The 125,149-nt window shown below is 37.2% G+C and overlaps 1 protein-coding gene across 1 annotated transcript; it reads right to left on the bottom strand.

Moving 5' to 3' along the window:
• Positions 1 to 5,511: 5,511 nt before the first annotated feature.
• DNAJC1 (DnaJ heat shock protein family (Hsp40) member C1) lies at positions 5,512 to 115,420 on the bottom strand. The gene is made up of 12 exons (XM_074574497.1): positions 115,051 to 115,420; positions 74,178 to 74,279; positions 73,330 to 73,376; positions 66,811 to 66,976; positions 65,815 to 65,912; positions 64,657 to 64,750; positions 54,708 to 54,798; positions 46,544 to 46,710; positions 21,690 to 21,809; positions 8,576 to 8,624; positions 7,596 to 8,080; positions 5,512 to 6,493 (listed from the first exon to the last, which is right to left on the bottom strand). Exons 1-12 carry the CDS (start codon positions 115,219 to 115,221, stop codon positions 6,425 to 6,427), a joined length of 1,659 nt encoding a protein of 552 aa, XP_074430598.1. The 5' UTR covers positions 115,222 to 115,420; the 3' UTR covers positions 5,512 to 6,424.
• Between the last annotated feature and the right edge of the window lie 9,729 nt (positions 115,421 to 125,149).

The following is a 125,149-nucleotide window of genomic DNA, read 5'->3' as shown; positions in this document are numbered from 1 at the left end:
AGTTGTTGCTGTAATTTTTGTATTGTGTTTTCTGTAAAACCAGCTCAATGCTTTTTTTTCCAGGAATTTTGCTTATCGTCCATGGAGGTGCTGGTACACACAGCCGAACTCCTGGTCTTTCATTTCCCAGGTGGCAGGGAGGAACTTAACCCTTCCCCTACTGTCACTTGAAGATGGTCAGTTTTTGGCAGATGGGGACGCGTTATGGCTCCCCTGTGATTTTTAGCCCCTTGCTAGTCTGGTGCAGCCTCCAGCTGAGCCTGGCTTTTGGAACAAGCAGCAGGAAGATGGCATTGCCATAGGCCTCTGCCATTTGTATTTCCATCTGCTCAAGTCTTGAGGACTGAATATTTGTGGTTTTTTTTTCCAATGGGGAAAAGTGGAGTCCTGAAAGAAGATAAAGGTCAATGAGGAAGCTCAGAACTAACAGGAGGGGAATGTGAAACATCATCTGGCACAGCCTGGGGCATCACCCTCCCACCTGCTGAACGGTGCCTCAACCATCAGGGCTAGAAGAAATTCCCAACATTCTCCAGGTAGTCACTGAATGTTTTATGCTATAAGGCAAAGAGGCGCAAAGACTAGTTGAACAGAAGGCATTTCTACTGCTTAAACCTATGCACCATCTAGACAAGCTCTACAACCGGGTCCTGTCTGTCTTCTGGCTGTTTGGGCAGTGACAGTTTGTTAGCTAATGCTACGAAGGGAGAGCATATAGCACGTATATGCTGGGCCACTAGATTTGTACTTCATACTGCCAGACCTGTAGGTGAGGGGGAAGAAAAGCCCCATATGTCCACCAGCATGAGGTCTCCAGGGACTCCCAAGTGTCCCTTCTACTGGAGTCATGGACTGGAGGGTTACGTTACTGCTGCTTTATTCAGGGACCCAAAACTCTCCCTGGTAGACTAGAAGCACCAGTAACGTCACCTCGCTCCTACTGGAGCAGCACCATAGGAACCAGTAAGAGGGGTAAGTCCTGCTTTTCCTTTGTTTCTTTCATTGGGGCGGGACTGCCTAAACTCTGGTATCGGTCTCCTGGTAAGACACAGAGAAACATGAAAGGGGCAAAGTTGGAAAGACTAGTAAGATTGTCAAATTCAGGGCATTCTCAGAATCTCAACTTGTTAGAGATCGGGGCCAGAAGCCCAAGATAGCAATGGAGTGTTACAGTACTCGTGGTCCTGATGGGCCAACAATCAGCAGCAGGGAAATAATGAAAAGGACAGTTCTGACATCTAAACAGAAATCCAGTTCACCCGCCCTTTAAAGAAAGAGACCACATCAAAGCCAAGTTCACGTGAGGGCCAGATGCAGCCAAACCAACCTTGTTTCAATGATTTTGCAAATCCTGACATCAAAGATGATGGTCTGTGGCTGATTTGGAACCAGTTCAGTAGACGCCGATACTGCTGTTCCTGTGGAATGCCTCTGATGCCAGAGCAGCCCAAGCTGCTACGCAGGTCCCCGGCAGCCAAGTCACTGGTAACCGAGCTGCCCTCCAACGTGGCGGGAACCGCTCAGGGCTCAGTGTCGCGAGAGCAGCGCAGACTAAATGCGCTGCATCGCACAAGGGTTTCATGTTAGCAGGCTTTTGAACTTTTACCAAAATCCAGCTGTCTTGACAACAATGACAACACACCTTATGGCTTACAGGAGCCGACTAATTCACTAATTCTGGACAGCCTATGACATCCCAAGTCCTGGTTTTATCAACTTCATCCATTCGAGCTGTGTTAGCAGGAGCTACTCTCAGCCGGACATTTCACTGACCGGTTTTCTGGTGCCTGGTTTTCATAAGCTGCGCTAAAATCTCGCTGCTGGTTCTGCCTGAAGGAGAGCTCTTCCAAAGTCAAACACTCAGTGTTTCTATTGTTTTCAGACTCTGTCATCTCATAGAGGTCACATTAAAATAAAAAAAAAAAATTGTTTCAAGGAAGATTTTGCAATTAGTTCCTACATTGTCAGCTGTAAAGTTGAGAATAATATAGTGCAAACGTTCAGATCTACAGGACACTGCAGAACTGCCGCTGTTAGTCTTTGAGAACTAACCTAACCTAAATGAGAGCACTATTAAACTTTACAGCATCTCAGTCATATTCTGCTCATTCACTTGTCTATGGTTGTGAGGCTATTATTTTACAAAATCCTGGTGCTTTAGCTTTGCATTTGGACTGTATCCTCAGCGTGGCACGGTGACACTGCCCTCCCTGGCTGGCCTGCCCCATTCCCTAGAGCCTTGTCTGCCCCAGCAACGGAGCCACGCAAAGATGCTCAAAACAGACTCAGCTCTGGCTCATTTTGGGTGCAAGTCCCAGTACAGAGGCTACAGCACAGACCCTCTAAGACAGGAAGCTTTTTGTGCCCAAAATTATAGTGCAAAAGGCACTTTGAGGTACAGTTCGAAACTATCCAGAAAACGAAAAATATTTTGCTTGCAGGCAAATATTAACATTACTTGAAAAAACTCTGCATCCTTTGCTAGAAATGAAATTGGAAATTGTTTAAATCTCAAGCCTAGAGTCACCTCGATTTTCATGGACAGGAAGTTTTAGAAAAACTATAGCTTTGGTGGCGGATACCAGAACCATGAGAAAACAAAGCCTGGGTAGTTTTATGGAGACTGGCTACAGTTTAGCCCTGCTGTAAAGGGCATCATGTCACACCTCAGTGATCACAGACTCCAGCCCCTGCCAAAAGGGCCCATGACCCCAGGAGAGGACCCTGAGAGGGCCTAGAGATCGTGGACTCTTACCCACACCACCTTCCTCCCCACAGCCAAACACAAAAGCTAATGCTTAGGCTGGGACAACTCCTTTGGCCCTTGAGGAACAAAATGTGAAGGTAAGAGTGGATGGGGCCTGGACAAGCTGGCACTACATGAAGGATCCCTCCTAGATGGGTATCGCCAAGCATCTAGTTGCAGATCCACTGGCGCTGGACACTGACTCACGTTCCTCATCCCAAGACCTACCCTGCCAGAGTACTCAGTGTGAAACACCCTCCAGTGCCAAATGACCACCAGCACATTGCAAAACCTTTCCAGTTCTTGACGATGAGGCAGTTCGTCCTGCCACCAGTTCATGGTGCATTTTCACCGCAGAAGAGGCCAACGCATTTCCCTTACACGGCCAGCTCGCCTCTGCTCTCTGGCAGCTTGATTCTTCACGCAGTAAGGATGCACCCCATCCATTCACTTCCATCCAGGTATGAGCAGCACCTGTGTTCAGGCGCTGACATCCCTCGCTTCAGGGACTCGACCTGACAAGTGTGACACAATGGCAGATACAATCCTTGCCCAGCCTTAAGGATCTTCCTTCAGATAAATGGTATTTGTCAGGAGCCACTGCTTTAAGCTTCTCAACTGAACATTCTCTGAATTTTCTTGCAAATAAACAAGGAAAAATAAAAGTTTCTTACCAGTAATTGGTGCTCATCCTTCTTCCTTAGACCCCGCAAAGACAGTCTGGGGTGGAGAGATGGGGAAGGTGTTGGCAGGCAGCGTGTAGTTATTGCCACACACACACAGCAGTGATATGGGCAAGTCTTGAGCAGATACTCTTAACGTGTTTTTAACGATTTCCAATGATAAAGGTGTCGAAGTCCTCCCAAGTCTTTATTACATTTGCCACTGGCTTTTTTGTCCCAATATCTAACTAAACTATTTCTCGTTCCAAAGTGAGCCCGTTCTTATTCTTCATAGCCACAACAGACACGTAACAGTTCTGTATTAATTACATCACAGAGACACAGAGATGGCGCAAGTGCAAAGCTCCCCCCTATAGACTTGAAGATTTCTCTCTGCCTCTCTAGCGTAGAGCAAACACCAACAATTCCTCTGTCCCTCCCAGCAAACCAGGCTTTGTAGACTCTGGATCTTTCTCTTTGCTCTCTTCTGCAGGGTCTGCATCTTCTGTGAAGCGTGACACCAAACAGGCACAGCATTCCAGGTGAAGACTTGTAAACCCAGAGCGGAACCCCTCCCCTCAGGGGCTGTACTCTCCCATGACTTGGTTTTGTTGATTTGTTTGTTTTTTGAACAGTGAGACATTACCAGCTTATTGCATTATAGCGAATTACAAATTCACTATATACTCACAAATATAGTGAAACACAAATCCTCTTCTCAAAGATCTGCTACTTCTCCAGTTACTTGGCAGCTACTGTCAGTACAGCTGATTATTCCTGTTTGCCCTTCTTTTTACTGAACACACCCCCTCTCGTCTGAGGGATTCATCCTCTGACCATTAAAGAGGTTCTCTCCAAGAGACACACCAAGGTACAGCTTTACTCCATTTTTGAAGGTATACAGGCTGGTGGTGCGTTTTGAAAAAGATACCCTAGGCCTTAGGGTAAGAACATAGTATTTCAAATTCTGATTTTCATTTTAAAAATGACTCACAAGAAAATATTTTTACAGTAAAATCAAACATAGAATACCCTTCCGGAGCAGCTAAGCGTAACCGGGATGAGAATCGGATCTTCCATTCAAAGAAACTGAACAGGGACGCAAGAACATGCCCCAGAATGAACGGTCCCTGAGGCCAGCCCTCAAGTTACACGTAACCAGAGCTGCCACCACAGTAAACTGCTCAAGCTCCCTTTTACCATTCATTGCCCTTCATATTCCACTTCTCTGCCTGTTTGCAGAAGGCTGTTTCAGAGCCTCACTACTTAGAGCAGAAATATTCCATCCACCAGTCTATTTTTTTCATGAACAAATACGTCTCCGTTCGCTCGTGTTCTTCTACCCCAGCCCTCTCAACGCTCTGCCAAGTTAATTTTCACCAACTCACCCAACCATTTTACCAGCTTTTCTTTGTAGCCATTTCAACTATCTGGCATTGACGCTATAGTCATCTTAGAGCGTTCTGGATGATTAATACCTTTTTAACGTTAAGATTTCCTGGTATCTCTTGAAGACATCTCACTCTTCCTTCATAGGTGCATTAGTAGCACAGAATTACTATTTCATTAATTAGCACACACAGATCATAGTACAGCTTCTAGGTATGTTTAGTTTCCAATGCAGTCAACCTGTGAAGTTCTCTGTGAAAGAAAATTTAGATGCATTATTTTCTGTCTACTAAATACTCCGCAGTATCCTTATTTCTACCAACTGAAATTACTTTTTCATATATGACCAAAACCAATCATAAACCTTCCACTTGGTAAGGAACAAATACAGAACACTGTCATCTTCCCTAACTACTTCTCCGTTAAAGTTTTATGGGAATGAGATGAAGTTTGTGCAGTTCTGATCTGTCAAAAGCAACACAATTGGCAAACAATTACTGGAGAAAATTGAGAGTGTAAATGGCACAAAGTTAACGGAGATTTTCAGGCCACTAAGCTCCAATTTTGAGTTCAGATATATGGTCCTCTGATTTTTTCAGTTTAATTTTGAACTAAAACTCAAAAGCTTATTAGAATCCTGGTATTAAATCAGAATTTAAGTGGTAAATAATTCTTTAGAAAAGTCCTTAATGTTTCTTGCAAAAGACTATAATCACCGCTCTGATTTATTGATATCATTTACAGCCTAATAAGTACCCATTACTCCAGCATTTTATGGTTTGTAAAACTTTTCCAAAATTATGAAAAACAAAATAGCAAGCCATGAATAACCCTTATTACCTATTCTTCAAATATAAAATCAAACTATATTGAATCCAGCATATACAAAACCCCCCAGATATGAGAAGTCTTAGCACAATAATGTTAGCTTTTAAGTCCCAGTCTGTACTTAAAATCCAGTCATGAAGTATATGCCTTGCATACCTTAATTAGGGGCCTTTAGTGTTCTTACCCATTTCAACTTTACCAAACAGCAGCACAGTGTATTAGTCTGCAGGGTTCATAAAAAACGAATTATATTGCAGGTGCGTATAAATGTATGTGGAAGTTACGATTAGAAATACTGCTTATTTCCAAATACTGTTAGAATGAATAGGCACTTCGTGTAGCAGCAGACACACCTGTAAGCACATTGTCTGCTATTTATAGCTGCAAGAAAGAAAAAAATATTTTGAGTGCAGAGTTCCAATACTCTCATCCTTGCTTAACAGTTGCAGATCAATTCTTTCTCTCAAAACAACATTTAAAAATTGTTTATATTCTGTATATTCATTACCTGTAACCCACCGGTTCCAGTATGCAATTATCAGTGTGGGTTTTCCTGCAGGTTCACTAATTTCTAAAACTTTGTTATCACGCATCTGCATAAGCAGCTCTCCAACACAAAAACACACCTTCATTCTTCAACACACAAAATAGGTAAGATGGTATAAGATTTATTGATATTTTCTTTTACTAAGGCACATGACGTATAGAAATACTGAGGTACAAAAATGCAGTTTCCTGCGTATGAGATTTAAAACCCCATTTTGACAAAGAGGAGCTACATCTCTTCTGCTCAGAACATTCAGCTTTTAGCCATTTTTTTCTTTTGTACCAGTTCAACAAGCAACTTGTATCTTGCTATACACTCCTCCTAAAAGGAAAAACAAAAGCATTAATTAAAAGTTTGATACTTTAGTATTGCTTTAACTCTATACAGGCTACCTCATTCTAGAAGAGCGAGATTCTGGGGGTTGTGTGGAGTTTTGGGGGGAGTTTTTTTGGTTTTGGTGGTGGATTTTTGCTTGTTTGTTTTTTAAAGTTGCACAAAAGGAGAATCTACATCTAGTGAAGAGTGGATTAGATAAATGAACTTGCAATTTATGTTTCTTAGTGGATAATTTCTCTCTTTGAAGAGCACACAAACTCAAAAAAGCAGTTGCCCATTCTTGACAATGGCTGTAAATGCAATTATTAGAGTTGTATTGCAAAATCTATTTCAGAGCAGTTATTCTGGTACGAGCCACACTGCAGATAGGTTAAGACAAGCCTTTACAGTCACTAACGCCTACTGACACCAGATACTATTGAACCGTTTCAGAGCCAGAGACCTACTCAAATCCCCCCCACGTTTCCTGCTCTCTCACACTGCGTTTGGCACAAATAACATCAGGATTTTCTGCAGCTACAATGACTGAAGCAAGCAAACTAAGCTATCAATCACAACTATTATGGAATCTAGTACAGAGAAACTATATCAATGACAATGAACGCTATTTTAAAAAGATTATACTTACAAAAAGAACATTAGATAGATTATTGAGCGTTTAACGCAGCTGGATTACTTATTTTGTTTGTTCATTGAGATGGGTTGAGAAAGGTACTGTAAAAGTGTAAGCAAAGCGGCTCACCAGCTTTTGGTTACTAACTTTGAATCAAAATTTGTTTTAAAATCTAATTTGTCCTGCAATTGAAGATCTGAAAGGCAGAGGAGAGGTAGGTATTTTAAATGAAACAGGAGGTATTTCAACATTTTCTGTAATAGATCAAACAAACGGAATTAAATGAAACTATATACTAAATAAAATCAACAAACATGGCAGTAACGCTCTTTAGGTTGATTATACCCGGACCAATAGGCTAAGTAAAGACCTCACCTTTCTGCATGGACCCTCAGTTCTTAAGGTAGTCATAAATCGGTAGAAAATGTGTTTCCCCCCAAATTTATACTATAGGTCAAACAAAACTACGCATACCTTGCTTTTTCCAGGAACACATTTTGCTATTTTATCCCAGCGATCCGACGTTCCCTTTGGATACTGCTGCAAGGCCATTTCAAGAAGTTTCTGTTGGTTTTGAGTCCACAGTTCTTCCGGGGCACGGCTTTTCTCTCTTTTTCTGCTCTCATCATCACTCTCTTCCTCCTGCTCTGTGTTATCAAAATCTTTCTGGCGTCTTCCTCTGCCCTTCTCTTCTGCTACCTCTTTCGTTGCTGGTAGAGTCACTTCAGGTGCTTTGACAATTTTTCGTTTGCGGTGTCTAGTTTCACTTACAATGGTCTCCTTTTGGTCTATTTGGACATCCATCTGCTCTGGGATATGATCGTAGTTCCCTTCTTCCTCCTCTTCCTCTTCCTCCTCCCTTTCTCGCTGGGTGATTATGTGGTCTGGCAAATTCACGTTGACTTTGACATTCTTGGAATTCTGGGCCAGCGTTTTAAGCTCGGAGAGTCTAATGATACCTGTTACAAGTATGGTTGTTACACTTCTAAAAAATAGAACAAACCACAAACAAGCAGGGAACAGCCCGCAAATAAAAGGTACCCAGAATAGTGCATAGAGGAGAAAAAGCTCTTTTGGATTATGAGCTTAAGGAAAATGCTTATCGAGAAATCAAGGTATTTGTTACGAAGCAAAGAACTTTGACAAATATGAGCTTATCTGGTATATGTGAAGTAGCAGTAAATTACCACACTGCTATAAACAAACATAACAGAACAGCCTGAACAAACGAACAAAACCCACAAAAAAACGAATAAGAAAGGCTGGGAGGATGTAGGTGAAGGGAAACATTCCCTCAGAATACCCATCGGTTCTCTTTGCTCAAAGCAAGGCAAGGTTGCAAAATTCTCTTTGCAAAGCCTACCCTGAAAGGCACAGCACGCACCATGTTTGCAAAGCTATAATCCAAATATACCGCTTTCTATAAGCATCAGTGAGGACCCAGTAGCACACACCTGGTGTATACATAACAGAATCCTTCAGTTGTTTGGCTTTCATGGTAACCTGCATGAAAACAACAACAACAAAAAAGGACTATTAAAAAAATTACGTTATTGAGGCTATTGAATAATTCATTAGCAACTTCCTGCAAAATACCAACATTGAACATACATTAAATATGGCAAGGCTGATGGTGTTCTGCTGGCTTTGTTCACGTATGGATCCCAAACTGGCAAAAAGTAACTTCCTAGACTTTTTGCTTTCTAAAACATTCCTAGCTTATTAAAATAATGTAAGCAATGCTACACATTTCTATTACTATCATCACAGTACGTCACAGTTGATAGTAAAATTTTATTTTTCTTTCATTGTTAAGTCCCAGTTCTCTAAACCTAAAAATACCACAAGGAGAGGGGGGAAAAGGAAACAAGTGAGTTATCTTCTATATATTAGTTTCTCAATACTGAACAAAAGAATGAAATAACCCATGTAGGTCCGGATGATGAAGCACACTAACAGACAGGCCTGCAGTCCTGCATATTACTGAGAATCCAAAAGATGGAGAGCTGCCGGCTTCAACCTCTCCGTGGATACCAAAATCTGTGTCCTAGGAGAAAAGTAACTTAAGTAAAAATGAAAATGCTAAATCTGGTGGAGGGAAACAAACAAGGCTTTCTCCCCACCCAGAACAAGGGGCTTCCCCATCCCAAATTTCTAGACCCTGCTATAGATAACACAGAAGACAGGCTTCATTTAAAATTAAGATCCTTTTAATCACTTAGCATCTGTGTTATATCAAATGATCCAGAGTCCAAAATTCAAGTGCCACGTAAAAGCATCTCAAAATGTAGCACTCAAAGAAATATACACACTTTTTAATTACAGAAATTATTTTATGAATACCAGATTTCAACTTCAGTTTTTTTGAATATGAGGTCTTTGTGAAAAAGCTGGAAATTGAAATCAAGTAGCCTGAGCCATGCAAACAAAACCTAAAATGTAAACAGGCAACACACTGAATTGGAACCGGTACTACCTGGGACGGGCATCCTGTGTTTCCTGCTGTTGGAACCTGGGATTTCAGATATTAGCATCCGTTCAGTGTAAGGCACTTGCCAGTGTGCCACCCAGGGCAAAAATAAAAAAACCACATCACCTACAAAGTCAAAAATTCCTCCACGTGGGATCATATTTACCCACAATATGAGTCATTAAGACCTTCAGAGCCACAGCACAGACCTCTGCTGTTTTAGCTAACGCTAACAATTATCCTCTATATAGAGCAGCCAGGGGGTTATACAGCTATTTGCTGAAAGAAGAAGAAGAAAATATAAAGATTCAGGATTTTTGTTCCATGACAAGATTCATAAGTGAGTACTTCAATAGTTAAAATACTTTGGTACTGTCTGCTTCTAGTCTAGTCTGTTCGGTTCCTCCCACTCACCCTTTCACCCATGAAATTGCAGGACTTTGCTTTAAAAACAGGCAAGTGCATCTCCTTAACGAAATGACAGCAAGACTTAACAAGGCAAAGTGGTCTATTTTCCCTACAAATTAAGCCTCATTTTCTGGGATGATTAAGTTTAGATGAAAACTCCATGAACAAAAAAATCCCAACTCTAATTAACCAAAACCTTTACCCAGATGTAGACATCTGGCATAGGAAAACTGCAGTTTCTACTGTTGCAGTATGATAAAGTTTTAATTGTTCAAAGAGAAATCTCAGAATACTAATATATGAACAGATAATTTCAAGCAGCACTAACAGTTCTGTCTATGATTTGCATGATCCTGATTTTGAAACAACAGGATGGATCCTCCTTGAAACAGGTGTTCCACTAATAGAAATTGCCTTCCTTGAAGAGTTTATAGTCTAAAATAATCCAAATTAAAATGTTCATGTTCCATTTTTGTTATTAGCAGAGTGTCTCTATAGGGCCAATGCTTCAACAGACTGAGCGGAGGGGAATTCACTCTTAACTGCTGAACAGAATGGATCCTTAGTGGTGCTCTGCTATCCATCTATTAAGTAGAAATTATGTTATATAAACTGGATGATAATAGATTATTTTGAAAAGAGTGAGAAGAACTTGTCATGCAAACAAGTAGCTGATCCTTCAGAGCTTACTGCAATGATGCAGTGGATTCACTGCAATTATAAGAAGGCATTATCCATATTCATGTGTTCCAGAAAACTGTTTCTAAACCATTTTTCTATTTTTAAGTACTTCTTTCAAAGATTTACAGCCTACTCATAAGGCCAAGGAGGCAGGAAAAAGAGAGAAGAAAAGATTCCTTGAACAAAATAGAGCAGCATAAACTGCAAGCAAAGACAAAGACAGGTATTCCAAGCTGCCACCTCAATGCCAATGTTTGGTGTTCTCCATGGTGAACCTCTGATGTTTCCAGAGGTTGGCAATTATCATCTTATCTTTCAAACTGAGACTACACATGCAACATAAACTTTGCATTTGAAGTGGTGCAAATCAATAAGGTGGACTGAAGTTTCCTTTACAAGACAGACCTTCACAAATTAGGTTAGTGTAGGTATCCCGGAATAGATATAAATTTCGCTGCATATTACATCTAATCGAACTAGCATCTAAACCTGCCTTCTCCACTAGAACAGCAAAGGATTTTGGTTTATTCCTAGATCCTACTGGCATTTCACATTTCCTCCATGAGTTTCCCCTAAAGAATTCAGAAGTAACGGTTTTGCCATAGGTTATCTTATTTTTAATAACTTCAGCCATAATAACTTGGTGACCCAGATGTAGCATTTGTAGAAAGTTACTTCATTTATCACATCTACTATTTCCTCTTTTGAAGGCATTCTATCTGTCCATATTTTGATGGAGTTTCAATTTGAACATTCACCAGGTAAGCTGGAAATAACAACTGCCTGTATGGTTTAGATACTGAAAATCTACAATTTCAAACACTAAACAAGTACCTTCAGTTGACATAAATTTGACAACTCATCACACTTCTTACTCGCAGCTTTACTATCATTCACAGGTTACATGAGAAGATTATTTGCCTTTTATTCTCTTTTTTTCGGTCAGCTTTCTTCTTCATACGGATGATTTTGCAAGTCCTTTACCCGGTGCTATGTACAGTTCATGTTTACTCCAGCTCTTTTCATTTGGAGTTCAGGTATCACTTATTTAGACTTAAGATTTATTTGTCCATCAGCTTCAACTGTCATTGCTATTAAAGATGCTGACACAGGGCAAGAATCATAACGTGTCAGTATTAAACTACTAAGGATTATTAAGAATCCAACCTATGGAACATATGAAATCGTATTTCAATTTGATCTGTTTGAGTTTAATATTTGCTCTTGCCACTCAAATTTGCAGACTCTTCTGTTGCCAGTTCCTCCATACTTTCCGACATCCTTAAAATAAATTTAAGTTTCATCTCCAGTGGTGAGTAGTGTTATCTACTTAGCTAGTTCTTAACAGTGATTTTTAAAAAAAAAATGCAACTTAAGTTGCTCCATTGCTTTCTCTACTCAATTTCTTATCATAACTCGCTTCTATTACTACTTTTTCATTAGGTAACAGACAACATACTTGGAAATACTGTTATTCAAAGTATGAAGCAGTTGAGAATTACTCTTCTAGTTATTATTGCTGATTGTTCCTGCATAATGCTTTGAAATTGCAGTTTTAACGTATACTATATTATGAGGTTTTATCATGACTGTGAAAAGTTGTGCTAAAAGCCTGCTGTTACTGACAACGGCTTTCACCAGAGTATTAGACAGCCCTTAAGAAATTCTGGGTCTGGGGACACCTTCAATAATAAGGATCAAGACTGTGAAATTGATTTAAAACAGAAGAGGGCAGATCTCATATTCCTGCAAGTGTTTGTACTACTGAGCAGACACACTGTGTCTGTTCCCTTTCCCATTATTTTATGGGAATCAACTTTAAATGTTGCTGTTTCTATGCCCAAAAAAACCTAGGCGTCCCTGTAGTCCCCAGGGATAACAGAAGTCACAAATAAAGTCAGGTAATCACATGCACAGTGAAACAGATTTTCATAGACAGAGCAAGATGACCAAAAAAAGAGAAAAAGTTGGATGCAAGCAACCAAAGTAGAAGTAGGAATCAAACCATCATACAGAAAGAAGCCACAGGAACAGTTTGCTTCTGGGAACTCCCTTCTGAATTCAGTTTCAATAGCTTTTCAGCTACAAAAAGATTTTATTGAAAGCAAGTGGGATTAGTGGGATGATTTTATGCGATGAAAGCCAGGCAGAGCTGGTTTCTTCCTCTACGGCTGACAATTAGTCCAGATCACAAGACTAGCTACTACTCGACAAGGCACCTAGCAGTAAAAACATTCCTCACTGTGACCATCCAGATGTTCAATCTCTTGTTATCCCAGACACCTGCCACCTCTTTCAGATGGGACAGGAGAAAAAAAAATATTATTTAGAGTCAGCTTAAAAGACTCTCAGTAGCACAAGCAAAAGGAAATTTTGCTGTCACGTGAATGAGAGGCTGCTTTTCATCCTGCAGGGAAGGCAGGCATAAAAAAGGCACGGAACTGTGACAGACCTGGAAGGAGAACCCTGTAAAACCAGGTACAGTGATCCCACTGATGCCAAACAGAGAGAAACAGCCCTTTTGCAGAAGATGAAGGGCAACTCCCCATTTCCACAGCAGCAGCCACCTGCCCATCACTTCAGTTGACCCTTCCCGGCACCAAGACCAGCCCAGCTTCGCAGGGCACACATCAACGGGGCTTTCAAGCCTTTGCCATTTTGCTGTCTCCTGGCAATATCCTGTGGGCAACAATCTACCTTCCTTCTCTGAATAGGATTCCTTCTCTGAATAGGATTTTTATTAGGGTTACACCAGATACTTACAAAAGTACAAATCTCTCAGGTTCTGACAACATTCTGAGAAAATAATGTGGGGTTTGTAGAGGAAGAAATAACCCTTGTCTCTCGGCTTCCCAAGTGTATATAACCTTCTTGCAAGGAAGGATGAGGTTACTGTGCTACTGAAAACTGGAGCTTCTGATAAAATTTTTTACTATTCTTAGCATCTTCCTGAGCAGGAGTTCTCTAAATATTTGCTAAAGCTGACAACTTCTCACCATCAACTGTCAGAAATTTGCTGTCCCAGCAGCAGTGCTCTGTTCACCCAGTTGTTACCTTCCTGTATCCATCTAGCTATGTCCTGCAAAAACACCAAGATCTGTGGAATTATGGAAAAAAAAAAAAACAATGTGGAGACAGCCTGTGAGTAGTTGAGGCTAATACGCAGCAATGAGAAATTTCTTGAATCTTTGGGGCTAATCTGAGTTATAATCACATTTTTCTGATAAAGGAAAGACAGATACAGAAGGATTTTAATGCCTTCCTGTCTTTGTCAAAGTAGTAGGGTTTTGCAGATCTAACCTTCCAGAAGAGCACAGAATAAATTGCCACATTTGAAGTTCTCCCCTTATAACGAAAATACCACCTGCTGCACTGAGTTGTTCTTCCAGTCTAGCTCTAAATAGCTTTATCATAGCAACCACAATTGTATCAAGAACTGTTTGACCCAAGTCAGACAACAATAACAACCCATTTCTTTATCTTCATGTGACAGACTCAAAATTTGTTGCTTTATCAACTGCCTTCCCTTACATACACTAAAAGGGCTGCTAAAATTATCTTCAGGTTTTTACAGATTGGCAAAACTTCAAATACTGAAGCATCAAGCCGAATCATACTCCATTTCTGCAAGTGCCCTAATTTGCAACTTGCCAGATCTCTTGAAATGAAATATTTCAGATCAGAAGATGTACCTTTGTTTTGGCACTGCTTATAACAGTTTGCTTAGTAGATTGTTACATTCCCAAAAGTATGTAACATAACTAGTCTTTATCCATGGTGTAAATTACATGTTGGATTTAATGCTAACATAGCAAATGAGTATTTTAAGGACAACATGCTTTTATTCTTGAAAGAACTATGTTATGAATTTCACTGCATTTGCTCAGACCAACCAGACGCAGCCAGCAACGGCACTGTTTTTCTTATGGTTATGGACTTTGAAGGCCTGTGTGATTCTGAACTTAGCCCACAGCAGATGGAGAAGAGGTAGCTACCTCAACAGAAATTCCCTCAACTGTGAGTTTAATTATGAGGCAATTTAAGATGTGGCCTGCAAAAAAGGCAAACCTAGCCTATATCACCAGATGTAGAATACCGGCATCTCTCTAGTTTAAGTGCCCAAGTAGTTAATTTAAAGCATCAGAAGAATTACTCCTTTTTTCCAGGCCACAGAAAGAGGAAGAACTCAGCAACTAGAATAGTCATGATGCTGGAGACTTCATACTGGGCTTTCTTTTCCCCTTTTTTTTTTTTTTTTTTTTTTTTCCCCCAGTTAAAATCCACGTTTGAGAGTCTTCAGTCAATACTGTTGGTACTCACATAAGAGAGGAGTTTAGCTCAAATGCTCATTGCAACAACTGCTTGGACATCTTACTTTGAGACTGTTGATGCAAAATGCATCACCTTTCCTGAGAGTCAGAAAATTTGAATTCTGCAATGGAATTCAAACCCAGCTCACCAAGATGTACATGGGACATTACATTAATTCAAGCCACCCTGAAAAGTTGCAGCAGCACTGGTTTGACCACCCCACAAACATCTGTTTGAATTAAAAGTTGGTTTCCCGCTGCCTTCTGTAAAAAACTTTCTCCTTTAAGTGAGAAGAATGTTTTATGAGAAGGAAATCAATCCATTTTGCATTTGGGTGTAAGATGTATTTGCTGCCCAATTCTGCAAAAACTGTAGGGGCAACTGTAGGACTGCACAGAATAAAACTTTGTGCAATGAGGGAATTGTAAACAGCAGCCACCTTTTCCTCCCCTCCAAGTATCAACAGAGACCTTCTGGTGTGTCTGTGGGATTAGACAGGTGTTTTGAAGATTTCACTCTCAGATTGAGGGATCTACATGACCTACATACAATCTAAATCCCATCTTAGATATTCATAACCTCTTTTGGACCTCAATCCAGAGCTAGGTCTTTATACTTCAATAAGCAACTGGAAAAAGTATTGATTACATAAATATATGCAAGCTGCTAAGGGTGAATGTTTCAGAATATCCGCACAATAACTGAGTTAACACAGACATGGTATACAAAATGAAAAGTAAAACAGACTTAGGAAAAACACTTAATCCCCAGAAGCAAAAAAACTAATAAATTCATGAACTTTTACATATGGCTCATTTCTCATCCAGATGTTTTCTTGCTGGCAAGGTAATGAGCTTGCATTTGTCAAAAATATGAAATTATTTTAGAATGGCATATAAAGTACAATGAGTATGAACTCACGCAGTCAGACTTAAAGGATGAAACTGTTGCTTGGACATACGAGACACACCACAAAATATGCACCCCCCCAAACCTTATGCTTTTGGGTTTCATGATGATTCAGAATGTCTGCTTAAATATATCCACGTGTCTATTGTTTTGCTGTCTACCTTAGTGTTTTTCTATACAAGCAGCAAATCCCAATCAGTCTGGTTTTGGAACACAAATGCATGAGATTAGTGACTGCAGGAGCAAACAGAATCAGTTTAAATCCTGTAAGACAAGTGAATGATATTACTTCACAAGTATGAAATCTGAGATCTCTTTGCCTTTAATTTAAAAAACCTGTACCTAATAATCACATTAAAGTCTGTTTGGCATGCCAGACAGCTTTTACTTCCTCTGTTATTTTTACAATTTGAACATCCTTTGTAGTTACTGAAATTAATTTATGCCTTTCAGCAAATATTTTTTTTTAACTCTTTATCTATAAGGGTAGGTATTGTCAAGTACAATATACTTCTACAATTTCACATGTAAGTGCTTTTTCTCAGTTTTTGAATTCAGCAAAAGCTGACAATCATTATAAATCTTCATAAGGCTTAGCATTTGTCAAATCAAAGAATATAATTTTTTCAGAAATAGTAGTCTTGAAACACCATTCCATTCACTATTTATACTAAGTTATAGGGTGTTCACAGTGCATAGGAAATTCAAGCACAACTTTTTTATTTTGTTTTAAAAGGTCAATTATTTCCTTAAGTATCGGAGGACAGGAATGAGAACTAACCCTGGAGCAACAAATTCAGCAAGGAAAATGGGTCAAAGAACAGATGTTTAGAGGATGACAGAGAGCAGTGGCACAGGTAACCAGGTCAGCAGGCAGGAACCCTGATTAGAGTCAACTGAACTCCATTTCCCCTTCATAATCAAAATACTCGAAAATCTAATTTATAACACCAGCCAATTGCAATAAAAGTGACTTAAAAAGCTGTAGAAGCTTTCGGTTGTGAAAGCAATAAGATTTCATTATACTAAGCCAGTTGAAAATCATCTTTATGGGAAAAGATTGCTAAATTCCCAATATGCACATATTAAAATGACAATTAGCAATTTAAATAATTGAACATACTGATAAAATGAGCACAACTTAACCTCCTCTATTTTGGCTTGATTATTCATTGGCTGTTAGAAGATGTCTTCCTGAAGAGAGACACGATAAACACATTCTATATTTAACATGACAAAAGTTAAAGGAATAAGCCTTCTTTCAGTATGTCTGCACCACGGTTGGAAGCTTAACCTAGCTCCGAGCTGAAAAGCATAGGAATATGTTGCAAAGATATTTATGCTGGTATCACATGAGGCAGCACAAATAGAAACAGTAGAGCTGAATGAGCTCAGGGGCACTACAGCATGGAGAAAGCTGTTTATTGTTGGATTTTGGCTGACATTTTTCCATTGGCCTGCATGTCACTCACATCGTGTGGATGTACCTGTTTGGACGGCGAATCTAGTAGACGTAACCATATAACGGGCCTTATAGTAATCCATATTTGTGCAGTATTTTGGGAAATAACACAATTGACAAACCTGAATGTATACAACCCCCAATTTGAATATTAGTAGAAAAAAACCACACCTGTAAGAACACTTTGTTAGGAACTACTGAATTTAAGAACAGTCAAGCTAAGGCACAGGCAGTGATTACTAACCAACTACGGTGACTATCTGGCTTTAATTTTACATTTTTTAAAATGAGTTCACACGTGCTTCCAATTGTAGGGACGGTTTTGTTTCCTCTCCCTTTCCTCCCAGATAGCTTGCACTTGCTAGTCTAATCACAGACCATATGAAGAGAAGGACTAACCTCAGGCAGAATCACTACATTGATGTTGTTTCTCCCAGATGTCGTCTAACCTGTTCTTAAAGGCCCACAAACGTGGAGACTTCACAGCAGCTTATTCCACAGCTTTATCATCTCCATTGTAATTCTTTGCCCCTCGATGCCTAACTCTGCAGCCTGTGATAAAATCTGGGGTAATTACTTTTTGCCTTATAAAAGCGATGCATTCCTCTTTACAGCTCTCCTTTTATGTAGTTGAATACTTACATTCTCAGTTCATATTTTCTTTCACTTCAACAACATGAATTCCTTTACAATCTTTCCTTGTCGGTAACACTTTAGAGACCTATTATTCTCTTTATTCTCATCTGGACTATTTATATTGAATCGCGTGTGTGAGTGCAGTACTGAAAACCAGGCACAAACTCAGGATGTAGATGCAGGTTTACCATCCCCCTGTTGGTATATTCTCAGGAAGACGCTTGCCTTTTTCGTAACAGCTCACTATTTGTTGACTTGTGTCTAGCTCATTATCTCCACATTCCTCCTGCTTTTTAAGCTACCCCTACCCAGTTGTGTGGCATCTTTTATTTGTGAACCTGATCAGCATTTTGCTGTGTGGCCTTGCATATACTGTCTTTTTAATTTCACCTTATTTTTTGCATCTAATTTTTCTAATTTGTCCTGACCTTTCTGAATTCTACTAATCTTCCATTATACTTTCAGTTCCTCTTGGCTTTCTAAGATTTACATGTGCTCACCAGGTTCTGGCGTATCAAAGTCATGTTCTAGCAAAATCAAGGAAGATTTTTCCAAGCTGAATAAATCTCTCTGGGGACACAAACTTTTTGGGCCTTCTTCATATGAGAAAAAGCAGTATTAATGCTCCAAGCATGAGAAACTTGGCTTCTTACTGTTCGAAAACTCATTAACATAATGCCAGGACGAAAATTCATAAAAATATTAAAAAAACCTCCAAAACAAATGAACTCACAAAACTAAGTTAAAACAACACCATGAAGCTGAAAAGTTCACAAAAGCCAAGAACACTCTTCTCAAGTCACTTCATCCTGCTTAAAAACTGCCAGTGGAAATGAATATAGTTTGATGTAGAACTATAAAAAGAAGGAAGAAGTTAAAGACAAATTAAAATGGAAATTTTTTGGGGTGATTAGAGGGAGTGAATTTCACTGATGCTCTTCTGCTATATATGAATTGTTTCAGCTTATTCTTCAAAAAGTATTGAAATATTTTTCTAAGCTTTTTTTTTGCTGAGGAAGAAGGCTTTGAGACAGAAGCAACAATAGAGAGATCATTTTGGACTGGATTATTCTGAACTGTTTTTACTAACAGCTATTTAGCTAACCTACTATTAAGAAGGGCTTGAACGCTTAAAGTCACATGGAAACAAGCACATCGTACCTTGTCAATCTTTTCTACTATAGTTCTCTAGCTGTGAAAGGAAAACCAAGCCTTACTGCTTTTGGTCCTTTACAGGAGAAGAAGCAAGCAGCAAGTGGTCTCAAGTTTTTAAGAGGTATTTGCTGTCACAGAAAATGTTGGAAAAAAAATATGCAAATTTACCCTTCAATGTTTTTGTTTTTTAATATCTAGTGCATTTGCCAGATAACAGACACTTCAAACTATCTCTGGCTTGACTAAAGTTAAAGCAAGGGATTCCCAAACTGCTACACAAGCTATTTCAAAACGGCACCTCATACACCAAAACTTATCCTCCTGCACTCCTCCCAGTGGAAACAGGGACCAGTTGTTTGGGTGGCGAACCCTGCCTGCAATGCAAACACCTCTTTTTCTGTGCACAAAGTTGAACAAAACGACAAGTTTTTCCTGCAGCTTTAGCGTAACATTTCTTATTCAACTATGCTGATCCCCAAGTAAAATAAGAATCCTTGCTGTAAATTTAGATGCTATTCTATGTCACCTTCAACAAATATAAAGGATATGCTATACATCTTGTTCAATAGCTGAATAGATATATCTGAAGTAGTTCTCAGTTTCAACATTCCTGATGCTGATGCAATAACAGTTTTGAGATTCAGCGAAGTTTCCAGGAAGCTTTAGCTTAAGTGTTTCCTTTTAAAACCTAACCAGTGTAACTCTGTGCATGCAATGATAAAAGTAGCAGAAACTCTAATAAGCCGCCTGTGTCAGGAAAGATGACCTAGCATTATCAGCAGTGGGAAATTTTTGGAGAAGCAAAAACTCGTGTGGAAAACATATACATTAAATCACATTCTTGGAAGTCACTGAAGTAAAAAGGATTACACTCAGAACTTTCTCTACACATAAACATCCCTGAAAATTCCTTTTTTCATACAAGAAAGTGACAGCTCTTAGAATATATGCCTTTTTTTCATTTCTCTGTCCAATCCACTCTCTGTCCAATTCCAACATCCAAGAGCATGTTGCTCAGGACTTCTTGCTAAGGGAAGAAGCAAACAAGCTTCATTTTTTCCTTCCAGTACCGGATGTAGGCAAGTATGGTGGCCAAATATACTATGCAAAGGATTCTTAATAAACAATGTTTTTACACCTGCTTCAAGGAATAAAGCAGAAAATAGGTGCAAAAGGCAGCGTTAAGATAGCGTTAGCTTTGTGATGGGTATATGTGGAAGCATTCCGCATGTTTGTATGATCAGTAACAAGCAAATTAATCATTTTCTCCAAAAGATCTTTCCCATGGACACTGCATACTACCAAGCCATGTGAAATATTTTTGCTATTGATATCTGCTCAGTAAAATGTAGCCTCTTTTTAATAAAGTCCCTCCACTTCAGTAGTATGAATACATCAGGATTATGACAAACAACACTGAACAGAATAAACAAGGACAGTTTCATTTGCTTAGCAGGTTAGTAACTTCTTGTTTACATCCACTTATTTGCAAATAATGTGTTGTTCTAAAATGGTAAGAATGCAAATGGCTTACTTTCTAGTATATGTGAGTAACAGAACTGTATCGATGCATTAAATCTTTAAAAATAACTTCTAAAAATATCTTTTTGTGATTATATCAACAGGGAAAAAAAACCACTTAAGTACGCAAATTACCCAGAAGGCTATAAGGGGTCACATTTCACTTTAGCCAGAGGGTTTGTTTCTCATTATTTAATATAATTCCTGAAATATAATAAATAAAGACCATCTAATCTCAAAATGTACATCAACAGATTTAAACATTATTCTCATTAACCCCTCCAGAGCCTATAAAATAGGGTCAGCTGAAAAGGCTTTCAAATGGTCCTCAGCAGACACTACATCATGTTCTGGTGATCTACTGCTTGAAAAGGAAAAGTCTTTTACAGCCTAGCCCCTAAGGGTTTTAAGACCATAACACTTAAAAACCGTAAGTACAAGCTTTCTTTGATATCTGGTACAATACTATAAAATATGAATTAACAAGGATGTTAATCATTTTACACAGTATCATTATTAACCACGCTATAATCCAGAAAAGGGGACTGAAACAGTATCATATGTATAACTCGTTTTAAAGTTTGCAAAGATATTTCAGCTTAATTAATGGAAACCACCTGTCTAAACACCATTAGCTCATCTACATTTTTTAAGGACTGGCTTGAAACAGAAACGTAATCTTTAACCAAGTCACACAAGCATTCGCTTAGCAGTGAAAGGAGGTTGCTACAAAACTCGAAGTGCATTGTTTTTCTGTTATTGGGTTACAGTAGCTCAAGTCTGCAAGCACCAGAATCCCCCACCCAGCTGATCAGTTACAGCTGTTAATTGCGGAGGGAGAGAGTGGCTGACATCTGCTTCTTGCATAGTTAGTTAATGGTTCACTTCCAGGTCCTAAAAGGATTGTAGCCTCTCTCAAAAGACAATGTCGGCCCCCATATACGTCTGCCTTCTACACTGCCTGTCTTGTTCTGGTTTGTCACTCTCTATACAATGCAAATCTGAGTGAACTCACATCTGCCACTGATCGACCCAATTCGTGAGCAATCTTTTCCCATCGACCTGGGGTCCCCCCTGGGAACTTAACCATACTTCTTGTCAGCTGGCCGAGGTCCTCCTCTGTCCATTCGGGTGCCTGTAAAACATTTGTAAAACATTCATTACACTCTGGGATATTGGACATATTTTTGTGAGGTAATATACTTGAAAAAAAAAAATAACCTTCAAATGAATTAATCAAATCATGTAAACCAAAAACTTAATAGCTTCAAGTATCTGGGTACCATCTCCTTGTGCTGTTGCTGAAAGCAGATAAAAACAATAGAGCAATAGTAAGATATTAAAAATCCTTAATGCTCAGAAAACCACATTTTGTATATTATATACACTAACACATTTAATTTCTATCAACATTTATACAATATACATAACACTATAAAATGCAGTAAAGATAAAAAACAGCAAAACTTAAAGATTAAATCACAGTTTAAAATGGGAAGTTTCAGACATTTATTTAATTGCACATGTAAGATTTTTTCAGCAAAGACAAAGAAAATATCCTCATTTTCAGATTTTTTACAACTTAAAAAAAGGCTCTAAATAGAACAGTAATTTCGGCTTTTGTTACTGTAATCATCCTATGTTTTAGCATTCTGGGATGATTCAGGAATGAAATCTGTTGATTCTAATATTCCATTAAGACTATTAAAGAACACCCCTTCCGCCCACAAAACACTGTTATGCCACAAAACCAAACCGGATGTTTCTACCACCCAATAACCAAAAGCTATAAAAAAATGTTTGCTCTAGCTACGTAAGACAATCTGTTAAAAATAACTGTCTTCATAACAGCCAAATAAAAGCGAACAAAGCAAGGAGCACACAATTAGAGCAGTTTAAGGCACAAAATTTTGCTTGCCTTGGAAGGCAAGACGCAGTAACCGCCTTCGACATTTGCAGCATCTTTGGCAATGACTGCAGAGCCAAATCTTTGTTACCATCAGCAGTTTGCCGTTTTACTTATTTTTAAGGAATTCTTTATGACATACCTCTTCTAATCACCATTTCCGATAATGAACGGGCGCGTATCAAGCAGTTTGCATTACAGAGCCATCAGCAGAGAACAACAGTCAGAGGTGAGTGACCCCAGGGACCATCTCCACAACTACAGCAAAGCTTCTCCCTGACACTAATCCTGGCTGTCATTCTCCCACTGTGCTCTAACCACACTGACATCCGCCTGCCGCACCGCCAGCTTCACGGGGCCCTGCCTGACTTTTTACTGTCTCCCCCAATCAATGGTTCAAGCGTGCTCTTTTCACCATGTCCAAATGGCAGCTTCACTCATAATCAAAGTGCAGTGCTCCTGTTAAAGGGCTTCCCGAAAGGCTCCACCATTTGCATTCATTTGCAAAGCAAACTACTTTTATTCACTTTGTTCTGCTATCAAGAGTGTTCCCTGAAGCAGATAAATTGGCATAAATACAACCTGCCACTTAAAAGACAGTAAATAATAGCCAATAGTAGCAAGGATTTCATCAATCGTCCTGGTTTGGATCCATGTAGTCCTTTATTCAATGCTGAAAGCCCCAGACATTCATATTCGGATAGTTTTTTCATACAAGTAAAAAATGAATTATCTATGATGACTCAAACGCAAGATGCTTAAATAATGTGTGTGTATATGAGAAATCTCACAGATATATTACATGCATTATCATACAATTACACTCTGGCCTACAGAAGAAATGATAAATACTTAGAAAAAACTCCACATTGCACAATAACCTTATTACTTTTACTGCATTAAACAAGTTAATCCACTCCACTTATCTATTTATTGTATTATACTCCACAGATATATTTTATACTGAAATATCTCTCGGAGATTTTTGAAGGGAAGATTTGGGGTACTTGATTTCTACTTATAAAAATTTTCATCACTGTAATTTAAATAATGAATTCTTCTAAGATTTTTGGTTAAAACCCTTTTGTTCAAAAACTAGTCAAATTTCATATTTCAAAATTAGCCTTAATATACAGTGTACTGTGATTTTCTATTTAATTTGTATTAAAACTTTGTGGGGTTTTTTTTTGCTGTTTGGGGGGTGTTGGTGTTGTTTCGTGGGGGTTTTTTGGGGTTTGTTTTTGGTTTTGTTTTTTTTTTTTAAAGTGAATTCACAGCTATTCTGTCTTACCATACCCCAAAGCATATCTAAGCAATTACACACGGAAATCAAGATGATCTTTTCAGTGATGTACACTCATCAGAAGCTTTCTGGTTAAGTTTTGTTTTCAGACTTTGCTTTTCCTATGTGCTCGAAACTTTACTAACCATTTGTAAATATTACAGAAGTCCTAAGGTTATCTTCCTAAGTAATAGACAAAACTATAATCATTCTGTAGATCTGTAGCTAATTATATAGTTAATTCACAGCACAAGAATTAATTAGCTATATTAAAATATCAACTTGTTAATCTTATTTCAAGCTGACAGTAATTTTAGAAGGCGAAGATCTAAAACATTTACAAATTTGGAAAATCTTTGAAAAAGCTTTTAGAAAATCCACTCTCGACTGCTGCATCTGTAAAGAGCTTTTGTGAATTTGCAATTCCTCAGCAACAGTTAATTGTGTCTTTAGATGCAACAGCGCCTACTGTGATCCAACTACTACAAGCAGCTATGAGGGTGGTCATGGTGTGAATGTATTCTCCCTGTTCTAATCTGTAGCCAACTGTAACTGTGAGAGTCAAATGAATGCATAAACATACTGCTTTGTCACCTAAAACCATGTGTGTCCAATATTACTGAAACACTGCGCCAAAAATTCATCTCTACAGTAAAGCAATGGAAGACACCACATGGTGAGGGGACAGCTGTTGTTACTACGCAAGCATTCAGATTTTGCATCAAAAGAGCCCCGTTCTGAGATTAACTCCCCAGACTGAATACAAAATTAAAAGTACAGAGTTACAGTCTACAGTCTTTAAAATGAAAATAAACTGTAAGTGTTGATACGAAAAATTCATAGCATTCCCACAAATAATAATCCTTTAACCTGGTTTATCATACATAGCTGGTAATATTGAAGACTTAGTTCACCCAAACCACTACGCACCTTCTATAGAAAAGAAATATTAATGTGGTTTATTGCTTATCATCACTCTTACGTGTGTATCTGCACTTAGCTACTCCATACCACCCTTTTCAGCATGACAGTTTTACACTATTAGGATGTTTTTAAATATGAGCTGCTCTATTTTCAATTACATTAAAAGCAAATTTTTAGACAATAAAGCATGTATTTCAAAAAAACAGTCTTACTTGTTTCGACTTGTTAACATTAATAAGTATAAAACTATATACCCCTTTATTGATAAAATTGGGAAGTGGCTAGTATTTTGAGAGTTTATACAGAAACTTTAAAAGTTATTTATATTGATTTGACAATATAAGATAATTGGATTTTTTTAGATTAAATTTTAGCTTTAGACCATTTCTTCCTGTCATCAATATACTGTAGATTCAATTAAAATCACTGTTGTATGGAAGTTTGGATAATGTTTTTAATCTGGCTAGGACTCTGTGCTATGCTAATTTTGTTGATTCACTGATTTGAGCATGTCTAGTCCATGATCTTGCAAATAAACCATGAGGCAGCATCTATTTAAAAATACCTGTGCAAACGTTTGCAGAACAAGGGTCCTAGCAAAATCCCAGAGAGTTTTGCCATTCAGGATACATTTACTTTATGAGAAGGTGGTGTTTCTATCCAGTAACTGTAAGACCAGAATGTAGAAGTATTCCTGATTTAATGTCTTGCCCATACTGTTGGGCATTATTCTTCCATATTCTTATAATTTCTTGGTTTACCTACAGGAAGTCTGAAGTCAGTCTTGTTTTATCAAGTCTAAATACACATCTGGCATTGTCATCCAGCTGTGGGTGAAGACTAAGGATCTGCTACAGTTCTAAAGATCTCTTGTGAAGCTCTAAAGACCTGCTAAGGGGTATTAAGGATCTGAACTCAGATTCAAAGCCACAACGTGTTCATGCAACCCTTGGCTCCTTCAAATCCTGTTTCCACCAGTACAATTTTTTATTAATTGAGCCAACAAAACCATTAGGGCAACAATACTGTTTCAGACCAATGGTCAAGGTAGGCCAGCAAGGTCATCATTTGTGCTCAGGGAGTGCAGCTGCAGAAAACTTTACCGCATGCTTTGTGATAACAAGAAGGACTATATTTATCATTCATCCTTTCCAGTCCCACTCTGCTTTGAAAAAACAGGGGCCGCATGCAGATACTAAGAGGAAGGCAAGCATATAGGTTACCTATATTTCCCCTAATATTTTCCCTAAATCCAATTATTTTCAGCTCAAGGAATTTCTGTATGCCGGTATATTTTATCTATTTAGTAATCCTCAATGAGTCTCTCTTTCAACATTTTGTCCAGACTCCCCGAAACTATGTAAACTTTCTGGATTTGCAACATCATCTTCCTGAGGAGTTGCACACATCTGCTACCTGTTATACAAGGAATCGCCTTATTTTGTCTGTTTTGAACCTGGCTCCTGCTGGCTTTGCTGACACCTAGCTCTTCGTTTTGAGTGACGAACCATCAAATAGTCTACATCTACTGACTTCCATGTCACTTACAACTTTGTTCAAAATATCCTCCTACAGTATTCCCTCATAAATTGTCTCTTCCTGGCTAAAAAGTCCTAGTCTAGTCGCCAGGTTTCTTATGTAAAAGCTATTTTATGCATAATACTGTCCATGATGCCCTTTTCCAAACCACCTGCAATTCCATTGTAACCAACATCTTTGAAACAAGGTACCAAACTGCATGCAGCAGGATCAATCATAAGTTTATACAGTGGCATAAGGATTCTTCTGTTTTGCTCTCTATTTCTTTCTTCACAATTTCTAACATTTGCGTTGTTTTTTGAATGATACTGAGCTGATGTTTTCAATGAAGCTAGCATTGATACCTCCTAAGATCTCACTCCTCATGTATCATGGCCAGCTCAGAGCTCAGCAGCTTGTGGGTGAAGTTAGGACAGTCATGCAGTATATCACCGTTTGCATCACTTCATATTTACATACTGGGAAGTTTTTCTGCCTTTTTTATTGCCCAAGCAAACAAACTTGTAAGATCACTCTGCAGTTCTTCAGTGTCTGTTTTCATCTTCATTATTCCAAATAATACTATCATTGATAAAACTCTCTCACCTTACAGCTCACCTTTTTACCATATTATCATGTACTACATGAACACACTGAGCAGCACGATTCCTAGCAGAAACCCAGCCAAACTCCACTGCTACCCGTGCTCTACTGAAAGAGCTATTTATTTCTACCCTCCATTTCCCAACCTTTAACTAATTATTTACCTGGGAAAAGATCCTTCCTCTTATCGCATGACTGCTTTCTTTCCTCAAAAGCCTACAAGCCTTGTTAAACCCTTCTGGAAAATCAAGCAGACTTTATCAATCAGACCACCTTCTCCCTGCATATTTGTTAATCCTTCAAAGACGTCCAGAGGGTTTAAGGCAGGACTTCCCTTTATAGAAGCAATGTTCAGGACTCCATGCAGGTTGTATTTACCTGGTGCTTATTAATTCTATTCTTTATTTCAGTTTTTGATAGTTTTCCCTAAAGAGATGTCAGATTTACAGGCCTGCAAAGGTCCCTGAATTCCACTGACAACTTAATAAATAAATAGAATGGCACCCAAGAAAATAAACAGTTAATTGAATTATTTAATCCTTAAATTTTCTTTGAATTCTTTGTTGCATATCCTCTGGTCCGGGTAACTTAAATGATTTAATCTTAAACAATATATTACATAGGTCTAAAGGAACATTAGAGATTAATTTTAGAATTTTTCAAAGAAATGACATGTAAATATGAAGATACAACTAATTACCTTCATTTACATCACAAGTGTGTCAAGATAATAACCTAACCATAGTCGTTTTTGTTTATACTATTCCTCACACAGGAATGCCTTCAGCATTAAAAGCATTAAAATATTAAACAATATACATAACGCAAGTAGACAACAGCTCTTAGAGAAGAGTGAGAACCTAAGAAGAGAACCAGGAAGTTTCCCCTTTCTCAGTATCAGGTTTTCTACCACCTGCAGCAGCAAATGTTCCAGGACAGAGATTCTTTTCCTCACAGCTGCCCCCAACCTGGATCAAGCATTTCCAAGCATGAAGCTGAATCCATTTCTGTTACAAAACCGATGATGAAGTTGTCCGTTCTCCTCATCCCATTTTTGCTCTTGAATCAACATTTTAAGCTTCTTACACACATTCAGTTTCTCACTCACCATACCCTGCTGCCTTTTCATTTCTCTGTCCGATATATTTTCAGCCCTGCTCTACAGCTCTGCACATAGTATAGGAGGGAGAAAGTGAAAAAAAAAACAACCCACCAAACACTATCAGTAAGCAGTGTGGTTTCTTTAGTCTCTAAACACATGGTTGAAGACATCTTTTCTGCAGTAGGAGAGTCCATAGGAAAAGATAGGACCCCTCAGGAGAGATTTTTCTAGACCTTGCCCGTTTCAGAATGGGGATTTCACAGACATTTTAAATTAGTGCTGCCCTGAATAATTCTGCAGCCCCCCCCTTGCAATTCACCACACCATACACCATTTCCAGTACTGAACAGATCCTTGCAGTTATTCGTGAAACTCCTCTAGTGACATTTTGCAATAACAAAAATTTATGTTTCCTGTTCTTTAACTAAGCATTACTCTGAAGATCTTCCCTTTCATCTTATCATTACTTTGTCTCTGTAAGAAGTCTTGCTGACAGAACCTGTCAAAAGCTTTATAACAATCCAAGCACACTGTAAAGCTCTAATAATAAGGCGTAACTTTTCTTTAAATTCACACTGACTTTTTATTATTATTTTAAATTCAGCCCATCTAATAGTATCATTCATTTAATAATTTCAAAAAAATTACCTGGTATGGAATTCATGCTAACCAGTCTGTATTTCCCAGAATTCCCAATAAAGCTCAAAAATTGGTACCCTATTTCCATCTCTCATTTCAAGGCTCATTTAAGTAATTGCTGAAATATTAACAGCAGTATTAAATGGATTTAGTATTAGATCTCTTTTTAGGTCAACTAATGGTGAGGACCATTGTACCAAGCAATTTTTTATTTACGAACTTCAGGTGAATGCTTCAATCTCAAACACTCCCTTCCCACTTGCCTTCAGTACATGATGTCCAAAAGTCCCTGAACTCCTTTGCAGTAAAGTGGGTGAAAAGGACTTTTAGCCAGAGCATCTTCTTGAAACCGCTCTATATTTTGATCCTCCAATACTTCAACAAAACCCTTGGCAGTGTTCTTTCACCTATTTTCTATGAAAAAAGTAACAATTTTTTTTTGTTCTGGGGCTTACCTTTTTTTGGATTTGCATTTGACTTGCAAATCTTATGCTCTTTTGCATAATCCTTTCCCTTTCTGAAGCTTTTTTCCCCCCAATTAAGCAGATATCTTCACTTTTTTGTCTGAAACAAGAATAACTTAATTCCAGTAAAATGGGTATATTTGAGATTCTTCTACTGGCTACCATAGTGATTATTCATGATTTTGACTTTTTTTTTTAAATTTATTCAGAAACATCTACACAACTGAAAGCTTTATTTACAAGTACGTTTCACAGCTAATGCAGGTCCAAAAGGAATCATTATTCAGCTTTCTCATTCCTAAGCTGCGCATCTATATGTACCTATATATATATCTATATATATATATTGCTTACTTAACCTCAGCAGGAAGCCTGAGTGAATAATAGACTCTCCCACCACCAATTTTGGCAGCATTACATGGTGCTGCTAGGCTATTCCTAGACTTATAATAAGCCATATCTTAAGAATGAAAAATTTGTGTTCTAACAGACAGACAAAAAGCGGGGGAGGAGGATGAGAAGTAAATATAAATCAAGTTAAGAACCAGCTACGTGAAGCAGTAAGACCATTTTTTAAAGTTATGACTATACTCAGAAAGTTGAAGATACTCGAAAAACAGTAGCAATCAGTCACCTAGCAGAAAAGGTGGCAAATGGTGACTTAAAAATGAAGCGCTGGATGAGCTATATACTCACAAGATGATTGCTATTATACTACGTTCATTCCAACGTTTCTGGCTTTCGCTTCTAGACACTGGCCCTTCTGTGTCTTCCTCCCAGCCTGAGAGGCCCTTTTATAACAAGTATTTTCTCCCATCAAGGCATCTGCTAAGTTAAAAGGTCACTCTCCAAGTACCCATAGATATAATTTCCAACTCTTGAGTAATTTCTACAATTTTCTTTATGTCTATTTTCCACCTTTTTTCACGGAAATCCCCAAATTACAAAAAGTTGCTCAGAGCTGATCTTTCCTCCCCTTTCCTACTCATTATTTATTCCTACTTCGAGAATTCAGAGCCAAGAACAGTTTCTAATACTTTCTTTGAAAGTGGTCCAGTTCTTCATAAAGAATCTATAGGGGGAAGCAATGCTGAACAGTAATTTCCAGGTTTTGCAAGAACAAGAACACTTCAAAAAACATCTCTAAATTACTTTAATAGAAATATTTTCTTGTCAATAGAGCTGAAATTGCTCTAAAATAATAACTTGTTAATGACTAGTCATTGATATGAATGATCATCTAGTTAAAGCTACATCATCTGGAAAAAGAGGGAGTGCGAGAGTGACTGGGTGGGCACCTGGCAGCCAGCCACAGTAAAGGCACCAAAGAATTACGAAATAAATTACAACATCCTGGTTTGTATCTAGGAGAAGTTTTGGGGAAGAATCCTTTGGTGATCTCCCCTCAAAACTACAGGAGTAGAAGATTACCGGCATCTATGATTGCTGTTGTTGGTTAAAACAGCACAAATACCAGATTTAAAGTAAAGCTCTGCTAGCAATACAGTTGTCTGCAAATCTACCTCTGCAATACATAAATTAAAAAAAAATTGTTATCTATTGAGTATAACAAAACTAATTGGTTGGAATTCCTACAATAACCAATTATAGTTTTAGGTAAAAGTTACTGACTTCTCATCAAAATTACTCCCTCAGTGATTTAAGCACTTCTGAAAAATGTATTAATATTTTTTTCTTTTTTTGACTAGCTTATAAAAAAGGAAAATCTTCCATGGATGTCTACATTCTAAAGATGTTATTGTCATATAACAGCAGCATGTATTGGTTGCCTTCACTGAAATACCAAAGCCCTTTCATGATCACTAAGGTTCAAAGAGATCACAGATAAAACAGACAATTCCATAAAACACAGATAAAATGAGCATATATGAAAAGGAAACAAAACCAAGAGCAAAGTTATTAGAGTGTAAATGTCTTAATTTAAAGCTAGAGAATAATGACTCCCTATACAGTCCCCAAATAGTATCAGAAGCCTAAATTAACTAATGAACTTCCTACCCCGGCTTTCTTTAATAGGTGTTTTGAAGAATCATTCCTATTTCAGTTTTCCTTGACCAGCAAAGATATAACTTATATTTGATGAATAAGATGTTTCTCTCACAATTCTTTTAGTCAATTAAAATGGAAATTACCCTTGCATTCTTTGAGAATGGAGTTGAAGTCAATGAGTAAATGCGTACCACTTAACAGTACAGAATCACAGAATGGTTGAGGTTGGAAAGGACCTCTGGGGGTCATCTGGTCCAACACTTTGCTCAAGCAGGGCCACCTAGAGCCAGTTGCTGAGGACCATGACCAGAGAGCTTTTGAATACCTATCTCCAAGAAGGGAGACTCCACAACCTTCCTGGGCAACCTGTGTCAGCGCTCCGTCGCTTTCACAGTAAAAAAGTATTTCCTGATGTTTAGAGGGACACTCACATTTGTGCCCATTCTTGTATCCTAAATCACAAAGCCCTATTAAAACAATTAAAAATTTTGAGTGAAGGTATAAGTAATTTATTGGTTAGGAAATCATTAACAAAAATAAAAGGTTTTTCAAAGTTACATTTCTTAAAATTCTACATGGCTTGAGGGGGAAAAAAAGTATCTATCCAAGTCAGTGTAGAAATGCATCCAAAATCCCACAAATCCTCCATGCAGTCACAATGTATACACGGAGGCACAACTTCTACTATCTGTTGTTGCACTTCTAGTAAATTTGAGTTTTGTTTTCAGAGGCCATCCTTCCTCAGGCATGAGGGATGACATTTCAGGAGCTACAGTTCTCCTAGTACATCTCTCAGTACATACTCATCACATAATTTATTGCCATCCTTCTCCTGCTAGCCCACTCACATCAAACTTCGAAAACCCCAGAACAAAAAGTGTATTTGTTCTTACATTATATGCTTCATCCTTTCTTAAGTGGATCCACCAGTCATGCTGACACTGCTGTATCAATGAAGACACTAAGTTATGAGGACGGGACAGGAATTGAAAGACTGTTCTGTGATAACTTCTCCAGCAATAGTCTAATTAAGAGATACTAAGAACCCTTCTTGGCAGTGAAGCTGCTGTCTCCTCACCAAAATGAGATACATTCAGCATGTAATTAAGGCACAGGTCATTATAAGACCTGAACTTGTTTAACAAGAGGAAACACAACTAGATTTCTCAAGGTTCATTCCAGCCCTAAGATATAAATTTTCATGAAACAAACAGCTCTTGTTGTATAACATCAGGGTTCGATACCAGAAAAAAAATATTTTAAAATTCTGGTTCTCGGCAAGGATCCTAGAACTCTATGAATCTGGGAATACAAATGGGATGGCATGAAATAAAGTTCACGAGCCCTTCAATTTATACATAAGCTGGAAGCTCATCCACTGGAAGTGACATAAAAAGAGCCAGGTTTACTGGCAGAAGGGTGACTATAAACTTCCGGTGTTATTCAGAGATCAAAAAAGCAAGAGATACCAAATGGATGAAATAAGGTCCATCCAGAGACACAGAGATCCAGCTTTAGAAAATAAAATGAACAAACAAGCTTTTTAGGCCAGGTTTTGTTTTGTTTAATCTAGAATGGTTTTCTGATGCTGTTCACATCCCTATGCCCAGTTACACAAACATAACAGACTAACACATTACAGAAGTGGGACATGAGCACTCAGGTGTTAATTTACCATAAGATTAGGCTGGAAGTTAGAGAATGCTTCAAATGAAGTGATTTTCCACATGCTAAAAGAACTTGGAGGGAGTTGGGTTCAGAGGGGATGAGAAAATCCTCATCCATTCCAATATGGAGCTTGTTCCATAGCAAGATCCCTCTAGTATTAACACAAAAATATGTTAGCTAGTTATTTGCAATGCATCAACTCAAATGACATTTTCTTTTTTAAAAAAAAGGAGATAAAGCCAAAATGTAGTAAAGCATCTGTCTCTAGCAATACATACCTGAAAAAGGCCGCTGCTCTACAATCGATGTTTTCACACTGCAGGTTCTACCAGGCTTTGATTCGCGACTTAATACAAAGCTTTCTTTAACCCATAGCTGTTAACATGACCAAATACATGCAGGAATGTTCCAAACCCCTACCTACATTACCCTAAAGCAACCTGAATATTCCTCCTATGAAGTAGATAGTTTTCAAAAACATGAAAAATAATTCAAACGACGACATATTTTTATGGCTTTTGAAATGAAATTGTTCTGTCATATTTACACAAAGATCAGCTAATTTTGTCTTTTTCTGTTTGTCATTACAGAAAACCATGAGGGGAAAAAAGGTTATTTCTTGCTGCATCCTCAAAATCAAGTCTACTTTTCCATCATGCAAGCCAGAGGAAAAACGTCACAATTAAATGGTTCATAAATATAACGCTAAAATTACTATTTAAGTCAATGTAATTGAACAGAAATTAAAATGTAGTTTTTAATTGCATATTACAACTTAAACGGTAGCACTTAGCAGAAAGTGTTAACTCATTTATTTTTTAATTGTTAGCTGCTTCAAGGCAATTGTTTTAATGCAGAAAAAAGCAAGAAGCTCTTCAGTAAATTTGATTGTAGGACACTCAGGCATGCAGATCAAATAAACTATAGGTCGAATAGGTAATTAGGTTTGCCCTGTGATACATTAATATGGAGACAAATTTCCAAAGAAAAGGAATAGATGTTTTTCGTTTAATTCTCTCTCAAAACACCACTCTAGTTGGATATTTTAATGTAGCTTAAAAAGTATTTCCATTTGATAGAGAACATGAAATGCCAAGTCTTCAAGAGCATATAGATCAATATGTTCTTCAGGAAAAGAATTTTGTAACTTTCATGAGCTTCAATAAGTAAGTGCATAGGGTAGTAAGTCTTCAACAGACTGCAGGTGGCAATTTTTTTCATTATTACTTGATACATTAAAAATCTTCGGCCATGCTGTTAAATTCGATAGAGAAGATGAGCCCAAAGGCATGCAGATAGATTAAAGCATATGATTAGTATTTATTAGTAAGGAGTATTTTTACTTGCAAGGTTATTTGTCTCATGAAATACTAAGCAGACTAAGCAAGTGTCAAATATTTAACAGCATTGGGCTGTTACATATTGGGCTGTATACTCTTCTTTAATCCACTTCAGTATAATCAGCTATGTTACGGGTATTTTTCAAACATTAACATATGGTATTAAAAAACATTCAATACACTAAACCATCCTCAGTCTCACAGATTGTGTCATAATGAACAAGATATTACGACACTGATAATCCTGCTGACTGACTGCTCTGCGGTGCTGTCCTTTTCAGTCCTTCATCCAGCTTTTGTCTTACGTCCTGGCACGCTTTAGAGCAAGATCAGATGTCTATCTCAAAACCTTTTGGATTTGGTTTTTTGTTTAGTTTTGTGTTTTTTTTTTCCTTGGTCTGTTGCTGGCAACCTGTTTCTCCTGTCTTCATTCACCTTAAATAGCTTATCCAAAACCAGTTTTTCTTTTGCTGTCCTTTGCCTTCATAACATAGTTTCAACTGTCTCCATCAGAATCGTTTTAACTGTCTCCATCAGAATTATTTCAACACCACAGTTAATGTCTAAATAACATTCCTCCTTCCACATCGAATGCGACTCAATTATTTCACTGGCAATGCTATCTTGCTTTGCCAGTAATCAGTTATTCCCTAAAACAAAACCAGCCTGGATATTCTGATCTCTTCATTTTTAACTCAAATACAGGAGGTAAGTTGCAACCCAACATACTGCACAATTACAGAGCAATTATCTCCACCAATGATGTTCAAACATTTATTCTATACTATGTATGGCTCATCAACTTGGGTCTATCAGTACAGTAAAACCCAAAGGAAAAATTCAGCACCGTTCTTCAAACGGACAAGATGTCCAAAGATGATAAAATTCTGCTAACCAAAACTTAGCAATTTGGTTTTGATATACAAGTGCTCTTTGGTAGAGAACAAAAATTGAGAATGGTATCTAGCCTACAACCTAACAGATATTTTGACATGGCTCAAGGCAGCTGTGAATTTTGACCAAGAAGCCGGGGGGAAGAAAGAAAAGAAAAAAAAAAAAAGAAAATCTACCATCCCACCAGAATATGCCTGCAAGAATCAGAAACAATATGCATTTAGGACCCTAAATGGGCTACCTGGAAAATGTTAGGAACGTGGCCCATACTAAAGTAAATTTTCAGTTCTGTTTTCCAACAGTCCAAGTAGTCATGTAATAACATCGGGGAGGGGGGGAAGGCAGAATCTGAGAAGTTAATCATCATGAAATAGTATATGTGTAATTGAAAATAAGGGCAACACTACTTAAACTGCTTAACATATAAACATTGAATCTGCCTGTCAAATTCCCAAATATAACCACAAAGTCTGTGCTAATTAAAAATCAAAGTTAGCTTTCACTTTTCTCTTACACATAGCTTTCCCTTCCCATAATTTGCGGCCATTTGAAAATGTACAGTTAACGTCAGTCTCATTCCTCCAGTGCTCACTTTCTTGTTACTGGGCAAGTCTTCCAAACAAGGACTATAAAGAAAAAGCCCAAGGCAGCAAAATATTGCTGATACTGGAAGATATCCAGTTGAGATCAGCATAGTTAAAAAAAAACAAAAACCAAACACACACACGCTAGAAGTTACTAACTTACTACCTAGATTCTTTGCTGACATTATTCTTTTTAGAGCTGTTCTGATCCATATTTCCAATGTGAATTACAAGTATCACCTAGTAAATAATAAACATTGAAGTATTATATTTTCTGTGTTCATTTGTGCGTGTTTTAACAAAACAAAAAATCCAGGCACCCAGTTTCTCATGATTATAAAGAGAACACCACTAGGAGAGCTTTGGATGGTCAGAATGCCAACATTCCCTAAAGAGGTCTATGTAAAAAATCTGCTGCTGTACAACACATGAAACCTGCTACTTTTGCAAATAAATGCATGCTGTAAATGAATGTTTACTTTGTGAAAGTCTGAAGGCTGCAGCAAAACACAGATTTTTCCACAGTACTCAAATGCAAATGATGTGAGAACTTCCACTCCTTCACAATTTTCATCTCAAGGATAGTCACTGTATTTAAGAAATTCTGCCTTTTGGAAATTATGGGAAGTGCCATCACCAATATGACAAACAAATCTCAACTGCAATGTACCATTTCTCATATTGTGCCATCATTAAGAGTGCTCTCCTCTGTTGCAGGTCTGGGTAAGTAATATATTATACAGTAGCATTTTGTAAAGAATGTTTCAGGCGAAATAATTTGCATCCCAATTCAAAGTGTACTTAATTTCAAATATGGACACAACTCCTATTCATTTAAATGGAACGCAATTGCATGCTCAAGTGTGCTGAACTAAGGGGTTTGAAGACTAAAAGGGTGATCATTTCAAGACTGCATCCTGCCTGTCAAAAACTACACAGAAAATAGCTAATGACTAGATTGAGATTCTCTGAAAATTCCTAAGTGGCAAAATGCTTATGTCAGTAGTACTAAATCATTCCTTGGGAAGGCAGGGTTACATATTTATCTTTACTGGGAAAACAAAAACCAAACATCTCTCACGTTGCTCAGTTTCTTTTTAGTTGCTGGAGTTTACCCTAGATTATAGTTTCTGGACAATTTCTATAAATAAATTTGACCAAACCCCACTATAGTGACGGCCTCAGGAAGAAACGAAAAGCAGCAGCACTGTGCATTGTGAAACAAGGTAAGATGCTGAACCTAACCAGATTTTAACTGGTTTGTCTGCAAAATACAATATAGAAACATCAACATTTATTTACATTTATAAATTAAAATTAGATTTATTTGACCTTAACTTCATTCTCCAATTTAAAGATAGCTAAACTCATACCAAGAAAAGTAACTACTCTGCAACAGTCCGCACTTTTCAAATTCACGTTAAAAAGCCAAAAAGAGCAGCAGGGAATTGCACTACAGAAGCTGGCACCACAGCCTGCAAATTCTTCCTGATCCCTAAGTTGTGGATCCTGTGAAAATCCCATTTCAGGGATATTTATCATCCTTGCTTCTCATTTATTGGCAAAATTCTGAGGATACGCTGTCAACACTGGACTGCTTTCTCTCCCTTCTGTCGGATGGACAGCGAGTAAGTGGGGCAAGGCCACAGCAATTAACCAGCTTTCACACCTTACTCCAGCTTCTACCCCTGACACATGCAACTACAGTTTCTTCCTTCTATTTCTCTACTCCTCCTTTTGTAGTTGAGACAGTTGAGACTTTGTTTTGGGAGGTGACAGGGAGGGAAAACTGACAAGAAAAACGATTTCCACCACCTCCTGGCCTCAGCTGAGCTAAATCGAAGCAGTCCCATCAGATGTTTTGCTACATCTCTCCCAGGCTGTGACAAAACCAGTGCAATGAAGACTAATATTTACAAATGCAGCGCACACCTTCTTCCAAATTGATGTAAAATGGATATCAGCTTCAGGACAGAAGAGACTCCCAATGAAGAGAGTCAGATTTTCAACAGTTGACTGGCAAAGACTGAACTCCTGTTTCTCCTCACAGGTTTCTCTTATGTCAACTCCCATGTCTTTCTGCGATAGACAACCATCATGTCAATCTCAGAAATGAAACTCGAGACTCGAGACCTGAGGTAAATTAAGAAGCCCAACCTGAGTTATAAAAGTTAATATAACATAAGCTATATAGCCCTAGTTTGGACCCAGGCCGGTGTCTAAACAGAGGTTATAGAGTTGCCCAGTGCAGAAACAGAGATGTATTTTAAAAACCCTGTGTGTTTGTCCACACAGATTAACACTTCGCACAATTATCTTGAGCTCTTGGGTAGTTTTCAACCGACAGACTCAAAAAACTGAGGACTATATATGGAAAACACACTTGTAAAACTAGTCAGACTGAATTATGGCAGCAAGTGACATCAATCACTTCTTCTGGAATACAAGTTCAGTTGAAAAACTACTGAAAGCTAGAATTTGACACCACAGCATCTATCGCATGGTGTTGAAATCAGTGTATTATTCTTCTTGTCTGCGCAAGACAAGAACCTATGCTACTATATTTAATTAGACAGGAAGTTTAAAAACTCAATCAAGATCAGGAAATATCAGGCAAATGTCAACTGTATGGCCTTAATTCAATACATATGCATGGCTGATTTTTTTAAACTAGTGTATAAGTGTTTATATAACATATTGTTACTATCTTTAGGAAATGTCCTTAGAGAAACATATATTTTGGCTGTTTGTTTCCCTTGCAATCTAGAGTCAATTTTGGTTGTGCTGTGAAACATGCCGTTTCCAAAAAACTTTTTCCCTGGCTGTCATATCAAATCATTTCTCTATATCATTTAGATGCTTTTTAATATTCTCCTTAAAGGCTCAGAGCATGACTTTCCTGCTTGTATAGATTACAACACCTCTCCACCCAAACTAGTTCTAGCCAGCCTAAGCATGGTGCATTTGAGAGCAGAATATTATTGAATTACATATTCTATAAACACACCATTACTTCCTATAAATACAAGCATAAATAAAGAAATAGAGTTTCCTATGCTTTGTTAACCTATCCAACCTAACTAACTAATAGATTGAAGAGAGAAAGGCAGAAAAGGAAATACATAAATTCCACATTCTTACATAGCAGTTGTTCAGTTAGTGTTTATTCACAGTCTTTATATATTCCTGACCTATTTCAGGCAAAACTCCATAATTCTTGGTTCAATGCTTACTACTTCTGGCATTTGTCCCAGTCATAACAACAATTTTCTATGAATCCACCACTAGGAGAATTTATTGTCTTCACTTTGTCTTTACCAATATAATTTGTTCTTTGAATGTATATCTGCCATAACACCGAAAACCCCAATTTGAGATGCTAATTTAAGAATATAACATCATCATCCTATAATTTTATTCTTTCTTAAGAAAAGCTGAGGATTAAAAGCATCGCATATTTAATACTGCAGATGAAATTAGATTTCTGACCCTAATAATTTGATATTCACAGCTCAAAAGCAGAGACATCTTATTCTAGATTTAAATATGTGGGTCATTCTCTCCAAGGAAAACTCAATAATTAAAAATATTTTTTTAAAAGTCACATTTATTCTCTCCTTAAAGCTACTCAAGTCCAAAGTAAAATCCATAGAGACTTAAATATTTAAGACAGAAGCCTGAAAAGAAGGTTAACCTCTGCATTTAAGGAAAGATGATTTAAAGAGTACAGAAATCTATTGTTTCTAAACAAAATAAAAAACCCTCCAATTGGCTAGAAATATGCTAAATACACTAATTTGCTACAAATAGAGTGTTCTGGTTCAAGTCATATAAAGAAGCATAAGATTAGCCATAAAACCAACAAAAACATTGGCTGTTAAGTATGATGCTTGAAAAATTAAGTTCTTCTAGTTTTCCTTTACTCGTTAGGCTAACTGATTTGGTGGCTACCAAAGAGGAAGAGAGAGGGGAACAGAATCACTAATACATATGTACAGGACAAAAAAATTACGCAAACATTTTAGAATAACCAAGGTGCCTGTCTATTGTTTTGGTAAATCAGGTCCTATTCCCTACTTCATAAACACAGTATGTAACAAACGGTTGCCTTCTCCACACTTTCCCAAATGTTATCATTAATATTTTATCAATATCATTCTGCTGCACAGAAGAAACATGTATACATTGTTCTGTACCTGTTCACTGACCTCAGGCAGGAGCCCAAGTATATTATATAGGTAGACTTAAACACCTATTTTAAAAAGTATGTGTATAGGATAAAAGTAGTTTTTTCATTAACACTAATAACTAATGTAAATATGATAACTGTAGGAGTTACCTATAGGACATAAACTGTAGATTTATTTTAAAATGCAAACCCCAATATTCTACTCGGGCTGACTGCACAACATTTGCAGTGACACAAAGCATAATAAACCAAAGGAAAGCATGAAGTCTTCTGGCTTAACGCTTTCGGTATCACTGTAATACAGATTTTTGTGTGTTTTTTTTTAAATGAAGTCTCTTTTCAGTGACACTACATTGCTTAAGAGTTTGGTAATAGAATACTGAGATTTTCACCCCAGGGTTACTGAATTCAATATGGCCCAGATCAATAGTGACTCAAAGTCATCACCATTTGATGAGAGTTTGTAGCCCAGGTTAAAATGTATTATGAGCTAAGACTAGCTCCTAGTGAATAGCTTCATAACTGACACTAACAGGTATGGTTGCTGGCAGTCTGTCTCAATATAGAGCCTTACATTCAATGGGCACACGGAGTGATTTGCTTTCTCGACCTACAGCAATCCCTCTGGGTCAGGGTCGAGGCACACTAGCAGGACACCATGAAGAAATCTCGGACTGCTAGTTGCTTACTTGTACCTGTCCCAGGAATAAAAAAAAATTTAGAATACAGACACACTTTTCAGATACCATATTTGTTTCACTGCTTAGAAAAAGAAAATTAAGTTATTTCAAAACTAGATGACCTCAGGTAGCACACTAAAACAGAATAACCCCTCCCCTTGCAGACCAATTTATTAAAACATCTGGTTTACACAGCACCTTAATCCTGCTAAGATACAAGCTGCTTGCTTAAGGAATTAACATTTTTTAAAAGCCTGGAAACTGTATTCAGGTAATCCGTCATATGACGTCTGATTAGAACAAGCACCATGTTATTTGCTACTAAAGAAAAAGCATGCTCAGATTTCAAAGCAGCACAGATGTGGGAAGATTCAAGGCAGAAGAGAGCAGGTGGCAGGCTAGCTGGCAATTATGAAATGTGCAAGATTATAAAAAGACTAAGATTTAATTGTCAAAACTATATTTTTTAAACTAACCAAATAACAATTTAGCATGTGTATAGCATTTTGCCTTTTAATGTTATAAAGCAGAGAGACCTCCTTTACACATTTAAAGTTAAGTTATTTTATATCACTGTTCCACAGCCAGCTTTCAAATAAAACCTTCATGATTAAAAAGCTCACTCAGTTACCAATATCCTATCTATGAAACACAGTGCTTTGATGACCCAGGCTGAGAAAAATAAAAACACAAACTGCATTTTAACCAGAAAGAGTTCAGTACAAGATGAGCACAGCCTAGAGCCTAACAATTGGAAAACATGGTAACTACTATGTTTCCAGCGTCTACCAATAAATTGTGTAAAAACAATGCTTATGGATACTTTTGTTTCACGGTATTTTTAATAATCCTAATTTAAGGTTAAAAAGTAAAGTGTAGCAAATACAGGAGATCCACGCTATCTGAACTTCCCAAGTTCTGTGCACAAAAATAGTTTTTACTACTCTTACTTTAGTAAAATCAAGCCAGGTGCAATATCAAACATACCCAAATGCCAAGAAGTGCCGCAGGATAACATGAAAAACAAAAATAATGAGAAACATGATTTTCTATCTATACATCTGGTCCAGCTGGAAGGGATCAGGCACTGTCTTTCTCCACCTTTATCTCTCCTGTACAGAGCAAGCACATATCAAAAGGTCAAAAGTATTCACTCCTCATTGAGGTAGAACTTGGAACCCTATCCTCAGAGACAAATGAGTCAAATAATGATACGGAATGAAGAGGAGATTCCAGTGGAAGAAGATGAGCAATCTGTAAACCAAAAAGAATTATAATCCTGGTCCCACTGAAGACAATGATAAATCTCCCATTGATTTCTCAAGGGCCAAGATTTTAATGCAACAACAACATTATTCACATAAACAATGAACTCTCATGAAAACAACGTGTGTTACAAATCATGTAAAATGAAATCAAAACAAAGAATATGAGAGAAATCCCACTGGGAGAGAAATTACTTGGCAATGTTTCATCAATAGAATGATTCCAGAAATGCTATACATATATTCTTGCACAAATATTTGCAGAAAGGACAGAACAAGATCAGATGTAACAAAAAACATCCTCTAATAAGTTGCTGGGTTTTTTTCCAGATCCACATAATAGGTTGTCCAGCAGGAAAGGAAAGGGTTAAAGGGCTCCAAAGTAACCCAATAGTGACTTAACAACATATGCAGGCCACAAAATAATGCAACCTAGAAAGAAGCCCATGGTAATATTCCCTTCTAAATTTCCCTTAATCCCTAACAAGCATACATAGAACACTTTTTCCAGTCAATTTTTGTCAACAGATAAAGAAAAAAAAAATAATCAGAGGCTTGAGCTAAGTAAATTAAGCTACTTGTCTCCTCTTAACAACCTGAAAGCACTTCTGATCTGGGACTACAAACATTCAGTGACAAAACAAAAATAATTTTAGAAACAAACTTTTTCAGTACTTGCTTTAAAGAGTTTTGTTATCAGTATGAGAATGAGCTTTTAGTAATTCCTCTCAGCTTTGTCTGCAGTTCGCATGAATAGTGTAAACAGTGCTACATGAATATGCAAGTTAGTGCTAGGTAGGTATATGATTTCCTATATTGAAACAAAACCCCTCAAGAGTCTCATTACTTCATTTCCATGCTCTCAAATACAATTGAGTCTGCTCACACTGTTTTCAACAGATGGGGTTTCAGAACAGAATAGATGGTCAAAGAAAGGTTACATAAATGGTGTAGGTAACGTGCTCTAGTTATGTGTCTCCCTCTACACATGTTCCCAAATACAAATTTAAACATCCTGGCTGCAAATTAAATTCAATATTTCTTTCTCTCCAAACTTATGAAAGGTAGTAAGTAATGATAAATGATTATCACTTTACCTAAAACAGCCCGGAATAGACTGGAAAAATGATGCATCCAGTTCCCCAACAGCTTCCCTCTTCTGGTATAAAACTCTATCTCTTTAACCTTTCCTCATAAATATGACTTTCTAAATTTCTTTTTATTGCTGATCTAGTCTTGCTGTTAATTTTTCTTTCTTTCTGAAAAGTGCAATGATCAAAACTATACAAAGAGTCCTAAAGGTGGATGGATCACTGCTGCAGAAAAATGCAGAAAAATTACCTCAATTCTGTAATACTGAATATATTATCTGAATATCTCCCAATAACTTACTTTCTTTTAATAGTCATCTCTAAGTAGAGAGTAACAACATAGCAAGACAAGCCCCTTAAGAACATAAACTTGGCATGATCTCAAACTAAGACAGAAGAATAACTTTACTATGTTATAAGCACATTTTCAGCCAGCTATGTAACCTCATGAAAAACTAGAAAACACTCCTCCTTCTACATCCCTCGGTAGATCATTTTACTTTGCCTAAGGAGGAAGCTGTTTTTTTCTCTATAGCCTATTCCTTATCTACTTCAATACTTAAACCCTATGGAAACAGTAATGAAACAGTAATCAACAGTACTTTAATAGCTTCCATATCCTATTCAGACACCAGACAAAAAAAACCCAAATGTTTTTAAACAACTATCAATAAAAATTAGTAGACCATCCAAAAACCAGACTCACACTCCAAATTGCATTTTATATTATTTTCCATGTACTTTTACATTGCTGCTATTTCATTTGCACCTGACAGTTAGGTCACTTAAGTAGAGTGACAGTGGCATATATTTTTTTCCTTCTTAAAAAGGACAAAGTCTGCTCTTCAGTAAGGACGATACTTTAAATGAATTCTGGGGTAAGGACTAGCCACAAAGTCTTCTGGATTTGAGATTAAAACTTCACCTCCCCATTAGAGATGGTAATTTTCATTTCCAAGCAATTTTCATTAGCCTTTACTTTCAAGATCATCTTCAATAAACACTGAAGCAAAGTATTCGTTTTATTCCAAAGCTATCCACAGATCACGATTAATCTTACTTGCAGCCTCTCTGCCCAGTTCCTCTTGACCTATTTCTTTACATCAACATTTGTTTTTTTCTTCTATTAAGTTGCCATATCCAACAGCTTAACTTTTGTCAAGTTGCACTTTATTCCTATACCTCCTGACTTATCAAACATATTGAAAAGATCAGCAAAAACTTATGTCTTTCTAGGCTACTTTTGGAAGCCCAGGATACTGGCCTCTGAAACCACCAATTTAAATCCATCAAACCCTTACCAGAGACACATATATCCTTTTTTCTTTACAAATACAGAATTCCAGTTATTGTCAATAACTAGTAATATTTATTTTATGAAGACAATTGTTATTCTATTTTTCTGCAGTGCCAAAGCCACACTCTTGCTCTACAAATAAAATGTAGAGCTCTTATGTAAGCTTAATGAAACAATGGTAAGTCAGATACTTCTGAAAGCCATTATCTTCTCTATGTTGGCAAATCTATTGTACAGAGCTATTTAGTCTATGATAATGTTACCTCCTAGATTAGTATCTGTCAGAAAAATACCCAAATTCCTGCTGCAGACGGAACAATAAAAAAAAAAAAATCTTAATTTTTCTTTTATACAGCTTTGATGCATCCAAGTTCATAACCTTAGACTTCGAAATTCCAAAAAGCTTCCAAAAAGCGCAAATGTACTCTTCCAAATTGGGAGAAACATTAATGAACAGCTTACAGGACTGTAGCCCATGAGCCAGTAAACCAACTTTCAAAAAAACAAACCCAAAAATGAAAGGAACCTAAGCATTCAAATATCATCATGTATTACAAAAATCACAGGGACTCCCTTCAATTTACAACTGAACATAATCTAAATTTTTATCAAACTGGACACTCTGCAAGGTACAGCACTTACCCAGATAGTATACCTGCAAATTGCCTGCTTGTCCCTAAAATGTTAACCCCATTTGTAACAGAATATAATTCAAAAAATAAACTCATGAATCAAAGCCGTGAAATGCAATACTGAATCTCTAGGTGTAAGCACAGAAAAATTACTTACCTTTTAATAACAGTTCTTTGATACGTTTTAGTTTCTGTGACTCCTGTTTGTGAAGGAATGTACCTAACAACTTGTTCTCTTAGCAGTGACTCTGAAGACACAACTTCTACATACTCTGTGTAGGAGGTGCAAAATCATAGATGGAATAGGCCCAGCCTTATTTGATTCCTTCATTTCCATGGAAATCCAAAGACAGGCTCAATTTCCATCAGAGGGGAAGGTGATTTTGGGGATCTAGATAGTCAAGCATGCAACCAACCCAAGCTACTGTAAACAAACATACATCTTTTCCCCTTTAATCGTTTGCCTGCGCAGCCTGATAAGCAAAGATGGTTCACAGAGATGAAACTAACAGGAATCCAACCCACAGACACTTCTTGTCTTAAGGTAAACAAAGCAATGACTGTAAATATGCTCTTAAGTCCCAGGCAACTCATCTATAGAATTATGGACCTGAGTTCTTACTTTCTCAAAGTGTGTGAAAATGTGCTGCAGTGTTTAAGAATTCAGAAGCTAAGAAGAAGTCAAAAGCTAAGCATATTTGCAGAATAGACTTGTTACAGAAATATAAAAGTAAACATAAAGCAGATATACTAAATAATACAGAAAGATAAAAATAACAGCAAGATAAAATTGGCATCTGGGAAGTCACGAAGCTTAGGAATCCAATAGTAGTAGATGATTAAACTGGTTATGCAATATTCAAATTATTCAGTAAAATTTTTAGGTCTGGCTAAAAATGGGAGAGGGTATTTTTCACAGGCTTGAAAACAACTAAGGAGTAAGCAAATCTGCAGCAGAGAGAAATCAAACAAATGACAGCAGGAACTTTTTTTGCTATTGTGATGCTGAAGTCAATGTGTTGTCTTAACTCCACTCCAAACACACCACTCTCCTCATCTCAGTCTTCCAGGCAAGGCAGATTTTCAAGTCAGGAGACCAATTGATAACATTTCTTCTGTCAGCTGTGTATCTCAGTTCTAAGATGAAAACTATACCTTTTCAAGCCAGTACGTTTTAATAAAATTTACCAGAAGATAATTACACTAACTAGCACTAAGATCCCCTGTCTTTAAGTAGCAAGAACCTTAACAATAGGTCTAAGTCGAATTGTTAGGACTTTTCCATAAGTCAGATGAAATGCACAAAGTACATAAGCAGTTCCATAATCAAAACATACTAAACCTGGATATTAAGAAGCAAAGGTTTCTTCTTTCTTTTTCCTTTGCCTTTTTTTTTAAATAGAGAAGAATCTATTCTTGCAAGCAAAATGTTATTAACCGCAATTATGAGAAAGAACCAAGCCTCATGTAACTTGACAGCATTATGTTCTACTAATTTCTAGTGAACAAGAATAGTATTTATATTAGAAACTATAGAGAGTTTTCATACATTTTAATCAACGACATCCTGTTATAACAACATTTCCAGTATCATTACACAAATTACATTGAACATCAATATAATCTTTTCCATTGTGTCTCTGCCTGACAATTAATACTTCTCCAGACTTCAATGGTATATGAATATTGTGCTGGTATACCTACATTATTCCTTTTCTTAAGAAGCAAGCAAATGAATCAACATTTAAAATATGTAACAACATGAAAGATTTTGAACTTACCTTCTTTTTTGGTGTTCTGTTCCTGCCTCCCAACCAATCATCCATCTGCTCCTCAATCTCTTCAATTGAAGCTCCATGATCATATGATGGAATATATGCACTGGACTCCAGAACCGTGTATACAGGGAATTCTGATTTTGGTTTCTTGACTTTAGGCTTCTTCTCCTCTATACAAAAGTAAAAAAGAAGAAAAAGTAACGCTACTAATACTGTAGAGAAGTATAATTCAGAAGCAGGCTTAGCTCCTCAAGTCTTAATGCTACATTAAAATTTCCACTGAGGAAGGGGGTTCCATTTCTTTGTTAAAAACATAATTCAGAGTTTCACATAATAATTTTACTTTTTATGAAAAGTAAATAGCAATGCACACGCTTATCCCCTCTTCTATCTTAATTATGCCTTAAAAGGGCCAAATGAGGAGCCCCTCAAAAACACAGTTAGCTCTTGTCATTACTACACCACCTAGCAATTAAGATTAGTACAGGCAAAAGCACAGAGAGCTGCTAAAAGATTTCAAAAGTCCAGACGGCTTCAAAGAAACTGGCAAAGGTAGAGAGGTGAGTTTGGACAATTTTGTATTGCTTTATGGTCAGCTGTGCTGAGTAAAAGCTTCTGAGTCAATAGGTAGCTCCTCTGTTCTCAGATTTCTGTAACTACAAATAGCTCTGTTCTAGCACTTACACATTTAGGAAGACTTAAATATTGGACCTCATTTCTCAAACTGATCACTGTTTTCTGCTCTCTCTGTCCTTCAAACAGTATTAAATGGGAGCAGCAAACTTAGGGGAGAGGAAAGAGGGACAATAACAACAACCTAAACCCCAGCAACTGAAAACACATCCACTATATAAGGTGATCTCAAAAGAAAGAATTAAGATTGATTGAAAACTGCCAAAACTTTAGGAAAGACAAGAGGATGAGGATCAGAAAAAGAAGCTTGAACACTCAGAAAGCACCCAGAAACTTCAGGTATGCCAAGTGGGACTCCTTTTTCTCCCCCCCCATTTTAAAAATATGCTATATTCACTATAACTGGATGCTCCTAAACTGAAAAAGCTGATCTAACGGCTGGCTGCAGCCAAAAGAGGAAACTTCTACTCAGCCTCCACCTTTCCACTCTCCACTGTTTGCTTATGTGCTCATCTCTTTTCCATTTGTGCTTCGACAGTCATCCAACCACTTAGCAAACTAATTCAATTCACTAATCTAGTAGAAAACTACTCTTCTACACTCAAACGAAAAGAAAGAATCCAAGCTGTTTAAAGGTGGTGGGCAAGGAAAGGGAGAACTACACTTCTCAGCAGCAGCGGGACTTTGGATCAGCTTATCTGTCTTTGCAATCATGCCCAAAAAAATACTTTTCTGAGCACCAGAGGAGAAATATCTGTTTTTCATGAAAACCTTCTTAAAAAAAAACATCCTAAAGAGGACAGAAGGACTGTTCCCTACAGACACTGATGCCGAACTCCTTTTCCTAACAGTATATGTGCAGGAGCAGAACAGGGAAAAGACTCCACAGACTCGACAAACTCCTAGGAACTGAATACTTAAGAAAGCAATAAATGGAGAGAGAACTGTTTCATGGCTTTTTTCAGAAGTCCAAAAAGAACAGGAAATTCATACAGATGCTAAAAGTTAAAAGTTTAAAAGATCATTACTCATTCTGTTAAATGTATGTTGTTCAAAGACCTCTTTTTGTGAAAAATCTCTAATTTTGCTTGTAATTGTAAAATTAATCTCAATAAATGAAACATTAAGTAAAACTTCAATTTGGATCTTTTTTAACATCCCTCTGTAGGTATGCATAGTAAATATAATTAAATTACATATATTCCCCGAAAAAAACAAGACTAAAAGAAAGCCCAAAAGTGTTAACAAGTGTTTCTGTCATTGTTCAGATGTTATTCAAGACAATACTGTTGCAAAATTATTTTTTTCTATTTCAGAAGGTAATTTTTATAACCAAATCACATATATTAACCATTATCGCATTTTTCTCCAAAGTTGCCACATGTAATAGCTTCCGGAGTCAGAGTTAAGATTTGCAAGGGCAAGTAACAATGGTTTCACCAGCTCTTTACTGGAAACACATATAGTGGCAAGAATATTCTAGGAAGTTACCCTGAATGACAATTTACACTACCGTATTTCAAACCTGCAAAATAACCAAGCACACTGCGTGTGTTCACTTGGAACTATTTAACAGTGGAGACAGACCAAGACAGTTGGATTTACCTGTATCTTGCACCCCATCAGCTTCTCTTTGCTGATTTTCCCCCTCAAAATATGCAAGTAGTTAGAGCCTGAATGCATCTAACATTTAAAAATGAAAAGCCTAGCCTACAAACAGGTCATCTACGCTCTTCCTGTAGTTTTAGAACTAATTCTGTAACAGTATTTCCAGAAGGCACTGCACCCAACTTTAAAATGAGGTATCAAAGACAGCATCTAGGCTTTCTTCAGTTAGGCGAGAGAGGAAGACCTAACATAGATAAGACACCCCGCTGTTTGCTGACTATCAAAGGAACAAGAAATCCCATCTAGAGAAGATGGCTGCACAACCTCAAACAAGCACTCAACCAGAATTAAAAAACCGCTCTCTACTGTCTCCCATGCATATACAAAAAGATGAAGGAGTTCAGCATATCCCTTACACACCACAATAGCTGTCATATTGAATTTGGAAAAATAAATAGAATTGAAGTCACAGCACCTTTGCCACAGGGCTCCCAATAACCCACTGAAAGCAGTTTCACCTCAGAATTTTCAAAAGCCACTTTTTAGAATAGGAAAGCACATAAAAGTTGTTTAACGGTAACATCACAAAGGATTTTAGATAGGGGAAGTACAGAAGTTATGTTCAGAGGTAGTGATATACACTTGAGATCTCCTTTTCTTTCAATATTGTTCATTTACCTATGTAACTATGAAAGTCAACCAAACCATTTACAGCATTAAAATTTGTTTAAAACATGACAGAGAAAAATGCACTTGTATATCTAGCAACACAGTCAGATAGAAAACAATAGACTCAAAAGTCTGGAAAAAAAACTTGTACTGAGGTTTTGACAGTCTACTGAAAAAAACAGAGCAAACTATATTTAATATTAATACAAATATGGGGAAAATACTCATATGTTTAAAAAATACACATTCCTGTACTCATAATAAAGCCAATGGGATTATATGAATACATCACGAGTTACAGACAGGTATATACGTCTGCTGTACTGAGACCTAGAAGCTAGTTTATTTTTGAGCAAACAGACTAAAAACATGCTTAATGATGAATACATCCTCAACTACAAAAAACATCTCACAAGGTGTACAGTTTGATGTCTTTCACCTCTTTCTCTGAGTATCTACCCTTCCCAAAACTTCCTATTCCCCCCAAATACCTCATCCCCATAATATAAAGGGGTTAGAAATAAACCTCCAATATTTGAGAGATAATTTGCCTTTCAACAAACATATAATGTTTGTCGACAAACAAAAATAAAATGAAACACACATGCCTCTTTCAAATGAACCTCACGACACTGTATGTTAGTGGAATATTTTCCTTAAAATCTGAAGCAAATTTTGTAAGGAGAGGCATCCGATAGCCTAGTTGAAACAAATGGAAAAAGCACACAAGCTTGCAAGTTCAAAATCCTTTCAGCAGGCCTGCCAAAACAATCAGTGAAATGGATGATACTTAGTTTGCCATAATTAGGCTTCAGAGGTAACAATTAAGTGATCAGAACATTCACACCCATGCCGACCAAAAAAAAGCGTGCATTATATGAATTAATTTTCTCTGAACCTGCCTGTCAGCAAATCATTACTGAGCAGGCATGTGAACACTGCATTTTGGCAGGGATTAATACTAAACACAATTATCCAAGATATTTGTCAATTATTTGGAAGTAAACGTAAAGTCACCTTCAGCATACTGCTAGATCACATAAATTTGGTCAAAATGGTCTTCAGTGAAAAGGAAAGTAGAAGAAGAAGTAGGAACATAGACTAGCTGGTAGTCTGGAACCAATCCTATCAATAGTATTTTTGAAAATTACACTATTAAGGACCTTATGCCGTATCCGCACTTATGAGGGACTGTGTGCAAGGAACCTTTGATGTAAGAGCTTGGAGTTATGGTGGACAAGCAACCTGAAATGAGCTATCAGACCAATGGGAACTAAGGATTTTGTAATGAGAAGATGACAAATGTTAGAAAACTAGACACAAACTCAGGGTCCAATACTTACAACTACATTGGAAAAATAGATAGAATACAGAAAATCTATTGAAATTAAGGGCTAAAGAAATGCTTTACATAGAGAAAACCTGCAGACAAATAAAACTTCTTTTTAAACACAGAAAAGTGCTCACAATGAACAACTGAAAGCTAAAGCTAGAGAAATCCATACTGAAGTTAAGATATAACTATATAACAGTAAAATTTATTGTCTGAACAAACCATAAAGAACAGAAGGTATCTCAACATTTTCTGATCAATCTTGTATCTTGCATAATAAGGTGCTAAAAGCTGAAGTGCATCACTGGTCACGGTCAAGACAAGTCATGAGAATCAGTATTTTTCACTGATTTTTGCCTGTAAGGGCCTGAAATAAACACATTATACTAAATGATCTAGTGATGTCTTCTGTGCCTAACTTTCAGGAAACAATATAAAAAGCTACCCAAGCAACATACTATATTCCAAGCTGAGTGGAAACGGAGAACAACCAAGCCTAACCAAACTCAACCAGATGTATTAACGGTTTCACTACTGGTCTGGATTTTTTACAGCAGACACTCAGGTAAGATATGTCTTACTATAAAGCCCTATAAAGAGATATAAATACCACTATAGATATCATCATAAAGCCCCAATACAGAAAGAGGGCTAGTAACGCAGCCGTAGGGCTAGTAACTTTGTATTTCAGTTAAAGCTTGAATGATGGGAGTGAGGAAAAAAACCAAAACCCTAAGTAATATTCAACATGGTTTACATTAGAAACAAAACAGTTTCTTGCCATGGACTGTTTCAGATGCCTTGTGCATCAGGGCAAGAATTCTGGATTTACAATGCACATATGTTTGGTAACTAGGATGCCAGCAAAGAGTTCACCTGCAGGTGAACATCTAGCAGGTGCTGTTTCTTTAAAAAGGCATATTTTAAAACTAAATTCAAGTCTCCATATTGAAGGTCAGGGAAAACAAACAAAAGAAGAATGGAAAGTAAGAGAATTACCAAGGCTAAGTATAAAGAAATAAAAACAGATGTGTCTTCTCCAAAAATGGATGTGGTTGAAAGAAGTACTCCATGCAAGAAAAGGACAAGTAGAGCTGCTAGAATTTGTCTTGATAACTACTTAAACCTTGCAATTTAAGTTTAAAAAGTGGCAGAGTCATCTGTCCTGACAATGTATGCCTAAGTCTTCTCAGTTTAATGATTACTCAGTTCAGTTAATACATACTGAATTTTACACCCCATGATTATGTAGAACAGGGCTATCTATTGTTACAGAATCATTCCCCAATGCAGGGATCATACGCATATGTGACACTACAAGAGAGGGAGAAGTTAAGAGGAAGTTTATTAATTAAAGCACTTTCATTTTAAAATAAATCTTGTGTTCCGTTATCTAAATGTGAAAAGGGCATCAGAAAATATAAGGCAAACCATTTTTATTTTTGTACATAAAACACCCAGTTATCTGGAAGTGGAAAGTGTCCCCGCCCATGGCAGGGGATTGGAACTAGATGATCTTTAATATCACTTCCAAGCCAAACCATTCCATTATTCCATGATCTGTAATTCCATACAAAACCACATTTCCAAGAAACATAACGTCTGTATTGTAAGCTGCTGTATTTTTGTAACATAAAGTTGTAAAGTTGCTATATTTTACTAAGGTAGTACTGACAGTTTTGAATGGATTGAGAAGTGATAAGAAACACTGCAAAAGTGCCAGAAAAATAAATCAAAATTGTGCATAATATTGACTTACCAAGAAATTACTTTTTCACACTCCTTACCAAATATAGCACTTTAATGACATCTCAGTACTGTCCTCTCTTTCCTACTTGGCAAATTATATTTTCCTCCTCCAGTACCCTTCTCTGGTTTTAGTTCAAGCCGCCTACAGAATACCGCACAATTTCAGCAGGAAGGCAGATAGACATGGGGGTAAACTAGCAATTAGTTCATGAAAAAACAAGCACTGTAAAACAACTACTGCTAATCTGCATGAGATACATTTACTCAATTAGTTACATAGAACTGTTATTATGAAATCACAATCCACGGATGGTCTCTAAAATTAAGAAGAATGGGGGCAAATAAAATGCACATTTTTTAATTGTGAAGTGACAACGCAGAACAATTTAAGGAAATAAGCAAATTTAACATACGCTTTGCATGAAAGCTTCAGGAAAAAGTTTTTTTTGCCCACAGTAACATAGATGCACCCTCTTGTTCCTCTCTTGGGAGTCTTATTTCTTTTTTAGAAAGCTCTTCCTGCTGCCCAGCGATAGCACTGCTATGGCTGACCAAATGAATTCCATGCCCAAATTTTAAACTCTGCGTATTCCAGGTGGTGACTCTCAATCCTTCTTCTCGCTCCCTGCCAGCAAGCCTACCAAGGGAGGGCAAGAAGCCAGACAGTGAGACAGGTGAGGACTGGACCCTGCTCACGCAAGTGACATTGGGTCACCTGGCAGACATGGGGGTCACACGCCATGTCGCACCCAGCAGCATGACAGGGGACAAGGTGGTGCTTCTGTCAGGGGCGACCTGGAGGGGGAAGAGCGCCAAACCCACACCTCTCACGTGTGGGCACTGACATTGGAGGTAACAAAAGAAAGTGACTCTCACATGACACCTGGCAGAGGAGAAACGCTGAAAAGTTCACACGTGGTCTTTCAGTGAAACACAGGAACATGCATGCTACAATTTTAATGACTTTACACTTTCACTTCCACTTCCTTTTTAAAAAACTAGTCTTTTTAAAACAGTAGTTCACAGATTTCAATGAAGAATGTATGCCAGCTATTTTGAACAATGGCGATACGTTACTATCTGACAATTTAACAAGTTTTTAATAACCCAAGTCAAGACCCTTTTCAAGGGCCCATTTTGTGGTAGGTATCTCAAACATAATGGCAGGCCTCCTAACAAGCATTAAATGCACTATTTTGCTAGATTTGGCCTGGGTCCACGATGCTCGCTGAGGTGCTGAATGTTATCCATTTTCTCAAAATAGATTCAGCTACAGATAAGTTAGGAATTATCGCTGAAACTGGACCTCTTTGCTGATTTTACAAAATTAAGCTATTTTGTAAATATAAATAATGCAGCTGTATTTTAAGTGCCTAAAGGCTTATGCATACTCAAAGCTAGTAAATTATTATAGGGCACTCAATGCACTTGTCAGAATAAAGGAACTTAAAAGCATACACTTAAGTAGAGTAAATAAAGCAAGCAAGCATGCACGTACAAACAGACAAAAAAACAACTCTAAAAATTGTCTTCAGAAGAGGGTAGGTTTAATCACTGGCAAAAGCAAATAACGGAAAGAAGAAAAGGAAAAGTCACCTATAATTATTCTGAATACTTTATTAAGGGAAATGCTAATTGCCTTCTCTGGTCTTTTATAAGAGTGTAAAGACTTTAAGGCATTTATTTCAACAATAGCATTAATCCATCTCCAAAGTCTGCATCCATGCTTTTGGAAATTCAAATTATGTTCAATTTCTATCACAAAAATCAATTCAATATGCACAAAAGAATTATTAAACATGTTATTTAAAAAATATTTACAGGAAAAAGAGAACACAAAAATGCTTTAAATGCAAGAGGTCACTTCTGAAAAATGTATACTTTGAGATGTATACATGTGAGATTTCCCTCTCCTGTAAAGCAACGTTTCTAGCAAAGTATCCTTTTGTTGCTACTACATAACTATCACCTGAGCTTTATGCTTCTACAGGAACAAACAAGCAGCCTGCCGCAAAATTAGTCACAAAATTAAAAGCTTATTTAAATATAACTGCAGTACAGAAATATATAAAGCACATATTTTAGAAGATTATAAAAATGTTGGTTCATATACATCCTGTGTAGTGGGTATATCATATTAAATCTTTGTTTATTAAGACAGTGGTAAAAACTCACTCTGAAGTGTTTCAAGTTCAGCCTTAGCCAGGGCATCTTCTTTCGCCTTCATTTTTGTTTCTTTATATTCTACATATAATTGTCTGGCATCCTTTAAGAAAATGTTGCAATGGCATTAGCATCCTTATACAAACAAGTTATTGCAATGGCTCTGTTTTAAGTTCTCAATTAACCTCACAAAAAAATTTAAGGTACATTCGTCTCCTTGAGTTACAGTAATTTTCAGTATAGAAAGTATTTGTTTAGAATGTAGAATTTCTGCATAATACAGGTTCAAATGTAATAGCATTGATATTATAGACTATGATGCTCATCAACAACCTGAAAAGCAAAATGGTTAGAAAAACATTTCTGATCACTACCCACAGCTTTGTAAGAGGCCGGGTACCCACTCTGCTCACATCAGCAATCCGGAAGTTCAAGGAAGAAAGAAAAGTTTTTAATTAGAGTGTGCAGGGACAAACAAAAGCAATTGCTAGGCAGCAGTCGTCTTAGTGTGAACTCATTACGGTAACACTAACTGCATGTTCCAAAACTCAATTTGTTCACCACTCCACTTTTTCTCTTAAACCAACTTCTACATCGCTATTAGTGTTGAAAAAATATATTAAGTTTTTTATCCAAGGATTAAATTAGATTCTAATTTGAAATCTATTTGGCAAATTTACACATAAATCTAGAAGGTCTTGTCACAAATCTCACAATAAGTTACATATGTCCAAAATTTGATTAATTAGTAATTATAGATTTGTGTTGAAGGCTTTCCAATACGAACAACCAGATTGCTGAAGTAAGAGGTATGGAGAGTTTTCTTACTCTCACTTATCAGTTTAAGAGATTTCTATACTCATGCGAAAACAATGATTCTATAATAGAAATGCTGAAACAGAAAAATTATTATTTATCATTTCCAAGCAAGCAGAACATCTATTGCATTAAATCAAAATTAATTATAGTATTAGATAAACCTGTTTTTAGTTGTTTATAGCCAAAAATATTTTTATTCTTGTTATTACATTAACAGTCCTGCTTTTTACACATATAAAGGGTGATTTAAATTTTAATGTAGAATGTATTGTAAAACATCAGTAAATATTTTTATAATTTCAACTATAATTGCATAAACGTGAACAAAACCTCGTCTCACTAAAAATGAAATAAGACATCTTAATAAATTTTGAAAATAAAAACTGAGTTAAGCAATCATTATTGCTGCCTCTAATGGTAGAAGTCATCCAAAACCATTGCTTCCTGCAAAGATACTATGACACAAGAGTTGTTCTTTGCCTTATACTGGCCTCTACCCCTTCAAAGATACTTGACAGAGGTGGGACAACACAGGACACAATCATGATCCAGCTCTGAGCAGAAATTTGTAATGTTTCTTTGGAGACATCTCACTAACACAAGTCAGCGTGCCTGAAGAAAAATCTGACAAATCCCACAAGAGATCAGTAAGGTTTCATCTCCTTCCAAAATCTCTCTTCTTACTCTCTATTTGTCTTTACATTTGGGTACGGGAAATGGGAAGTTAGATCTCTCTGCCAGGTTTACATAGCACATGGCATGCAGAAGAAATTTTAAATACATAATTTTTTGTTGCTGGAACATAGCAGATAAGAGCATATCACATAGCTACAGTTTTGGTTTTGGGGATGGGGTAAGAGGGTTTTTTTGATGGTTCTAGTAGAATTGGGGATAAAAAACACATGTAGGTACAGAAGGACTACCATTAACAGACAATATGAAAGCTTTGAGGAAACATATGCAGTTTCTATTTTATAACATTGAATGACAAAATTAGAACCAGCATTGTACCTGAAATATGAATTCCCTACCACAGATGGAAAATTTCCTTGTACTCTCCAGATTTGGACTATTTGCATCATTAAAAAACAAAACCAGCCATAAATGTAATGACTAACTTCTATGAGTTTGAGATGTTTGTGTTGCATGGCATCCACAGGAATCACACCTACTGATACCCAAAAAATGCTTTTGTTTAAGGCTATGATTTCAAAATGGCTACAATTAACCGGCATTTAAATTTAACCCATTTGACACTGAAAGCCAATATTTGATGCTAAATTCTGGTGTAAAATCCATTATTGCTTGTGGGATCTCCAGACAGCAGGCACTAGGGGGTAACTGTCAATCTCTCCAGCATGTCAATCACGGAACAATTGGAAATGTGGCTCAGATGAAAATGAGACACAATAGCTGAACAACAAAGAAAACTAGTCAGAAGCACGTAAATGAAATTTAGTACTATTGTTGCTTTATGGATATAAAATGGATTATCACTGCAAATGGAGTAACATCCAGGTAGCAAAGGCAACATTAGCTTTTTATCTTATTAATCACAGTTTATTATGGCTGATGCCATAACCACAAAAAAAGGGGAGACTGCACATTTTGAAGCGCACATAAAAATGTATACATATAAAGTAAAGCAAAGAAAAAAACAACAAAAAATTTAATAAAAATAGATTTTGAAGATTTGAAAATCAAATCCTTCCCACAAAAGCTGAAGAAATGGCTCTACAGGTTGTAAAGTGAAATTAAAAGACATACCTGAGTAAAGAGGTTAGCCACAGACACACACTATATGGGTATTAGACCTTATAAGTCAAAACGAAAGAAACACTGGAAAATGATTTAAAATAGGAAGTTCTTTGAAGAAAACTTCTGCCTTAACATAAATAAGCACATTTCAATTTAGTCCTCATTAGTTACTAATAGTATCCATCGAAATGGGAATATTCGTTTTCAAGCATATTCAGTTTTGGTAGTAAGAGTATTTCAAAATACATTTGCGTTCAGATTTTTTACTTTTCCAAAGTGATACAGTTAAGCAGTCATTTTGCCTCAATATAAACATTTTAGGGCCCTAAAAACACTGGCAATATAGATACAACCTCTTCCAATCTAATGTTCCTTCACCAAGATTCCATAGCGATTTTTCTTTTAAAGGATCTTTTCCCAAACAGCTCAAAACATGCACAACATCAGCATTTTATACCTGATGTATACTTTACCTTTAACTGGTAATAAACATAAGAAATACAACATTTTTGTCCTTCTGTGGGTTGAAAGGGATAGAGGAAAGAGAAACACAAATACAAAGCTTGGAACTGTTCTAACTAAAAGCTCCAGCTAACCCAATCAGAAATATTTTGTTCTCATTTGCAGGAGTTTGAGAAGTTTTCAAAAAAGAACATCAAGGCAAATACATTGCTTTTCTTCACCATCAAAGCAGTAATATGCATGTAGTTAAACAAAAAGAATAATGAAGAGGGCTAATATATGCTGCTATATCATACTATGATCTCAAACATACACTTCCCAAAAATGAACAGAATGAAAAAAAGAGAGTATTAGAAACACAAAATTCTGCTATTAGTATTTCTAAATAATATTTCAACTGCCATGTATAGGAAGTTCCTGTCTTTACACCAAAAATTTCAAAAAGCGTTGCGGAAGAAAAATAAAATTGACAGTGAAACGCTTCATTAACATATTTTCAATATTTTAACCACAATTAAGAACCAAGAATATTGAAAAATTCCTGTATTTTAGTTCCTTTTTACATCAATATTGTCTCACGTCAATACATTTGAGATTGCCAAGACAAAGCTGCATTTGAGTTACGCAAAAATAGAGAAATTCTTCATACCGGACTTTTAAGGGCTTTTTTCTTTGTTTGTTTGGGGGTTTTGGTTGGTTTCTTTTTTCTGTGGGGGTTTTGGTTGTTGGGTTTTTTGGTGGGGGTTTTGGTTGTTGGGTTTTTTGGTGGGGGGGTTTTGGTTGGGATTTTGGGGGGGGGTGTGTGGGTTTTTTTATTTTGTTTTGCTTTGCTTGTTGTTTTTAAATCAACAGATACAGTATTTATTCAGACTACTAATTCTGGAACTAAAAACTTCAGTTCTGAGTAAGACTCAGCCACTCCAGCCTCTCCTTGATGTTTAGGAAGGGTGATGAGGTTTTGTTGGGTTGTTTGCTTTGTGGTTTTTTTTTATTTTACCCTCCAGTTAATCTTCCCGGCTTTCTGGTCTACCACAGAAAGATCAGAGATTACGAGAATTAAGGCAAACACTGGAAACAACTTACTGTATTGGCCATGTGTGAACCTTCATTACAGATTTTTGATAGAATCAGCTTCACAACTTACTTCTCTGGGTGAGGGAATGATACAACAAACAAAATGCATCCCCTCAGAATTCACAGTTAACTGGAAACTTTCTCACAAGCATACTTAAAATCAGTATATTGAAATACTTTTCTTTGCATTAATTCTTATTAAGTCTATCTATAGACTTAAAGAGAAATATTTGTATTAATTTCTTGAACTATTTTTTGTCTTTTTGAGTGCAGTGTTCTTGTACAATTTGTACAAAAAACAGAGAGAGAAAAAGGAGTCAAAATTACTGCAACATCCAACATTCAATTTGCTATTTCTGTGCAATAAAAACGCCAGCCATTATACCACAGCAAAACACTCTTGATGGGTTTACAACCTAGTAATATCAACGTGTTACTGTAGGAAATAATATTTTTTTTAAAAAGTTAAACATTATGATTTATATTTCTCTATGGCATTTTTACATATTTACTCAAAGTCAAACTAGTAAATAAATAGGAATTGCATTACTTCCTCCTTTATAATCAGCAAATGGTGCTTTGACCTTGGAATAATAGCAGGCATGGCCGGGCTCCTCAGCTGTGTAGAGCCTGTGGGCAGTTGAAGCGTGGTCCCCAGCCCCTGGATGCACTGGGTGACCAGCAGCCCACTGTGCTAACGCAGCAGCTGCTGGGTATTTCCACATCCACACTGGTGAAACAAAGGCAGGCAGAAGGGAGAACTGAGGCCAACGCTGCAAAGCCTCCCTGGCACCCTGTGAAGCCTCATACCACAACAGAATAGTACCATTAATTGTGAGCCACTATCACCTCGTACACCTGACCTACTCTTGGTGCTACACTCCTTTAACTTGTGTGCTGGGATATGCAGACATATAGTAAGTTATTTGAAGGAGCAGAACAAAATTGGCTGCCACAGAGCAACAGGCAATTAAAGGGAAATTTCTTTAGTGTCTTACGTTTACTTAAAGTTTTCACTATGCAGGAAAACACATTTTGTCTCCAGAGCCTCAGACAGTACCCTGTTAGACGCAAATTATTTTTGCTCACTTGCATATACCCAGAATACCATCCACTCTCCTCTGACCTGCTTCTAAGCTTCTAATTGACCTCAGGGTCAAGAGCTCCATCCCTACTTTGGTTCTCCCAACAGCTGCAAAATAGCAAGAAACAGACCAAATGGACAATCACTCGTGCCACACATCCTGCAATTGCTCACTCGCCACAACTTGTATCAACACTGGTGCTGTACAGTAGGTCGGAACACATCAAAACCCTGTAAAACTGAGAATTAAGGAGGTATTTAACCTTACTGACTTGAATAAATCCCTTCAAAAAAACCCGCCTTTTTTTTTTAAGGCATATGTTATTAAATGCAATAAATTTTATTTTAATCACACAGGATGATTTTATATAAAGTCATACACGAAGACAAAAACAACGCACACAAATGTTTGCTGACCTAATCAAATCTTGTTTAAAAGCTAACTTTGCCAAAGGACATGCCCTGCTGGCAAAGCCTCTTGAGTTTAATGACACATTGCCAATCCTTTTAAGGCCAAAGCTGAACCATCTCTAAACAGGTGTTGAAATGTAATCATGGATTAAAAGAAAACCTGAGGAAAAAATGCCAAGAAATTAAACACCTCTGGGTCACTAGTTTGAATCCATTCCAGGCTACTAAATCAGCTACAGTAATTACCATCTGGTAGTCTACATAAAAATAAATTACTGGCCTTTTTGTTTTAATTCATTTCGTGCTACACAAAGGTCTTTATAAACAAAAGTTTCAATTGTAATGGAAAGCTTTGTTGATAATCTCTCTAGGTTATACCCAGTGCAACTACGTATGGAGCTTGAACTGCCTTCTCATTACTGGTGAGCCACCAGTCTTTCCACCAGTTGGCTGCTAGGGTGTATGCGCTACACCTACACTGTTGTAGAGAAAAGATAATAGAAAGCTTTATTTTCTTAACAAAAATCCATTTCTGTCTGAAACAACCAAAAATGCTTTCTGCTCCATTACACTCAGGACAACAGCAGGCTAATAAAACATTTCCTAGTGCTGACTGGCATTAATGAAGTTGGTCTAAAAATAAAGACATTCATTGCCAAGCTTCACCACATCAAGGTGGAGGAAAAGTACTTGACAGGAACACTCACAAACACTCCTATCTTCGGTTTTCTAAAGGAAATATTTTGTGAAGAATAATTAATGACATTTAAAGAAAGATGACTTTTCTTAAGTTGTATGTCTGCGCATCCAAAGAAAAAACTCTAGTCAGCTGTTTTGGGAATAACCTGCAATTTACATATAACTGTTCTCCCACAAAAGAAAAGTATGCTTAACACAACTGTCTTTTCTGTGTTACATTGACCATTTGAACTGAAATTCTTCCCACTATATTTAGCTGGTTTGCTTCTTTGTAAGAATAATTTTCAGTTCCATTAAGGCATTTTAATTGAGTTTTGTTTCTTTTTTTTTTTTTTTTTTTTTTAAAGATACAGCCTTCTTCCTGGGTATTCTCATGAAAGAGTAAACTATAAATTACCTGAGAAACAATTTGTGTTCTTTTTCTTTTTCTTGAGCCTACATTATAAGAATTAAACTTGGTAATAGTCAATGTAATTTACACTCCACTTAATGTTTCTTTCACACCACAGATATTTGATTGATGATACATTTTATGTATTCTTTTCCCTTCACTTGTTCAAACAAGCTTAAAGATGCTGTTTTCACACCAAATTTAGTTAAACTAAATTTGTGGATATAAAAGCCTACGTAGTCTCTCTCAAAATACGATTGTCAACAGCTTAAAAAACCAATCATTTTTTAGTTTCTCTCTTCCTCCTCTCACCCATTTTTCTTCCAGTTTCTTGACATAAAATGCAGACTACGATAAAATGGCATAGGCCATCATGAGGGCATACAAACAAAGCATTTTTCTTTAGTAAAGGCCCACCTTAATTATTTTAAGTGCCTCCTTCTGAAATCTGACATTTTGAAGGAGGAGGGGAAGTAGGAGAAAGACACTCAATTGGATAAATGAGAGCCAGGCATGGGCAGAAGCTCAGCAACCTGAATCAGAGCTGTTGTAAGTAGAATATTCACATTAACTAATGGGGGAAGAGATAGATGTTAGGTTAAATGAATCAATGCAAGAAGTGGCAAAAAGTTTAAACTGACATCTCCTTGTGGTTTTTGTTTTGTTGGTTTGGTTTTGTGGGTTTGTTATTGTTTTTTATAAAGTTTTGTTTGAGGAAGAACTTGTGTATACAGCCGGGTGGTTTTGTTTCCTTGCGGAAGCAATTCAGCTATTTCACTCACGGAGCTTTGAAAGACTCAGTGGCAGAAACAACATTTAATTTAAAGCATTGCTAATTTTTACCCTTTTCTGTCCCAAATGGGGTTCATTTAAATCTGGATGCATTTTTAGAAGTTAATCTACAATTGCATTAGTTACAGATGAACAACAGACAACTTTCAAAATAACTTGTTGGTTCTTAAACGACTGAAATAATTTAGATTAACTCAATAAACAACTAAAATCCATAGCAGACATCCTTATGTCAACCACTGTAACACCTTGCTAAATAATCTGCAGGTGTAACTAGCACACATAACACTACTCAGTATCTGTTGCGGTCTTGTCTTCCAGGCAAGTTGCCCTAGTGATTTTACTAAAAGCCTGAAATACTCTGAAATCTCTAGCCTATGTTAGTGTGTTATTGAAGAGAAAAGCACTTATATTCAAAACAGCATCTCTGTACCAGGGTATAATCATGTAAGTATAGCTACTTTTTCGCTGTATGTTGGCAATTGCAGCTAAGGCCGAATTTGCTAAAACCTTAAATACAACTCAAAAAGAGCCCAGAGGTGACTCTGTTCCAGCTACTTACAACATACAAGGTATCTTTTTACTCTCAGTTCAGAAAAGATCTCCAATATTAGGTCACTGGTACTCTTACGCTCTTCAGAAGAGATAATACTTCTTTAAGTATTGTTAACTAATAAGCTACAGTAATTAATTTCAGGTACCTTAAGTCCTGAATATTATTAATAGTGAAGATTACTTATATTTTATTTCATTTTAACTTGCATAATCAGCAGGTCATCTTAAACAACAACAAAACAAACCCTGGAGTTAAGCAGTAGTGTAACTTACACATGAGCCAATTTACTCCAGAACCCCATCCCTTTGCCTCCTCCTTGCTCTAAAGCCTTTCAGCTCCCAATTCCTCTACATCCTACTTCCCCAGCGACCAAATCCCTGCTTGCTAGTCTCCAATTTTCCATACATTATTGTATAGCTTTTTTCCCCCACTACCATTAATTTAATGAATTTAAAAATCCACAGCAAGAGGTATTGTCTAGATGTCTACAGAGCGCAAAACATCACTTTTGTCGTATCCATCTTTTCTGCCTATTCTGGCAGACATAGGAGCTGCTTTTTGAAGAGAAAATCTGAAACCTGTTAGACTGGCTTCTTAACAGACTATCTTAAAATCGTAAAAATGAGAAAACAACATCTTAGAAAGATTATAAGAAGTCCTAATTTAGAATTTTTCATGAACCTTACTATATTCTATAATATTTTAAATATTTTCCAATTAAGGCAGAAGAGAAAGCATTATAATTATGAAGAGAGTTTTAAAAATGCAGAAACAGCAATTGCTGAACTTAATTCTTTTCTATCTGACTCACCTCAATGAGGGACGAACATCAATTTAATTTGGACACAACAGTTGACTTAATTAAGCATCATTATTTTTGCTTTTAAAACTTGCAAAAAGAAGTTTCTTTAATAAAACAGGCACACAGCTCTGACGAAAGTTAAGAGGAAAAGATGTTAACTTTTGCATTTCTTTGTAGGAAAGGTTAAAGACTATAAAAATGGATGCTGAAAGACCAGACTTAGTTTCATTTATAACTTTTTCTATAATAACAATTATAACTTAACTGTTAGCCTTTTGCTAACAGATTAGGAATTATGAATTATATGCTTTTTCCAGCCTGAAGACAGACAGAAATTGAACACTGATGCCATTTATACTATTTATACTTCAGAATTAATACTCAGTATTTCCATAAACCACAGTAAAATCCACTCTGCATTCCCTGATCCACATTCATTACCAGTGACAAAGGTATTAAAAACAAATGGGTATATTCAAGGGAAATGAAAAGAAAGGGCATGTGATATTAAAAAGTTATTGTTAGCTGATATTCATCCAGTACTGTCAGAGCAGTTAAGTTTTACAGTTTATAGTATTAGATTAAAAAAACACAAGTGTCGGCAAGTCTGCCACATTTACGTTTATAAATGACAACCATACCTTTGCTACTTTACCTTAGTAATTTCAGGTATCATTTTATATTATTATCCAGTAACTCAAAAAAGCTCACTCAATCAGAAAAAGTAATTTCACTGTTACCCCAAATTTAAATTATATATTAATATTTGCTATGAAAACATAGCATTTGCCTACTTGAGATAAAAATACTTTTGTTAACAGATTGCTTAAAAGACGTTGCTATTCCTAATTAGATGTATTTATTCTTGTAGTTTTGCCTAGCAGGAACTGCTGTTGAATTCCCTAGCACATTAAGATTAATATCGATTTAAAATATTCATATTTTGATGAATTTATATTAAATTTGCCTCCAAAGAGTAATTTTTTAATATATATATATATATGGTATGTGCTTGAGACAGAAAATTCATAAGAACAAGTGCTACACATCTGATTATGCATAATAGCAGCATCAAGAAAATAAAGTAATATACCTTAAAATCTTTACTATTACCTGGAATAGCTGAGGTAAAGCTTTCACAGTGAGACAGAACCATATTCCCAGCTTGCATGGAAGTAAGTCATGCCATTGTGGTTTGTCCAGCACCCTGCAGTCAAATAAAACTGTAAGTTGTTTATTACTGCCACACAAAGTCAGAACTTTCCCATTATCCTTTAAGATGATTAGCACTTGTCAACTCCTACAAAAATGTGTAACTACATAATCTTAAAGATACATTTTGATTATTTAATTCAAAACACATAACAGCTAACTTCTAATCACTGCTGTATTTTAATCTCTTAAAAAGGGCTTTTCCTCAATAAATTTGTAAGCCACATAATCACTTCAGTTGGAAAAAAAAAACCAAACCTGAAAACTGAAAAAACTCAAGTCTCAACCAAGTGTTCACAAGTGCTGACAACCAGATATGAAGACTGTAGCATAAACAAAACAATACATAAAAATTAATGTCATTTGCAGTTCACTGGAGCATTACTCACTGATGTCATCAGGAAAGACGACAGGCAGAATGGTCTCTGATCTCCATCCCGCATTGATCCAGTTCATGCCCCTGCTGTGTGAACTATTTAAACCCTTTATTTCTTTCTATGAATCAATAGAAGAAATGGTGGTATCTTTTGGAGTGTCCTGAAAGTCACTATTTCACTACGTGTTTCTTAAACAATGGTGTTAGAAGCCTTTACCAACAGGCTTGTTTTTAAGTTAATCAGATAAAAAGCATTAAATCAGACAAGCATTAAAAATCCATAAAAACTCCTTGCTTGGTATGGTAATAAACTGAAGGTTAAATAAATTGTAATTTGTTAATTGTAATCAAGGGCAAAAATCTTCAAAGATGGAAAAAGCTGTAAAATCTTCTAAAAATCAACTTGTAGAAATAATACCTTTCTATAAGCCAGATACCATTAATTCAGCCTTAATCTTTCCATTATTGTTGATCTGCTGAATAAACACCACATATTTATTTACAAATCAAAACCTGAAAATAAATCTACACCAGCACACTTTATAATCAGCAATGGCTGTTACTACAAATACAGTTATTTTCCTTATAAAATATTTCAAAGATGCAAGGAAAAAACGATAGAACTAAACCATTAGCTGATAAAATGTTTTAAAAACGTGGAAAACAAGAGAGTTCATTCCCACCTTTCATTTTTGTCTAGAGCAGCAAGTTTGGCTTCATCTGTACTCCTGCCGCCTGTTTTTTTCTTCTTCTCCCTCTTTTTTCTGCTAAGCAGTTCATCCTTGATGTAGAAAGAACTACGGTTACAGGTTATCATTAACATGTAAACCATAAATGTTACTGGGACTCTTCTGTGAAGGGTAAACAGTAGAGTAGCATTTATGCAAATGGATCTAGGGGTCCTACATGATTAAGTAAAATGATCTATCTTAACAATAACTGTTGCCATGGTATCCAGTCTTTAAACACACATGAAGTCCAGTTCTGTCACTCATGTGTATCTCCATAGCAATCAAAGTTTTCTAAGAAGAGAAAGCATTCAACTTGCCTCCTTTCTCATTCATCAACTTCAATAATGCAGTGGAAAATAAAAAAAAGTAAATAGATGCTAATGTATGAATATTTTTCAAGTTATGCTTAGGCTTTTTTCTAGTCTACTAAGTGCAATAGATTTTTATGACAAAAAATAAAATAATAAAAAATAATGTGTTTTATTCTGCTTACCGATGCCTATCCTGTTAACAAAAAGCCAAAACCAAAAAAAAAGCGTTTAGCTAAGAACAAAGGTAAAGGAAGTATGACTTTTAAATGAAGAAAACCTGATTATTTTTAAAAAACATTTAGGAAAAATCATAGACATGACTACAGTAGCATATGATTCTGCATCAATAGATGAAACGAGTTTTTATTCCTCTTCTTCCTTCCAGTTAAAAAACAAAGAACCATCTCTTGCTATTTATTACCAATTCCAGAAAAATTAAGTAGTTTTTAGTTTATTATTTCTGATATGTTGAATGCCTCATTCTACAATTATCACCATTTTAAATATAATCCTTTTAAAATATGAACAATACAAATTCAAAACAGGGGAAGTGGTAGAGATCCCTATAATATGCAAACTTCTGGAGGAAATTCAACACTAATAATTGAAGCAAGTTTGATTTATTACCAATACTTACCAGCTGTTTTTCCAGGTAGATTGACCAAACCACAGCATAATGACCCACTGTGAGTATAATGAACAAGAGTAATGCCAGCTCAGCATTGCTCATTTTTCTCACTCGCCTGTAGTAGAATACAGGCTGTCGCCAATCTGGTAGTCCATTGATCAGAATATCATCATACCTACAGTAGCAAATATAACAGGCTTTCATGGAGAGCTAAAAATGAAATAAGCCAAACCATCCAATTATAAAACAAAACAAATGATAATTCACAGACCGCCTGAATAATACACACACAAAGGATCATTTAGTAATTTATATATTTTTTTTAATAGAGAAATGCCTTGTTTTGTCAGCTGCTAGGCTTGCATCTGTAAACAAACAGAATCCAGAACCAAAGGCTGGGGAAATGTATCTAGTCTTTTGCAAACAAACAACAATAAAACAAACAAACAAAAAAAGTAATTTGATTGTTCCTGCAACACCACCACTACCACCACCACCCCCAGTTCATTCCCTTCTGAAATAACAGACTTCTAGGAATGTAGATGTCTTCTACCTGCCCAGTAGTCAGTGGGCAGGTCTCCATGACAGAATTAAATAACAAACCACAAACCACTTAAATATGTGGCAAAGAACAAATATCTCAAACCCTGGAAACCTTTTTTTATTTTCCTTTTACAAACTAAAAGCACAAGTGTTGGGGGGAGGGGAGAGGTATCTTTGCTTTTGCTTTGTCCTTCAGTAGCACGATATCCATTAGGTAAAAATGCTGCCAGACTTAACATCCACCCTGTGTCAGATACGAATTTCAGTTAAAGGTTTGATTTTGATGTTAGAAAACAAAGTTCACCACAGATAGACGATTTTGATTTTCTATTTGAAAAGCTGTCTCCAAAATCAATCTATTTTAAAACCATTTAATTTTACTAACGCTACTGACTGTACAGAAACCATTTTATGACAATTTGTCAGTTTTTCTTCACACAAATGACTTGAAATATCTTAGTATGTCTGGGGTCTTCCATTTACAGTATGTTATCAATTTAAAAATAAACAAACTACAGACACAAACCAGATTTTTCTATTTGTTAACTTTTCAGAGTAAAGTTTCAAACAAAAAATCTCTACAGTTAACTCAAAAACCTGTATGTTCAAGATGCACAACCTGTTAATCTTAAATTGAACACAACTCATTACATATTCTAATCACACCGTTTCCAGAATTAAATCTGCACTGAAAGGCCTAATTTGGTGCAACACATTGACCAAAATATTTTAATTAAAAATATTCTGAGTTAGTCGCAGGCCTAATTACAGGAATAGAAATAGGGCCTATATTGTCATGCAGGTCAGTAGAACTCAGTAGTAGGTTTTTCTCAAGTAAATTGACCGATCCAGGAATAATAGCGCAGCTGCTAAACTGCCAGTCTTGACATGTAAATCAATTTAAATGCAACAACTGCAGTAGCTACTTTGATAGTTATTAAATTGATACCTTGGAGATGTACTAAAAAAAAAAATAATTCCACAAGCAAAATTCATTTTTTTAAGCAGAAAAAGAGGCAATGGTTTTCAATTAAAAAATATACTTTAATTCAGTGCAGCTAGAAAATCTGACTTCTGATAAAACATTTGTTCAAGTTGGCACTGTTATTTCTGTGCAAAAGATTTAACACCTCAGGATTCTGCAGTGTTCTGAATGCTAGCAGAAGTAAAATTCGTATTACAAAATTCTGTCTTCCAGGACAATTATGAGAATACTAAGATTTATATCCATTATTATAAATTTGGAGTCATAACTTTTTTCCTTTCCCAGTAAGTCAGAACAAATTAACTACTGATGCCTTAACACAAACTCTCTTCAGAAAAATTGCTTAGGATGTTATTTCAAAATTAAAACTTCTACTTAACTTTTTGTTTAAGAATTAAGTAGAAGTTTTAGTATTTAAAAAAATAATAATGCATTTGCTGAACATTTTACTGTTAGAATACAAAAAAAATATTTTAGAAACAAAACCATTTTTAAAACAAATTAGGTTGATAACAAGATATCACAAAAGATGCTCTTCCTTTGAAAGATTCAGAGAAATATATGTAGAAACAAGAAATAATTTTTTAATACTACTATAAATTTAGTAAGCGTTTGCCTTTCTTATACACTAAGGCTTGTTAACTGATGTACTGAAAATGTGGCTACTGATTAAGTAAGGTACATATATGCTAATGGTTACAATATAGTAATACGTAAAAGAAGATTGCAAACTAACGTTTGGCAACCATGTTCTATTATAAATTATCTGTTAAGAAAAAATAAATTAAGACAGCAGAGTCTCTTGCATTAAATAGCACTCCGTATTTACTAGGCTATGTCCGCTGTTCTGAACAACAGTCTCCAAGGATTAAGTCTCAGAATCAATGCTCTATTGATTTTACTATCAATGAGCATTATGGCTCACACGACTGGCCATTTTAAGGGAAGATGGCTTCTATTATAACCCACTTTTTAGAATATATACTGTTAAAAGATAAATCACTGCTTTCAATAGTAATTAAGCTCTGTATTTGAAAAATAAAGATATCAATGATTTTTAGGGTTTCAACTGGAAAACTATCCTACTGAAACTCAGAAGCTTCCCATAATTTTTAAATCTTGATTTCCAAATTTAGAATGTAGTTTAATTGAAAGCCAGTTTCTCATTAAAGAATTTATTTATAGAAACCTATATTAACTATGAAAGATAGTTAATCCATGTGCATCAAGAACTACAGTCAAAATTTAATGACAAAGCATTCTTCTTTTGGCAACCTATATTAATTGTTCTTCTATATAAGAAAAAAAAAATCAAGCTGAAAAGGGAAAATACATCTGCAGTATTTTTCCCTCAGACATACATACATAGAATGCAGCAAATCTTTGACATATGAGTATGCCTGCTGTTGTCTCTGAAAGGTAGCAGTTAGCAAGCTACAAAACCCCAAAGCACCAGTTCAGGAAAAAAAAGACAAAAAAACTCCCCATTTATAACTTAATTTGAATCTTTATTTTAAAAACTCAGGATTATAGGCAAGACTTCGTCTTGTACTAACAAGTAACCAATTGCAACATTATTAAAATTTCATTCTTCTGTAAAGTTTCATGAAATAGTGTTTAGAGCTCTCTGTAGAATCAATTACATTGCAAGAAAAAAATCCATTAACTGTAGTAGCTAATTACAGTATCATCTATTTTAATATAATTATCATTTACTTTTCCCTTGAAGAGACCCATCGCATTTCATATTTCAAATAATTTCAGAGATCTGATGTAGTTTATATACTATAACCTTGAATTAATGAGATCTATTTTGAAATACGGGAAGACTGCACTGGCTTTTTTTATTTTGGAGGCTTTTTTCACTCAAGCTGTCAAAGACATCCAGTGCAACATCAGCCAGAACAATTTATACCTATGAATACAGACATTTAATTATAATGAGAGCTAAGATAAACACCTTTCTTACTCTAAACAAGCGTATCTTGATTCCTTTGCAAATGCTTCCTGTAATCAAGTCCACATTGTTATAGGATAGACCTGGTAGGTAAAAAAAAGCTCCTTAAAATGGTAACAAACAATGAAACTAAAATTTAAGATTTTTTTTTGCCTAATTACAATTAATAGAAGTGCATGAAGCTATCTACTTTTTCATAAATTAAAAATAATCAAAGGCTAATAAAATTTATCATCATCAAGTTGATTTACCAATAAATGCCCTAAAGTAAAGTGGATTTCAGGAAATGCACCTATCTCTACATACTCTAAAGATAAACTTTTCTGTAGAATTTCACATACTCTGCAGTGTGTATACAAAACATAAAATATTATATTCTGATGCATGTATGTTTAATTTAACGTTAAACACTGCTACATTAAACAAATGCTGCACGTATGTTTAATGTTAGAATATTAGAAAGTTTTGATTATGCATCAGTGTGTAAGAGAAAAATACTAACACAGTAATATTACCATATTCTGTAGTACTAATATAAGATCTGTACACTTCGCAAGCAACTATATAACTTTCTTCAACAAGCAAACCACATTTTAATTATAAAGCTCTGTATTATAATTGCCAGTAGAGGAACTATAATATTTTAAGAAAGGCTTCTGCCATCAGATTAAGTAAAAATTTACTGATAAATATAAAAATACAAAGGTTTTAGAAAAATATTTACATGCAGCTGGCCAACAGATCTGCCGTTTTAGAACGCTGTTTGTGTACACGCACACAAACAATTAACACCTCTGGCATTCACCAAGACATGGAGAAAGGGTGTAATTAGATGCAGTTTTATTGTTTCAAAATGAGTTAATCACTCAATCTCATACAGTGCAGGATCTTATTCCAGCCTTTACTTTTTCTACTCCCTGTACGTGCACCAGGACTGATGGTGGATTACACCACTCGAGACGAACAGCAAGAGGCATGTATGGCTGACTTCATGGTACAGAAGCAGAAGCCTGCAGCTCACTCTTCTCCAGGTGGTGTAATCCTGCACCCCAAACCATTTAGGTGTCCAGTTGTGAAGGGATTCCCAGCTAAACTGCCAGAATTCCTAACTACTTTGTAAGAAAAGGAACTAATTTCCATCTCATCCCATTAGGTCTCTGAGTTACTTTAGAAATAAGAACTACCACGCTGTCATGGGGGAGGGAGAAAATTAAAAATTTAAAAAGAAAAAGGAAAAAAAAAAAAAAAAGGAAGTCTGGCTTTGTTACAGCAGACCCAAATAAGTATCTCTGGAATCAGGATAAAACTGAGTTGATGAGCCCTGAGAGACAAAGGGTGCAGCATAGTTTCTCCCTGGTGCATGGGCACGACAATAAACTTTTGAGCCTCTTCCACTAGGTTCATCACCTCACAGAATGCATAGCCAATTATCAACATCTAAAGTAGGAAGATCCCAAAAAGCAACAACTCTCTCCTTTCCTTTGCCATACGGTTGCAAGAAACCCATGAGTTACCTTACAACAGAAACAACATTGCAGGGGAGAGCAGCTCCTAGCACACTTACTTAAGACTTGTTTTAAAGACATGCTACAACTACGCTTTACGGGGTACAGGACAGACCACCCTCCATTTACAAGCTCAACTGAGAGTTTACCATTAGACCGTGTAATAAATCTGATCAGTAAAGGTTTTCTCAAAGCAATGAAACCACATAGCTTTGCTACTCTACAGGTTATTTCTAAACTCTGCATAGTGTTTCCAGAACATTTTCTAAAGGTAAACACAATTTAATCCACTACACTTATATTTAATCAACTATAAAGCAACACCAACCATACATCCACACCGTGCAAGAAAAATACAACATTGTCTATGTACAAAATAAGTTATTGACAATGAAATCAATCTAAGCTAGAACAATCTACTGCTGCTTTAACTTCTCATTTGTAATCACTGTGCTCCACTAATTAACAATATTCTCAAAAAGAAGTTGGTTAGTTAGAAGTTAGTCATTTTGGGGATAAATCACTTCTCAAGTGGTCCGAAGCCACTTAACTAACAATTTTTTTAAACTTTCCTTGAGTAGAACTTCACAATGAAATTCTCTTGTAAGACATGAAATAAAAAAAATGCAAATTTCCAAAAGTACTTTTATGAAGTACATTTTCATGACACTTCAAGAGAGGGTTATCAAAAAGTAGATAATCTGTACTATAAAACCTGGACTCCTGCCAAGATGTCTACAAAGCCAAAAATCCTTCAAGAAATATCTCATGAAGCCCTATTTAAAGACTTGTAAGCCAAAAGATGATTTACTAAAACTCCAATCCAAAAGAAAAACTCTTACAGTGTCCTAATTTTCCTGATAATCATTAGTGTAAACAGTCATCTGCTTAAAAGAAAGAAAAAGTTCAAAATAGTCTTCCAGAAAGCAGACCAACCCCAGGTTTTCAGTTCTTAATCCTATCTCCTTCAGATACTGCTGGACCTGCTCCCTGAAGCAGCAAGGACAACTATCATTTATATAAAAAAATTATGCTATGTATATCAAAGTTTACAGTATTATAGATAATATATCTGAAAGAAAAAGCAATGAACTAAGCAACAGAAAACAACGTTGAAGACGACATGCACTGGCAATAACACTTAAATACGCAACAAACCTTTTATTGATATAGTGAAATACGACTGACAGTTGAGTCAGTGGCCTATATTTGCAACCACAGCTTTAATAAAATAAGCAATGATAATTGACAGAACTCAACAAAAATGGATATGATTAAGTGTTAAAAAAATTGCTCCAAATAAGAACCAGCTTTTAAAGTTTTTTCAAATACTAGTTTAAAGGAGAATAACCAGTATATCATACAAAAATACATACTAGCTTCCCCTTTAAGCCACAGACGATCTTTAATTAAACAGCTACACAGGAATTACAAACTGAAGTTATGTAAAAAACATCGTAAGAGTTACAATTAAGTCAAATAGGACTTCAATATATCACTGGCATAAATGCTTTAAGAACCTGTGAAAATTAACTCACCTCTGTCTTCTTTCTTCATCCTTTAAAACCTCATAAATGGCCACTAACTAAAACAAAAACAGGAAAAAAAAAAACAACACACAAAAGAGTTTACTTTAGGATTGAGTTTATAGAGTTTGAATAGAAGCATCATATTTTACATTTGCCAACTAATGATCTTTGCTAGTTTTTACTTTTCCCTACAACACTAAGAAGCAAACTCAGTATGCAAAAGAAACAGTAACATATTCACATACAAAATGTCATCAGATACACAAACAAGCCACTCCTATTATAAAAGACTCTTTTTCCCCTCCTCACATCTGTCAAACTGAGTTACACCTTAAAAATAGAAGGTATCAGTTGTTTCATCCTAAAGATCTTACTGAAATTAAGTAGCCTGTATTTAGTCATCAGGAGTGTTTTTTTAAAGGTAGAGCTAATTATAACAGTCTCACGGTTTCACTCTGTAAAGATTCAAAAGGAAAAAATTCAAAAATTGAAGTGAATTCTTTCCATTAAATTATGTCTATGTATGACTTGAGAACTGATCAGAAATTTTCCCTACTGCTTTTGAAAATACTACTTATAAACAATCTTACATAAAGTGCAAAACATATTTTCCTCCTAAGAGTATAAATATTATGTTCAAATTATTTGTAATATACAGGTAAATACTAAATCTGAGTTATTTGACAAGTTAATTCTGAAAAAGTGCACCTGTTTTTAATCTAACTACATCAGAAAAAACGTAATTCAATGTTCAACTTAGTCATTTCAAAGGTGTACCCTTGTTCTAAAACTACATCATCATAAAAAATTCTGATTCTATTTTCCCTAAAGCTTTTATTGCCACACATTGCACTTACTTGCCTAAACTGTGTTTCTGCATTTTCATCTTTATTCTTGTCTGGGTGTAAAATTAGTGAAAGCTTGCGATATGCTTTACGAATGTCTGCAGACGAAGCATCCTGAAAAAGGAAAACAAAGCAAACTGTCAGAAACTAATTCCCCGAACTTAGTTCAGACATGAAGGGAGCCAACCGAGTGCAGGAACTAAAGGCAACGTAATTTGAGACAGCTAACAACCAAACCATGCAACTAGCCCAGCCTAAATGGCTGAACAGTCATTCAGTCCAATTCATCTTTCATCTTAACTTCCTTCATTACCATACATCCATTACAACGATATTTGCCAGAACTTCCAAACACTTTGTTGCTTAAAAACTAAATCTGGGCATCTTCTGCACCATTTAAAAGCTCAAATAAAAACCAAAAATTATTGTGTCTGCATATCTTCCAGGCAGACATCATTTCAGCAAATTATCACGCTCAGTTTCCCAAACTCACGACTTGCTATGAACTCTTTCCTTATTAATATTTACATGTAATTCACCACTAATAGGATTTCCATTCAACTTCAGCTTCACCATGTCTAAAGAATTGTATTTTTCTAAGGTAGATTCAAATTGCAGTCTTGAAACTATACTGTAACGCTGACATCAATCTATACCTTAATCGTTATAAGAATTGCACACATTTTGGGAGGAAAAATAAAACTCAGAATATAAAATGCATCAATAATGTACCAACTTAGATGCACGATGCACAAATTTCTGAATTAATGATTGCTATTTAGTACATGCTATAAAGATATCCAGAAATGGAAGATTTAAAGAGTTGTATATCCACAAAGCATCACATTTAAACAGAACTACTTGCATCCTATTACTAACATGTCCAAGGCAATGTTTTAGAAACCAACTGTTTATCTGTCAGTTTATTTCTTGATTTTATATATATTGTTCCCCAGTATATTCTCTCTCTCAAAATTACAGTGTCAATGGGGATTAAAAAACACCAAAATCCAGATCTGAATTAGCTGTGAGAGGAACAGAGCTGAAATAAGATAATAATTAATGCAATACTGTAATTAGTCTGTCAGGCTTTTTATTATAAATCATTATTTTCATTTTAAAAATTTCAGTTTTATAAGATGAGGCTATAATAATTCTGTATACAAGTTTGGGCCAGGAGTGAATATTAGAGAAAGACTGGAGGAGAGGAAGGGGAAAAGGATAAATCAGGGGGAAAGGCAGAATTTGAGGAAATTCAGCTTTGAAATTATATTTTAAGGAAGCTGGTATTATGCCCTAATGCAAGATCAAAGTTTCCATAGTCTCTTGTCTGTCAAAGGAAGGTGCTTTTATTACTCACAGGGAAGATCTCTCCTGAAAGGACTGCATATGCATCTTTTAATTTTTAAGTTTTCCAACAGCTACTTCTAAGGCATGTGCACACCAAAGCAGAATTCCTCTGGTTAAGTACCAGCTTGATTACTGCCAGTGAGTTCTTTCATATTGCCATTGTTTTATAGGTTTATTTTTAAGTCTTTGTTAAGGGGAAGGAAGAGACAGTGACTAAATATCTATTATAAGCACAAAGAAACATTAAATTCTTGAGATGCACACTTAATAGAATTATATGAAATAAATGCAAAAATGCAAAGTAAATAAATGTTTTAAAAATTAGGGAGACCATGATAACCTCAAGAAATGAGTACCTCCAAACCCTGTATTTGGGATAAACCACAGCTTATCTCTTCTCTACCACACATTTAGATGTGCTTAGTATTATTTTAGGAACACTCCTGACTAACACTTAAAAAACTGATAAAAGCACAATAAAGAGTTGTCCCACAGTATTCTTCTAATTACTTAAAAAAACCCACATCCCCAAACAATAAAAAAAAAACACCAACAACAAAAGAAAACAAGAAAAAAAGTTTGTGTTTTCAGTTTTATCCAAACAATTTAAACTTTTGTTTCCTTTGGGAGCAGCATGATTATTTGTGTAAAAGATTAAGTCAAAAGGTAGTTTATCTGTTTCATGCTTAAGCAAAGCACGAGATCCCAAGTCAAGTCTGAAAGAATAAAGTTGCTGAAATATTTATGTTGCTTCACCTTGAGAAGTTGAAATAAAAATTTATAAATTTACAAAACCAGATAGTTCATCTTAGTTAGCAGAAATAGTTTAGAGATTGTTTTGTTTCCCCTCAACTACCAACCTAATAGCCCACCTCATAAACAACATGGGCTTGTCTTCAAAACAAAATATAATATTTCAACACTACTATAGCAAATAGAAATCAGGAAATAGTTTACTGGCCATGGTTTTAGCTAAACCATGAAAGTGATCTTTATGAACATATCAACTAATGGTAATTAAGCCCCTAAAAGGTTGTAAAGGGGACAATAATACCAATAAGTAATTTAATATGGGATGCTGCTGTAAATGATATAATTACAACTGGGCCATATAAACTTCTAAAGCGACAGTCTGCCTGCTAACCCATTCTTCACCACACTGTCAAACACAAAACAGGAAAATGTCGTATGTTCCAAACATTTTGCTAATTAATGCTACCTATGGGTAATGTTAGGTATCTTCAGGAAAGGTTCCATATCCTCTAGGAGCTGCCCTGAGCAAAAGTGGTTGGCTTTTGGGAAAAGCCTCTCATCACTACAGAACTTCCTAGCATTGTATGACCCTAAATAAGCTACAAAGACTGATTATTTTCAAACTAATAAAGAAACATCTACCATACTGAAGTCAGCTCTTCTAAAAGACTTTCATTTACAGCTAACTGACTCTGATGGCCGCCTTCAGTAACATCTCCATCAAGGCTGAGCAACAAAACACCAAGTTAAGAGTCATGTTTTCTACAGACTAAGATACTATTTTACATATTAGGGCTGAAGTCCAAAGATTAGAGACAGAAATCCATGACCACCCTATGGTTTTGTTTGTTTGAAAGAAAAAGCTCAGAAGACATGTTGTATTGTTTTGTTTACAATTTAGAAGTCTCAATCTCAGTTACATCTAAGGAGGCATATACATCTGTATAGGCATATCAGTTAATAGCAGAAGGAGCTGGTAATGTTACAGACAGCTAGTGCATTCAGTGACTTCTCTGACACTGTGCTTCAGGTTAGCAAGTTTTGCCACCAATTAAGGCAAATGAGCCTGTCACATTGTCTCCCTCATGTGGATACAAACATCAAAAGCATCACCCTATTTCTTGATAACTACCTTTTTAAAGCAGTATTGTCCCATCATACTTCCAAGGTTGAACATCTCTTTATACACCTGTTTTCAGTTAATGGATCTTACAAGTTGAGAACTACTCTCACTGCAACAACAGCACACACTTCCCCGTGCAGCATCTAAGTCCACTTTCATGTGAGTCACTGCTGTTCAGAAGGAAAAAAGGCAATACTCCATCACATATATTTTGAAAAACAAAGTATAATATAACCACTTGTATTAAAAGATAACGCAAAATGAATGTTCTAAGCAAAAATAAAAACTGTTCAGCTGTCAGCCGCATAGCTGGAAAAAATGCACATCGTAGACAAGTCAATGGAGGAAAAGGTGTTTTGTGCTAGAATTAGTTCTCAGAAATACCAAACTGCAAATCTACATTTAGGTAGGCCATAGTTTGGCCTCTTATGCATGCAAATATGCAAGCATTCATGTGGGAATTTTTAATTGCTAACTTTATTGAACAAGCAGAGTGTCCATGTGTCTAGTTACGCGACCTCTAGGAAGAAGTTAAAAGTTCAACCTTTTACACTTTTTTGCATAATCCCTTACACTACAAACAAGTATTTTAGCACACACAAAAAACTACCATTTGAAGAAATCAACAGTATGTCAAAAGTTAAACTCATTTCTGAAGGTACTCTGCTGGAATTTCTAATTTTTGTCTAAAGGATGATACACATCAGATTCCCAGGGTAGGGAAGAAGAGGAAATGTTTTTCCCACTATTTGTGTTGTTTACTTTTGGCAGCTTATTCAATTAAGACAATGAAAAACACCTTACTAATTTTATTTTACTCAGCATCATTTTCAAATTCTCTAGCATTACCAAGAAAAGTTCTATCATTAGACTACAAATGCATAAAGAAAAGAAAGAAAGGATTTTTTCACAACATATAAAAAAATAAATAACCTAAATAGGCATTTACCTTCCATTTTTTTTAAATTAAACTCTTGCTGAGAATGCACAAAGATTCAAATCTGGTCTCCTCATCTGTCTATACAAATTCAGACTTCCACCTACAGAGTTCACTTCCCCCTTTTACAATAAATAGAAAAACTGGTGTAGTACAGTACAAGTATATTACTCTATTGCCTTCTATTCCTAATGTAACAATGATTACTAATGAAGCTAAAAAAAAGCCTCATTGTGGTCCCAAGACAATTCTTGGTGAACACATAACATATCAGATATTGCCATAGGCAAACAGTGATTAGGTCAAGGGGAAAAAATAATCAATGTCTACATAGTTTTCACTTACCAACATATACAATTCAAAACCTAAATTGTTCCCTTGAGTGCAATGCAGTTATACAACAAGACTTAGTTACTTACAATTTAGCAACTGCTTCTAACGTCGTAAATGTGCTCAATTCATCTTGGGTTTTAAATATGCCTGCCAATGTCTTCAAATAGGTGGCATTATCTTTATTAGTAACGGGAAGGCACGTGGTCCAGAGGACCAAGTACATGGATAGAAATCACGTTTCTGTTCACTTGCTGTTTGTCACTCATTAATGGGCGAAAAGAGAATGACATCAGTATATCTAGTTCATTGCAGTGCTGCTGAATAAACGTGTAGAATTTTCTACAGCACGTGTTACTGAAGCTATATGGCAACCAAAAGCGACAATTATATAGAGCAGCAGCTGACTGTATTTCAAATGTGAAGCTTACATCTGTAAATAACCTCAACATCGACAGGCCGTCATGAGGCCTTTTTCAGCCTTCCCAAATTATAAATCAGGCTTGTATAACTCTTGTGTTTGGTTTGTTTTCTTTTTTATTCAAGGGCAATTCAAATGTATATGGTTTCTTCAACAAAATACTGTATTCAGAATTTTTGTGTAGAAGAAGGTGTCTAAGTCACTACTTTCCTTTTGGCAACCTTCAGGTATACAAGTTAAAGCAGAATGGTACAGAGAAAGAAACAAAAAGTGAGCTTTGTAAATTCACAATCACATACGTTTCTTCTGTGATTTGAAACTGCAGAAAGCAAAGGCTCACCCTGCCTTCGGTCCAGCATAGGCTGACACAGACCTCTTCAACCTGCTTGAAGGCCATTCTGACTCTGGAAGCTTACTACCTAAACTGTACAATTCAATGGCTTGCATTTGCTCTAGACTTTGTACCTTTTAAAAAAAAAAAAACGAACAAAAAAAACCCAAAACCACATTAAAAAAATAAATGAGACTCTTAGAAACAAACAAAAACATTCCCAGCATCAGTACCAATAGCCTTAAATGTCACAATAGATATGTCCTGTGCACAATCATAAGCACCCCTGTTTCCTCAGTTTTTTCAGAATGTAATTTCTCTTTAACAAATAATATTAATTAAGTAAAATTAAAAAAAAAAATCACCCCTGCATGCTGTTCCTACACACAAAAATTGCTCAGTAGCAACAGGACAAAAAGCAACAGCTACATAAAGCAGACATACTCACACCTAATGTGGTTGCTCCTCTAACAGCAGCAACAGCACGAGACTAGGAAATAAATGAATCTTCACCCACATCAAACTTGATTAAAATGCCACTCCCATACTTGCTTCGCGTGCATCCACTGCAACCTGGTCCTAATTTAAGCTCCCATGACCAGATTAGTTCCAAGAAGTACACCTGAGTTTGCCAAGTTTGCACTTGGAAAAACATCTATGAGGGAAACAGAATCTTGTAGCAAATTCCAGAAGTGGGATGGACCTGCTGGCAATCCTGAAGAACAGAACTCTAGGAAAGAAAGGCGAGTATCTCCCAGAAGACCAAGCACTATCTGTGAACTTTGGTAGTTAACAGCTGCCAGCTGAGTTTTGGCTTAAATTTCTTGCTTCATAACTTTTGCTCAATTCACCCTATATTTTTATTGAACTTCTTTTTAAGACACTCATCTTTTTCAAGGATGTAAAATGAGTTAAACTCAAATTTGCTGCTTCTCTACAGATGAATGCTCCAAGTATATACCACGGCAGGAGAGATCTGCTCTGCTGCAAACCAAGCCATGTGTCTCACAACATTCCGTTGATTTAAACTGAATAACAGCACAGCAGGGAAATACATAGGAACTAAAAATAATGCTAAAAAGGTGTTTTAATGCTTTTTTATGTTGCTAAATTTTAAAGCAATTCATGAAATGAAAATGAATACAAACCAGCACAATGTATTCCTGTGAGCTTCTGATAACTGGCACAATCCCTTCACTGGCATGTTTGTTTCCAGGGGAGTGTGTCAAATGAAAGAAGACTCTGTTTTCAGCCTAGCGTGCCAAATGAATGAAAATTCTGCTGCCTCATGCTTGAGAAACCAAAAAAAGTGTTCTCCTCAGCACATGTGCGCAATTACATGGGCTTAGGTTTTCTCGATCAATTTAAACAACAGTATTTATATGTAATTTTTTTCTTCTGTTGAAACTACTTTAGCCTTTTACTTTTTTTACTTAGATTTCCAGAAACTGATTATTTCGGAAAAATTAGATTGCCCAAGAGAACACTGTCACATATAACCATAAGTTATGATTTAACATGAGCTTTGTCTCTGAGATGCAGAGAACACTCACCAACTCTCGACATTTTTAGAGCTACTCTTAAAATTCAAAATGGAAGGGTAGGAAGGCTCTACAGAGGGAGCTGGACAGGCTGGATCGATGGGCCAAAGCCAATTGTATGAGTTTAATATGGCCAAGTGCCAGGTCCTGCATTTCGGTCACAACAACCCCAAGCAACACTACAGACTTGGGGCAGAGTGGCTGGAAAGCTGCCCAGCAGAAAAGGACCTGGGGGTGCTGGTGGACAGACAGCTTAACATGAGCCAGCAGTGTGCCCAGGTGTCCAAGAAGGCCAACAGCATTCTGGCTTGTATCAGGAAGAGCGTGGCCAGCAGGAGTAGGGAAGCGATCATCCCCCTGTACTCAGCACTGGTGAGGCCTCACCTCGAGTGCTGTGTTCAGTTCTGGGCCCCTCTGTACAAGAGGGACATGGAAGTGCTGGAGCGTGTCCAGAGGAGAGCTACCAAGCTGGTGAGGGGTCTGGAGACCAAGTCATATGAGGAGAGGCTGAAGGAGCTGGGCATGTTTAGCTTGGAGAAGAGGAGGCTGAGGGGAGACCTCATTGCCCTCTACAACTGCCTGAAAGGAGGTTGGAGAGAGGTGGGTGTTGGCCTCTTCTCCCAGGTGAATAATGACAGGACCAGAGGAAATGGTCTGAAGTTGCGGCAGGGGAGGTTTAGATTAGATATTAGGAAGAACTACTTTACTGAAAGAGTGGTCAGGCACTGGAACAGCCTGCCCAGGGAGGTGGTTGAGTCACCATCCCTAGAGGTGTTTAAGAAACATGTAGATTTGGCACTGTAGGGCATGCTCTAGTGGCAGAGAGTGTAGGGGGTTTTTTTGTGTGTGTATGGTTGGACTCGATCTCAAAGGTCCTTTCCAACCATGAAGATTCTATGATTCTATCAAACAACAACTGAGGACATTATTCAAGCCAATACACGATAATTCAAAACCCTACCTATGGTTCTAGTTTATTTCCATTTAGTTTTTCATTCTGATAGTTTGAAAGGAAGGAATGAGTAGGTATCCTTTATTTATTTCACATGTGTTTCCAGGAATGCTATCACATATTTATTTTTATTCCATTTTATATATTACATTTATTGTTTACATATTTATATAATATGTGTTATAATTTTTTTTATAACATAGATAGTTGTACATAATTATATATACCTGTGTGTATTCCCCTATAGGCTAAAGGAAGTTGTTTCTAGGGAGTTCTCTTGAAAATCAGAGATTTCCAGTTTACAGCTCTCAGACAAAAATATTACCTACAAAATTCCTGATCCTGCAACACACTCACAGGACCTGAATTGCTACAAAGCAAAGACCACCGCTTTTACAGTCCATGTTGGCAAGGAAAGCAAAATGTGATGTCTCCTGCAGTGCATTTCTTGCTCAATGCCTTTGCCCCTAGATAGCAGAGCCCCGTGATTTACAAGAAAGGTGACACTACACCCAAGGACAGCTGAATGCAGTCCACCCCCACCACTGTGGAGCATCAGCTTAAGGCGGCAAAGATTTTTGGGGTGTTGGATCTGATGAGTTCCAGCCCCTCCTACAACGTACTGCCCAAAATATGCTGCTATTTTATTGTTTATATAGTTTTCTTGCTACATTTCAGCTTTAGTATGTTTCCAACTTCTTTCCAGAGGGTAAAGAAATAAAGCATATTCCAGAATCAGCAAGGCTACATCCATACCAGGCCTTTACCTCCTCTTCCTCTTGCTTATCCTGTTCTCATTACACCCTTCCACCCGCACTGACATTACTGACCCATACGCTCCTACACACCAAGACTGTCTTTTCAAATAACTGCTTCCCAAATTGTAAGTGTTATTTTTTGGAGGGAGATTACTAATGACCACAGACTTAAGTCTTAAAGAAAACCAAAGACCAAAATAAATAAAAAATAAAAAAATACCCTCAAAAATAAAAACTACTGAGCTTCTGTGTCACCTGAATCATTGCTGTCACTTTTGTGACTGTATCTTTAATTGACTTTTAAGCTCTAAATCTTTTCATATTTTTGAAAGGTGTTTATTACCCTCCCTTCTGATGTCCAAAAAATGAGGAAACAGCATACAAGACACAGCATATAGGATGTATGGCTGAAAAGAAAATATTATAAAGCCATACAAGAAGCCAGAGAACAATTATCTCCAACACAGAAGTTTTCAAAAATCTACCCATTATCTTATGCATCAACACACCATTTACAGGGTGAATAATCCCCACAGGCATCAACTTTCAGAATAAATATTAACTGTGTATTAGCAAATTCCTCAGCCCAATCAGCAGTGAAGGACGCCAATTTATATGCCCATAAACCCACACATCTCCATCATATATATTTTCACACGCACACACTAATATAAAAATACATGTAAACAAGTGTACCTCCCCAGCAGTCCTTAACGCAAATATGATGCTATAATTTATATTTGTAATTGTTGCTCAACTTCACAAAGTATTTTAAGAACACAATCAAATAAAAGCTGTTACATAAGCTTGGAATGAATAGACAGTGATCAATTTCATATCTTATGTAATGTTCTAATGCACAATGTTTTAAATAAATGACAAATACATGGGTATCATAAAGCTTCTCTTGCAGGTGCAAAATAAACTGGAAAGAAAATAAATCACACTTTGAATAGTTAAAGGATCTAGCTGTCAAAAGTGAAAAGGTATATCAAACGTGATTTTATGAGATCTGTCCCAGTTCCACTGATACTCAGTATTTTAACCAGCAAGTTGAATTACAGAATCACTGTTAACCTGGTAGGAAAAACCTACAAAGATGCTGTCAAATAGAACTAGAATTTTAAAAGATCTGGACAAATTGGAGAATTGCTCTAAAAAAATATGACATTATTTCCTAAGTGGAAGACTAATAGTCTACATCTGGACAGAATTCATCAACTGCACAAACACGAGGCAGAAAAAAGCAGTTAGGCAGAAATGATCAATGAATCACAAGCTGAACATGAGTCATTGGCATGATGCTGCCTTTCTGTACAGCACAGCCCACCGTGACACAAGCCGTACGGCAACCAGCAACTGTGCCATTTCACACAGCAATTGTTAAGACCTTAGCAGATTGCTGTGTCCAGTTCAAACAATGCGGTTAAAGAAAGCTATAAGCCTGTTCAAAAGATAAGCAAAAAAATCTGTATAGTAAGAGGTCTAGGAGCAAAAAAAATAGTGACTTGTTCAGAGAAACTGAAGAACAAGAGTGACTTAAGCCTAAAGAAAAGGCAGCTGACACAAGGAAATAACATCTTCAAATATCTAAAAGGTAGCTGTAAAGAAAAATGGAATAACTGCCTTGTGTGATCTATCAGGGCTAAGCAGTACCAGTCAGACAACAGTGCAGGAAGATTCAAGTTAGGTACCAGGAAAACTTCCTAGAAGCATCACTAGCATATCACTGGAATAGACTGCTGAAGTCTCCTTTACAAGCAGGTCTTGCATATATTCATCAGGCGTGACTTAGATTTAACTGGTTCTGTCACAGCAGGGTATAGTAGGTCACTAACAGTCCTATATTTTCAAATTTAAATATCCTTTTGATGATCAATTTAATAATTACTCTGAAAATATTCCAACTGGATTTACTGCATCTGTTTATGCAGTTTAAAAGGTCCTGGCTGAAAGACAGTATTCTTGTCACACTGAAGGTGACAGATGCTCATGCCGGAAGAGAGTCAATGAGATTTTCACAAAACCTAAAAGGGCTTCGGAAAGAGTGGCAAGTATCAAGAGGCGGCAGGAAACACTTCTTTGCTATGAATTTGAAGTACCATGGGGCCCTGCTCCGTGACTTGGACTGCTAGGTATTAGGCTTATTTTTCATGTTACACAGCAGTCACTCTGAGCTACTAAGAAAGTCATCCTGTAGTGGATGATCACTAGTAAGTTATCCACACAATTTGAGTTTAGAATGCTTTCTCCATCTGTTATCTGCTTTAGCCTTGAAAGATAATATGGAACAGATATGATCAGCAAGGTTGCTTGAGAATGTCAGATGAAAATAAGGACTAAACTTGAACAAGTAGAGCAAGCAGGAATTTCTACAGATATAATTGAAACATTTTTTAAATCAAACTATTCCTTTTAAAATGTTCTGTATTTTGTTTATTATAAATACATACTTAATTCTTGCAACAAAAACACCTAAATAAGGATATGCTAAAGCTGCTGTAGTAAACCATATCCAGGCACAGCAGTTATAATTTCTTCACTTATGACTGAAAGCAGGAGCACCTCTCTAAAAATCGTATCTATACTTATTATATGTTTACAATCTATTTATATATTTTTATAAATATAATTATTTAATATATTTTATATTTGCTTCCACCTTCCTCTTCCTGTTGTTTACCTAGATTCTGTACCATGCCATAATATTTCAAAAGGACTCATTTTGTAGAAGCAATGTTATTTTTCTTAGTTTAAAGACTCTTAAAAATAGCCCTGTCCACTGGATTTGAGCTTTGAGATCTAGGTGTACCTGAGTCTGCAGTCTTTCTTTGTTTTTTGAGGTTTTTTTGTCCTTCTAGAGCCTGGAAGAAAACATAAAGCATTTACTGAGATCAAAAAGTTTTTCACCTCACTGCTACAAAATACACATTGTTCAGTTTGGATAAATCCTTAATATTTTTCTCCAAAAAATAACCATAGTTAAATGAAAGGTATAAAAAAAAGAAGATCTCATGTGTGAGGTGGTTATGTTTTCCATGAACAAAATCATATTAAGGGAACATTACTCCCCTCCTCTCTTAAGGAGAAATTGTTCCACCATTTATTTTTGGCATATAGAACACAAAATGTTTACAAATCTTGAAATCTTAAAAAAAAAATAATTAAGAAATTGGGGGTGGGGAGGGGGCAGTCCTTTTGTGGTTTGTTTTTTTTTTTTAAACTTCAAATCCAGATGATCAGAAGTGGCAAAATGCTGCATATTTTTAACCAAAGAGGCTTCATTACAGACTATGTTAACGTAACTTTGAGATTTACATAGGGTACTAATACCTCCAAAAGCCCTAAAATACATTTACAAACCCATATTAATTTATTCAAAATGTGTTTCTATGAGTGTTTTTTCCAATGCATTGCTTTAAATAGCTAGGTTTATAAAGAACTACCAGCAGCATTTATCAAACTCCTTCCTTCTTTATTTAGAATACTTTCTACTGAACTAGTTAGCCCTACCCGTTATGTAGGAGAGTCGCATAATGATCCCTTTATACTCATTAACTACCATTTTAATGAGCTATTACTACCTCGGGACTCAGAAGACCTCAGGGAGGTTGTAACATGCCACTACCTATATAGTAATTCACTGCTGAGTTAGTACATAGCCTCCTTGAAAGAATATAGGAATGCCCTCCATCACTCTCTGTAGCACTGAAGCCAGCGTCAGCAAAATTTCTGTAAGACACTTCCCAGCCTAAAACTCTAAAAACATCTCAGTTAAACTCCAATAAACTTAACAGATTACGTATTACTATGGCCTACCACTTTGCTGAAAGTTATCACACTCCTAAGAGCGAGCTAAAAGCATGAGCGCTGCCTGACCACTTCAACACACAGGTTGATGGCATAACACGTGGCAAATTCTATAAAGGGCCAGGGCAGAAGGCAGGGGACACTAACATCCCCAAAAAATATTCGCAAAACCTGTCAGAGTCTGTATGAGCCATATATTAGCCAGCCGATGTTCAAAGGTACCTGGGTAAAGAAATCAAGTTTAGCATTAGGAACCATAAATTAAAATTCACACAGAAAAATCATTTATAAACAACTGAAAGCTAAATTAAATTTTAAAAAACTGTGCCCATATTAAAAAGCCACATGTATGCAATGACTTGTGATGGAACTGACTTGAAGACAGCCCCTCTCATTCACTACCAATTTTGTGTGGAAAACTGGTATTACAGTCACTAAAAATGCTTATCTGACATTATTTTTAGTAAGAATGAGCCAAATAATCCTTAAGAAAGTTAATTACCTCTCAAGATTTATGGCAGCTGCGGGCAGACACCGTTACACACAGTAGCATGCTGTTCCCCGAATTGCCCTCTATGCTTTTCAAATCACAACGTTTGAACTGAAGCACACATGCCCAAGTGAGAGGCAGAAAGATGACTTCCCTGCTTTTCATAAAGCCATTCCCTGCAAGCAGTTACTGCTCTTCTTTTCCAGCACTACCTTGGAGGCATTGTTTGCATCAGGGAAGGAGGGGACTAATTCACACTGATCCATAAACTGCCTCCCTCTTGGCCTGCAAGAGCCAGAAGAAGAGCAGAAGACAGGCTGTACCCAAACTGGGAGACCCTCACAACGGGGCATTCCCCTACAGAAGCAGCCTAGGGAACAGCTGGTAGAGGCAGCATGTGCCGAGCTTCTGCTCTCACAGAAATATCCACAGCAAGGCTGCAGCTGAACCAGATGCTCTGAAAACCCAGACAAGTCTAGAAGAGACAGGGGGCAGCTCTGCACAAGGAGGAAAAGCTGAGAAGATGAGCGCGAAGCAAGCACTTCTCCTGAGCTACTACAAGCGTTCGTCAGTTAGGTGAGCACAACACCCAACCACCTCATCACTACAAAAGGCGGTGGGTATCAAACACGTGTATGTGCCTGTGTCTCTCCTTAGACAGACATAAAAATAATTCAGCAAAAACAAGCCTTTTTTGCTGTGAAGCTAAATAGCCTGTCACCACCATCAGAGGGCTGAGAGAGGCAAAATAATAGCTCTTACCCAATACTCCCTCTGAAGTCACAAGTGAAACAGATTGGGAAATGCTCCCTGCTCCTGAGGGAAAAATAAGTAAAGGGGCAAATGTAAGGTCAGTTTTTCAGCCACTGATATTAAAAGGTAGCAGTTGTGTGGAGCATATTTGCCTCCCATTATCTCTCATCCACCCATAGAGTCCTATTCTCAAGTCACAACAGCACAGTCGGAACTGTACGGCTGAAAAGAACAGATCTCTTGCTTCCTCCATCCCCACTTTCATTTCCCCACCATCACAAGCAGAAGTAACAGAAAAGAGGAATTTTCTTCTGACACCTGTATTTTAAGGATAGCTCCTCAGTCTGGAAGCAGTACAGAGCAGGACAGACAGCAATAGCCAACTGCAGGAACTATAAAGTTGGGTGAGCAAAGCTGGTAGCAAGACGAATCCTGCAAAAGGAGAAAAGACCAAAATAAAGGCGGAAAGCATGCCTTTTTCTATGCCTGTGAAAAAGAAGAATCAGCAGTTGAGTGAGCAGCAATAAAAACTTGGCACAGGTTACGTGCCATTAACTATGCTACCAGAAATCTGTTCCAGCCAACTGCAGAAGATAGCGGCTATTACCAATTCATTTACTTGCCTCTCAACACAGGATTACAGGATTATCAGCATCAAAGATAACAGTGAAAGTCGGAAGATAAAACTGTGGTCCTACTGCCTCAAGTAGAAACCCTGACAAATGTAGAATATTTCAAATGCAAAAGCTACAGGAGAAGTTCTGTGATCACGGGACTTAAATGAAGCCAAGATAAATCCTAACGCAAGTTCTCTCCCGAGTTTTCAAGTTAAAAAGTCAAGACTAAAAGAAAGATCAACTGACAAGCAAGAATATATCCAGTAGGTAACTTTTGACCAAAAGTTACACAAGTGGAGAGGAAAGGACGGAAACTGCAAGTCCACAAGCTACTACAAGGAAAAAAGCATTCTGTTACTGACAATCCTACAAATATCAATAACAGGCCAAAGCTGCATGTCCCTCTGTCTCACAACCCCAGCCATGCAATCAAATCCATGAAATGAAAAAGGATTCCATCAGATGCAATTTCTTCCTCTCATAACTTGTCTTTTTTGGAAGTAAAAAAACCCAAACACAAAACAGTGGTGTCAGAAATACTGCAAAACTTTCTGAAAAAAAATCAGTCACAGTAAGTACCACTGGCCAAAATAAAAGAAATATTTACTGCTGGGTGAAGAAACTGAGGAAGGGGACTAAAATTAGTCCGTTTCCATGTCTAGCTCCCTCTTCCAATTAATCCCACACAAATCCTGAGCCAACTTCAGGCAGATGCCAGCAGTGGAAGCTGTATACCCTGTGGCAATGTCAACAAAAAGCACACTGTTGGCAAACAGACCAAAAAGATAATTTCTGGTCAAGTTCTATTTTTGTTCTTTGAACCAAGAGAGAGGATGGTACACTTTTTTCTTTTTTTTTTTTTAAAGTATCAAGAGAAGCTACTGTTAAAAAAAATAATGAGATTTTTAAAAGGTAAGATTTGAGTTTAATTAAATCTCAAATATAAACTTACAGTTTAAAAATTAAAGGATAACAGAAATATGATAAAGATAATACATGGTACATGCAATAATGAGTATTCTAAACAGGTAAAGGAGATTTGGGAAGAAGTTGGTGGTTCCCCAAAAAGGAACTACAATCTGTCGTCATTGCTCCTGCCACTCTGTCTTTATGCAACGTACAGAAGATGACTGCTTACCCAGTGAGCAGCTATTCAGTATTTTTCTCCACACATTTGTTCATGTGTGGCCTCATCTGCTCTTAGCTGCATGCTGTTCAAACACGTTTGGAAGCCGTGGTTATTTGTTTTGAAGCCCATCACAACAGCATCGGAGTTCATCAATAATATTATTCACCATTGTAATATCTTGAGACAAGCGTGCATTACTTTCTCTTTTTTCTTCCCCCCGCCCCCTCCCCCCCCCGATTGCAAAATGAGGCACAGATTAAGGTAAAATCTTCAGTAATCTCAGGTGCTAATTTTATCTCATATATGATTTTTCCAAGAGCTCGGTATCAAACAACATTCCATACATTCAGGGCACAGACTTTAATTGACTTCAGCTGCAGCTGCAAACCCTCAGCATTTCTGCATATAAGCCCCTAGTACCTCAAATTATGCAACCAGAATTGCAGAGCACTCAAATCAATTAGTCACCACTTGGGAAAAGTTTCGTTTAAACGACTTGCCTAGCATCACATAGGAATTCTGTGGCAGAGAGAGGAACAGAATCCAATCCTCAAGGGCACTTTTCGTCTGACTAGCTTACCCATGAAACCATTTTTTTTTCCCCTGCAATCTTCTCCCCCACTCTTTACATACCCTCAACATCTACAGGTTAAACAGTTTTTACAGACAACAGTCTCTTTCAATACATAAGCCTGAAGCTGCACTGGGGCCAGATCTCTCCCTGAGCCTGAATAAGTAAAGACCCTGTAGAATATAACGTAGTGAATTAAAAATCATCACAATGAACAAGCATAAAGAAACCAAATTAAGATTTGAGACATTCCAAAAACTGACATTCCCTGTTTTTACAGTATGCAGTCCCAGAAATTTGTTACTAGTCTTTGAAAGCGATATTAACATACATGGCTGTTGTACAAAGAGAGATGGAGAAACAAGCAGATTCAAAAAAGAAAAAAAAATTTGCATAAGCAATGCAGACCTGCTTCATAATACTAACTCATAAGCAGCGGTTCCACCCCCCTAAATAAACCCCAGCTCTCTGAAGAATCATTTTGATTCTAACAGGCTCCACTAAATTGCAGAATGATCTGGCTAGTTATCAGCTTGCCTATTTCAAATTGCAAGTCTTAAGACGATTATAACATAAAATGGATTATTCCTTAAAACAGTAAAAGTGTAACATTTCTAAAAGATCTGCAGTAGTAGACTGGTATCTGCGCAGAACTAAAAACCAGCACATGTGATACGATTTTAGAAGGGCAGGGAGAAATCAGTAAACCGAGTGCATCAATTAGGAAGGGGAAAGAGACCACACGTATTACAAGCAGATGAGCCCAGGTGTAGACGGACAGTTCTGAAACACACAGTGTCCAGGCAACTGATGATTCTCTTACAGAAAAGCGTACCTTTTGGCTCAAAAGGCCCAGAAGTATTTACCAAGCTCTTTCTGCTAAGGCACGTGTATTTTTATCATCTAAGACAAAGAATCATGAGACCCAGCAACCTTGCAAAATCTCTCAAGTATCATGAAAGTAATGAGATTCTAAAAATAATGGCAGCCACATGAGAAACTGGCTAAGCGTTTTAATTACCAATTCTGTTACGGTACAACAAAGTTATTCCTTAATAATTCAGTAGAACTTCTCTACACATGAGGGTCCTCCACAAGCACAAATGGAGATGTCTACTTGCAGACCACAAATGTCTGCAACCATTTTTTATCCAAATTACTTGGAATCTTGCTGAAATATGATTTGTGATGCACATTTTCAGAAGTTATAAATAATCCAGAACTGTTGTGCTTATATGAATAGCATTGTTAGCATTTATCAATACAGGACATACTTGCAATACTTTTGTATCATCTCCATCTCATTTTATCACCACATTTAATGTAAAACATTTGACTAAGAATTAAAAAGCCTTGTATACCCTGGAAGACAAACTCCATCAAGCTGAATAAACATGAATAATCCAATTCTTTTATTTAAAAAAAAAAAAACAAAAAACAAAAGAACAAGAATCTAAGTATTTATAGTCACATTATTGAAACAATATTTAATGTATTTTATGTTTGATATAGTTTTCCTGCAGTAGGTAAGAATAGAAGAATAACTTAAAATAAAGAACTATACTATTCCCACATAGGGCAATCAAAAATTGCATGCAATTAAAACATTATTTGAAAGACTGAAATTCCAACCCTGCAAGTTTCCAGGAATCCTAGGACTCATGCATATATTTACATGGGAATCAAATATGACTGCTGCCTAAACACTGGTAGAATTATGCTTCCAAACAAGCTGACAGGCATGCTAAGCTTTTATTCAATAATATTTATAGATCTATATTCAGACTTAAATATCCATGAACTGAAAAATTACAGGCACCTTTACAAGCAAGACAACTTTACATATGGAGAACAGTTTATCTTACCCAAGAAAACCTTTCTGTTTATATTGATCTAGAGTTGCATGAAAGAGTCTCGTTTATAAAGGATTCTTAGCATAGCAAGCGTTCCTTGAAAAACAGAAATGAGGGTAACTTCCACAATCATCTTAATTTAGGCAGACTTTACACACACACAGAGGTTATAATCTATATGCATACATACTTTATGTAATGTTCTTCACCTGAAAGACTTTAACAAAATTTTTTTAAGAGTCTTCACTACCACTCACCTCTCTTCAACTAATAATGTTAGGTAAGACCAAGTGGGTTTCTAAAGGAGAGAAGCAACTCTCAAAAATGAGGAAATGACAAAAGGAAATTGGGATATGGTCCACCAAGATACAACTATGATTAGTTTCCATATATATAATTAGTTTCCATATTTCTATATCAATTTTTGTACCAAAAAGTGAAAAACAAACTAGTTTTAAAAAACAAGGCAAGGATATTTGTTCAGTTAATCATTATTAACAGGAGGTACAAATAAAACCAGATACAAGAAGTAAAAAAAGCTTTTGTGCTAAAACAACAAAAAAGGAATTTTTTTTTTTTTGCTTTCTTTACTGAATGAGTCTCCAGAAATCCTTAATTGGGTCTGAAATTTAGGTGAATATCGAATAAAGGCACACAAACAAAAAATTTGCTGCTCACTGCATTATTGACTTGCAACACAATGAAATTCAAATTCTGAAAGGCTCTCTTGTGGCAAAATAAAACAAAAACATGAAGAGTTAATTCTATAAGCAATCTTAATTTCTTCATACTTATTTATTCTGCTGTCACTAAACATTACAACAAGAAACACTAATCATTACACAGTTTTATATGATCAGTTTTATCAGCTTTTTTTCTATTTATCAGCTTTTTTAATCTATCATTTAGAAGATCTCTCCGCAGAAGGGTAACTTCTGATTATTTTCACCAATTCAGTAGTTTTAATTGGTGTATCTCTTCCATCATGGTTAAAAAGTAAGCCAAGGTAAAAACTAACTCCACAATAGCATCAAGTCTCCAGTTCCGGTAGAACATTTTTACTTTTAAATGACAAAGCTAAGTATTGCCTACAGATACAGAATTAATTCTTTGTTCAAAATACACATCAGTAGTGAATCCAGTAATATTCAAGGAAATTTACTCCATATATTGGTTGCTAATTTGTGCAATTGTATGCTTTTTCCAATAATTCACTTGCTTCTTCAACCCAAACAGTTTGAGATTTGCTCAGCGGTCAAATAAAAATGCCACCAACATTTTTTTTAATGACAAAGAAACTCAAAATTTTAATGATAAATTTAATATAAAGATATAACTAAGAGACAATTTCGGGGCAAAAATTACCCCAAGTTTTAGCACAGTAAAATAACAAAGCCAAAGGATTTTTAAAAGATCAATATGAATTTACCAACTTTAACAGAGATGAAACATAGAAACTGAAACCATTACTATTATCTGCAACTCTTAAACAGAGAAGGAGAAATAAAAATAACACATTGCTTCTGAAGAATTGCTAATATTGCACTGATTAACATGGAAACTATTTAGAACAAACTAGTTACCCTCCAGGAAGTGCAAGAGCTGCATTACATCCACAGCCTTTTTTGCCCCCCTCCTTTTATAAAAAGTTATTTCTTGAACACAAGATTTAACAATTGTATGCAGTCATATAACATAAATCCCTGAATGAATAAATTGCCCATCAGCGAGCTAAGTTTACTTCTCTGGCAAAAAAAACAATCAAACAAACAACAAAAACCACCCAAACCAGATTATTTTTAAAGTTACATTTGCTAAAATTCTTGACAATCACCTAGGAGAATACAATTTATTTTGCATAAATGTATTCATTTTTCCCATCTCTGATTTTTGGCAATTATGCTGTTCAGCCTGGCAAGCATACAGAGCAAGATTAACACTAACTTCCTAAAACAAATTGATTTCATGTTCCAAATGCTGTGATAATTTTCTTTGTACCTTTCAAATTTCAAATTTCCGTAAATTGAATAGTAGCAGCTGAAAAGGCTTGCACTAGGTTGTCTAAAAATTGTATTGCACCATAGTAGCTAAGATTTTCTACTGATATTAAAATAAATGCAGCCAATCCATATCACGTAATGAAGTAAAACTTCATTGTTTTCTAACAAATCTTACTCAAAACAGCATTGACAAGAAACTCATTTCAATACCCTTTTACACCACACAATGAACTAATGCTATAGATGAAGAAATGCTACAATCTCACAAGGGCATTTCCAGCAAATAAGTCTCCGCTGGCTGAAACAATCATTCTAAATACTGCACTGTCTTCAACCGTGTCTCCTAACCCTTTCTTTTGACCACTGGACAGACTATGTATTTGATACTTATTTGATAAGATAAACTTAAATTTTGCCCCAAAAGTATGCTCTGCCTGTTGTTATATTAAACCAGCAACAGCAATCCTTCAATTAGGCTAACAGATGCCAGATTACACTAGAAATAATGCGCTTGAATGCTTTTTAAAAATAAAAACACTTTTTAAAAAATAAGAACGGTGTCTGAAAACAAAGTAAATATTTTATAACTCCACTAAATTTTCTCTTATTTTTAACTGTGAGTTTACGTAGTACTGTCTATTATAGAACTAGAAAAATACTGCTAATGATTAAGATATATAATAATTATGCAAACTTATCCTTTGGTTTTCGATATTTTCTAAAATTAGTAACAGGCTGTACTTTCACAAAACTTAACAAGCCAAGTTCTTTCTTTAGTATTCAATCAAAAACATAACTGCAAAATATTAGCTATGTGTATTTTTAACAAACAAGTTCAATCAAGTTGCTATCATCTGCATGGATGTTTTCGATACTCATTCAAAATCACTTACATGTCAAAGACACTGCATGAAATTGAAACCTTTACTAATGCCAAGGTTTGACCCAGGATCCAAAATAAATCTGCATGTACAGACCCTTGTACCTACACAAAGCACCAATTACTTCAAATAAGGTTTTGTCTGTGCGCTAGAGTCCACCCATGTGGAGCCAATTACTATAGCAGGGCCATTATATGGTTCATTTCCCCATACCAGCTTGGCAAGAGGTGTACATGGGTGTAGGAAGTGCAAAAGAACCTTCACTAATAAAGCGCCTCAAACACACGTCCATGCATTGTAATATTTAATGTTATAACAAACACTTCTTCGCTGGGACTAGACCATGCAAAACAGTAAATGCTGCAGGGCAGTTTCCAATTTGAACAGTATTTTTCAAGCTTCCCTTTTTGGTCCACCAGTAAAATCCAATTATCTTTTTTTAAAAAAGCTTGAATAATTATGCTGATCCTTAATCTACATCACACATTTCTAACAATATCTGGAAATTCCTAAGAATGTTGAGATGCTGTAGGATTTGAAGAGAAGGTGTGAGAAAAATGTCAGAATTGCATGCTCTTCAGAAAGTATAGTATGCTTATAACATCAGAAGCACTGATAATACTTATTGATTATGTCTGGTATCATTCCATTCTTAATGGGGAAGTTGTTGTTAGAAATAATTATTATAAATAGGAGCAAACCACTTGAGTATAAAAATCTCTCCCCCATTGGAAGTACTGAAGCTCCATCTAGAGGCTTTTCTTCCTCTACTGTCATTTGTGGTATATGTAATATCACCTAGAAATGTGAACAATATTAAATGTCAGAGGCTTCCTTTGTACCTCCTCTTTTGTTATTCATAATGGGTTCTTGCCCTGAACCTTTGCCTGGCAACACTAGCTCCTTCACTGCCATCAAGTGGTAAGAAACCAAAACTGAACTTAAAAATGTAAAATCTCAATAATCGGATTAAACGATCAGTACAGTATAGAGACAACTATAAATACTGAATACCGAAAATCTTTATGGTTCTTTGCATTGAAGTTCTGGTATATCTACTCCAGAGCACTACAAAGCCTCAGACAATAAATTAAGTAATGGTTTCAAATCTCTTTCGTAAGGTTCATTTTTACTTCAAATTGCACAGGATAAAAATCTACATCCATATTCCCCAACATTATATTTAGAACAAAAAGACATCACAATAAAAGAATTTTTAAGCAATAATATATGTAATGCTTAACACTTCAAAAATACCGAATTTGGCAATTAGGGGGAATACCATAACATAATTAGAAGGAATGGCATAAAGGTCTCCTCAGACTTAGTGTTGCCTATTGGCAGTATCTCAAAAGAAAGGGCGAAACAGCAGCCCATCTCTTCGTCAGTGTCTAATGCAGCAAGTATGCAGCTATGTCAGTCTCTCCCTTTGTGCTCCACAGCTGTAATCAACTGTGGACATTTGTTATGTCAGGAGAAGCCTTAATGCTCTACAATCAAAAGTGACCTATGGGGAAACAGGCACAAAACACACCAAAAAAAAAAGTGAGGGTTTGTCTAGATCAAATAAATAGGAAAAACAATTAATAAAGTAACAGCAGAATGGAGCCAGGCTGCAAGACCTTGATTACTTCAATTCCAAACCCTTGAGTGACTTACAGTACCATTAGTCCCACAGCTGCCCATCACTCCCACGTACAATGCTTCGAATTACAGAAATCCCATCAGGTCTTCACCATGACTAGGAACACCTCTAAAATAAACCTCCTAGCATACACACAGTCAAATTGCACTAACTGCTTCTATCTGCTCTTCCATGAGCACAACCTTACTTCACTATATTTTCTCTTCAGCAGTTATTCCAATTGGGTATTTTGTCCATGGCAGAAGGTAAAGTACAAAGACATATTGGTGTTGACCTGTTAGACAGAATAGTGACTAGCACATGTAGTGGAGCTTAAGAATTCAACTTCTGTTACAGAAATTTAAAAATGGAGAAAGGAATAGTTATCATAATAAAACAAACAAAAAAAATAATATTTTCCATACCAGAAATATTTTATGCCTTATCAATACTTCATTGGTAAGGAAAGAACTATTGAACTATTTCTGTCAAGTCCTGGGTCTACCTGTCCACAGATTAAATCTGTACAGTGTAAGTAGTAGGTGGCCACTTACCTACTTCTAACCATGCAGAGCCAGCTCTCTGCTGAAAGGCTCACACAAAGCAGTCTGCTAAAACTTTGCCATTGGGAAAGCAACTGCCAGAGTGCCAGACTGTCTCTCTGGAAAAGGCCAGTCTGAAAGACCTGACTTCTGTGTTTGCTTGGCCCTGGAACCCAGCCTGCTTGTCCAAAGACACTTTGTTTCTAGACCAGCAATTTTCAAACACCGTTGTGAAAAATCCTCTTTCAAAATAATCATTGGTCTAACACCTAGATACTGAAATTGAGACCACATCAAATATTTGTTCGAGAATGACTGGAAAAAGCCACAAAAAATAAAAGTATACATTATGAAACTTAGGACAGTTGTTTCTTCTGCAATGCTGGGAAAGAGAAAATAGGACTCATACCGACATGCATAGGTGAAAATGGATCTTCAGAAACAACACGCATAAGAAGAGACCAAAAACTGAACAGAAAGGGCCTAGAAATCAGTGAACAAGCAAAGGGGGGGGAGGGGAACAACCAACAAACACCCACCAACAATTAAAGTATGTGAGGATTAAAAAAAAATGTGCAAGAATTAAAAAGGGAATATACAGAGGGCTATAACATGCAGCCTAAAGCCACATGCAGCTTTAAGCTCGTGGCAACACTAACTGCCTGTTGCTTGGCAATTCAATCTTGAGGTCCAACTGAAAAGCCAAAACCAATTTTAGACAGTCATTTTAGTCACAGAAAGCATAGGGATTAGACAAAGAGGCTGTTCCTGAAGTAATTGAAATGTAAGTTAACCAGGGTGCATACAACCACTTTAGCTCCTGAACTGAAAGAAAGGACTGAATTTATGATGAGCAGTGAAAGCCGCAGTAAAATTTGATGGCAGCAGGAATACATTTAAAAACAAACAAACAAAACACACAATAAAGCGTAAAAATGACCTCCAAGATTAAGAGTGACAAACAGAAGTAGAAGACGTTGGAGATTAAAAAAAAACCAAAAAAAACCCCAAAAAAACAACACCCTAATTTTTCTTCCTGAACGTGATTACATGTAGTTCAAGCTGATTGCAGATCTCTCAAAAGGATGTATCAAATACACTGATAAGAAAAAGTAACCAGAGAAAGGGTGCTTTAAAAGGTACAGATAGCCCTGTATAGTATCCCTGATTGATAACTATAGTTCTTAATGAGGGGACAAAAAATGGAAAGAGAGGACTCAGAAGACAAAGTACAGTATATACTTGAGCAGGACAGAGAGGACTGTCAGATTGTTCGCTCTTTCAGCCTCTGAAAATTAGAACAGAAAAAAAAATAGCACAAAAGCCATGGAAAGGTTCATCAAAGAAGAGAGAAAAATTATTAGCTCCAGGGGCTGCACGGACAATCACTGTGAGCTGCAATGCAGAAGGTTCCTAAGATGTATTTACAAAGCCCTAACAATACTTGAGCATCACAGTCAGCACTTCTCAGCTGCGGCCACCAGGGACCCTATATACTGCCCTCATTAAAGAGAAACACTCCGTGCAGTCCCAGCAACAATGCTGTCTTGGTGAAAAATAAAGCTTTAGGTGTAGCAAAGAACAAGAAGCCATTTAGGTAACTGTCTCATTCTCCATCATTATTCTACGACTGACAGTTTGAAGACAGAAATTTAGTTTGGAGGGAAGGCAGCAAGAAAAAAAAAATAAATCTCCATGATGCCCAGTGAGCTAATGGGTAGTGAAAACTTTAAACCTGTTGCCAAATATTAATCTAGAAAATGAAGCCCTGGTAGGCAGGTCTAAACAGATCTGCTATGAAGTCTGGAGAGGAATGAAGAAACTGAAGGGGGTGGGGGGGAATCAGCATAGGTCAGTCATTTTGAGGATTTGTTTGCATCTTTTCGGGGTAAAGGAGACAACGAAGAGCAACTAAAACAAAATATGCATGAAGTCTATGGCAAGCATCTGCTTCCTTTCTTGGGCTACAGGTGTTTATTCCAGTAGTAGCTGGAAGGAAACCTGCCTTTGCCCTCCTTTGTCAAGATGGGAATGTCACTGGGACTCTAGAAAGACGACTATGGCCTAGAAATTAAAGATCAACTCATCTGATCCGTTGTCTGCACCCAGCTTTGTCAGAAAACAGGGTAGGCTTTCACACTTTATCCAAATAAAACTACCAAAGTCCAATTTAAAACAGAAATCAAAGGACAGCATAATAAGCAAGATGCAACTTAAAACGTCATCAAAAGATCAGCAATGATTCTTTTGAAAATTGGCTCCTTTCCTTGGGCTGTATTAGCAACTGCAGTACATTTTCCAGATTACCAGCGCTTGAAACAGAACAGAATTTTAGAACATTTATACCAGAGCACATGCAATAATTCTTCCTAAAATCACCAATTCAATATTTACCTTAAAATTTTAATACAGAAGAGCTCGAGCCTGTTGGGCAATTGGCAGGAGTAGGGCAATAAGAAACTTCCCTGGAGTAACCTGCCATTCCAAGCACACGCTGGCTCCACAAGATTCTCCAGCTTTCCTTCCTCTTGCCAGCATGTTGGGACTGAGCAAAGTGCTATCCCACACTCTATCTCACTTGACAAAGTGACAAATTTTACACTAGTAGAACTCATCTAGACTATTTTTTCACCTCTTGTGATGATGTTTTTCCTTAACCTAGTCATTACAAGACAGATCGTTGTGAAAATGATTCCTGTTTTCAAGGTGCCTCCTTGCCAGTGTATGAATCTGTTATTACTGATATTCAATAGATACCAGAGCTTAAGCATTGGGCTGAGAGTCAGAATAGCATTTTCTAGGCTGAACAATTATCTCAAATACTCTTGCCATAACCTAGCACAGAAATGAGCGGCTTTTATATTAATTTAGTCACACAAAAAAACCAGCAAATGTTGAGGGGTGGGAAACCAATTCATTCCCACATTTCACAACACACTGTTTTTCTTTCATGTTTTATTCTTAGGGTATCTGAGCGATCAATATCCTTCAGGGAGTCTTTCCTTCCTCTTTTGACCACCACTTCAGGACTCCTACCATCTCATCTTTACATGGCATGATGGTTTCATTATGTAATAGGACAAAAGGCCAAGGTTTTACCATAAGAGTTTAAGCACTATTTTCCAGCTTTGCAAACTTACACCAGATACCATCCCTTTAGGCATTCTTACCTTCTTGCCTAAATCCATTAATAGAAATTTTTTTTTGGGGGTGGCATTTTTTTTTGTGTGTGGATTTTTTTTTTATCCACCCACCCCCTGGTAGTGGAGAGTCCAAAAGGCACCTCTGCTTGAACAATCTACCCCTTAAGAATAAACAAAATAATTATCTTAAAGTGTCCTGTGAATCTGATACTTGGGTGAGGAATGGAAATGACTGCAATATATGTACTTCTTTAAGGCTTGCAGCCAAACAGTCTGGGACTCCACAAGCAACCCTTGTGCAAGTCGAGGGGCGGGGCGGGGGGGTGTTGGTGTTGGGTTTTATGCTAACAAGTTGTACTCTTGCACCTGGAATGGGAAATACTCTGTATATTTGTCTTAGCTGGACTGCAAAATATTGAATACCTGATCAAGATACAATTCTATCTTGACTGGGAAATCAATTTCGGAAACCAGCCTAGTCCAGTATGGGCTTTCCTCACCATAGTATCAATCTGATCATGTCTAACCAGCTGTCATGTAAGGCTCTCATATCTCATGACAGCAGACAGGATAACCAATACCCTGATAATAACGGAATACCGTTAATTCAATGACAGTGCCTTCAAGTTAATCTGTTAGAAAAGAGCACAGAAGCTATGGGAATGCATCTTACATATTCCAGAAGTGAAGAAACTTGAGTTTTACAGCCTTCTGCTTTCTTTAGGTCAGAAATTTAAGAAGATACCAAGCCCCTGTTCAGTTCTCTAAATACCAGACAAAGTTTCTCTTAAAAAAATATTTTTTTTGTTAAAAATCTGTTTGCCTTCCTCAAAGTTCAGAAGACAAATGAAATTATATCTTAGAAAGAAAATATGGATATCCATATTCAATGTTAAGCAGTTTATTTTCACAAATATATTTACAAGAGAAGTCGACATTCTGCAACGCAAGATGTCAATCTATGCAAGAGCACTTTTTAAACAAAAATGGCATCCCCTCTAGGCTTCAAATACTACAAAGTGAATGCAAACAAATGTTCTGTACTGAAAACTTGAAAACATCCTGATTTAAAATAGGAAGTGTAATATTAAGATTAAAGTTCTCTATTGTTAGGGTGTGATTTTTACTTTGAGTGCTCTCTCTATCCCTTCTATAGGGAGAATATAGCATTACATAAACATTTTGTATTTAAATACAGTCTACTCAAACTTACACAGACTGATATAATTAAACATTATGGTTTTACCCAAAAATCAAGATAAAGCTAAGACATGTGATAAAAGTCAGCTGCAACACTAAATAATGCTTAATTGCACCTATATATTGTAATTTGCTGTTGCACTATAACAAAATGGAGCCTAGATGGGACAATTCTAGGTCCAACTTAAGTTGGACAGGTCAAATAGGAAATATTCACCACCAACACCTCTCCTATGAAACTGTCCATCTGAATTCTGCACCCAATACATCATATCTACAAAACTAGACTTCCCAGAAAATGCAGTCTGATTTAGTCTTTCATTGCCCCCTACTTTTTTCTACTTATTGTTTCTTTGGGTTCTCAAACTTGATTTCTCAATGCATCACTTCAGCAATGTAGATGTTAGCAAAGAGCAAAGTCTACCCTAAATTCACATCTGTTGACATTAGTCAAGGCGCATGCACAGCATAGAAGCAACGGACAGAATTATATAGAGGGTTTAATTACTTTAGATAGTACCTAGAAGCATGATTTTACAATAAACTAAACAATAAACAGATCAGCTCTACTTAGCAGAAAAAGAAAATTGAATGTACACTAAAGAACTGTACTAAAACCTTGAAATTCAATAAATTTTATTCAATACAACCTTTAGGTTTAATACGTTTGCTTAAAGTTTCTGCCTTTCAAACAAGTTCCTTGCCACAAAATTTATTTTGGCAAGTTTCTATCTTTTAAAAACTTCTAAAACAGGGGGATTTCATAAGACCCTGTCACGTCTTTCTCCTCACAACATTAGCATTCGATAGAAAATAAAAAAATTGAAGTTTTCACAGTGATTTATATAACTAAAACAAAGCAATACCAAAATCTTGCTTAAACCAATAGGAGTGCGCAAAGACAATGCTAGTAAGTGGTAACATCAAATTTAGGATGACTAACTATGAGTAAAATAATCTCATTGTTTCCAAACAATTTAAGTATATCACAGTAAGAACTTTGCTGGGGAATTAATAAATCCACAAAATTACTATGGTATAAAGGTACGATAAGTAAAAAGTGCAGTGGGGGTGGGAAGGCACATACCAAGTCTGCCTAAGTCTTAACGTAAGTAGTAATACAAACCCAAGCCTTCCATTTTACCTTCTGAAGAGAGAACTATTGTCCAAGACTGAGGTGTTACAGAGTTAATGTTAGTTACTAAAGCAAAGTGACCAGAAGCAGATGATATATTCCTGAACCCCTTCTGGATATCTCAGTTAAAGGCCTCAGCTCCTAAGAAAATGCGTTTAATCATACATGCATAGAAGTTAGAACAGGAAAACTGCATAACAGCAGTTATTCTTACGTCTAACGATCAATAACTAAAACAGCAACGTGGTGGATTTTCTGCCAGTTCCAGTAGAATTTGTGGAATGTATAGCTTAAAAAACCAGGTTGACTAGCTCTTTCTAACTTGTTATTACAGACTTTTGTATTTGTCCAAGCACACTAGAGTAGAAATTTATTTGATTTTCAAAATCCTTTTGTTTCTTTAAATGTAATCAAAACCAGGATGCTAGCTACAGATTGCTTGATGATGAAACTATGAAAAGTTTAATTCAGGAATAGAGCTACAGCTGTGCAATTTAATAATTTATTTAATGAGTCTTCCCTGTTGGAGATGTTCAAGAGATTCCCACACCAGCACTTTTCTTTGCAGTAGACAGGTCAAGAGAAGCTAATTCAACTTGAAATAGACAAGAAAGACATATTAGCGCAAACACACAAATTAGATACCAGGAAGTTGCCAGGACCATGGCTTTCACCTGAGACTGCTAAATGAAATTTATACACAAAGCTGCAGACCTGCTGGTGAGGAAGGTAACCCAGTACTGCACAAAATTGCCACCAGGGAGCTGGCAGGCTGCCACTGTGATTCCCATACACACACACACACACAAAATAAGGAGAAGAAAAAAAAAAACCACACACAAAAAACCCCCAATAACCAAAGCCAAAACTACAGAGGAGATGATGGGAACTACAGATCAGAAAGGTTGTCATCCATCCTTACTAAAGGCAGTAGGGGCTATAAAAATAAAGTCACTGTAGACAGGAATAAACGTGGTATGTTGGAAAAGATGTTGCATGCCTTCTGCAAAGAGAAACCCTGCCTCACCAACCCACCTCAGTCATCGGAGTGCATTAGTAAAGACAGAGAGAGGAGCTCCAGCAGACACAGTACAGTCCAATTTTGAAAAAAGCTTTTGACAAGGTTCCACACCAAAGGCTATCAAAGAAACTAAGTTGCCACAGGATGGGAGGAAAGAGTCTTACAAATAGAAAATTAATGAACAGGATACAAAAAGCAAGGTTTAATGGGCAGTTTTCAGGGCAGAGAATAGGCAGCTGAAAGGTCTCCTGCTGGGGGATTGGTGCTGGGACTGGCTTTATTCAGCACTTTCAATGACAACCTGAAGAGTAGGGCACGCAGTGAAATCTCACAGTTCATAGCTGACACTATACATTTTGGGTAGATACCAGACAGTAGCGAGGGAATGCCAAACAAAGTGATCTGCCAAAAAAGTGAGAGAGAAGATTAAGCGTAGGTAAGACTGTCGCCTTAAACTAAACCATGCCTACACAGAGCAGAGCTTGAGGTTGGCATTTACAAATCATTAAGCGATCCAAGACACATTGCTGACAGTTCTCCAAGCCCGCTGTACAGCACCAGCTGACTGAAAAACACCACCAGGAATCCACCTTTTGACATTACTGATCAAAAATTGTGGAAGCCAAGAGGTACAGGGAACAAATGGACTGCAAAACATGGCTAGGTTCACATGTTCTCCCCAAGTACTCCCCATCTACTGCCACTAGCTTTATTATTTTTATTTAAGAAAGAAGTGCAAGGATTATACAGAAGTATATAAATAATAAGAGACCAGGGTAGAAAACAGCCAGAGCATATTGACAGCATCCAGCACTCCTTGAAGGCATCAAAGGAGCTTGTGGGTGACATGGAGGGTTGCCCTAACTGGAGGCCAAGACAACTAGAGTATGGAAACAGGCCCTCACAGGCACTAGAATCCATTGCTTGAGACAAAATACTAGACTATTATTAAACATTTGCAACCAAGACAAGGCAAAGGTGTTTAATATTCTCAATTGCAAATAACATTAAAAAAAAAATCACATTATTTCTTAACTGATACATGTTTATCCAAAAAATCAATCCTCTTCAGAAGCCATACTGCATGACACCACTGAGGAAAAAGTAACAATTTAAAAAGAAAAAGGAAGTAGGTATCTCCAGTGACCAAAAGAATATCTAACTGCACAGCCAATGATCAAAAGAATATCTAACTACACATAGATAGATAGTGGTTTTCAACCAATGAATCACAGGGCCCTGAAGCCAGTAAGCTACTGACCTACTTCAGCTATTGTCCTTAAATCTAAGTTCACTAGCCAGTGGTCTGCACCTCCACCACAAATTAAGGTGTCTCTAAATCATACCCATTTGTAGATAAGACAGGAAAGTGTAAGTGTGTGAAAAGCATAAATCATCATGATTCAGGAAATCAGCAAGTCAGTAACTCCCATTGATAGGTTAGTTTATCTGTCCAGCAGAGAACTGGATTCCTCCCCCTGGCAAATTAACACAGCTTTCTGGTTAAGCGCCTAGTATTACTCAATCAGAAAACACATAGACCAAAAAGATATACTAGATGGACTACTGATGCACTCCAGCATAGGAACTTTGTACTAAGTAACTGAACATAAATCATAACTTTTGTACAAAAGAGGTTTGTTCTTTCACCACTGTAAGCTGCAAGAGACAACTGACTGGCTGATACCCTCAATCTGTATTTCAATTGTTGAAATACTATTCTCAGCAGATACAGTCCAACACTCAAATTCACTATATTGCTTTGAATGTTGCTGGGTTAGCTTGTAGCGTTGAAAAGCTACAGAAGCAGAAATAGAAAGTGGAAAATATTCAATAGAACAGAAACTACAAACCACACAGGTTACAAATTGACAGAAGAAATGCTTTCTATTCAACAGATAGGTATACTCAGGTTGTAAAAAAAATTTATTTCAAATTTTTAATCAACTTAAAGAAGTGCTTGAATTGAATAAGACTTCCTTTCCATTGAATAAGATTTTAAATAATTCCCCATAGGAAATGGGAAGAGGCTTCCATATAGGATGAAATTTTACAGACTTTCTTTTTCCTACTGTAACACTGTAGTAGCCACTGTTAGACACAACGTCCAGTAAAGCAATTACTAATATCATTGTAAACTGTTGCAAAATTACATGGCACACAGCTCTTCCACTCTCCCATCACAGCATTTATATCCCATAAAAGAACACTATAGGAATCACTGACTATGGAATGGTGATTATTAAATATAACAGCTAGTCTAAATTAGTCTGAAATTTAATAAAACAGACTACAGAATCATTTACAATATTTTTAGAAGTTGGTAAAAACAATTGTTGCGCTTTACAGGAGCTATTCACCCCAAATCGGTGCAGTAAGGCTACTTGTCAGCTTTCTCATGCCCTCATCAGCACTCAATGCTTCCTTCAACAAGCAAAAGAACTTTACAGTGTTGGAGACAGCAGCATTTCAGAATTACAGCCCATGTCCAAAAGCAAGACTCCCCTCATTCTTCCTTCTCTCTTTAGTCAGAGAAAGATTGCAGAGTGACATTATTTCAACAGCTCCTATGCATCTTCTGGTTTTCTCCGCAAGTTTTCCAGACTAACACTGAGAAGGAAGAATTTCAGGTGTAGCAGAGATGAGGGACGGCTTATGAAGTCTCTTCTCATTCCACTGCTTATTTATTTGACATCAAGAACAGTTTGTAAGGCCTGCGAGCCAGGTCATTAGAGAAATTTGCGCTTAAGCAATCCATCAGATGAGAGCCTGGTAATACACAACCCTGCTTTAAAGTGTTAGATTCAAACTATGTTATTATTTGCATAACTAACATACACCACATGTACAACACATTGCCACATATATAAGATGGTTTACAAATCACTTTTATACACAGCTTGTAACATCCAAACAAGGCTGATGGACAAGGAAATAAGAAGCAAAAGAAACCCAGAAACCCCAAATCTCCTCATAATTTACAGAAACACAACAGTTTTAGGCTGCAGGGGAAAAAAAAAAAACCACACAACACAAAAACAACAAACCTACTGTTTAGGAACCCAAAAATTGAGAGAAGGAAACTTAACGGGTACAGCATACAGCTAAGGAAAAGCATGAACATTAACAACCAAATCAAAAGCAAAACTGCAAGTTTTCATATGCCGGTTGAATTTCGTTAGCCCACTAGGATGCTGTGGAAAACCAAAACATTTCAGACATTAAAATGAATAAAAGGAGGAAATTAATGTATATCAGACCTATTCATATAGGTGAAAAACGCTTTGTTATCTCTTATACTCTCCTTCTCACTGGCTCAGATGCGCAACAACACCCCAGGCTCTTTGTTACTGGCTCTGCTGAGAACACAAGGAGCACCAAACCAACCAAGGAACATTTTATTTGCTAAATGTTCATTTTATTTTTTTAGTTTTACCAAGTACTTAAAGTTAAAATAGCACCACAGATACCTCCAAATATCTCCCTTAAAGCTATAGATTTATCTAGATCTGATTACAAACCCATGTTAATCTTAATGGTACAATGAGTCAAGATATCATTCAACAGAATGAAATAAATGCTGCCTCTAAGATTTTTTCTTTACACAACTTTACAGACAAACATGATGACCACAACCCACAGCAGTCAAGTAGTAAAAAGCCCACTGGAAGTCATTTACAAAACTGTAATGTTGGATTAATTATGTGGCTGGTTTAGATACCAACATAGGCACGTACATAAGAACTTCAACAAAGGAGAGGAGTTTGAAACAAGCATAAAACAAGCAGCCTTGTGTAAGCACCAGAGACCACCAGCACAGGTTACCTACCATTCCTCACCAAGAAACTGGTCACTCCCTTCGGTGAACTACAGGTCAAACATAGAACTTCTAGGAAGAAGAATAGCTCGGTTTTTATTTCTGCAATTTGAAGATCAAGCTATTATGGATATATCCTTAAAGGATTAGTGAAGCGGGAAGTATACAGGAAGAGCTGAAATGTTATTGCTGCTGCAGAGAGGAAAAAAACCAATTCAAGACTCCTTGTTTAACCCTTTTCACAGCACTTTGCATACTGCTAGTTCCCTTGGGTACCCAAACATAGTCATTTCCTATTGCTACATGTCCTTCTACACAGCAATAAAGAAGGATAATATAATCTGAAAGAAATCAAGAAAGTATTATATGAATGAATTGTCAAGGAAAGTTGACAGTAAGTGTCTTTAAAACCACTTATAATGGTAGATTCTGAAACACTTTTGTGTCTTTAAGAAAGGAGCAAACAGTGAAAGCAAAAAAAACCACCTGGATTTCCTTGGACAACATCCAAGCAGAAATTTAATAGGAAACAATACAGAAAACCATTTTTATAGAAAATACAAGTTTTACAAGTGTCCTGATCATTTTTAAATGTAGCAACTGTGAACAAAAACATCAGGGAACATTATGCATACAGGATACATGTCAGGGCACTTCCAGAATGGATTACATTACCTATTAGCAACTTACCTGGAAGTTCTGCACTGTTGAAAAAGGCAAAACAAAACCAAAACACACACAAACCCCCATATCCTGCACCCTCCTCACTTACAAATCTGAGCAGTTATCATAAGTGCTTCTCTATGGTGACTCTTACGAGAAATTAAACTACTCTATAGTTCAAAACAACTTTGTTCTATAGGATCCAAGTGAATAATCTCAACAATGACTTCACACAATTTTAATAATTTACATTTTTTACAAAAAGCAGAGTTTCCAGAACTGCTGGAAATCTCACTTCCAGGCGTAACTTATAAGTAATAGACTCGAATATGAAGTTTAAAACCATGAAGGTTCACAGAGTTATGTCTCAATAATATACTGAGAAAAAGTACACAATTACTTTTATGGAATGAACTGGGATTACAGCTAAAGCCACTAGAAACAAATCTGGATTTTCTAATGCTATTTTTATTTGAACTAGTGCAATGGAGTCTATTACTGCCTCAATGTTGACAGTATATTCAGGGGCTTTGGGGGGCTATTTTCACTGTAACTGCCATAACAGGAGCCAAAGCCGCCTCCTTAAAGTAAAAAAAAAACCCAAAAAACCCCAAAAACCCACCCCAATTTTGAAGAACCCCACCCTCATCCATCACTTAAAAGAAATGTACACCTTCAAGAATTACTAAGATCTGTCACTGTCTGAATAAAGATCTGCTACTACTATCACCTAGTTGTGTGTTACAGAAGTTAATTATTTTTGACAGTTTGGAGCAAGAAAGTTGAAACATATTTCATCTTTCCAACTGAGAACTCTGATGTTGCAATTAACAGTGCATTAAAATCTAATGTCTTCCAAAACTACTAGACCTGCTTAACATACATTTTGAACAAGTAGAAGAAAACAATCTTGAAACTGGCTTAGACATGATGTTTAATCACAATCCCAACAATTTTGATTCCTCAAAAACAAGAAACTGAGGTATCAAGCTGCTATGTGGCTCTGTGTTACTTCACAGCACAAGACTTTCAAAGATCACAGTGAATATCCTATTTGTGATGCAAAGACAAAATAATCTTACAAAACAAAGCAAGAAAAGCCTACAGCTCATAGTTTTGACACAATCACCTGAAAAAGTGATGTCATAATTGCATGTGTGTGAAGCTCTATCAAATACTTCCAAAGCTTGGAAGACTGAAGCAGTATTACTAACCTAGATTTTCTCTAAAACATTTGCAGATGATGCACTATCCACCCACATATGTTAACCTTAAATAGCAGCAGGGAGGAGAAGAGCCTTATAGTGTTAGAAGAGCAAGCAAAAGAAGTCTTTGGGGTGTGATCCAGTTTGTAACTGGGAAGAAGAAACAAACTGCTCAGTTTCTAGGCTATTCCTCATTTCCCATTCCTTGTCCTCCTTATGTGCACCTTGCCCGCCAAGGGAGACAGAAGACCTGTATGGGTACACGTAGGCTGTTCTTCCTGAGGACTTGAGAGCATTCCTTGAATAGATACAGCTCTCCCTCACATGCCTCTTCACACCTAAGGGAACCACCCTGCGTACTCAAAGTTCCCAAAAAGCTCTAAAGCAAAAATAGTTTTATCTAGATTTTTTTTTTTTTCTGGACAGTGACCCATTCAAAGCCGGGACTATAGCAATGCCAGGTGACGCAACACTGACAGCTTTTGAGACTGACATTCTTTCTGAAAGATAAACTGAAACAGACTACACAAAAAAACCTATTACTGAGAATTTTCTTAAGTCTCCCATAATGCCTCATAATACCATAAAAACCACACAATTTGTCATGGCGTTCATTCCTGGTAAGCTTCTTACAGAGAAATGCCAAGAGGTAAAATTCAGTGTCAGCCATTTACTATAAACTATATAGTCTTAAAGATGCATCTAACTCAATTTTTTAGTACAGATCAGGAGTGCACATGTAAAGCAAACTTCCATATTGTACCCACTGACTGTGTATCACAAAGCTGTCCTGGAGTGGACAGTGGATTTCTTTTGGATGGAACTGAACTGTAAGATGTAATACCAGGAGCACAAATAATAGCACACTTCAACACAAACAGGCATTGAGTCCACACAGCCAGCCTGGAATTAGTTCAACAAAAACAAACAAACAAACAAAAAATCCCTGAAATGCAAACAGTATGGACACCAATTCCTCAGCACCAAATATTGCGTTCTACAGACGCAACCCTGTCAGACCCTGCTACTTGCCAGGGTACACACAGCTCCTCTGTTCCAGCGTTCATGAAAGGATTCTATTAGCCCAATACACCCAGCTCATCTAGAGGGGTTGTGGCTTCCCACAGCCAAAGAAATCTGAGTCCTTGGTTTTCACGTCTTGCACTTTCTTGGAGTTGCTGCCATACCAGTGTCTCACAAGCTGTAGGATCAAAATCAGGTTCTATACACGCAGTCCTGACTTTATGCCGCAGCACAAATCTAGCAAACCCATCGTCTAGCAGTGACATGGATACAGTGCTCTTAGTTCTCTACAGTAAAGCCACATGAATGGACTAGAACCTGGTTCAAAATAAATATCATGTGCCACAAGGAAGGCATAAGCCAATAATGAAGAAAATATCTCTCTCAACATTTTTTTGGGGTTATATATTTATCCACAGTGTTGGCCAGCAAGTCCCACCCGTGTGTTAACTCTCCCTCAGGAACCTGAGCTCCCGGGGCCTCTTCTGCTACCTCAAAGAGAACTTGGAAAAACCTTGTGTTTGCTTTCATACACTCAACAGGCCTAGCAGAACTTTCAATACAAACCTGTTCCCTTATCTGATTACCAGTAGAAGCCAAAGCCTTATTCAGAAATTCCTTAGTCCTACCTGATACATAACATACTGCTCTGCACAGGCCAATTCTAGCAACACAGCTCATGCATTTTAACACATCTTCACAAACAAACATTTCCTAAAAACTTCTTGATCAGATCCCTTATCTCCAAGAACCATATCACAAAGTTTCAAAAGACATTCAGAGGCCTGCAGTGCCTTCCTTACTGGAAGCCAAAAAGAGTAGAGGAACAGGTAATTCCCTCGTAGCCATATACACAGCTATAATCAAAAGCATCTTTTGGCAAGTAGATTCACAGGTTCAATTGATGCCAAGTTGATTCATCCAGAGCATATCATATTTATGCAGGCATCAGCTATTGAAAGCTGCAAGACAATAAAATTAACTTGATCAGTTCATCTGTCCACCATACAGGCATGTAGCTTCCCAGATCTTCCTGGAATTCTTCCAGAAACTTGACATCACATTTGCATGTTCTCATTCTCAGGTAACAGGGTAATTCTATTACTGAGCCTGCATAGCTTCTGGTTTAATTCTGCTGCTTCATCTGAGTTTTTAGATGAATACTCTTTGGTCCGGATCCCTTTGTCAGTTTGAAACTGGCTATAGTGAAGTGATTACTGAAATGATTATGACATCTGATCTGTCAACAGTTTATGATTCTATTTTCTTCATTTGGACACAGCTTCAGTAACCACTTGGGGGATGTGGAAATGTAATTTTTTCTCAAGCCAAAGATTATTTTATCTCCCCATTCTGTTAGGTCAAACTTCTTGAGAGCAGTTTTAGATGAGCAATTCAAGTTAATCACATCATCAATTTAAGAACAATCAAAGAAACGGCATGGTGGAGCAATTCACAAATTGTCCAGAATAGCAACACTAACAACATAACAATGCAAAACTTCTTACACATGCTACCTTACTGTTAGATACAATGGATTAACAAATAGATAGATTGTGTCCTTGTATAAATAACAGATACTTTGTAATCTAGGTGCTCAGCCCTAACACTTGGTGGTTGGACAAAATTATTTTCAGAGGTCATCCTTCCAACCTCAACCATTCTGTGAGCATCTCTAGATTTCTCAGGCAACCCCTCCTTGAAGTCAAGCACTAAGGACAGTTATGCTAACAGCAAGACAGCCACAATCTCACTCGTCTGTCGTTCCATGTTCACAACAAAAATTGCCCACATTAGACCATCTTCTATCTCAGTCTCAGATCCTGGAAAATACTACAGCAGCTTCAGACCTAACACCTTGCAAGTGCTGCATGACTGTTACCAGACAATGCCAGGAGGCTTCCACCAGGCCCTCAAAAAGACAAAACACAAAACCCTCACTCCTGCAAGCACAGACTAGCAACAAAACCCGTCATTTCTCTCCAATCTCAGTGAAAAAATTCAACAGCCAGAGGCTTCATCAAAGCATGCTACAGAGCTACAGGACTTCCCACAATGCCTTCTGCACCTTGTCAGCTGAGGTCAACATCAGCTTCTGACATTGCATATGAGGTTCAACAGGCAGCTAGTAAGTACCACAATTCTCCCATCAAAACCCAAGCTGCTTTAATGCCTTAAGGAAGCATTGGAGTCATTCCCTACATGTTTTCAAAACACAAGATGACATGTTTAGAAAAAAATCTGGCAGCCCTGATATACTACTGTTAACAAACATGGTTGAGCAGCTGTATCTCAGATGCAGAAGTTGCATCCTGCACAAGGGAGATGTACACGAAGGATGAAGGGATTATCAGGACATGACACAAGGCAATCAACACCAAGATGAATATGGAAGGAGGGGAGGAGGGGAAAACAAATTTTGATGGACAAAAGATTATGAAACAATCCAAAGGCATGGCCACAAAGGCTACTGTCACCCACACTCTATCCGTCTTGTGCTAAAATGCCAAAAAAACCACCTGAGCACAGGGAATAAAACCACTATCACCAGAACTACAAAAAGTTAATCACAGCATTCTAGTCAAAGGCATCCCAACTAGAATAACAGCAACACACAAGATGACCAGTAAGCCCCATTAAGCCATAGTTTTAAAAAAATCACAGAAAACCTGAAGAAACATGCATACAGCACATAGAGACATTATGGTAAAAGGCAGCTTTGTGTTAAGGCATCCCAGGTAGGACACAGCACACCTGAGATTTTTGCACTTCCCTTGACCCCATTAAAAGACCAGTTACCCTTCTCACACAGTCACTTAAAACGGCTGCAGCTACCTAGTGAGTCACTGCAAGTCAGAACCCTCCTTCAGCATCTTGTTTGAAGTTTCAGGTACAGGTCAGAGCTGGAGAAGCAAGCAGCAGGAACAAAGGATACAGTGTGGAAGAACCTGTAAACCTACACAGCATCTTCCAATGCTTACAAATTTCTACTGAAGCTCAACTTCAATATTGTATACTCTATTACTGTACTCACAGGTATACTCTGCTGCATGTGCAAAGCATCTAATACTATTTACACTTCAATTCACAGCTATAATGACATTACATGTGACTAGCATATACTTGTAACTAACAAAACTTCCTTTCACTTGTGTTGCACTTTCACCAATTTTTTCCTGTTCACACGTTGTAAGTGATTGAAGTTGTCCATTAAGATTAGGAGTAGAAGTGCGAACTAGCAGAATATTTGTTTGCTAAAAGTAAAATTACATTTTGCTAAACTTCTTGTGCAAGGTACAGATTCATCCCTAGAAAAAAGGGCTGTGGAAGATATTAACAGAGTTGCATATCAGATCTGAACATCGCTAATTGAAACAAACAAAATTTTGTATCCCTACATTATCTAACAGTAAAATTGCTTTTGAGGAGTTAAAACCTATATTTTTAGGCTCATGAAAGTGAAACTTGGGTAACAGTGTTTGCCATGCTGTACACATGATGGTATTCCACAGTATTTGGATGCTCAAGAAACAGATGAAACTGACTCAGAATCCCCTAATTATCATTAACAACGCAACTGGTAGTTTCCAAAACAGGATGCTTACATATTGCAGACACCTCCCCTCTCTTTGTAGACATGGCCCTAATTAAATGCACCTGAAAATACAGCTATTATTCTCAAAAACTACAAGAACTACATCAGAATAAACTTTAAGGTTGTCAGGGAGGCCATTTGAATAGTGGGATCACCCACCAGAATGTCGAGGTGCTAGGAGACGAGCAAAGAACAAAATGTTTTTTGAGGACTCTGGGTCAAGTAACCGATTATAAAGAACTGCATATTTAATTATCGAGGAGAGGAATACTGACTGGAAGAAAGACAAAAAGAAGATTGCCAAGATGCATGAAGAGAGATCAAGCAAAAATCACACACACAGCAGAGCATCTAGAGATGAGGAAGGCCATCAAGTGGGAGCCAGGACGAGTGATACAAGCTGAAGATGCCAAATGGCAGCGAAACCAGCAACCACATCTAAAATATACGCAAGAAAGATGGGATAAAAGCATTTGGAACTTGACTACATGTGCATGAAAATTAACTGAAGGTGCATAATAAATGCTTTAAGATAATCTTAAGTGTTACCTAGCAAACAGAGGTGAAAACCAGGCACAATAACCAAGATACATGGAAAGTAAACAAATAATCTACAAGCCATTACCATGGCAAAGGGTCACAGTCTACCACATGCCATGTGTGAGAGAAAACAGGAGCTGCAACACATGGCAAGGCACAGTCTCAAGAAGATAAGGAACAAGCAGCTACGCAGAATGAGGGAAAGATGAGAACAGCCAAACCCAGGATATATATGGGAAGTGGGAGAAGCCCACGAGCTACTTTTGTCTAGTGTAGATGCATTTGAAGAAAGAGAGACACATTCAAAAAAGCAACAGGCAGTAGGAACACACAAAGGTACAGTGGCAGAGGGAGGGCTGATTTACGGTGGGGCCAGAAGGACAAAAAAAAAATAGAACTTGACGGAGAGAGGAGCCTCTGCGGAGGGAAGGAGGAGGCTGGGGAAGGGACAGGAGCCGGGGCACGGCGGGGCGGGCCCGGACTCCGGCGACAGAGCGGGGCAGCGGCAGGCGTGCCAGGGCTGGCGGCGGATGACAGCGCCAGGCCAGAAGGCAAGGGGCCGGCGGCGTGCCCGGCGCCCGTGTGCCGCGGGGAGCAGGCGGGCGGCGGCAGCGCGGGGGGGGCGGAGGAGGGAGGGAGCGAGCCAGACAGCCATGTTCGGCGGAGGCAGGGACGGCGGTAACAGGCGAGGCCCGTGCCCGCGGGCAAGGACCGGGGCAGGGGGCGGCGGAGCGGGCGCGCCTCAAGGCGGGCGGCGGCGCCCGGCCCCTCGCTCACCTGCTGCACCCCCAGGAAGTCGTAGAAGTTCCGCGGCACCTCCTCCACCAGGTCGAAGAGCTCCAGGTCGCCGCTGTCCCAGGCGCGGGCGCGGGGTGCCACCAGCGCCAGCAGCGCCAGGAGCAGCGGCTGCAGCAGCCGGAGGCGCGGCGGGGCCCGCGGCCGGCCCATGACCCCCGCCTCGGCGGCGGCGGCGGCCGCGGCAGCAGCAGCAGCAGCTGCAGCAGCGAGGACGTGGCCGGGGAGGTACCGCTAAGGCCGCGCACACCCCAGCGACGGCTCCGCACTGAGGGGAAAGGAGACAGGCCCGGCCCCGCCGGCAGCCGGTCCCAGGGAGGAGGGGGCGGGGGGAGCGCTCTCCGCATTGGCCAATCGCCGCCTCCGCAGCTGTGACGTCAGGTACCCCGGCAACCGCCGGCGCTCGCGCAGTCGAGGGGCCGCGGGGGGGAAGGGCGAAGGTGGGGGTGTCGTCGCGGGCTGGGCGTGCGCGGGGCAGTGGCGCGAGCTCTCTGCCTCCGCCGCCAGCGGCCGCCCCTCAGCCCGGAGCGGCGGGTGCTGAGGGGCCGCGGCCGCTGCCCCGGGCCCCGTCGGTCGCCGAGACCGGCCGTCTCGGGGCCGTGGCGGGAGGGGGGTTGGGGCGGGGTTTGTTAGCCCTGCGGCTGGCAAGGCCGATGCCCGCGGAAGGAAAAGGCTGGCGGTCGGACGAGACAGATCCCCTCAGGTGCCCCGGTGCCCCCCGCGCGCTGGATTTCTCCTCAGAAATGTGTTGAATTTATTAATTCCTTAAGGAAGGGTTTGGTAACTGTAACCTGTGCTACCCTAAAGTCACTCCAGCGCATTGTCAATCTGAACTTGATTTTTGGGCTGTTTTTCTCTGGATCGTTCATTCTTTCCTTGCTTAAATTAATAATTTGTTAAGCATGAATACTAGATGAAAAATTAGATGGAGACTTAATGGCTCGGCAGTACAAATTATCAACATTAAATCACTTTTCTCTGGTACGGTCAGACTCCTTGGAAGAGCCCGTCTGTTCCATCACTCCTGAAGCCAGGCCTGGTTAATAACCCGCCACGAGAATCATCTCTTTAAGAAAACGCAGTTTCACTCATCCCCAAAGTATCCATGAACTGAATCAAGTTCAGAAAATAGTTTTTTCCAATTAAAAAAAAAAATCCCAAATGCCAGTCTTACATGCGCCTAAATTCACCTAAGAGGAGACAGGCAACATTTACAAAACCCCTGTACAGCAGAGCACTGCTGTGGATATCCTATGGGAATAGCAAGATGTGGCTTTAAAATACTCTCTGCTTAATTCAGAAGGACTTGAACTGACATAACCATTATCAATTTTCCAACTCATGAAGTATAGAGTAGTCTTAGGTATGCTCTTCTATTGAAATTGTTGCCTTTTGTATAAACTATTTAAATATTCATTAGATTGATATTTAAACTCATGTTTCCATGTCCCATATGCATGCCCACTGGGCTGTTAGTATCATGATTCTGCCTCTGGCTCTGTTTTTTGAAAAGACACCTAAACCCATTTGCCAGGAAACGATAATTTACCCAACAGTGTCTGTTGTAGACTCTTTTTAATTCACCCTTCTCAAAAAAGAACACTTAGCTATTCATTCTGATCATCTTAAAAAATGCTTCACCTGCTTGATCACAGAATCAAGCCCAAAAAAATAATCCTTTTCCAGAGAATGGCAAAGTAAAGAGAAAGTCATGGGCTAGTTAATTTTTCGGCTGCTTTTTTTTGCCGGAGTAACTGAACCTGGTATAGATCAGTTTCTTCCCTCTTCCTTATTTTCTTAATCTGTTCTGTTTCGCACACCAGTATTCATAGCATCAATTCCCTTTGTTGCCAGGTGTATCTACATTCTCCTTGCTTTCAAGCCTTAAGCCTTATTGCACAAAAATATCATCTTTGGATTCAAAAAGTTACCTACTCATAATGTTGTAGGACAAAGTTTAAAGATGCAAAGTACCCTCAGAAACCAGGGGCAAATGAAGAGTTCAATAAAGTACAAAAACATCATATTATGTTTAAACCAGGTTAAAGATTTTTTAAAATGTGAAATTAACAATACTCCATTCCCTGTAATAGATGCATTCCAAATTCTCTTTCCCTTCTGACTGGTTCTGTGTTTTCCGTGTCTACTTCATCTTGCCTTATTAGCTCCTAAGCCTCCTTAGCTAAGTTGATCTAGTGCAATGATCAACCTTGAAGAGAAGCATTTGTTATTTTGATCTTGATTTTCATCATTCAGAATTTGTTAGGAAGAATGATCCCTTTCAAACAGCTCTGCCTGCTTTTGCTGAAACTGTTACAACAGCCTTCAAAAAACCTGATAAAAGCAGATGATTGATTCCATTCCACTGAGACTAGGAAAAACTGTCCTAACACTGACCATCGATTGCAGGTAGCTTGTGACTTCAGTCCTTTTGAGAACAACAGCAGATGATAGCTATTTTCAAAGAAACATCTCAGAATTCTTCAGAGAAATTATGATTTCTTTCAGTCAAAAGGAATGTGAATTTAGAAGGAATAATGGGAGAAAAAATGCACTAATGTTAATGGGATTATGATTATTTGAAATACATATTTAAGAGATATTCTACATTTAAGTTAGCATACTTAAATTATTCCAATTGGTTTTAACAATGTGGGAAATTTGAATAACTCATTTTTATTCTGCTCCTTAAACCACTAGAAGAGAAGGCCTGATACTGCACGTAATGTTTCTAAAAAAGGGGGTTTTTTTAAATTAGAGGCTGTGAGATTAGTTTAAATGTTTCTGTTAAAATCATTCTGTACCCCAAGAATAAATACTGAAATTTTGGGAAGAAAATGCTAAAAATGCTATTAAAATTCTATAAGCATCACCATAATAATGACACATTGTTATCTTCTCATTCTTCTGTTTTCCTCTTTAAAGTCATGAGAAGTTATTTTTTCTTGGTAAGCCATTAGAATCCTTCCCCTTTCTCCAACACTTCAATTAATCCAGGTCACGGGAGGCTTCCACAATATAAAATAAATCAGTTAAAAGTCAGTTCACTTTCCTGGTTTCAGGGAAAGCCTTAACATACAAACCAAGCATCATCAAATTCAGCTTTGCTCGCGTTCGCTATGAGCCTACAATGATGTACGTGAGAAATTTCCGGTGACACGTGCAATGACTGGTGAGTTGGGTGACCAGCGATGAAGATTTAAATCTTACTACTGCCAACTCTGACACAAATGTCAAGGAGAAGGTAGAGGATTACACATGGCTTTTGCATTACAGTCTAAAAATGCTCATGTTGGGAGGTATTAGTATTTTCTTCTGTGACTCAGGCATGACATTTAAATGGCTAGAGGATCAGAGAAAGGTTTTTAATTCTGCGTGTAGTCTCTGCAGCTGAGCAGCTCCTTCACTTTAAGAATATGGAGAGATATGAAGGCAAGGATGGCATTTTCTTTCTCTGCCCTGAGTTTGTCTGCACAGGCAGGCAGGTATCACTGAATCAGGTACGCTAGGTCACAAAGCTCTCCTCTGCAAACCGTCAGGGAAAGAAGCATATACAGAAATAATTTGTTTAAATAAATCTCTATTCTGAAGCTAATTGACGGTAGCACCCAAGGCCTGAGGCATGAACCAGTTATTATTAGCGTTTTTAACAGCACTGAAAGACCAACATGCTTCATAAGCCCAGTAGGATTCACACGGTCGTATTCTGAATAGCTAAACAGCCTGTGATTTTGATGTCTCGATGAATAGAAGACGTCTAGGGGAAAAAGCTTATTAAGGGACCACCCCTTTTCTTCCTAAAGATAAAGCTTTATCTCCAGCAATTTGAGAGCCTGACTGCTCTGCAGTCTACTCCAGTTTTCTATCCCGGCTGTTTAGTTTAGGTTTTGTACATGGTCTTGTATAGTAACAGTAGTTTTCTCTGTTAACAAAGCTGGCTTAAGAGTTTCCTGCGCCCTCCCCCCAGCCCAAGCGCTTGTTCCCACCTCTGTGCCACTGCTCACTGCCTCCTCAGCTGCGCTAATTCAACTCTTTGTGGGCCACATTATAAATCAAATGACTGAAATGATTCAGGTTTCTTTTTTTTTTAAAAAAAAAAAAGCTGTTCGCACACACATATATACACATACGCACACAAACCCCTCAGATTTATTTCAGTGATCCAATTTACAACACAACCCACAAAACAGCTGCATCGGCACAATCAAGGGGACAGCGAACTGTGATGAAGGGGCAAGAACAAGAGGGCAGGAAACTGCCTGGCTTAAACTGGCTTTCCCATTGGAAAAAAAAAAACCTTTGTATAACTACACCCACAGAGCTGAAAGCAAGCTGTTCCCCAAGCAGCGAGGCTGAGCAGAGCGGAGGGAGGAATTCTGTTTCACAGCTGGCAGGAACGTCGGAGGACTTGCACCGGAAGAGAGGGTTCTCCTGCAAAAGCGGCGAGCGAGACGGCAGTAACCTTCCTCTGAGAGGTCCCGTACTGCTCCATCCCGACAGGCAAGCGGTCTGGTTATTGCCTTTTTAAGGGATTTTTTTTTTTTTTTTTTTTTTTTTGAGCCAGATCATTTTGCAAATGCGGTTTATAGCGTAGCCATGCAAACAGACGAATGGAGCAGAGACCGAGAGAAGGTAACATCCAGCGTGGCAGTGGGAAAAGAAAGAGGGACAGCGTCACTTTATAGCAACCCTGCCTGCTGAAAGATTTGTAAGGAATATGCCATTTGTGCAGACCAGCTGCTACCTTAGGCCAGACATAAGTCAAAATAATGAGAAAGAAATGTGGGAATGGAAAGAGAAGCAAAAGCAACAGAGCTAAAACCAGAAAGCTATTACAGTCCATCAGACATGAAAGAATATTATTTAGGAAACAGCTAATTTGTGCCTGGTCTGGGCAGCTCAGTCCTCTCTTTTAGCTATGTTTTTACTCCTTTTTTTTTTTCTTTTTCCTCATGTTACATCATGAGTGCCAGAACCCAAACAACCCCTGCCTACTGAGCATGCCATATCCCATGATGCTATTTTCCAAACCGAAAGCTACCTGAAGACACATTAACATCACACAAGATGACTCACAGACTGTGGGATAGGAAAAAAGGCTTCATTTTCAGAATATCAGCCATATCCTAATGGTATAAAGCCAACATATAGAAGCCTTGATCGTTATAAATGGCCTCTTTCCAGCATAAATGCATAATGTTTTGCTGCATGACATGACGATAGTCTGTCATTATATTTTAATATGTATTTTCCCAAAGAAGAAAATCAACATGGGGAAGCACTGTCTTATGCAGAAGTTCAGGAGACACAAGAATTAAAAGACAAAACAAAATCAGTGATTAGAAGGCTGATGCCATCTTTTTAAACAATGTATTCTTGACACCTTTCAAAATGATCTGTGGCTTAAACTGCAAGTGGATGACTTCCAATGTCAATTTTATTATTACTATTCCAAGAACGACCATCCTGGTACTCTCTTCGCATATGGAGACACTCAGTTTACGCAAGCTGAAAACCTCTAGACAACTTTTAGAGATATGTACAGCTCTTGTAAAATTTTCATCCAGGGAATGTTATTCTAGTTTCCCAGACTCTGTCTGGATGGCATTACTGATTTCTGGTGAGCCACTTATCTAAAGATGCTGTGCAGATGAATATAATTCCCATAGTCCATAATGTAAGAACACTGGAAATGAGGGATTCTCAAGACTGCACTATCTTGTCAAGACGTTTGTGTTAACCTCCCCCCAAAAAAGCAAAATAAGAAACAGGATTTTGAAATGTTGAAGGTCTCATACAGTTTTCAAATGGTGATGTTGATTCCTTTTGTTCTATTCTTCAGTGACTATCAAAGATTGAGGGAGCTTGTTCGTAACAGAATTTTTGTTAATTGTATTTGACATATTAAGTATTGTTTAGCAGTTTACTTTTACTTGTGTCCACTGAAGCAATTAGTATCTCTTTTTAATTTCAAGTAAATGTTCCTAAAAGTGTTTTGTAATATTTTTCAAAATTAATTCACCACCAGGGGGCAAAGAACTATTTCTCCGGAGAGAAGGTCCTTTTCTATTTCACAGTAATTGCAGATGTGATTAAAAAAAAAAAAAAAAGATGTGCAGACCTACAAATACACCAGAGGGACATCTTTTCCATTTTTCTCCAACTTTGACTGCTCTAACATTAAGGCAACAGCTGGGAGAGCAAACTGGAGGACATGAAGAGGTGGTACAAGATGGCTGCTGCGTGAGAGCTGCTTCAGTCCTCTTTGTGTGCGTGGTTTTACCATGCCTCCGTCAGGTCTCACGCTATGCTGTGTCTTGTGCAGGAAAAATGAGAACCACCTAGGCACTAAATAAGGTAAAAATAGTAATTCAGTGATACCTGCAACCAGTACCTTCACGCTTATATTCTGTTTCAGTTGATTTTAATTCCCTGCACAATTCTTTCAGTGCTGTTTTTCTCCTGCTTGGTCCCTCCTTGTATTCTTTGCTTTACTACAGAGGAGCTGATATTAGGAATAATAATAATAAAAAAAATCATTTGGTAAATGAAAAGAATGAGTTCAAATATCATCAGAGAATTTGCTTATTGTTATGAAGATATAAAATCTCAGATGATACAATTCCATTTGTCAGTACATAACACTCATCTCCCATTTATTAAAATGGTAGCTATGTATGTTTGTGACATTTGCTACAGTACGCTCTCAAGAAATGAAGATACTAGCACCACAAAATGTTGGAGAAGAGAAAAAGTCAAGTCCAAAACCAAAAATACATCACCATAAAATAAATTTGTACATGTAACTATGACCATGCACAGAAATACTGTGCAATCAGAAGCACAGCATGCCAACAGAACAAGGGAAGAGCTTGTTACAGCCAATGTATGTGGGAGTTAATCATGGACAGCATTTGAGTTTTGAGATACCACTTTGATAAAAGGAGTCCACTCAGAGTGAATTGAAAGCTATGAGAGAGGAGCATAAACTATAATATTTACTCAAGACTGATGTTTCTGTACCATAGAACTTGTTTGTAGCAAATTGCTATCCAGCTCAAAATTAAGGATAATACTTTGAAATTTGCTCAGGATGTTCAAAATGTTTTCTTCATAAAATAAAGTTAAATTTCAAGTGATATAATTTTCATATTTCAGGCTTGCATTAATAAATTTGGCAGACTTGTTATACAGTGCAAAACCAGCAGAACTAACTAAACATATGAAGACCATCAACATAATGTATGTCTACATGTGTCTTTCTAAGAAAGATCCTATAACAACTCTTCAAATTCCATGTTACATATAATGGTGCACTTAATTGTTACTGGAAAAAAAAATAATCCATTGATGCCAGTGGAATTCCTGTCTATGCAGATACCAAAAAGAAATTCCTAGCAAAGCCAGTCTGGACTGGATAATCACAATTACACACAGAGCAGAAAAGTACATTGCTAGAAACCAATATAAGGAAATAAGTCTGGATTATTCTATGATTATATTTACCAAAAGGACACCTTTGAAGTTCTACCCACAGCTACATATGCAAACACGTATCTACTAAAATAAGCATTGTAAGGACTGATACAGCTTTTCTTACATTCATATGATGTCGAGTAGAGATATATTTACTTCTTGCAGTCAGTAAAAGTTCAGTGTTAAACATATCACGGCATCTTGCTGCTGGTAGATTATATTTGAGTTTTCTTCAAATGATAACATAAATGTCCAAAATCCTTCATCTACCTGTACAGTTGTGACTTCCATTTGCTCTCGGGGAGTATGTTTCAGAAAACAGGGCAGGATATGTTTCTTTCATTACAAGCACAAAACGTTATTTTCAGAAAAGCAAATTGCTTACTATCCAAAGTACTTTCTTTGCCAAAATTCTGCAATGTAATTTCTCACAAAATCCCATTAGCCAGTACAATTTCTCCATAACTAACCTCTCCAGTAAGTAGTCTTTAACAGAGCTTTAAACGTGGGGTTTTGTTGTTGTTATCAGATTTTGAGGTGATACGAATTTCACTCACTACATCATGGACTACAACTATAGAAAAGTAAAAATAAAGATTTCTCCTACTAAGAACCCATCACTGAAGATAAAACGTGCCCTAAACACGAAGAACCCAAATGTTCTAGGTCTTAGAGAAGTGGATCACCTCTGGAGTTCTCCTGAAGCAATGTATTTTTAGACAAAGCATGTCTGCTATGAAGAGTCCTTTACAGTCCTCCTTAACTATTATTTGTTACTTAAGATATTTAACTTTTAAATTCTAAAATCCAAATATCTGAGCTTGTCTTGCTGCTTACTTTTCTCAGAATCACTGTAGTCATGTAGAAATATCTCATGTTCTGTCTACGCCCTTTAATCACTTTTTCTTCCTCCTGTATTTGCATTCTCTCTCACCTCCCCTGTCTCTACTGTGTTGTGCTACCAAATAAATATTAAATATGTTGTACTCATTTAGTTCTTCTTAACCAGGCATTCAATTCACATAACAAATACTTCTTCTGTGGGCAAATATTAGACAAGGAATATGTAATACAGAACATTATTTAGCAAAATATATTTAATGAATTCTATCAAGTGTGAGGTATAAATATTGACTTCTCCTCCATGCAGCATGTACAGGAAGAAATCACTTAGTGGATGCTCCTGATCTGTATCCTTGGTCACTGGCAGGCTGAGAAGGTAGCATGGAGTCGGAACATGCACAGTGCCATTATCAGGATACACTTTTATGACAGTACTAACGAGTCATACTTTCAGCACAGAATATCAGAAAGTTGCAAGACAAAAAATACTATATTTAATAGCTTGTCAATAGCATGGCAATCCTCCCAAAATCAAAACTGTCTGTGAAAACTGGGAAAAGCAACCACCTTTAATAGCTGTGCTAATGGATGCGATGGTTAAATTACAGATCCACTAATTCATTTCACTTGTGTTGCAGAGGCCAAACAAATATTCTCTTCTTTTTTGACCCCTCGTGCAAGCTCCAAAACTCTCATTTCCTGCAAATATTAAGGAGTTTGATGTCAAATTCCCTTGCATGCCTTTAGGATATCCTTGAATACAAACACTGATGTTAAAGAACAGCCCTCTTGTCCATTTAAAGAACGGCTGTCTTGTCCTTATTCCATTTATCCCAGATTTGCTTTTATAGTCAAATTCCATTTTCAACTTTATTTTTGTTATAAAATATTTATTTTGAAACAGTAAACAAACATCAGACTAACACAGTTTTAATCAGTGCTAGATCAAAGTGCTGTTATCTCTGCCTACAGGCCAGCGAAGGACCCCGTTATATCACTTAAGCACCATTTAGAGCTGAGTAGGTGATTTATTCTTGCAGCCTGTGAGAGGAAAGGGCAGAAGGAATTCTCTCTGCAGTACCTCCTGCTGGGTACAGGCTGCCCTCCCACAACTCGCAAGTCAGTGACAGATAATTTATGTGCCACAAGCCATCGGTGATTGCGGTCCTATCAAACACAGGGGCTGGAGATCGTAAGTGTAAAGCCAGGATAGTCTCAGTTAACTGCATTGCACATGCCCACTTCTGTGCATCCACAGCAGATCATACACGTGGCAGGTGAAGCAGATAAACAGCACATCCAAATGAGCTGCAGTTATGAGGCTAATTGCTACCAATGTACAGGAGAGCTTGTGTCCTACATGACCATCATACAAGATGCAGAACTTTCATTCTGGATGCTCTGCGTTACAAGGGGTGTCTGTCAATCCCAGCTAAGGAAAGGCATCCTGGCCTTTATCACGAATAGCGTGGCCAGCAGGACTAGGGAAGTGATTGTCCCCCTGTACACAGCACCGGTGAGGCCCCACCTTGAATACTGTTTTGGGCCCCTCACTCAAGAAAGACATTGAGGTGCTGAAGCATGTCCGGGGGAGGGCAACAAAGTTGGTGAAGGGTCTATAGCACAAGTCTCATGAGGAGCATGTGGTGGAACTGGGATTGTTTAGCCTGGAGAAAAGGAGGCTGAGGGGAGACCTTATCGCTCTCCACAACTACCTGAAAGGAGGTTGTAGCGAGGTGGGGGTCAGTCTCTTCTCCCAAGT

Source organism: Larus michahellis, chromosome 2, assembly GCF_964199755.1.
Source record: "Larus michahellis chromosome 2, bLarMic1.1, whole genome shotgun sequence".
Lineage (NCBI taxonomy): Eukaryota > Metazoa > Chordata > Aves > Charadriiformes > Laridae > Larus > Larus michahellis.
Note: the sequence above shows the minus strand (reverse complement) of the source record. Positions and strands in the feature narration are given on the sequence as shown.

What these genes read in the sequence shown, in the direction of transcription:
- DNAJC1 (XM_074574497.1), bottom strand. Translation starts at nt 115,221, where the DNA reads ATGGGCCGGCCGCGGGCCCCGCCGCGCCTCCGGCTGCTGCAGCCGCTG. An exon ending in TCTACCTGGAAAAACAGCTG is followed by an intron (nt 65,913 to 66,810) that starts GTAAGTATTGGT and finishes TTCTACATCAAG; the next exon opens with GATGAACTGCTTAGCAGAAA. An exon ending in GTGTTCCTGGAAAAAGCAAG is followed by an intron (nt 6,494 to 7,595) that starts GTATGCGTAGTT and finishes TTTTCCTTTTAG; the next exon opens with GAGGAGTGTATAGCAAGATA.